At 37.8% G+C, this 144,179-nt stretch overlaps 1 protein-coding gene across 1 annotated transcript; it reads right to left on the reverse strand.

Moving 5' to 3' along the window:
• Nucleotides 1-13,391: 13,391 nt before the first annotated feature.
• On the reverse strand, nucleotides 13,392-105,863 carry C6 (complement C6). Its single transcript, XM_068535284.1, has 18 exons — nucleotides 105,716-105,863; nucleotides 99,907-100,069; nucleotides 98,272-98,428; nucleotides 96,849-96,993; nucleotides 92,498-92,639; nucleotides 87,395-87,533; nucleotides 81,931-82,131; nucleotides 67,895-68,135; nucleotides 63,195-63,317; nucleotides 53,454-53,620; nucleotides 50,824-51,049; nucleotides 49,747-49,918; nucleotides 49,268-49,379; nucleotides 45,972-46,104; nucleotides 44,886-45,074; nucleotides 39,733-39,823; nucleotides 30,557-30,798; nucleotides 13,392-13,622 (listed from the first exon to the last, which is right to left on the reverse strand). Exons 2-18 carry the CDS (start codon nucleotides 100,047-100,049, stop codon nucleotides 13,447-13,449), a joined length of 2,799 nt encoding a protein of 932 aa, XP_068391385.1. The 5' UTR covers nucleotides 100,050-100,069; nucleotides 105,716-105,863; the 3' UTR covers nucleotides 13,392-13,446.
• Nucleotides 105,864-144,179: the final 38,316 nt, after the last annotated feature.

The following is a 144,179-nucleotide window of genomic DNA, read 5'->3' on the forward strand; positions in this document are numbered from 1 at the left end:
TGGGGATTAATGCCGCCTCCTGTGTAATTTGAGGGTTCCTATGAAAACCCCCCAAAGGACTTCCCTGCTGGCGCAGTGGTTAAGAATCTGCCTGCCAATGCAGGGGACATGGATTCGAGCCCTGGTCTGGGAAGATCCCACATGCCGCGGAGCAACTAAGCCGGTGCACCACAGCTACTGAGCCTGTGCTCTAGAGCCTGTGAGCCACAAACAGTGAAGCCCACGCACCTAGAGCCCATTCTCCGCAGCAAGAGAAGCCACCACAATGAGAAGCCCTCGCACAGCAACGAGGAGTAGCCCCCGCTCGCCACAACTAAAGAAAGCCCGCGTGCAGCAATGAAGACCCAACTTAGTTAAAAATAAATAAATAAATAGATTTATTTAAAAAAAAAAAACAACCTAAAATCTCCCCTACTCATCTGTAATGCTATTTCATAGTTAGAGACTTTTTCCTCTGGAAACGTGAAGGCTTTTCTGGCTTCACGAACCTTTTGTAAAGTAACAATGCTACCCTTCATTGAACACTTATCTAGGAAGTAGAGAGTTAGATGTTTTTGAAACAATAGCACATCGTATTACATTCACTGCTCACAACTTTATGAAGTAGGTATCGCTATTTATACCTGACAACCAAGAAAGGTGAGGCCCAGAGAAGTTACATGCCTAAGAACAGCAGGATTACATCCAAACACAAGCCTGTCTGACTCCAAAATAATGCTCCTAATCATTATTCAACATAGCCTCCCTGTGAAGGGCAGTGCCTACACCTTTATCCCTTAATCCAGTGGTTCTCAACCCTGACTCCATATTAGAATCCCTTATGCAAAGCGAGCTATTTCACACGTTAAACACAGACATTGTACCTCAAGGTAGCATGCCTGAGGCTCTTGGAGATTTCAGAACACGGGTCTCTCATCTTCCAAAGGCCATGTGGTCACCTAAGAGATTGAGAAGAGCCCTCACACACTAGCATCTTCTCAAGGCATATAATTCCCAGAGGCTGCAGCTCTGTGGAAAAGGAATGTCCAATGGGCAGTGTTTAAGTTACATTTAAGTTTTGGATCTCCATCCCCTATTATATGTCAGATTTCCCTTCCTCCTTCTCTCTTCCCTCTCTGTCTCTTCCTTCTCCTCTTCTCTTCCTTGGCTTTCTCCTTCTCTCTCATGTTGCCCACTTCCATTATATTTAAACCTTCCTTCCTGCCTTCTATAAAAAAATCCAAAAATGTTTTCACATTGACACTCCATAGGAAAATAAAAAATCTGAAGCTCTCAAATTCCTTTTTGCTGTTTATCTTTTTATGATTGAAAATTTCAAACATACTCACAAAAAAAGAAAACGTGTAATAAGGACCACACATAGGCCTTCATAAGTCTATCAACCAGCTTCAGTACTTATCAACATTTCAGTATTCTAATTTCATCTATCACTTTCCACACGCGCATTTTATTTCATTTACTTTTCTATTGAGTGTTTTAAAAAAATTCACAGGTGTCAAACCATTTCAGTTGTAAGTACTTTATTTTGTATCTGATATCTTTTTAAAGGTTTTAAAGTGTTATCCCTTAGGGTTTTTGATCTAGTTGTTGGAATGTAAGACGACATAAGCAAGAATTCAATGTTTTAGGAGCACTTTCTCAAGCATGCGATTTAACACCCTGCTAAGGACCCCAGAAAATGGGGCAAGTTAACTGCTGGATTGGTTATTAGAAGCCTGGAGAAAGTAGTAGCTCACGCTGAGCGAAACTGAAATGCTTGAGTTGCTGAGGCAGATTGTAGAGGAAACAAAAAGCCTGAGGGAGTTATGCATGCTGGAGGAGACGTATTATGAGGTCAGGAGATCCACCAGAAGATTGTATTGCATAGGTGGACCCAGAGGACACTCCATTCATTAAGACCATCTGCCCAAGAGGGGCAGCCAGTGAGGGTGCTGCTTCATTCTACTATCAGAAGAAGGCAAGAACAGAGGAGTACTTCTAGCAAAGGAGGGGAAACTTGATCCATGTGGAATATGCTCACGTGATGAATGTGGCCACATGACCATAAAATAATAAATGTATGTTATTTTAAGCCACCAAGTTTATGCTAATTTGTTATAGAGGCAGCACCCGGTGAAAACAAAGGCACAATTGAGACTTTCTTAGTGTTATTGGCCAATCCTGTGGTGCTAAGGGGATAGTTTCCAGTGACTGAGGACCCAGAAGCCACACTCCTGAGTTACTCTCAGTTCAGTTGCCCATAGCTCCACGAAAACATGTCTTATGGTCATTGATTCTGGTGCCCTTGCATTAACAGACAGAAGATACTGGGCTTGGACCCGGTCCTCCTTCTTTGTTCCTGCCCAGCCACTCTCTTTGGGAAGGGAGGCAAGCAGTAAAGTCCCCCAAAGACTAAAGCCATCGTTTCGACGGAAGAGCAGAAAGTCACAACAATCTGAAAAATGAGATCTCTGGTCTTGAGTAAAATGGGCATATTGATCGGGTGAAGAAGACAGCCGCCCACAAAGAGAAATTCAACCCCAGAGCTCTGCTGTTTCCCTCTGTCTACTCAGGCCCCATAATGAGAGTCTTGTGAGCAATCAGGGCTGTGATCGCTAATGCTCAGTGTGGAATGATCAGCTGCTATCAACCCTTAAGTGCAGCCAGGCAAAGAGTACTAACTGATTCTTGTTTATAGTTAAATAGAATCCAGCTTTTTTTGTTGTTTGTTTTTTAAATCTGCTCTCACCTAGGTTTTTGGCTTTATAAGAGCATCCAACTCTCCTTTGGAGAGTGGGAGACCCTACTCAGTTTCTTAGGTGCCTATCATCTTTTAAACACTTATTCAAACAAACATTTTGGAGAGCACACCATAATTGCATGTTGCAGTTTTACAAAGCCATATTTTGGATAGAAAATGGGTACATGTTAAAATATGTCCTATGTTCCAGATCAGACCACAATGCTGTGTTCTGCTTATGTGGTTGTCTCTTACTCTGAGGTGAAAAAGAAGCTCTGTTTTACTTCTGAATATCTCCCTTCCAGACTGAGATTGATGTGCAGAAATGGAATGAAGTGGTGTGTATCATGTGACAACAAAAACTTAGATATTGCCTTGGGTTTTTACTATGATTTTATAAGGTATGATGTCTCATACATGTAATGGTGGGAAACCCATGGCTTCTCTCTTTTTAAATTTATTTTTAAACAGTTTCAAACTTACAAAAAGTCTCAGGAATAACACTAAGAACTCGATACACATTTCACCAACCAGATTCACCAATTGTTAACATTTTGCCACTTTTATAATTCTTTAATATATATATGAGAGAATATATATATTCTATATTCATTTATATATTTCACACCCCCGAACCATTTGAAAGTAAGATGTGGACATCATATCCTTTATTCTTATGTACTTCAATGTATATTTCCTGAGACAGAGACATTCTCTTACATAATTATTCTGGTTATCTACTGTTATATAACAAACCAGTTCCAACTTCATGGTGTAAAACAACAGCTATTTTGTATTGCTTATGGATTCTGTGGGTCAGGAATTTGGAGTGAGAACAGTGGAGGTGGCTTGCCTCTGCTTTATGCTGTCTGGAGCCTCAAGTGGGAAGACTCAAACCTCTGGAGATGTCTTAAACACTGGAATCTGGAACTACCTAGAACTTTCTTCATTCACATGTCTGGTGTCTGGACTGGTTATCTCAACATCTGGGTTAAGTTGTGACTGCTGACCAGGACCCCTACATGTGGCCTCTTTGTGTCTTGGTTTCCTCACTGGGTTTCCTTACTTGGGTTGCCTCAATGCTGTTGGGCGTCTGCTATGGCAGGTCAGGGCACTAAGAATGAGTGTTTCTGTGAACAATGTGAAAGCGTCAAGGCCTTTATTGGACAGCCTCAGAGTCACATAACATCACTTTTGCTCTACTTCTTTAATGAAAGTAGTCAGAAGTCTGCCAAAATTCAAGGGTAGGGAGATTAGAACCCACATCTTCTTTATTTATGTTTATTTATTAATTTTTTGGGTAAGATATGCAAAACATACAATTTACCATTTTAACTATTTTTAAGTGTATGATTTAGTGGCATTAAATACATTCACATTTTTGTGCAACCGTCACCACCATCCATCTCCAGAAATTTTCCATCTTCCCAGCTCAAACTATGTACCTGTAAAACAAATAACTCCTTATTCCTTCCTCTTCCCAGCCCTTGGCAGCCACTATTTTACTTTCTGTCTCAATGAATTTGACTATTTGAAGAAACTCATATAAGCAGAATCATACAATGTTTGTTTTATTTCACTTAGCATAATGTCTTCAAGGTTAATCCATGTTGTAGCATAGAATCAGAATTTCTTTCCTTTTAAAAGCTGAATAATATTCCATTGTATGTAGTATATGCTATAGTTTGTTCATCCACTCATCTGCTGATGGACAATTGTAGAATCCATATCTTATTGGAAGAGTATCAAAGATTTGCAGCAATCTCTATAACCACTACAATAACCACAGTTTAATTATAAAATCAATACATTTAGCACTGATACAGTACCATTGGGCCCTGAGTTCTTGAGTTAGACTGGCCAGGTTTGGAGTCTGTCTCTGCTTTTTATGAGGTATAGACTTTTGGCAAGTAGCTCTGGCCTCTGATCTTTAGTCTCCTCATCTCTAAATGAGGTCAATAATACCTATGTCTTAGGGTGGCTGTGAGGCCTAATAAAGTACTTACGTGATGATTCTGGCACCCAGTAGTAGCTTAGTAAGCTTTAGGTCTCCCTTTCACCTCAGAGAATTAAACATGTTACTGAGTGCTCAATAGGCCTACAATTAATTACTGGTTGGTTGGGAAGCTTTAGAGGCGACTTTGGTTTTCTAAGAAATAATGAAGAAATATATTATAAGCTTAAATTGTTGCCTTATGAGTTCCCATTTCTGAAGGTTCATCTTCTTTTTGTTAGATGCAGGTTAAGTGTCATCAACCGAGAGAGAGCATTCTCCATTTTTTAAAAACAAGTTATAGTCATTTAAAAGAAAAACGTATTATCAATCTACCAACATCATGAAGGTACAAACCTAATTTCTGAATCAGGATACCTTTGGCTACAAGTAGCAGAACACCCAACTCAAAAATAGCTTAAGCTGTAGAGAAATTGTATTATTTTATAACAGGAAGACCAGAAGCATGGATGCTCCAGAGTTGGGTAATTCAGTGGCTCAGTGATCTCACAAGGGTCCACAAAGGTTTCGGTCTAAGAGACCACAAAGGTCTCTATTGGAGCCTCTTCCATATCTTGGCCTAGACCACGGATGGAAACCTCCTCATGGTGGCAAGATGGCTGCAGTAGTTTCAAGCATCACATTCAGACATGGCAACATTCAGAAGAGACCATCTCTTCCTGTGAACTCTTGGAGAGTGAGAAACTCCTTCTAAGAAGCCCTCCAGAAGATGCTCCTCACCTCTCATTCGTCAGATTTGCATTACTTGCCCATGTCCAAACCACCTGTGGAAGGGAAATGGAACCCCATTAACTGACTTAAACCAGTTGTGGCTAACTTCTTGGGTCTGGTGTTGGGACTGGTACCAGCCTCTCCTGAAATACTGGCCATTGGCCGGGAGCTGAAAAAATGTGGGAGGAGGGGCAATAAATACTACCTGCTACAGCAGCGGTCCCCAACCTTTTTGACACCAGGGACTGGTTTCATGGAAGACAATTTTTCCACGGGGTTGGGGGGCGGGGAATGGTTCAGGTGGTAACGTGAGTGATGGTTCAGGCAGTAACGCGAGCAATGGGGAGCCATGGGGAGCGGCAGATGAAGCTTCGCTCCCTTGCCCATTGCTCACCTCCTGCTGTGCGGCCTGGTTCCTAGCAGGCTGCGGACCAGTTGGGGACCCCTGTGCTACAGTATACTAGTTAGATTTTGTTATATCCAAGCATTAGAAATTAGAATGAAAAATCCATTTTTGTATATCTGCATCATTAGCAAATGCCTGAAGTTCTTTAGAATGTAGTTTTGATAAGCAATTGGCATGAAACATAATAGTAGTGATTTGGTAATCAAGAAATATGAAGTAGATTTAATTAACTTTGAAATGCTTTTTAAAATAATAAGTGTTTCTAAGAGTCTAAAAAATCTCTCAAGTATAATAGGGAGTTTGTTAAAAGTGTGTTCACCATTTTTTGCATTTATGTTTCTTTATAGTCCTACCAGGTAAACTCTCTATGTAAGGATTTATTTTCTTTTAACTTAAATTTTCCACGAATCAATTTCTCTATAAAATGATGGATGCAATTAAGAATGTATTTAAGAACTAAGTATAATCACTCCCTTTTCCTAATTTTAATTTGTTCTCCATTTTTGTCCCAAGCGTACTAGTGATTATAGGTCATGTTCACAGCAGTACAATTCCTATTTACTCAGTAGTGCCCATAGGAAACCGAGTGTCCTGGGATACAATTTGTGCAAGTGAAAGAGATCAGCTTCCAAGGTCATCATGTCATCTGTTACAGTTAATATCAGACAAATAGGCTAGGTAACAATGTAACAAATATACACCCCCCCCCCAATATCAGAAACGTTTATATTTTGCTCATGCCATATACCCATAGAAGTTCAATGGAGTATAGAGAACTCTGCTCATGTTACTGACTCAGGGACTCAGGTTGATGGGGGAGCCAGCATTTCAAATGTGCCACAGGGAAAAGGGGGCTTGGGGGAAACTTCACGCCAGCAATGACACGTTTTGTCCAGAAGCTACACATGTACTTCTAGTCATTTTATTGGTCAGAACCAATTACATGACACCCTAACCCATGGGGGCCAAGAAGTATGTTCCTGCCAAGTCCCTGGGAGATGGAGAGCCAGCAACACGGGTGGGCAGTATTTTTGACAACTGCAACAATGTACCAGTGTGTATCACTGTCTTTCAAGGGAAGGGGAGACATGCCCTAAAGAGCAATTAGTCCTCAGTGGTTATAACCAAAATGGAAATGCTTCAGTTAGGGTGGTGCTCTATACCCTGGTGTGACTACAAACACAGCTTCAGCAAGGACAAAAAAATCTCATCTCATGACTTGAACTGTGGTATGGCTTTTCCCTCATGTTAAGGGTCATATTTTAGGTAAAAATGTAGCCTTTTTCAAATCTATTGTGTCACTGCATACTGGCAGGGTGGTATCAAGCAAGTAATCCTTGGAGTGTATTTCCAGCTGCCCAGTCTAATTTCCTCTTCACTTTCTAATCATGGGTCTTCTGTCCACATTGCTTGATATCATAGATTGTTAGGTTTTTGATTGTAAATGTTGGGCCATCTCCATTTATTTGGTATAAAGGGTGATTCATTCTAAAGAGAACTTAAAACCTTTATTGCTGATTTTGATCATTGTGGTCATGCCTGTGCAAGCACAATGAACAAGTCCATTTAATCAACTTTGTCTGAAAACTTTGTCTGAATATTTAGTCTGACTACTCCAGCCATTTCTCGCCCCTGAACAATCTAAGTCAGTCCATGGACTCTTTAATAAATCATGCTTCAATGGCAAGAATGGCAATAGAGGAGGTGTCTCATGTGACAGGAAATAAAGGGAGAAGTCCAGCCACTCTTCTCCATTGGTGTTAAATAATAATAGTAATAATTATAATAGTACTTGAATAGTTGAATGCACATTTCATTCTAGGCTCTTTAGTAGTTGCTGTGTGTATGTATGTGTGTGCGTATATATATATATACAAATATATAGTACACTCTAGCCAATCGTCAGCACAAATAGAGTGAGTTGGCTGGTATCGTCCGGTTTTCGTATGAGGAAACAGTCTCAGATGTTTGTCCAAGTTCAAACAGCTACTCAGTGTCTCCAACTGTAATAAAACTTTGAGAATTTAGGCATGATTTTATTTTATTAACTGTCCAGTTTTCTTTTAATTCCCTAAAGATGTTATTTGTACCTGTAATTTTTAAATAGCTTTCTATTTTGTATAATACTGATTTAATTATATCTTTAAAATCTTCCCAGTGTACTGTAAGTACGTCCAAAATCTTTGCACAATTATAGGTCTAACTCTGTGACTTAGCAGGTATTCAGACAATGCTTTGAATGAATGAATGCATCCGTGTGAGGTTCACATGTCTGGCTGAAATCTACTACCTGCTTTACGCACACAAATCCAGACCAGGTGAGCTGGCTTGAACTCCAAGGCCTATTTGCTATCAGTTTTCTAAACAAGCAGAATTAGCTATGTGTTTTTTCTACCTAAGTAGAAGAGAAGATTTAAGAATGATTTTCATGACTGATTATATTAAAAAATGCATGCTGAATAATATATTTAACAACAAACAACAACAAATAATAACAAATGTGTGAGCGTGAGAACAAATCAAAATGAAAATAACTTATTAAAGTATAAATTTTGTACTGTATTTTCTAAAGTTTTTGCAATAAGCTTGTGTTACCTTCATGACTGGAATAAAAACAGAAAATATTTTTTAAAAAATGCATGCTGATTGTAGAAAATCTAGCAAATGCAGAAAAACATAAATAAGAAAATAAAAATAACTCCAAATTCCAGAGATTTGTTCTCCCAACCATTGTTTTTAAAGGCATGTGTATACACACAATTTACACAACTCTCAGCATACATAGTATTGCAGCCTAGTTTTTCACTTTATTATGTCCTTTAAAATCTTTTTTAAAAGATGCTTGTCAGTGGTCTCATACTGTTCCATCATATAAAGGGGGCATAATTTATTATTGGACGTTTAGGCTCTGTCATTTTTTGCTATTATAAATAATGTTGTGATGAACATCTTTCTATATAAATCTTTGTGAGCATGATTTTCAATGTACCGTCCATCCTTTGGAGTCCCTTGATTGGTGACACGTACCTCTGCTAACTGATATTTGACACATGGGGCTGAAGCTGTGTCGCTAGAACTTGTTAAGAAGACAAATAGTGTAGCAGTGGCCTGTCTCATGCTCATAAAATAAAATGGATACAACTATAATTTTGCAGGCCATTTATTTGGTTAAAAACTGGATGCCTCATTGATTCCACACACAATATATCCCAAAAGAATGAAGGTGACCTTGGAGACAGCCAGCCATTCAGAATCCAATTAATCAAGCCGCAGGATATTTGGTTCCCAACACCAACCACAGCCATCATGATCTGTCAGATTCTTGTTACTCAGAATTTAGGAAGGGATGTGGGTTCGGTTTAGCTTGTGGGTGCTCTTCTGGAAACAACAGAAGATCTCAGTCTTTAACTCTAAGGAATGTTGGTTGTGGGAGTGGCAGGCTTTTGTAGAAAGAGTCTAAAATTTAGTGAGCTCTACTGAAGACCACTAAAAAGAGGAAATCATCATTTAAACTTGAATGTCACCTCACCAGAGGACTGGAAAAAAGCACAGTCTTAGAACTCTGTGCTTCTAGGACATCTGAGATATATAGCGTGTCTATTTATAAAGTTCTTTAAACTGGGGTCTCATTTATTTTGTCAATATCTTGCAGAATCAACAAAAATTAAAATCCATATTAAAAAAAAGGACCTGAATTGGTTTCCAGTTATTTAAGCTACAGGCACCAAAGCTTAGCATTCATCTCTAATAGCCTAAGAGGATGAAGGTTTTACCTTTGATCTAGAATTTGTTTAATCTTCTAGGACAGTGCAGGAGAGTCTAGGTCCAAATTCCAGGTATTTAATTTGTTTCAGTTTTGATCTCTGCTTCATGATGACAATTTTATCACTAGCTCTTAACACTTATTGTACTAAATTGCTATATTAATATTAATGTCATATAGCTGATTCACTTTGTTATACAGCAAAAACTAACACAGGGTTGTAAAGCAATTATACTCCAATAAAGATGTTAAAAAAAATATTAATGTCAAAGTGTGAAAAATTCAACTGGTAAATGGTATGCAAATTAGCCTAATGCAAACTTAAATGGATTCCTGCACTCAAAAAATCCTTTGAAACAAAGGTAACTAAAGTGGTAAAAAAGACCAACCAATGACCATTAAAAGGGAAGATTGCTACAAGTTAAAGAATAAAATACTTTAAAGCAAACAAGCAAGCTTGACTGATTTTAATCAAACAATATGAACGCAATAGCTGGTATAAACCTTTGATTATATTATGGGGTGTAAACAGGAAACATTTTTTTTCCCAATCACAGTGCTGTGGGTTGAATTGTGTCTGCAGTAAAAGATAAGTTGAAGTCCAAACCCCTGGTACCTGCGATTGTAAACCTATTTAGAAATAGGGTCTTTGCAGAGGTAATCCAGTTATGATGAGGTCATTAGAGTGGACCCTAATCCAACAAGGCTGCTCTCCTCATAAGATAATGCACATTTGGGCAGACAGACATGCACAGAAGGAAGGCAATGAAGGTGGCCATGAGGTGATGGAGGCAAAGACTGGAGTGATGCATCTACAAACCAAGGAATGGCAAGGATTTCTGGCAAACACCAAAAGCCAGAAGAGGCGGGGAAGAATCCTCTCCTAGAGTCTTCAGAAGGAACGTGGCCTGGTGGACAGATTGATTTCAGATTTCTGGCCTCCAGAACTGTGAGACAATATGTTTCTGTTATTTTAAGCCACCCAGGTTGTGGTACTTTGTTATGGTAGCCCCAACAAGCTAATAATAGTCATGGTTTTCTCTAGGTTCTGCCAAATCCCTGTCTTCTTTTGCCTCAATTAAGTCTGAGACAGATCACATGGATTTCTGGTCAGTCACTATTTTTAAAGGTCAGTCCAGTTTAAGTCTCTAATCTTATATCCAGTTTACATCTCATCTCTTTCCCCACCTCCAGTGTCAGCCAGGCTTCTGGGTCAGAGGACTTGGGGTAGGGGAGGGATGCAGATTGTTTTCGAAAATTTCCTACCCCTCATAGAAGTGATGGAGAGGCATGTCTCATTCTAGGACACCTTGTCCCCTGCATCTGCTGGGTCTGGTGTTGGAAGGAAGTGGACTCAGAGAGATGGCAGGAGTCAGTGAAGGGGTGTCCCCTTTGGTCTTGTTCTCAATAAATCTGGTTCTATGTTATTGGTGGCCCCTGTGTTTCCCTGGGGTGGTGTTTGCCTTTCTCCTACCAACACCGTCCCCCAGAACTTCCTGTGAGAGAGGCAGCTAAGTCTCCGTTTGGTGCTTTCCATAGGTTCGTGTCCAAGATGCAGGGTGGCCTCAGAGCTCCTGCTTTTCCTCTTCTCTCTGCTCCTTCCTAGGGAGCCATGGGAACCACCAAAGTTCTCCATTCTTTCCTTACACCCTGGGACTGAGATGGAGAAAGGGCTGCACCCGTCTTTTTCCCAGTCATGCCACAGCACTCCCTTGTCACTATGGAAATGGTGCAGACCACTCTGTCAGCATCCTGCCTTCAGCACGCCCTAGGCAGGAAGTGGTCTTGTGGTCCTGTAAGAGAGAACTCTCCCGGTGTGAATCCATGCCTCCCAGAAACTCCTCCAGCAACCTGCTCACCAGTGGCAGCTCTAAGATCCCACAGCCTCCAGCCATCGAGGGCAGCACTGTATATCCCGGATGTAGGTGCCCTGGCAAATGATTCTTTCAAGGCTTTGGTTGCCTGGCTTCAGTGGATACTTACAGCATCCTCCTCCTCCTCACCAAGGAGAAGAAAAGGACTTGAGGGAGATAACAGGACTCTCACTATGAACACTGCCTTCCTGTGCCTGCAGAGCCCTATGGCTCCCCTCCCACCCCTAGTCCTGCTGTACAGCCTGGAAAGGTGTGGAGCTGGTGTGAGAGTCGTCAGTCCTGAGCAAAGTGTCTTGACTCAGTTGGTGGTGGTTCTCCTTTGAATGTGGGAATATTTAATGCCTAAACTTTGCCCTCACTTTGGCGTCTTGGGAGTGCTGAGGGCGCGAAGCTTACAAGAGTGGCCTGCACCATTTTTGTAGTGAGAAGGGTGTAGGGTGGCATGACTGGGGAAAAGATGCGTCACTGACTCCTGGGCAAAGATCAATTCCCACTCAGTTGCCGTTATACCAGGAAAATGTGTTCTCTCTTTCTTGGTTTTTCCCTTCCTCATACTTAGCCTTTGATATTCCAAGATGTTTCATATTTTTGCCAAGATCTTATGATTAATGAGATGGAGGAGTGAGATTTAATATATAAGACCTAAAGAGGGTGCTGCCAGATGGCTGTGACTCATAGACCCCTTCCATTAGGTGGGCATCCCAGTGAGTTAGAGGAAGGGAATCTGCTTCCACTCACCTGCTTGGAGATTGGCTGGCTAAAGTTTTGAGATCATTATTTTAGTAGTTGTATTAGCCATTTGATGACTCCATTTCTAGGCTAAGGGTTCTCAAAATGCGACACCCCTGATCATCATGAGCAGTCCCACGTGGAAAGTTGTTAGAAATACAGATTCTCAGGCCCCACCCCAGAACTATTGAACCAGAAACTGGGGGTAGGTCGCAGGCATCTGTATTAACAAGTACTCCAAGTGATTCCAATGCGCACTCATGTTTGAGAACTGCTGTTCCAAAGATGTTTCTCTTCCCCAATTCAAAATGATACTCTAAGAAGTGGGTGTCTACATGGTATGGCCTAATACGAAAGATATGCCTTACCTTAAAAATTATTCCTTTGAAATTCTCTTATGATTTTCCATCCATCACACACTTTAGCTTAAAAGCTTTCTGATGCACTTTAGCTGAGGCAAAGAGAGTCTCCTAAGGAGAAAACTCCAGAAGTTTATTAACTACTTTAAACAAGGCAACTTCCACTTGAGTCCAATCATCCTTACTGTGATGCTTATTAACTATAGAACATCTCCTTGTGTAAGATGAGGATTAAGGATGGGACTCACCTTTCCCTGCATTATCTTCTCCATAGCAATTATCACCATCAAACGTACTATATATTTTATATGCTTATTTTATATTCTGCATGTCTTTCTCCACATGAATGTGAGCTTTATGAAGGCAAGGGCTTTTGTATGTTTTAGTCACTGCTGATTCCCCAGCACCTTAAACAGTACTGGGAACATTGTAGACATTCACAATTATTTGTTGAGTGAATGCATGAAGGTTGGGTTTCAAGAATGTGTTATACAAGTTGTTGTAGATTTCTATGCTTATCGATTCATTGAAGAAAATTACAGTTTTTGTTCAGATTTCTACTTGTCAGGATGCTTAATAACACAGGCTTCGTAAGGCCCTCAGAAGTCCCATCATTTTAGTGCAACATGAACAGAAGAATTTATTAGATTGATGTGGAAGTTATTACCTAGGGGTATGCTACAGAGCATCATGGATGGGAACTGGACAGGGGAGAAGACACGGGAGGCAGGGAGAACAATAATGTGAAACGAACACAAAAGGATTTATGTTGGTAACTCCTGGATATGACAGTCTGCTGCTGGTTCAAGAGTGTCCTTTTGTAGGGATTATTTTGGGGCAGTAAATCTGTTTATCAGTAACTGTGTTAGGTCTAACACCTCCCAGGATGCAGTATTTCCACTTTCCTGTTGGCACACCTGACAGCTCCTACTTCACAGATGTTCACTGTTCTCCCGCTCATTGATGATCCCATTTTGACGCAGAAGAGCTGGTTTCCACTCTTGAAGCACTGGGAGGGCAATAGGCAGACACACTTGGAGGTGGCAGCTGCAATGAGAGAGACAGTGTGACTCACCACAGTGCTTTAGGGTTTGATTTTACCTAACTTGTCCCCAGAGCAGTGAGCACTTTGGTGGCAATGAGTGAGAATGCTGGAACAAAGGCAATGACCCAACTGTGGCTGAATGGAGTGATCTGGGAATAAGAGAGGAGAGGGCACTGGTAAGTCAGTAAGATGCAAGAGCTGGGCTACCTCTGACACCTCCCTCTCACTCACTACCCACATCCAATCAATCCATTTCCACAATGTCTTCAGTCTGTCGTTCATGTTCTTTTCTCATCGGCACCACCTGGGAACACTTATAGAAGGTATCATTTATTGAGCCTGCACCATGAAACCACACACTATGCCAAGTGCTTTGTGTGCTTTATTTCATTTAATTCTCACAATAAACATAAGAACTATATGGCATTATACTAATTCTACAGATGAAGAAACTCGGCTCAGAGAGGTTAAGTGATTTGCCCATGATCCCACAATTAGTAAGTGGTAGAGGCATATTTTAAATCATGAATGACTCGCAAGCCTGAACTCTTTTAACATAACTCTGTGTCACATTTTTAATTTCTTTCTAGAATATTCCTGGCTTATGACTAGGAATCTGGATTTTTAATAAGCAGTTAAATTGGGTGATACTCTTATAAGGCCTGGTTTCAAAACCACCCTAACACTTCATAATTCATATAAATCTTGTGTTCATGAAAGAGTTTTAAAATGATCATTTAGGGGTAAACTTACCAAAGCCAAGCATATTAAATCAGTTTTAAGTAAATGGATATAGGCTCATTTATATACACTCATGTTTTAGTCAAAGTTCAAGGTCCTCCACAGATGGTCTCAACATCCCTTCGCAACATTATCTTTTCTGCTTTCTCCATCCCAGGTAGAGTGACTCCCTCTCTCTTTCCCAAGCAAGACCCTGAAGGTGTTCCAGGTTTTGTCCTTTGCCCACACTAGCCCCTTCTTTTGCCGGATTGATGTGCTTTTTCCAGTTCCCCACATGTCCGATGTCTACAAGCCTCACCTCTTTCATGAAGCATTTTATAGCCACGTACCCCCACTGATGTTTCCTTTAAATAAACTTTAATGGTGTAAATTTGTCAGCACTACCTCTGATGTTTTTATATTTTCTTGTTAGTTAGCTTTCCATATGTCTTTCTCCCAAGACAGTTATAAGTGCTTTGTTAGAGAGCAGTAACTATGGTTCCTCCATCTGTTTATCCCATTCAGTTGTTAACAAGATGCTCAATTAATTCTGCTTCATCAATTGATTTCAATTCTGAAATTGAGGGTGCAGGTATAAGTATTCAAAAAGAAATGTATTTGGTGGATCTGTGATAATTTATGTTGCCAAAAGATCTGAGTCAGCCTGAGAATCAGGCTGTAGTCTCTTTGAGGCAGGTATCAGTTCTTTCCCATGTGTCTCAACTGATGGGAGAAAATAGGGAAAGGGAATGGGGAGATGAGCATTAAGCGTATAAGCTTCCTGTCCTCAGTAGGAAATAGTTCATGAAAAGGCGTGAATTTCCCTTTTATGCCTTTGCCAACCAGCTAGAGAAATTCTAGTTGGGGAGAGTCTTGTTTGTTGTTGGAAACTATAGGGTTTGGTGAAGGACAGGAGACTTCTACCTCTAGAGAGGAGGTCAGTTCCCCAGGCTTGTGGAAAGGCCATGGTCACCACTCTTGTAGTATGGTTATAGCTTAAATACTCTTAGCAAGATGATTTTCAGATTATTAGCATGAAAAGGCCCTTCCTGCCACCTCCACTAATTCATGTTTCCATCCTTATGAAACCCTTCCTGGCCAGAAGGTATTTATCTCTCTTACCGCTCTTGTCACATACTGTCTTGTATTAAAGTTATTCATGTAATTATTTGGAAAAACTGTGAAAATTAACTCCCCAAACTGAACAATTTGAGGGTACAAAGCTCCTTTATCATCACACCTCTCACCTTATGGTGTACAGTGACTTTGGCATATTGGATACTAAATGGATGTTTATTGAATACATTTTCCCCTCCTGTTGGTTGATGCTGGATATTTTTGAAATTTAGATAAAACATTTCATAGCTATAAAAATAGGCTCCTTGGGAAGGCTTCTGTGTTCTAAGTTTTGCAAAGTGAACTTCATGTTACTTTGAAGTTCCATTTTAAACTTTTTCTCATTTCATTTTTGATGGAGAAGGAAAAGAGCAACATAGTACACAATGTAATCAAGAACACAATTTAATCAAGGTAACATTCAATTCAACTCAAGATTAGTAATATCCCAACTTGCCATGAGTGGGTTGGGTATAAAATACATTTTCAGGTTCCTCTCTTTATAAATGCTGTGGTTTGTACATTGACGCTGTTCTGTAGTGCTACAGGAACAGAAATCTCTGTGACACTGACTTTTGCTCACCAACTAAGAAGGCTGGCACAGGCAGACCATATCTTTAGGGGGAAAAAGGCTTTCAGTTTTCTAACTGTGTGTAGGATCAAAGGATATTTTAAATGACTTAAATCTCTTATTAAGAAACGTTCAGGGCTTCCCTGGTGGCGCAGTGGTTGAGAGTCTGCCTGCTAATGCAGGGGACATGGGTTCGAGCCCTGGTCTGGGAGGATCCCACATGCCGCGGAGCAACTAGGCCCGTGAGCCACAACTACTGAGCCTGCGCGTCTGGAGCCTGTGCTCCGCAAAAAGAGAGGCCACGATAGTGAGAGGCCGGCGCACCGCGATGAAGAGTGGCCCCCGCTTGCTGCAACTAGAGGAAGCCCTCGTGCAGAAACGAAGACCCAACACAGCCAAATAAATAAATAAATAATAATTAAAGGTGCTAATAATTTAAAAAAAAAAAAAAAGAAACGTTCATGTTTTAGTAGAACTACCCCAAGACATTCTGCTAACTTGACCAGTATTGGTAAGTATTCAAACTTTTTATGTTCTTTTTTTTTTTCAAGGTAACAGTAGTGTTTTTTGTTTTTTTTTAAATTGCACACATGTCTATAAACCTAATAAATAGGTTTTTCTATTTTTTTTTATACAGGAGGTTCTAATTAGTCATCAATTTTATACATATCAGTGTATACATGTCAACCCCAATAGCCCAGTTCATCACACCACCCCCTCCCCCCCCACTGCTTTCCCCCCTTGGTGTCCATACGTTTGTTCTCTACATCTATGTCTCAATTTCCGCCCTGCAAACCAGTTCATCTGTACCATATTTCTAGGTTCCACATATATGCGTTATTATATGATATTTGTTTTTCTCTTTCTGACTTACTTCACTCTGTATGACAGTCTCTAGATCCATCCACGTCTCAACAAATGACCCAATTTCGTTCCTTTTTATGGCTGAGTAATATTCCACTGTATATATGTACCACTTCTTCTTTATCCATTTGTCTATCGATGGGCATTTAGGTTGCTTCCATGACCTGGCTATTGTAAATAGTGCCACAATGAATATTGGGGTGCATGTGTCTTTTTGAATTGTGGTTTTCTCTGGGTATATGCCCAGTAGTGGGATTGCTGAATCATATGGTAATTCTATTTTTAGTTTTTCAAGGAACCTCCATACTGTTCTCCATAATAGCTGTATCAATTTACATTCCCACCAACAGTGCAAGAGGGTTCCCTTTTCTCCACACCCTTTCCAGCATTTGTTGTTTGTAGATTTTCTGATGAAGCCCATTCTAACTGGTGTGAGGTGATACCTCACTGTAGTTTTGATTTGCATTTCTCTAATAATTATTGATGTTGAGCAGCTTTTCATGTGCTTCTTGGCCATCTGTATGTCTTCTTTGGAGAAATGTCTATTTAGATCTTCTGCCCATTTTTGGACTGGGTTGTCTGTTTTTTTAATATTGAGCTGCATGAGCTATTTATATATTTTGGAGATTAATCCTTTGTCCATTGATTCGTCTACAAATATTTTCTCCTATTCTGAGGGTTGTCTTTTTCTTGTTTATGGTTTCCTTCACTGTGCAAAAGCTTTGAAGCTTCATTAGGTCCCATTTGTTTATTTTTGTTTTTCTTTCCATTACTCTAGGAGGTGGATCAAAAAAGATCTTGCTGTGATTTATGTCAAAGAGTGTTCTTCCTATGTTTTCCTCTAAGAGTTTTATAGTGTCTGGTCTTACATTTAGGTCTCTAATCCATTTTGAGTTTATTTTTGTGTATGGTGTTAGGGAGTGTTCTAATTTCACTCTTTTACACGCAGCAGTCCAGTTTTCCCAGCACCACTTATTGAAGAGAATGTCTTTTCTCCATTGTATATCCTTGCCTCCTTTGTCATAGATTAGTTGACCATAGGTTCGTGGGTTTACCTCTGGGCTTTCTATCTTGTTCCATTGATCTATGTTTCTGTTTTTGTGCCAGTACCATATTGTCTTGATTACTGTAGCTTTGTAGTATAGTCTGAAGTCAGGGAGTCTGATTCCCCCAGCTCCGTTTTTTTCCCTCAAGACTGCTTTGGCTATTCGGGCTCTTTTGTGTCTCCATACAAACGTTAAGATTTTTTTTTCTAGTTCTGTAAAATATGCCATTGGTAATTTGATAGGGATTGCATTGAATCTGTAGATTGCTTTGGATAGTACAGGCATTTTCACAATATTGATTCTTCCAATCCAAGAACATGGTATATCTCTCCATCTATTTGTATCATCCTTAATTTCTTTCATCAGTGTCTTATAGTTTTCTGCATACAGGTGTTTTGTCTCCCTAGGTAGGTTTATTCCTAGGTGTTTTATTCTTTTTGTTGCAATGGTAAATGGGACTGTTTCCTTAAATTCTCTTTCAGATTTTTCATCATTAGTGTATAGGAATGCAAGAGATTTCTGTGCATTAATTTTGTATCCTTCAACATTACCAAATTCATTGATTAGCTCTAGTAGTTTTCTGGTGGCATCCTTAGCATTCTCTATGTATAGTATCATGTCATCTGCAAACAGTGACAGTTTTACTTGTTCTTTTCCAATTTGTATTCCTTTTATATCTTTTTCTTCTCTGACTGCCAAGGCTAGGACTTCCAAACCTATGTTGAATAATAGTGGTGAGAGTGGACAACCTTGTCTTGTTCCTGATCTTAGAGGAAATGTTTTCAGTTTTTCACCATTGAGAATGATGTTTGCTGAGGGTTTGTCGTATATGGCCTTTATTATGTTGAGGTAGGTTTCCTCTATGCCCACTTTCTGGAGAGTTTTTATCATAAATTGGTGTTGAATTTTGTCGTTAGCTTTTTCTACATCTATTGAGATGATCATGTGGTTTTTATTCTTCAGTTTGTTACTATGGTGTATCACATTGATTGATTTGCATATATTGAAGAATCCTTGCATCTCTCGGATAAATCCCACTTGATCATGGTGTATGATCCTTTTAATGTGTTGTTGGATTCTGTTTGCTAGTATTTTGTTGAGGATTTTTGCATCTATATTCATCAGTGATATTGGTCTGTAATTTTCTTTTTTTGTAGTATCTTTGTCTGGTTTTGGTATCAGGGTGATGGTGGCTCATAGAATGAGTTTGGGAGTGTTCCTTCTTCTGCAATTTTTTGGAAGAGTTTGAGAAAGATGGGTGTTAGCTCTTCTCTTAATGTTTGATAGAATCCACCTGTGAAGCCATCTGGTCCTGGACTTTTGTTTGTTGGAAGATTTTTAACCACAGTTTCAATTTCATTACTTGTGATTGGTCTGTTCCTATTTTCTATTTCTTCCTGGTTCAATCTTGGAAGGTTATACCTTTCTAAGAATTTGTCCATTTCTTCCAGGTTGTCCATTTTATTGGCATAGAGTTGCTTGTAGTAGTCTCTTAGGATGCTTTGTATTTCTGCTGTGTCTGTTGTAACTTCTCCTTTTTCGTTTCTAATTTTATTGATTTGAGTCCTCTCCCTCTTCTTCTTAATGAGTCTGGCTAATGGTTTATCAATTTTGTTTATCTTCTCAAAGAACCAGCTTTTAGTTTTATTGATCTTTGCTATTGTTTCTTTTGTTTCTATTTCATTTATTTCTGCTCTGATCTTTATGATTTCTTTCCTTCTGCTAACTTTGGGTTATGTTTGTTCTTCTTTCTCTAGTTCCTTTAGGTGTAAGGTTAGATTATTTATTTGAGATTTCTCTAGTTTCTTGAGGCAGGCTTGTATAGCTATAAACTTCCCTCTTAGAACTGTTTTTGCTGCATCCCATAGGTTTTGGATCATCGTGTTTTCATTGTCATTTGTCTCTAGGTATTTTTTGATTTCCTCTTTGATTTCTTCAGTGATCTCTTGGTTATTTAGTAACGTATTGTTCAGCCTCCGTGTGTTTGTGTTTTTTACGTTTTTTTCCCTGTAATTGATTTCTAATATCATAGCGTTGTGGTCAGGAAAGATGCTTGATATGATTTCAGTTTTCTTAAATTTACTGAGGCTTGATTTGTGACCTAAGATGTGATCTATCCTGGAGAATGTTCCATGCGCACTTGAGAAGAAAGTGTAATCTGCTGTTTTTGGGTGGAATGTCCTATAAATATCAATTAAATCTATCTGGTCTATTGTGTCATTTAAAGCTTGTGTTTCCTTATTTATTTTCATTTAGGATGATCTGTACATTGGTGTAAGTGAGGTGTTAAAATCCCCCACTATTATTGTGTTACTGTCGATTTCCTCTTTTACAGCTGTTAGCAGTTGCCTTATGTATTGAGGTGCTCCTGTGTTGGGTGCATATATATTTATAAATGTTATATCTTCTTCTTGAATTGACCCCTTGATCATTATGTAGTGTCCTTTCTTGTCTCTTGTAACATTCTTTATTTTAAATTCTATTTTATCTGATATGAGTATTGCTACTCCAGCTTTCTTTTGATTTCCATTTTCATGGAATATCTTTTTCCATCCCCTCACTTTCAGTCTGTATGTGTCCTTAGGTCTGAAGTGGGTCTCTTGTAGAGAGCATATATATGGGTCTTGTGTTTGTATCCATTCAGCGAGCCTGTGTCTTTTGGTTGGAGCATTTAATCCATTCACATTTAAGGTAAATATCGATGTGTATGTTCCCATGACCATTTTCTTAATTGTTTTGGGTTTGTGTTTGTAGGTCTGTTCTTCTCTTGTGTTTCCCACTTAGACAAGTTCCTTTAGCGTTTGTTGTAGAACTGGTTTGGTGGTGCTGAATTCTCTTAGCTTTTGCTTGTCCGTAAAGCTTTTGATTTCTCAATCAAATCTGAATGAGATCCTTGCCAGGTAGAGTAATGTTGGTTGTAGGTTCTTCCCTTTCATCACTTTAAGTATATCATGCCAGTCCCTTCTGGCTTGTAGAGTTTCTGCTGAGAAATCAGCTGTTAACCTTATGGGAGTTTCCTTGTATGTTATTTGTCGTTTTTCCCTTGCTGCTTTCAATAATTTTTCTTTGTCTTTAATTTTTGCCAATTTGATTAGTATGTGTCTCAGTGTGTTTCTCCTTGGGTTTATCCTGTATGGGACTCTCTGTGCTTCATGGACTTGGGTGGCTATTTCCTTTCCCATGTTATGGAAGTTTTCGATTATAATCTCTTCAAATATTTTCTCTGGTCCTTTCTCTTTCTCTTCTCCTTCTGGGACCCATATAATGCGAATGTTGTTGTGTTTAATGTTGTCCCAGAAGTCTCTTAGGCTATCTTCATTTCTTTTCATTCTTTTTTCTTTATTTTGTTCTGCAACAGTGAATTCCACCATTCTGTCTTCCAAGTCATTTATCCGTTCTTCTGCCTCAGTTATTCTGCTATTGATTCCTTCTAGTGTAGTTTTCATTTCAGTTATTGTATTGTTCATCTGTTTTTGTTTGTTCTTTAATTCTTCTAGGTCTTTGTTAAACATTTCTTGCATCTTCTCGATCTTTGCCTCCATTCTTTTTCCGAGGTCCTGGATCATCTTCACTATCATTATTCTGAATTCTTTTTCTGGAAGGTTGCCTATCTCCACTTCATTTAGTTGTTTTTCTAGGGTTTTATCTTGTTCCTTCTTCTGGTACATAGCCCTCTGCCTTTTCATCTTGTCTATCTTTCTGCGAATGTGGTTTTTGTTCCACAGGCTGCAGGATTCTTGTTCTTCTTGCTTCTGCTGTCTGCCCTCTGGTGGATGAGGCTATCTAAGAGGCTTGTGCAGGTTTCCTGATGGGAGGGACTGGTGGTGGGTAGAGCTGAGTGTTGCTCTCTTTATGTTCTTTTTTTTTTTTTTTAATAAATTTATTTATTTATTTATTTATTTTTGGCTGTGTTGGGTCTTCATTTCTGTGCGAGGGCTTTCTCCAGTTGTGGCGAGCGGGACCCACTCCTCATCGCAGTGCGCGGGCCTCTCACTATTGCGGCCTCTCTTGTTGCGGAGCACAGGCTCCAGACGCGCAGGCTCAGTAGTTGTGGCTCACGGGCCTAGTCGCTCTGCGGCATGTGGGATCTTCCCAGACCAGGGCTCGAACCGTGTCCCCTGCATTGGCAGGCAGACTCTCAACCACTGTGCCACCAGGGAAGCCCTCTTTATGTTCTTTTTTAAAGGCAAACAGATTTCTAGGAATTGTGGTATTTAGATATACGTACAGCAAAGGGCTAATAGTAAAGATAGATTTTGACTAAATCATAAGCCACATATTGTTAGACAGGTTTGGAAAGAATAATTTGTGGGAAAAGGAAAGGAAAAAAAAAAAAGAAACTCTTTGCAATAGAAGAGTTCCATGAAGTTTTTTCTCCATGATAAGTAAGGAAAACAGATGCTAACACTAAACACATCCCCAAATACCTGTGCTACCTATTGTGGTACAGACAGGAACCATTTATCCTCCCTGCTGTCCAAATCCCTTTTATTTTCTGTATATATTTTTGACAATAATGTTTGTACATTATAATTTTTAGAGAAAAAGTTATATTTTAATTACATTATTTAAATAAATACGTAGTTGCATAGTATTTTCAGCTCTTGTCTACCGCAAATTGTTTTCTCTGAGAGAGATGTCAGTTGGGTAATGGTGTTGGTCAGGCAGCAAAAAAATGAATAGTAATGTTTACCTACATGATGATTTAAAAATGATTAGAGTTGGGCACTGTACGTATCCGGCCCTAGTTTGCAGTCTCTTATGTGAAATTGCATTGTTTTGATACGGCATGAAGGTCAGAAGCCCCAGACACTGTCCTGCTGAGTTGCCACCATCAGATGGCCTGCTGACTGTGCCACCCATGGTGACCCTCTCTCATGGATTCAATCCCACCACCTGTCAAGGGAGCTGGGTCTTGATAATCAGTTTTAAGTGGATCAGGAAGAACCTGGATGTGGGTTATAAGGTCTCTCCCCTTTTCAAGGACTGAGTTGAAGAATATTGGGTTGAAAAGTTAAAGAGAAGCTAAGGGTAATAATAAGGTTTTTGTCTTTGTTTTTGAGAAGTAACGTGGTTTTGGCAAAAGTTGGATGTTAGCAATTCAATAAGTTTCCATTGCTTACTTTATGCCACGATTTCAGATGATTTTTTGAAGATGTGCCATAAGGGAAATCTAGCTGCCTATTTGAGTTCTGTTAAATACTAATCTTCAACCCGTATTTTTGTATTATATGAAGCTTAGTTGAACCATTTCGGGTTCCAATTTCATCTTAGAGCAAATGTACTGCTGTGAAGTTTCTGCTTCTAAGCAATTCACAAATGAAATGCCAATAGGCAATACACTTACAGAAAGAGGAAAGGTAATGTTACCTCTTAAGTATCAAATAGGCAGAGCTATAAAGGGATAACAGCTCCAAGTTTTGGTGAGGGTGTGGAAGGCAGTCTTTATCACTCATTGTCAATATGAATATAATATGATAAAAACGTTTCTGGAAAGCAAGTTGATACATTGTACCAAGAAAGACTTTATATTTTAAAATAATATTTATCTAGAAATTCCATTTTCTAAGGTATAGTCTAAGGAAATGGTCTTAGAGTATAGATCTATCTGTGATAGACTTGTCTATTATAGCATTGCTTATAATAGCAAAACCTTGGGAAAAATCTGAAGGACTAACAGAAGATTGATTAAATAAATCACAGAATGTCCATATAGGCTTTTGCAGACATTGAACATTATGTGGAAAGACACCAGTCACAGATTTGTTCAAGATGGTGAAGTAGAAGGACGTGCTCTCACTCCCTCTTGTGAGAGCACTGGAATCACAACTAACTGCTGAACAATCTTCGACAGGAAGACACTGGAACTCACCAAAAAAGATACCCCATATCCAAAGACGAAAGGAGAAGCCACAATGAGATGGTAGGAGGGGCACAATCACAATAAAATCAAATCCCATAACTGCTGGTGGGTGACTCACAAACTGGAGAATACTTATACCACAGAAATCCACCCACTGGACTGAAGGTTCTGAGCCCCACGTCAGTCTTTCCAACCTAGGAAAGGAGGAGGAACTCCTAGAGAATCAGACTTTGAAGGCTAGCAGGATTTGATTTCAGGACTTTGACAGGACCGGGGGAAACAGAGACTCCACTCTTGGAGGACACACACAAAGTAATGTGCACATTGGGACCCAGAAGAAGGAGCAGTGACTCCATAGGAAACTGAAGCAGACCTACCTGCTAGTGTTGGAGGGTCTCCTGCAGAGGCGGAGGGTGGCTGTGTCTCACCGTAAGGACAAGGACACTGGCAGCAGGAATTCTGGGAAGTACTCCTTGGCATGAGCCCTCCCAGAGTCCACCATTAGCACCAACAAAGAGCCCGGGTAGGCTGCAGTGTTGGGTTACCTTAGGCCAAACAACTAACAGGGAGGGAACCCAGCCCAACCCATCAGCATACAAGCGGATTAAAGTTTTACTGAGCTCTGCCAAACAGAGCAACAGCAAGCTCTACCCATCTACAGTCCCTCCCATCAGGACTCTTGCACAAGCCTCTTAGATAGCCTCATCCACCAGAGGGCAGACAGCAGAAGCAAGAAGAACTACAATCCTGAGGCTTGTGGAACAAAAACCACATTCACAGAAAGATAGACAATATGAAAAGGCAGAGGGCTATGTACCAGATGAAAGAATAAGATAAAACCCCAGAAAAACAACTAAATGAAGTGGAGATAGGCAACCTTCCAGAAAAAGAATTCAGAATAATGATAGTGAACATGATCCATGACCTCCAAAAAAGAATGGAGGCAAAGATTGGGAAGATGCAAGAAATGTTTAACAAAGACCTAGAAGAATTAAAGAACAAACAAACAGAGATGAACAATACCATAACTGAAATGAAAACTACACTAGAAGGAATCAATAGCAGAATAACTGAGGCAGAAGAATGGGTAAGTGACCTGGAAGACAGAATGGTGGGATTCACAGCTGCGGAACAGAATAAAAAAATAATGAAAAGAAATGAAGACAGCCTAAGAGACTTCTGGGGCAACATTAAACGCAACAATATTCACATTATAGGGTCCCAGATGGAGAAGAGAGAGAGAAAGGAACCGAGAAAATATTTGAAGAGATAATAGTTGAAAACTTCCCTAACTTGGGAAAGGAACTAGCCACCCAAGTCCACGAAGTGCAGAGAGTCCATACAGCATAAACCCAAGGAGTAACATGCCGAGACACATAGTAATCAAATTGACAAAAATTAAAGACAAAGAAAAATTATTGAAAGCAGCAAGGGAAAAATGACAAATAACATACAAGGAAACTCCCATAAGGTTAACAGCTGATTTCTCAGCAGAAACTCTGCAAGCCAGAAGGGACTGGAATGATATACTTAAAGTGATGAAAGGGAAGAACCTACAACCAACATTACTCTACCCGGCAAGGATCTCATTCAGATTTGATTGAGAAATCAAAAGCTTTACAGACAAGCAAAAGCTAAGAGAATTCAGCACCACCAAACCAGCTCTACAACAAATGCTAAAGGAACTTGTCTAAGTGGGAAACACAAGAGAAGAAAAGACCTACAAACACAAACCCAAAACAATTAAGAAAATGGTCATAGGAACGTACATATCGATATTTACCTTAAACGTGAATGGATTAAATGCTCCAACCAAAAGACACAGGCTCGCTGAATGGATACAAACACAAGACCCATATATATGCTGTCTACAAGAGACCCACTTCAGACCTAGGGACACATACAGAGTGAAAGTGAAGGGATGGAAAAAGATATTCCATGAAAATGGAAATCAAAAGAAAGCTGGAGTAGCAATACTCCTATCAGATAAAATAGACTTTAAAATAAAGAATGTTACAAGAGACAAGGAAGGACACTACATAATGATCAAGGGATCAATTCAAGAAGAAGATATAACAATTTTAAATATATATGCACCCAACACAGGAGCACCTCAACACATAAGGCAATTGCTAACAGCTATAAAAGAGGAAATCAACAGTAACACAATAATTGTGGGGGAATTTAACACCTCGCTTACACCAATGGACAGATCATCCAAACAGAAAATTAATAACAAAACACAAGCTTTAAATGACACAATAGACCAGATAGATTTAATTGATATTTATAGGACATTCCACCCAAAAAAAGCCGATTACACTTTCTTCTCAAGTGTGCATGGAACATTCTCCAGGATAGATCACATCTTGGGTCACAAATCAAGCCTCAGTAAATTTAAGAAAAATGAAATCATATCAAGCATCTTTTCTGACCACAACGCTATGAGATTAGAAATCAATTACAGGGAAAAAAACGTAAAAAACACAAACACACGGAGGCTGAACAATACGTTACTAAATAACCAAGAGATCACTGAAGAAATCAAAGAGGAAATCAAAAAATACCTAGAGACAAATGACAATGAGAACACAATGATCCAAAACCTATGGGATGCAGCAAAAGCACTTCTAAGAGGGAAGTTTATAGCAATACAAGCCTACCTCAAGAAACAAGAGAAATCTCAAATAAATAATCTAACCTTACACCTAAAGGAACTAGAGAAAGAAGAACAAACATAACCCAAAGTTAGCAGAAGGAAAGAAATCATAAAGATCAGAGCAGAAATAAATGAAATAGAAACAAAGGAAACAATAGCAAAGATCAAAAAACTAAAAGCTGGTTCTTTGAGAAGATAAACAAAATTGATAAGCCATTAGCCAGACTCATCAAGAAAAAGAGGGAGAGGACTCAAATCAGTAAAATTAGAAATGACAAAAGAGAAGTTACAACAGACACAGCAGAAATACAAAGCATCCGAAGAGACTATTACAAGCAACTCTATGCCAATAAAGTGGACAACCTGGAAGAAATGGACAAATTCTTAGAAAGTATAACCTTTGAAGACTTAACCAGGAAGAAATAGAAAATATGAACAGACAATCACAAGTAATGAAATTGAAACTATGATTAAAAATCTTCCAACAAACAAAAGTCCAGGATCAGATGGCTTCACAGGCGAATTCTATCAAACATTTAGAGAAGAGCTAACACCCATCCTTCTCAAACTCTTCCAAAAAATTGTGGAAGAAGGAACACTCCCAAACTCATTCTATGTGGCCACCATCACCCTGATACCAAAACCAGACACAGGTAGTAGAAAAAAAGAAAATTACAGACCAATATCACTGATGAATATAGATGCAAAAATCCTCAACAAAATACTAGCACACAGGATCCGACAACACATTAAAAGGATCAAACACCATTCAAGTGGGATTTATCCAAGGGATGCAAGGATTCTTCAATATACAGAAATCAACCACTGTGATACACCATAGTAAAAAACTGAAGAATAAAAACCATATGATCATCTCAATAGATGCAGAAAAAGCTAATGACAAAATTCAACATCAATTTATGATAAAAACTCTCCAGAAAGTGGGCATAGAGGGAACCTACCTGAACATAATAAAGGCTATATATGACAAACCCACAGGAAATGTCATTCTCAATGGTGAAAAACTGAAAGCATTTCCTCTAAGGTCAGGAACAAGACAAGGATGTCCACTGTTGACACTATTATTCAAAATAATTTTGGAAGTCTTAGGCATGGCAATCAGAGAAGAAAAAGAAATACAATGAATCCAAATTGTAAAAAAAGAAGTAACACTGTCACTGTTTGCAGATGACATGATAGTATACATAGAGAATCCTAAAGATGCCACCAGGAAACTTCTAGAGCTAATCAATGAGCCTGGTAAAGTCGCAGGATACAAAATTAATGCACAGAAGTCTCTTACATTCCTATACACTAATGATGAAAAATCTGAAAGAGAAATTAAGGAAACACTTCCATTTACCATTGCAACAAAAAGAATAAAATACCTAGGAATAAATCTACCTAGCAAGACAAAACACCTGTATACAGAAAACTATAAGACACTGATGAAAGAAATTAAAGATGATACAAACAGATGGAGAGATATACCATGTTCTTGGATTGGAAGAATCAATATTGTGAAAATGACTATACTACCCAAAGCAATCTACAGATTCAATGCAATCCCTATCAAATTACCAATGGCATTTTTTACAGAACTAGAAAAAAATATCTTAAAATTTGTATGGAGACACAAAAGACCCTCAATAACCAAAGCAATCTTGAGGGAAAATCTGGAGGAATCAGATTTCCTGACTTCAGACTATACTACAAAGCTACAGTAATCAATATGTAAGTAAGACAATATGGTGCTGTCACAAAAACAGAAATATAGATCAATGGAGCAGGATAGAAAGTCCAGAAATAAACCCACACACCTATGGTCAACTAATCTATGAAAAAGGAGGCAAGGATATACAATGGAGTAAGGACAGCCTCTTCAATAAATGGTGCTGGGAAAACTGGACAGCTACATGTAAAAGAATAAAATTAGAACACTCCCTAACACCATACACAAAAATAAACTCAAAATGGATTAAAACCTAAGTGTAAGGCCAGACACTATAAAACTCTTAGATGAAAACATAAGCAGAACACTCTTTGACATAAATCACCGCAAGATCTTTTTTGATCCACCTCCTAGAGTAATGGAATAAAAAGAAAAATAAATGGGACCTAATGAAACTTAAAAGTTTTGCAAAGCAAACTACAAACAAGATGAAACGACAACCCTCAGAATGGGAGAAAATATTTGCAAATGAATCAACGGACAAAGGATTAATCTCCAAAATATATAAACAGCTCATGCAGCTCAATATTAAAAAAACAAACAACACAATCCAAAAATGGGCAAAAGAGCTAAATAGACATTTCTGCGAAGAAGACCTGCAGATGGCCAAGAAGCACATGAAAAGCTGCTCAGCATCACTAATTATTAGAGAAATGCAAATCAAAACTACAATGAGGTATCACCTCGCACCAGTTAGAATGGGCACCATCAGAAAATCTACAAACAATAAATGCTGGAGAGGGTGTGGAGAAAAGGGAACCCTCTTGCACTGTTGGTGGGAATGTAAATTACAGCCATTATGGAGAACAGTATGGAGGTTCCTTAAAAAACTAAAAACAGAATTACCATATGACCCAGCAATCCCACTACTGGGCATATACCCAGAGAAAACCATAATTCAAAAAGACACATGCACCCCAATGTTCATTGCAGCACTGTTTACAATAGCCAGGTCATGGAAGCAACCTAAATGTCCATCGACAGACGAATGTATAAAGAGAAGTGGTACATATATACAATGGAATATTACTGAGCCATAAAAAAGAATGAAATTGGGTTATTTGTAGAGACGTGGATGAATCTAGAGACTGTCATACAGAGTGAAGTAAGTCAGAAAAAGAAAAACAAATGTCGTATGTTAACGCATATATGTGGAACCTAGAAAAATGGTACAGATGAACCGGTTTGCAGGGCAGAAATTGAGACACAGATGTAGTGACCAAACGTATGGACACCAAGTGGGGAAAGCGGTGGGGGGGGGGGTGGTGGTGATGTGATGAATTGGGAGATTGGGATTGACTTATATACACTAATATGCATGAAATGGATCACTAATAAGAACCTGCTGTATAAAAAAATAATTAAAATTAAATTAAGAGAAAGAAAATTATGTGGCAGAATAACATATGATGACATGGAAATAGTTTCATGATATATTTAGTGAAAAAGAACAGTATATAAAATAAGATGTAGTATATGATCCTATTTTTTAAAAATCTTGTAACATAATCAATGCCACCCCTGAGGTGTGTGAGGCCCCAGGGACATTTTTTTAATGGGGTGCCTCTTTATATAAATGATTAAAGTCACTCCAAATTAGTGTCAGCAACATACTAGCTGTCTGATCTCAAGCAATTTGGAGAAAGACTACCTTGCTGGCCAGTGGCTCACCAGGCTGCTCTCTGGGAATGAGGTCTAGCTGTGAGCGAGGGATGACTCTATAGGTGGAGTCCCAGAGCTCCTTGGAGCATCTGGTTGACCCCATGCCTGGTGGGGGAGAGAAGCAGTAGAGGGTAGGAGAATGTCCCACAAGGAAGAAACAGGGCCTGGGCTCATGAGGGACTATGTGTGGGCTCAAGACATCCTGCCTATATAACCCTGCCAGCCTGGGCTGATTCCAGGCACTGCAAGAGGACTTCAAAAAATTTGAGGCAAATGCTTCCGGTAATTGGTATCCACATCCAGGCTCAGGGCACTCTATCTCTGCTGGCCTCAGCTGGTTCCAACTGCCAGAGGAAACTTAGAAAATTTTGATAAAGGCCCTCCAAAGCTGGGGATGGGGAAGAAGGGTACCTAAAGCATAGATCAGGATGGGTGTTCTTCTGACTGGGGTCTAAGGGTGGGACTGATTATGTATGTGCAGAAAAAGATTGGAGAGATTTACACCAAAATTGTGGGTGGGTTGGGTTCTACTTTTCCCTTCTATTTCAATCAATTCATAAATTTTTTTTGACAATGAAAAGAATTATTTTTGATTCAGGAAAGGTTATTTTAAAGAAAGAATGTATAAATGCAAGTAAGATATATTAGCTGAGATGAAGGTTAAGTGAGAGCTTTTCTAGTATGGGTCACTGTTGGAGCTTACCTGAACATTTTTCCCAGTCGTAGCAGGTGTCATAGCCACAGGATTCTTTCTTTGTGCTACTGGATGAAAGTTTTGTCCTTTCAAGACCCCATTCTAGCTGTGGACCTTCTTGGCATGAACCAACATGTAGAAAATGGAATTGCTGATTGTTCAAACATTTCTCGGCCAAAAACTTACAAGCGGTTGAAGTAAAGTGATGACTGGAGCTTGTATCAAGCACACAGATATCTTCTGAATAAAAGCTGTCCAAGAGAGGAAAGCAAGCATTTATATATGAAGAATAGAAAAGAAGAGATGGCGTGTAGCCAACTCATATGTTAACTTACCACCCAGCTATTCTTTCCCCCAATTTCTCTCCTTTCAGACTCTCATTTTATCTGGCATGCTCTGGGATTCCTCTTTCTAAAATTTCATTTTAAACATGGTACTACTCCCAATTGCCTTCAAATTAAAGTCTGAATTATTAAATTCTGATGATCAAAATCTTCCATATTTTGATCCAATCAACTTTTCTTTCTAGAATCATTTTTCCATCCTCCTTAATCCCTCTTTATCATCTGAAAAATTGACAATTTTCTAAACTAATAAGATCATTGTTCCTTTGCTACCATGCCAAGCCCTACTCAATCAATGTTGCATTGTCCCTCCTCTCTGCCTATCTGCATCCAGATCAATTCCTGGCTATATTTTGAAGCTAATCCTGATCGACCTAGCTGATGGTAGCCTGTACATCCTCTGAACACTTTTTTAACAGTTATTAATTGTAATACAAGAGTCATATATAATTATATAGCTTTGTAAGTGTATTTGTATTGTGGTTAAGAGCATGAGCTTTTAAGTCAATTAATCCCTGGGTAACTTGCTAAATCTAAGTAAATGGATGGCTCCTGCTAACAAAAGGTTAGCCATAGTCCTTCTCTTGCTGAGAGGACAAGAACGCCTTGATTATTCCAAATATAAGTTTCTTCTCTAATGTCAACTTTAGAGTTAACAATCAGTGCACCAGTGTGTAAAATTGTTTCCAGGAACTGAAGCCCATAGCTGAGAACAAAAGGCCACTTTCTGAAAACTTAAGCCGTAGGGCCAGCTACTCTCACAAACATCTTCAATGCCATATAAAAGAGGACTGAGGAGTATAGAAAGGGGCTAGAGAGGTAGGACTGAGCTGAAATTCAGACAGTTCCAGAGGACAGTCTGTATTCTCATGGTTGGGTATTGCAAGGATAAAGATAGACGTTTCCTCTGGGTTAAATGGACAATGGGAACATTTTAAGTACTCCCTAGAAGGCCATCTGCTGGGTGAGGGGACCCCAGCTGCAAGAAGCTCATACAAAGTGGACCACTTGTGGTTAATACTGAGGAGGGTAGATAGAGCCATCTTTGGGTTGAATTCTATCAGTGGAATGTTACAGAAAAAGACCCTGTAGTGTTCTCATAAATAAATAAACAAACAAATTAATGTGTCCCTACAAGTGTTTGTTCACTTGTAGCTCAGAGGAATGTGAGAGCGAATCAGTGTTAAAAGTGAAAAAAAAAAAAGTTGGTGCAAAGAAATAGAAGAAAAATTTAAAAGTAACAATTATGGACACACGGTTTTAAAAATGAAAATTGCCTTAGAACAGTCTGCATTGTTTAAAATATATATTTCAAAGTAAAAAAAAGCACAGTCTGTTGGCTTCCTACTCCATCATTCATTCTCTCCCTCAGTCATTTAACTCTAATTTTATTCAAAAACACTTTTGCTTCTAGCCAAAGAACTGCATTTCATAGCCTCCCTTGCAGGTCCACGCGGCCATGTGAATAAGAGAAGGGTAATGAGATGGACGCCATGATAAGTTTCCCAGGAACTCTCATTAAAAAGAGAGACTGTTTCCATTTCTGGTCTTCCTTCCTTTGTACTCCAGCAGGGAAGTCTTGGATCATGAAATAAATTTAAGAATGTCAGAAGAGAAAACTTTACTTTGATAAAAATAAATAAATAAGTAAAGTATCAGTTATACTTCAATAAAAAATAAATTATGAATATTAGATTTAAAAAAATGAATGGCAGAACAGAAAGCAGGAAGGAGCACCAGTCCTATCTGAAATGAGAGAATCACCAGACCATCCCTAGACTGCCTTCTTCTGCATTTATTTTGTGAGATAGAGAAACAAAACTTTACCTTAAGCTAATGTTATTTCGGATTAAATTCCCCTGAAAGTAGCTCTTAAATTAATAAGCACCCTCGACATGCCAGGGTTAGTTCATGTAAAAAAAGGCAGTTATAACAGAAGAGAGTCGTGGCAGCCATATAAGGATATATCATTTTTCTTCAAGCTCTCTGCCACCACATGAAAGAATAATCTCACAAAGGGATGTGTGTGTGTGTGTGTGTGTGTGTGTGTGAAGTCCATGCGCACACCTCTTTCTCTACTCCAAGCTTTTGGAGGCACAAACTAGCCCTATATTTAGGGAGAAGAGAAAGCCTTTGATATACATGAGACTGATTTTAAACTGGACAGGAATGAGTCTTTATCATCAGAATGAGACTATTCTTTTTAAAAACATCCTTATTGGAGTATAATTGCGTTACAATGTTGTGTTAGTTTCCGCCGTATAACAGAGTGAATCAGCTATACGTATACGTATATCCCCATATCCCCTCCCTCTTGCGTCTCCCTCTCACCCTCCCTATCCCACCCTTCTAGATGGTCATAAAGCACCAAGCTGATCTCCCTGGGCTATGCAGCTGCTTCCCACTAGCCATCTATTTTACATTTGGTAGTGTATATATGTCCATACCACTCTCTCACTTCGTCCCAGCTTCCCCTTCCCCTTCCCCATGTCCTCAAGTACATTCTCTACGTCTGTGTCTTTATTCCTGTTCTGTCCCTAGGTTCTTCAGAACCTTTTTTTTTTCTTTTTTTTAGATTCCATATATATGTGTTAGTTTGAGGAATTTTTCTCTTTCTGACTTACTTCACTCTGTATGACAGACTCTAGGTCCATCCACCTCACTACAAATAACTCAATTTCATTTCTTTTTATGGCTGAGCAACATTCCATTGTATATATGTGCCACATCTTCTTTATCCATTCATCTGTTGATGGACACTTAGGTTGCTTCCTTGTCCTGGCTATTGTAAATAGAGCTGCAATGAACATTGTGGTACATGACTCTTTTTGAACTGTGGTTTTCTCAGGGTATATGCTCAGCAGTGGTATTGCTGGGTCATATGGTAGTTCTATTTTTAGCTTTTCTAGGACCCTCTATACTGTTCTCCATAGTGGCTGTATCAATTTACATTCCCACCAAGAGTGCAGGATGGTTCCCTTTTCTCCACACCCTCTCCAGCATTTATTGTTTGTAGATTTCTTGATGATGACCATTCTGACCCGTGTGAGGTAATGCCTCATTGCAGTTTTGATTTGCATTTCTCTGATGATCAGTGATGTTGAGCATCCTTCATGTGCTTGTTGGCAATCTGTATATCTTCTTTGGAGAAATGTCTATTTAGGTCTTCTGCCCATTTTTGGATTGGTTTGTTTGTTTTTTTGATATTGAGCTGCATGAGATGCTTGTAAATTCTGGAGATTAATCCTTTGTCAGTTGCTTCATTTGCAAATATTTTCTCCAATTCTGATGGTTGTCTTTTCATCTTGTTTATGGTTTCCTTTGCTGTGCAAAAGCTTTGAAGTTTCATTAGGTCCCGTTTGTTTATTTTTGTTTTTATTTCCATTTCTCTAGGAGGTGGGTCAAAAAGGATCTTGCCGTGATTTATGCCATAGAGTGTTCTGCCTATGTTTTCCTCTAAGAGTTTTATAGTGTCTGGCCTTACATTTAGGTCTTTAATCCATTTTGAGTTTATTTTTGTGTATGGTGTTAGAGAGTGTTCTAATTTCATTCTTTTACATGTAGCTGTCCAGTTTTCCCAGCACCACTTATTGAAGAGGCTCTCTATTCTCCATTGTATATTCTTGCCTCCTTTACCAAAGATAAGGTGACCATATGTGTGTGGGTTTATCTCTGGGCTTTCTATTCTGTTCCATTGATCTATAGTTCTGTTTTTGTGCCAGTACTATACTCTCTTGATTACTGTAACTTTGTAGTATAGTCTGAAGTCAGGGAGTCTGATTCCTCCAGCTCCGTTTTTCTTTCTCAAGGTCGCTTTGTTTATTCGAGGTCTTTTGTGTTTTCATACAAATTGTGAAATTTTTTGTTCTAGTTCTGTGAAAAATGCCATTGGTAGTTTGATAGGGATTGCATTGAATCTGTAGATTGCTTTGGGTAGTATAGTCATTTTCACAATGTTGATTCTTCCAAGCCAAGAACATGGTATATCTCTCCATATGTTTGTATCATCTTTAATTTCTTTCATCAGTGTCTTATAGTTTTCTGCATACAGGTGTTTTGTCTCCTTAGGTAGGTTTATTCCTAGGTATTTTATTCTTTTTGTTGTAATGGTAAATGGGAGTGTTTCCATAATTTCTCTTTCAGATTTTTCATCATTAGTGTATAGGAATGCAAGAGATTTCTGTGCATTAATTTTGTATCCTGCTACTTTACCAAATTCATTGATTAGCTCTAGTAGTTTTCTGGTAGCATCTTTAGGATTCTCTATGTATAGTATTTCATCTGCAAACAGTGACAGTTTTACTTCTTCTTTTCTGATTTGGATTCCTTTTATTTCTTTTTCTTCTCTGATTGCTGTGGCTAAAACGTCCAAAACTATGTTGAATAATAGCAGTGAGAGTGAGCAGCCTTGACTTGTTCCTGATCTTAGAGGAAATAGTTTCAGTTTTTCATGATTGAGAATGATATTGGCTATGGATTTGTCATATATGACCTTTTTTATGTTGAGGTAAGTTCCCTCTATGCCTACTTTCTGCAGGGTTTTTTATCATAAATGGGTGTTGAATTTTGTCAAAAGCTTTTCTGCATTTATTAAGATTATCGTGTGGTTTTTATCTTTCAGTTTGTTAATATGGTGTATCACATTGACTAATTTGCATATATTGAAGAATCCTTGCATTCCTGGGATAAACCCCACTTGATCATGGGGTATGATCCTTTTAATGTGCTGTTGGATTCTGTTTGCTAGTATTTTGTTGAGGACTTTTGCATCTATGTTCATCAGTGATATTGGCCTGTAGTTTTCTTTCTTTGTGACATCTTTGTCTGGTTTTGGTATCAGGGTGATGGTGGCCTTGTAGAATGAATTTGGGAATGTTCCTCCCTCTGCTATATTTTGGACGAGTTTGAGAAGGATAAGTGTTAGCTCTTCTGTAAATGTTTGATAGAATTTACCTGTGAAGCCATCTGGTCCTGGGCTTTTGTTTGTTGGAAGATTTTTAATCATAGTTTCAGTTTCAATGCTTGTGATTGGTCTGTTTATATTTTCTATTTCTTCCTTGTTCAGTTTTGGAATGTTGTGCTTTTCTAAGAATTTGTCCATTTCTTCCAGGTTGCCCATTTTATAGGCATAGAGCTGCTTGTTGTAATCTCTCATGATCCTTTGTATTTCTGCAGTGTCAGTTGTTACCTCTCCTTTTTCATTTCTAATTCTTTTGACTTGAGTCTCCTCCCTTTTTTTCTTGATGAGTCTGACTAATGGTTTATCACTTTTGTTTATCTTCTCAAATAACCAGCTTTTAGTTTTATTGACCTTTGCTATTGTTTCCTTCATTTCTGTTTCATTTATTTCTGATGTCATCTTTATGATTTCTTTCCTTCTGCTAACTTTGGGTTTTTTTGTTCTTCTTTCTCTAATTGCTTTAGGTGTAAGGTTATGTTGTTTAATTGAGTTGTTTCTTGTTTCTTGAGGTAGGATTGTACTGCTATAAACTTCCCTCTTAGAACTGCTTTCGCTGCATCCCATAGGTTTTGGGTCATCATGTTTTCAACGTCATTTGTTTCTAAGTATTTTTTGATTTCCTCTTTGATTTCTTCAGTGATCTCTTGGTTATTTAGTAGTGTATTGTTTAGCCTCCATGTGTTTGTATTTTTTGCAGTTTTTTTCCTGTAATTGATATCTAGTCTCATAGCATTGTGGTTCGAAAAGATACTTGATATGATTTTAATTTTCTTAAATTTACCAAGGCATGATTTGTGACCCAAGGTATGGTCTATCCTGGAGAATGTTCCATAAGCACTTGAGAAGAAAGTGTATTCTATTGTTTTTGGAAGGAATACCCTATAAATATCAATTAAGTCCATTTTGTTTAATGTGTCATTTAAAGCTTGTGTTTCCTTATTTATTTTCATTTTGGATCATCTGTCCATTGGTCAAAGTGGGGTGTTAAAGTCCCCTACTATGATTGTGTTACTGTCGATTTCCCCTTTTATGGCTGTTAGCATTTGCCTTATGTATTGAGGTGTTCCTCTGTTGGGTGCATAAATATTTACAATTGTTATATCTTCTTCTTGGAGTGATCCCTTGATCATTATATAGTGTCCTTCTTTGTCTCTTGTAATAGTCTTATTTTAAAGTCTATTTTGTGTGGTATGAGAATTGGTACTCCAGCTTTCTTTTGATTTCCATTTGCATGGAATATCTTTTTCCATCCCCTCACTTTGTCTGTATGTGTCCAGAGGTCTGAAGTGGGTCTCTTGTAGACAGCATATATATGGGTCTTGTTTTTGTATCCATTCAGCCAATCTATGTCTTTTGGTTGGAGCATTTAATCCATTTACATTTAAGGTAATCATCGATATGTATGTTCCTATTACCATTTTCTTAATTGTTTTGGGTTTGTTATTGTAGGTCTTTTCCTTCTCTTGTGTTTACTGCCCAGAGAATTTCCTTTAGCACTTGTTGTAAAGCTGGTTTGGTGGTGCTGAATTCTCTTAGCTTTTGCTTGTCTATAAAGGTTTTAATTTCTCCATCGAATCTGAATGAGATCCTTGTGCGGTAGAGTAATCTTGGTTGTAGGTTTTTCCCTTTCATCACTTTAAATATGTCCTGCCACTTCTGGCTTGCAGAGTTTCTGCTGAAAGATCAGCTCTTAATCTTATGGGGATACCCTTGTATGTTATTTGTTGTTTTTCCTTTGCTGCTTGTATTATTTTTTCTTTGTATTTAATTTTCAATAGTTTGTTAATATGTGTCTTGGCGTGTTTCTCCTTGGATTTATCCTGTATGGGACTCTCTGCACTTCCTGGACTTTATTTCCTTTCTCATGTTAGGGAAGTTTTCAACTATAATCTCTTCAAATACTTTCTTAGGCTCTTTCTTTTTCTCTTCTTCTTCTGGGACACCTATAATTCAAATGTTGGTGCATTTATTGTTTTCCCAGAGGTCTCTGAGAGTGTCCTCAGTTCTTTTCATTATTTTTTCTTTCTCCTGCTCTGTGGTAGTTATTTCCACTATTTTATCTTCCAGGTCACTTATCCATTCATTAATCTCAGTTATTCTGCTATTGATCCCATCTAGAGTATTTTTAATTTCATTTATTGTGTTGTTCATCATTGTTTGTTTGCTCTTTAATTTTTCTAGGTCTTTGTTAAATGTTTTGTATTTTCTCCATTATATTTCCAAGATTTTGGATCATCTTTACTATTATTACTCTGAATTCTTTTTCAGGTAGACTGTCTATATCCTCTTCATTTGTTTGGTTTGGTGGGTTTTTACCTTGCTCCTTCATCTGCTGCATATTTCTCTGTCTTCTTATTTTGTTTAACTTACTGTGTTTGGGGTCTCCTTTTCCCAGGCTGCAGGTTTGTAGTTCCTGTTCTTTTTGGTGTCTGCCACCAGTGGGTGAGGTTGGTTCAGTGGGTTGTGTAGGCTTCCTGGTGGAGGGGACTGGTGCCTGTGTTCTGGTGGATGAGGCTGGATCTTGTCTTTCTGGTGGGCAGGGCTGCTTCTGGCAGTGTGTTTTACTGTGTCTGTGAACTTAGTATGATTTTAGGCAGCCTCTCTGCTTATGGGTGGGGTTGTGTTCCTGTCTTGCTAGTTGTTTGGCATGAGGTGTCCAGCACTGGAGCTTGCTGGCCGTTGGGTGGAGCTGGGTCTTAGGATTGAGATGGAGGTCTCTGGGAGAGCTCTCGCCTATTGATATTACATGGTGCCGGGAGGTGTCTGGTGGTCCAATGTCCTGAACTCGACTCTCCCACCTCTGAGGCTCAGGCCTGACCCCCAGCTGGAGCAGCAAGACCCTGTCAGCCACATGGCTCAGAAGAAAAGCAAGAAAAAAAGGAAATAAAGAAAAAAATAAAATAAAATAATATAAAAAAGCTTTTTAAATTAAAAAATATTATTAAAATAAAAAAATAATAAAAAAAAAGCAGGGAGCAACCAAACCGATAAACAAATCCACCAATGATAACAAGTACTAAAAATTATACTAAGATAAACATAAAAATCAGAAACTAGTCAGTCACATACAGCAATCCCCATGTCTACAGTTGGTCCCAAAGTCCACCTCCTCAATTTTGGGATGATTCCTTGTCTATTCAGGTATTCCATAGATGCAGGGTACATCAAGTTGATTGTGGAGATTTAATCCACTGCTCCTGAGGCTGCTGGAAGTAATTTCCCTTTCTCTTGTTTGTTTGCACAGCTCCTGGGGTTCAGCTTTGGATTTGGCCCCACCTCTTCATGTAGGTTGCCTTCTGGCATCTGTTCTTCACCCAGACAGGAGGGGGTTAAAGAGTGGCTGATTATGGGGCTCTGGCTCACTCAGGCTGGGGCAACGGAGGGGTACAGAATGAGGGGTGAGCCTGTGGTGGCAGAGGCTGGCATGATGTTGCACTAGCACAAGGTGCACCTTGTGTTCTCCTGGGAAAGTTGTCCCTCGATCATGGGACCCTGGCAGTGGTGGGCTGCACAGGCTCCCAGGGCGGGAAGTGTGGATGGTGACCTGTGCTTGCACATAGGATTCTTGGTGGCTGCAATAGCAGCCTTAGCGCTTTATGCCCGTCTCTGTAGTCCGCGCTGATAGCTGCATCTCGCGCCCGCAGAATGAGACTGTTTTAGTAACAAAAGCCATGCAAACTTAGTGGACAAGGGTGAGAGACAATTAAGAAAGCTTTCTACCAAGTGGGGAATGAGGAATTCAACAGAGCACAGGGGGTATCAGTTATATGAAGAATTAATATGCTTTGTGTTCATGGTTCAAGAAGCCCAGCTCCTCCATTAAGTTGCTTACACTAGACTGGTTTTCCGTTTCTAAACAGAGTCCATAGGGTATCTCTTACCCACAGTCTTCTTCTGGAGACATGCAAACGCATTCAGATCCCAACTGTTTTTGTCCTGGTTGACAGTGGCCTTTTAAGCGTGCCAAGGTATCTGAAACAAAAGAAAATGAAGATAAGAACAATGCACAGCATGGATTTCAAGTGATAAGTTTGAATTTAGGAGAAAAGGCAGTGGTGAAATGTTCTCATTTATCTTTTGGAGTTAGAGCATTCATTTTGGCTTTTCCAAATATGTTGTCATGAAATAGTCCATCGGAAAGGTCCTTTCTAGCTCTAGGAGCTGTCGTTTTCCAACCTAGAACTGCTACTAAGTTCAGAGAACTAAAGAAAATGGAATTGGTGAAATTTTTGCTCATTTGTTTTTCAAACATTTATTGAACGACTATGATTTCCCAGCAGTGCCATAGGTTCTGGGGATAGTGGGTTGAGAAAAATTTGACCCAGATCCCATGCTCTCAGAGCTTCTAGTCTTGTGGAGCAGACAGACATTAATCAAAAAACCACACTGTACACATAGAATTGCTGCTGTTATTAGTGCTATTAAAGAGAAAGCATATAATCAAGAAAATTGATGTAGCCAGGAAGGTTATGAACGGTAAAATGGGAAGAGAAAAGGGAGTGTGTTTGAAGCAAAGGCAATAGCAGGCATAAACGTGCTCAAAAGAGAGATAATGTGTGACTTTCTTGGAACTGTAAGAAAGCCAGGGAAACAAGGGCATGGAAAAGGTACAGCCAGAGAGATGGCTGTGTGGCAGACTGTGTAGGGTCATAAAGGGCTTTCAAAGGATTTTTGTCTTATTTTATAAGCAGTGGCAAGTCTTTGATAGGTTTTAGCAGGGGGTGGTGTGACAAAATCAGGTCTGGATTTGGAAAAGAAATTAATTTTGGCTTATCTGTGGGGAATGAATTTGGAGAGGCATGGTGGTCAAGGGCGTAGACAATTTATGAGGTTATTATAGTAGTTTGGGTGAAAGAGAATGGTAATTTGGACCAAAGTGCTAGAGGTAGAAATGGAGAGAAGTGGATGAACTTGAGACATTTTAAGCACATAAAATGGATGATATTGCATATTGTGGGTACGTTATGAGAACTGTCAAGTATAATTCTTAGGTTTATAGTTTGCATAAGAGAATAGATATTGGTGCCTTAACTGAAATAGAAAATACTAGAAGATGTTAGTTGTAGGGAAGCTACGGTGATGACTCAAGAACTCCTCTCTGCATATGTTGAATTTATAGTCTCTTTAAGACAGCCAAACAAAATAGACACATAGGAATTTGAATATTCAAGTCTAAAACTCAGTGGAGAAGTCTGTGATAAAGATTTAAATTTGTTATTAGCCTATGGGGGAATCATTGATGCTATGGGTATGGGTGAGATTCCCCAGCAGGAGAGTGTAGCATGAGGTGAGGGGACAGATCTTAGCCTTGAGGAACTCCAACATTTAAAGTCCATGCAAAGGCAGGAGCCTGCCAAAAATAGAGGGCAGCAGCCAGAGAGGTAGAAGCTAAACCAGACAGCGTTGTGTCTTGGAAGCCAGGGAAAGAACGAATGTGCAGAAGAAGGTCAACACTGTTGAATGCTGCTGAGAGGGCAAGGCAGATGAGGACCAAAATATTACCTATTCTGTTTAGCAATATGGATGTCAGTGACAACAATTGTGTGAATGGATTTGGGGGGATAATGGCTTGAAAGTCAGATTTTTCTTATAAGAATAATCAGTGAAGAAATGCAGCTCCCAAATGTAGCTATTTATCCCTGCATAATATTCTAGATATTAGGATGTTATGTGGAAAAAAAAAAAAAAAGGAATGAAAACAGCAGTAGTCCCCTAATAGTGGGAAAACAGACATTAATCAAACAATCATAGTGATGGGTTTATAATTAAAGGCAGAGATAGGTATTTTAAAGAAATACAGTTCCAGGAGATCATATCACCAAAAAAATCCAACTGAGAAATATAAGGAAGACCTATAAGGAAATGATGCTTGACCTAAGATGAGCAATTGAATAGTGTGTATGAGAGGAAGGGAGATTAAAGTAGAAGGAAGAACACTTGAATATATTATACGGAAGGGGAAATCTTGGTTATCTTTGCTTATGTTCAGGCTCATCCAGAGAAGCTTTAGACTGGTTGAATTAAACCTGGAGCTGACATCCTGAGCCTCCTGGATGAAACACAGTCTAGTTCCTGGACTGGATCTGACTAACCAGGCATCCGCAGAACCACAGTGGCCTCTGGAAGCAAGTAATTGTCAAAGGAGGGCTGTAGGCAGGTATATCAGGCAGGAGGTTTGGTAGGGAAGGAGGTTTATGTTAGAGGCAAAAATAAAGATTTAGAAAATTGGTAGGTTTTCTTCTTTGCTGCTATGCATTTCCATTCCCTATTATTACCCTCTGTTAGGACCCTCATTCCATCTGGTGAAATTTGGCTCAGAACTTTCATGAACATGGAGACCTATAGCTGCTGGTAAGGTCTCAGATACTAAGATTTCTATTGACATGGGCTTGTTTTTCTTTGGTTTCTATGTGGCTACGCCTCTTTGGCTTTTGTAAATAAATCCACGCTTAGGTCAAGGAAGGACCCTAAGCTATACATTGTTTCCAAAGAGCGTCAACTTTCAAGGGTACAGAGCATTGTTCCCTCCCTACCAATTTGACATTATCAATGATCACCTGCAAGGACTCTTTGCTCCCTCACTAAGCGTCAGGTGGAAGCCCAAACTGGCCCTCAGCTGCCCATGCTGCCTGCCCTGCACAGTTTGTGAGTAACACGGAAATGAGAACATTGCGATTTTTAAGTGCTGAGGGCAAGGGGATCTTCCGGAGGTGTTGATTTCTTAGAGGAAGGGAAAAAACTAACAGTGGAGGTGTGCAGCATCTCATTTCTTCAGGAAGCAAAATTCTTTTTCACGTTGAAAGAATTAAAAGTCTTCCTGGCCAACCAATGACCTGAAGTCTGTTTATCACACAGCTCCTTCCACATTGACAGGAAAGAGTGTTCAGTTTTATTGATGATTTTCTTTCTTTTTCTGTGACTCCCTTCATTGATCTTCCTGACAACGTTGTTGAGAGAAAGTATATGAGATGGGATATTTCTTTCCTTTATCTTGATGTAGAACATTTTGTTATCTCTCAGTTTGGATTATAATTTTAATTTCTTTTCCAAACACGGAGACATGCGTGCATTTGCGTATGTGTGTGTGTGTGTGTGTGTGTGTGTGTATGTGTGTGTACATATGCTGTTATTTTTATAAAGAGGAGGATGCTACCTAAGATGCCCAGAGGACCTTAACTCTCTAAACCCTGTGGTCCCCAAATGCATTCATACCTCTGACATATATGATCAGAAGTCGAGTGAAACCAAGCCACAATACTAACCTGAAGTTCTCACAAATTTCCATGTGGTCTCTTTATCAATAGTTTTAAGGTTATATAATAGGTTAAGTTTCCCCTTTTCTTTCACACATGGTAAAAGCCCAGAAGAGGATAAAGAAGGCAAGATGGCAGAGAGCTTGAGGAATTATCAGAGCTGCTGCACAGTTCTTGTTTGACCCAAACTGTCTGACTTTGGGTCTAATTTAGCCTCTCTGTGTCTTTGGTTTTTTTTTTTTTTAATTTTATTTATTTATTTATTTATTTATTTATTTATTTATGGCTGTGTTGGGTCTTCGTTTCTGTGCGAGGGCTTTCTCTAGTTGCGGCAAGCGGGGGCCACTCTTCATCGCGGTGCACTGGCCTCTCACTCTCGCGGCCTCTCTTGTTGCGGAGCACAGGCTCCAGACACGCAGGCTCAGTAGTTGTAGCTCACGGGCCTAGTTGCTCCACGGCATGTGGGATCTTCCCAGACCAGGGCTCGAACCTGTGTCCTCTGCATTGGCAGGCAGGTTCTCAACCAGTGCGCCACCAGGGAAGCCCTGGTTTTTCATTGACAAAATAGGCTCAATCATATCTGAGCTCAGAGAGATCATCAAGGATTCTCTGATTAAAAATGAGGCATTATTTGAAAAAGCATGTTGAGAACTTTGGAAGATATGAATTAGTAGAAGCTCCCTTAACTGTCCTCCAAGTAACCAACAGGCCAGACTAACCAGGGTGTTCAGCTGCTCCATGCCAGCTGCCTGTCTAACACTGAACTGCAAGCTTTACAGGCTCCTCTCTGCCACAGCTTCACACTTCTGCCCTCACCAGTCCAGCTATACACTTACCAAGAGTCAGTTTGGTTTGTTTCCAAGTCTATTTATGCCAGTTACTATTGTGATTGTGTAAGTTGATTAAACATATCAACTGACAAAGGAGGAAAAAGAGTTGTTTTTATAAAAACTAAGGTGAAAATGCTGAATAATTGAAAGTGGTTTGCAAAAATTTTGCTTTGAATTAATGTGGATGAGACTACTATAAAAGATTAAGGAAAAATAAAAGAATTTTGTAGTCAAATTTGCTGCAAAAGTTGCCTTTAAGCTTTCACCTCTCTTCAAAAGAGAGATGATTCTCAACTTTGTCTGTATCTGGATTAACTCGGAGAGATTTTATACAAACATGAAATATTGGGCCCTCCCAGCTCAATGGCATCAGAACCAGGGGATGGGACTTAAGCAGAGGTGTTTCTTAAAGAAGTGCCCCACTTGGAGTTAAAAAACCCACTGTCTTAGAGAAACTGATATGGGATAACATAGATGATGAATTATGTATTTGTTTTATTTGAGAAAGAAATCTTGGAACTCAAATCAGGAGACCCTTTAGGGACTAAGAGGTCAGAAAATTGGTGAATATTTGTGTATTTCTATGTTCTAAGTTAAAATAAAATGTTTAATTAAAAAGTAGTGTGGACTACTTTTCTATGGCTCTCCACTTGAACTAAATTTTCAGTTAACCATCAATTCTGATTTTTTCATATGAGAGCACTTGCACTCCCTCAAAATAGTGAAGTATTAAATTGGAAAAGAAAACTGACCTCACTGTCTAAGATTGGAAGACATCCACTTGACCAATAGCTACTTATGTGCTGCCTGACTTCATCATCGACACAGGGTGAAATACAACCCAGCCCGTCAGTGGAATCTTCTTAAGAAATAGCTCCTCTGTAGATGCTACATGACCAACCACAAAGGACACCACCTTAGCAGACCCCAGTATCCTGAGCAGCTACTCACCTTTTTCACAGGTGAGTGAGCTTGAAATGGGAGGTGTCCAGGAATCCCCACTGCATGTGTACCTTGATGGCCCAGCAACAACAAAGCCTCTGGGGCAGGTTAGCTCAATGGATTCACCAATTTTATATAATGTCTGAAATGGTGACAGTGTCAGTACTTCCTGCACCACTGGCTTGAGGCACTCTGTCCCTGCAGAGAGAGAAATATTTCAGATGTATTTGGTGGAGCAGAATACTCAATGGATACAGGCAGATTTTGTGCAATCCAAGAAGTGATTTTAATGTGATTTACCACATTTGTTCAGCTTTAATGCTGCCTTTTGATGAGAAAAACTGGGGGTTGAGGATCCCAGTTGAGAAACTGGGAAACTGTCTTTAGTTCCATTAACTGAAGAACTTGTTAAGGAACTGGCTTCAGATACTCCTAACTTTCATTACATCATTGGGACCTTTTCAAGAAATAATCTTTTCCACTCTCCTCCCCAGTGAGTTTTCCCAAAAGCAAGTCACCACATTGTGGGTGACACAGAGACAGGATGTTCTAATTGACACTGGTCTCAACTCTGTGTCATGATATTCCAGAATAACTCTTTGGAGTCCCCATCTGAGCCTTGTTTGAATCGCATTTTGACTTTCCTGAAGCACGGGTATGTGGGGAGCCTGCAAACTCCTCCTCTCTCTTTGGGCAAAGGATGTGGGTGTGCTCCAAGGAGAAAATTGCATTTCACAAAAAATCCCATCTCTGATACACAAAGAGTGTAAGTATCAGCTTCCTGGGACTCATTATTTCGCATCTCTTTGTACATCGGGCAAGGCAGATGCCTGTGGTTAGATGCAGTTAGCAGATTTCTTCTCAAGCACATGCCTCACAATCCTGCTAATACGCAGGGGCAGGAAAACTAAACTATGAAGATAGTTTGAAATCTAATTTGAGCAGATGAATCCTACTTTCTGCCTTACTAAACCTTTTCACCAGAGTTACTAAAAAATATTAAAGTGTACTAATCTAAGGGTGTGACTTTGCTCTATTTATTTGGGGCACATCCATTCCTAGCGGAGTCATGTGGAAGGCCTGCCCAGTTCTCACGTCGGCATTCCACATCTCCTCGCCTCCACGTTCTGTCTGGTAAGCAGCTGAAGTACTGGTATCCAACAGGTTTGAAACCAGTAAGGCATATGATTTCCACTTCTTCCCCAACGGAGTACAGTTTCCTTTCATTCTAGAATTAAAACAGAAATCAGCACATTACTAATGTTATGAATAATACCTTCAAACACCTTGGGGTCCTCCTGGATTCTTTCTGTTCCTTCAATCGTGTATCTACTCAGAGTCTACTCAATTTCTACTTCTAAATATCTCTCAAAATTCTCTCCTTTCCTTTGCCGTCATCATTGTCTTTGCTCACAGCATGTATTATCTCTTACCAGGACAACTATCTAATTGGTCCCTCTTCTAATCCGTCTTCCATATTGCTGCTTAAATTGATTAGAATATATATATTTATTTTAATTAATAACTTGCTCCCCTCTGTAGATGAGATGGCTTACTATTGCAAGAAAAAGAAAACTATATATGTATCCTGTAGTGGCTATAAATGGAATAAAAAATGTATCCTTCATACGCAGAAAATATATGCAGATGCTATGGTAACACATTGACTACAAATCATTTGAAAGTGTTCCTAATAACCTATTGGTCATCATATACTTTCCCAGTGAATGTGTAATTAAAGTGCAACTCCTGGCATTTGGGGGTCACTAAAAGATTTTAAAGATAAGATGGGTTTTATATTCTTAGCTTGGAATATGAGATTTAACCCACTTTCCCATCCTCACCTCTTGCCATTTCCTCCCATAGAACCTATGGTCTAGCAAAACAAAACCATCTGCTATTCTTTGCACATAATACTCTCTTTCATGCCTCCCTGTCTTTACCTGGCTGTTCCCTCTATCCTCAACATCTTGTCTCTTCTGTTCTCTCAAGACCCAACTGAAAGAGAACTTCCTCTGTGGAAAATCTCTTTCATTTCCCCAGCTTCATCAGGTGTACCATCCTTTCAGTTTTGGGGGGAAACTTGTACAAAGCTCTAATTTATGTTTATCACATTTATCATCCCCGCCCCTACACTTGAGTGGCACTTCTATTACCAGGTCTCCCCTCACAAACCTTTATATGGGGCTTAATAACTCTTTGCTGGAAAAAATGCAAAACACTCTCCTTCTTAGGAAGACACTAATGTAAAAGTAATGTAACTCTTTCCTTACTGAGTGGGAGACAAGTACAAAGAATTGACTAGGAAATTATTCTCTGAGAATCGAAGTTGGGAATTTTGAGGGAGGTGAAGGCTCAATCGTCAACATCTGTTATTACTTGGCCACGTGATTCAACTTTTTTCCTAGAAGATGATTAATTTCCTGAATACAAAAAAGAGCATTCCATCTTTGGTTATTATGGGTATGGCTGTGTTTCCAAGGGAAATGGCATGGTGACTAGTATTAATGATCTAGATGTTTTATTCAAAGGCTGCACATTTTTCCTGCACATTCATCCTGAAATAAATTATTGTCATAAACTTCTGCTTCCATTTCTTTTATGAAGCTATAACCTATAAGTGTATGTTGCAACCATCAAGCTTTGTCCGACATATCTGCTAGACCGACTAAACAAGGACCCTTACCCAAAGTCACTGTCACTTGCCAATGAGGACTTGTGTCTTGGTCACTAAAAAGATATCTTCACGTGCAATGACATGATTGCTCTAGCCTGGAATGAGGCATACCTGCCTCTGTTTGACTCCATATAGGGGCATTTTGCTACTAGGAATCTAGAAGGTACTTATTAGGAAAAGTTAAAATTGTATTACTTTTGAGCAAAAACTATCGTCAGGTAGGAATTAGGCCTTTAATAAAGAGCAAATTAAAACAAGGAGTGAACTTATTCGTGGAAATGGAAACTTACAATCTAATTTTGTAAAGAGTCATTAGAAGAATGAATCACTGTTTAAACCCTTTGTGTGTTTTTAAAATTAGAATGTCAATCATTTTAATACTTTATTTAAGCAGCTGGCACAAACGGATTAAAAATTATTTAGGTATCTGGATCTGACAAAATGTAATTCTGAGGATACTGTTGTAGGGCAGGGACTGGAAAACTTTTTCTATAAAGGGCCTTGATTGTCAACTGCAGGTCAGGCAGTGTCTGTCACCTTGTGTCACAGTTGCACAAAACAGCTATGGTCATTATGTAAACAAAGGAATGTGGTTGTGTTCCAATAAATTCCATTAAAAAAAGAAAAGAAAATAATACAGAGGGCAGGCCAGATTTGGTCTGTGGGCCATAGTTTGCTAACTCTTATTCTAAAGGATTTGTTCCCAAAGTGTGACTTCTGACCTAGCAGCATTGGTATTACCAGGGATCTTGTTAGTTATGGAAGTTTCTGGGCCCTGCTCAAGACTAGCCTCTAGTGCATCTGGAGTATGAGAATCTCTGGTTCTAGAGTAAAGACTAATCGACATTACTGCCCCTCCAAAATATTTCCTCCCCCTCACACCTTTAGGCCTGGTACCTTATACATGAACAGAAGATGAATGAACAGGGAAGATACATTAGCCCAGACTATGCTCAATGGCTATTTACTTGCTGGCCCTGGAGAATCGAGGGTTATTGATTTTTGATCATAAATATGATACAGTTGGAAACAAATTAAAGGCTTTACTGGGTTTAAGAAAGGTAAACTTTTTTAAAAAAAGGTAAAATTGATTAGGACACATGCCTCCTGTCATCAATTTTAAATATTATTTATCTCCTGAAAGTTTATATCTAAAGCCACAGAACTGTCAAACAAAAAGTATTTAGTTGTTTTTAATCATAGAAACATATAGTGGTTTAATGAAAAAAGATAAAATTAAAAGGTATTAAAACTGTACTGACTGCTTAAGAATTCTATAGGTTTTAACCTAAAAAGCCATTTACAGACTCAACACCTCCTATGTTACAGTCAAGACTAGTTTCTCTGATAACGTGCCTTAGATAGGGGGTTAGTTTGCTCAGATTCAGAAATAAACAGTCAGATCTTAGTTGCAGATTCCTACAGAAGTCATGCAAACCATTCTCCACTCACATAAATGTACCGCCACACGAGTTCGTAGTGCCAAGGCACACAAAAGTGTGTGTGTTAGTTTGGTCTAACAACCAGCTATGAGGACACCTCCAGGGAATTCACAGGGAAAAGTGATGGAGCCTTTCTAACTATTCCTTTTTTACTTTTTAAGTCAACAGGTTATTAAACTAAGAAAAAAATAACTCTAAATAAAAGAAAGCGCATGTTTCTTAAGTTCTATTTTTTTGGATTCCAAACCTAAAGTAAAGGTCAGGATGCTTACCCGGATAAATGCATTTTCTGGAGGGACTGGTTGAGGACACCCTGAATCTGATTCTAATTCAGGGAGGTCTATTTCTTTCACTTCCTCATCATCACTGATGCATGGTTGTCCACTAAAAGGGAAAAATAAACGTGTGTATAAGACAATAAATATGTGTGTGTATATATATATATATATATATATATATATATACACACACACACACATTTACATGTTTATGTATATACATATATGCACGCGTATGTACACATTATATATGTGTGTATATATATATATGTATATAATACATTTAAAAAAGAGAGAAAACAGAGAGGAAAAGGGGTAGCAGCCGATCTAACACCTCACTGATATGTTGTGTTGGAATAGGTAAAATTCTAATCATTTCTTTACTTAGCAGTAAGAAAATAAATATCTTAACTGTCTAGTTTAGTAGCGGTGTTGGGGGAGATGCCCCGCTCTCTCCCCATACCCATCCTTACTCGTTCTGCATTATGGAAAATGTGCAGTGCTCCTCTTGCCGCCTCTCCCCCTCACAGCTTTTCCCTCCTTGCTGGGGGGCAGGGTGGTTGCATTCTCGGGTTCTCGATCTCTTGTAAGTAGCATCACACGTGCTCCAGGAAGACCAGCAGCCCCAGTTCCCGTCTACAGCATCTGGAACACAGGAAGACCCACCCACCGATCATGGTGCCTCTGGGAGAATTGGGGCTTTGAAGTCAGGTCAACTGGGCTTTCTCACAGTTTAGCTGTGGGAGCCTTTGCGGAATATCATAGGGTTACTGTGAGGATTAAAAGAAATTATCTGCGCAAGGGGCCTGACGTATCACCTGATTTCCCTTTCCTGTTCCCACAGCCTGAATAAAATGGCAACAACTATGAATCGTTTTCAACTATCAGCAACATATCACACACATACATATATACATAAATACATGCATACATGTGAACTTCTTCCAAATAGAATATATATAAAATTACATTTTTAAAGGTAATAGACTATATTCTTACTCCCATGACATATCCTCTTTCTAAGGAGGGTTAGAGGTAACCATGAACATTGCTTGGTCCTGTATGAAAACTTTGGTTGTGTCTTAATTTATCCCTTATTACAAGCCACTCTCATTCTACATTATAATGCACAAGAGGTTTATAACAAGAGCATCACATATTTTACTTTATAGTGTGTTTTATTATTTTATTTATTTTATGTTATAGGCATTGTGCTGTATATGTATATATATATATGTAAAATCTTTGGGTATATAGTGGCATTATCCCCATTTTATGGATGAACAGATTGAGGCATAGAGAGGTTAGGTGACTTTCCCAAGGTCACATAGCTGGTAGGTTACAGCTGAGATTCACACCAGGACTGTTTGACCTTTGAGTCTAACTTTCTCCAGGCCTATTTTCCTTGTGAGTTTGCATAAGGTGGAAATTGCTTATGCAGTTCTCTTATGCAGAGAAGTTTTGTTTTGTTTTGTTGTTTTCATTGACCAACCTACAATACCTTTGGGAGGGGAAAGCTTCCTACCTCATAGCAAGTTACTGACACTTACTAGATTTGTAATCCGGAGAGCGCCTCTCACAGTTCTCACCGTAGGTGCCACTTTGGCACACGCACAGACATTCGGTCCCTGAGAGCATGGGGTGGCCGTTATTAGGGCATCGAGCACATTGGCAGGGGTCAAACTTGGCTGCATATTCTTGATAAGCTCTCCTGAGGTTGTTCCGTCTTGTCACCGCACAGGGGATATTTCTTACCAGGTCTGTGATGGGAGCAAGCTAAGAGCAGATGGGAGAGAGGAGGTCCAGTCAGAGTCACATCTCTTTGGCATATGTTGCCATCATGGCCCAGTTCCCGTAGAATGAGAGGCAAGGTCTGGAAAATCCCACACTTCAAAGGGATTGTTGTAGAATATGGTATATCTGTCGATAGGACTAGTGGAGAAAAGCCCTCCCCATGAGGGTGGGGGAGCTTCTTTCCCTTCTACAGTGGGTAGCGCAGCTATCTGCAAGATTAGCTGGCTTCTGTTGTCTCTAAAGCATGGCAGGTGTAAAGTATCTGAAGCTTACTTTCCCCGGAATTCTACTATGGAGGAAGCCTCACATGAGGGGTCGCTTACTTGGATTTACATCGACTTGTTTATTAAGCATCAAATGCATGCATCAAAGTACTGAGAAAAGTGACCAAGAGTTAGGCAGCTCAGGAATGCTTTGCTGAAGGCTCATCAAGTTTGACTCAAGGGGAAAAATCTGGAAAGGGTGAAGAGAGGCTTTCAGTGTTCTTTGTTTTTCCAGGGACAGTACTACTGGCTTTTGGTGGAACCAGATGAGAAAATGTGGAAAGACAAAATAGAGAAATGAACTTGCTGGTAGGATCAATAGAAGAATTACAGTAACAAATATGGAGCTAACACAAAATCAGGGCTCACTTTATTTTAAAAAAACTTTATTGGAGTATAATTGTTTACAATGGTGTGTTAGTTTCTGCTTTAAAACAAAGTGAATCAGCTATATGTATACATATATCCCCATATCCCCTCCCTCTTGCATCTCCTTTTCACCCTCCTTATCCCACCGTTCTAGGTGGTCATAAAGCACCGAGCTGATCTCCCTGTGCTATGCAGCTGCTTCCCACTAGCTATCTATTTTACATTTGGTAGTGTATATATGTCCATGCCACTCTCTCACTTCGTCCCAGCTTCCCCTTCCCCTTCCCCGTGTCCTCAAGTCCATTCTCTTCGTCTGTGTCTTTATTCCTGTCCTGCCTCTAGGTTCTTCAGAACCTTTTTTTTTTTTAAATTCCATATATATGTGTTAGCATATGGTATTTGTTTTTCTCTTTCTGACTTACTTCACTCTGTATGACAGACTCTATGTCCATCCACCTCACTACAAATAACTCAATTTCGTTTCTTTTTATGGCTGAGTAATATTCCATTGTATATGTGTGCCACATCTTTATCCATTCATCTGTCGATGGACACTTAGGTTGCTTCCACATCTTGGCTATTGTAAATAGTGTTGCAATGAACATTGTGGTACATGACTCTTTTTGAATTATGGTTTTCGCAGGGTATATGCCCAGTAGTGGGATTGCTGGGTCATATGGTAGTTCTATTTTTAGTTTTTTAAGGAACCTCCATACTGTTCTCCATAGTGGCTGTATCAATTTACATTCCCATCAACAGTGCAAGAGGGTTCCCTTTTCTCCACACCCTCTCCAGCATTTATTGTTTGTAGATTTTTTGATGATGGCCATTCTGACCGGTGTGAGGTGACACCTCATTGTAGTTTTGATTTACATTTCTCTGATGATTAGGGATGTTGAGAATCCTTTCATGTGTTTGTTGGCAATCTGTATATATTGTTTGGAGAAATGTTTATTTAGGTCTCCCAGGGCTCATTTTAATTAACATTTTAAAACCTCAGAGGAATGACTCTCTAGTGCAGTGTATGACTCACAAGTGCCCAGATGGGCAGCTGGACCTCATTTTCCTACAATAACCTGTAGAGCTCCAAGTATCTTCATGCTACATGTAAATCATTCTACCTTCATGATGATTGAACTCCTTTATTTTCATTTAAATGAAATGAGCAGAATAGCTCCTTAAGGGGCTTTTTAAAATGTGCTTATGTTTTAGGCAAAACTGGCTCAAAGTAGCATATGAGTGATTTGTGGACAAAGTATTTCGTACCTAATAAAAATCACCCTTTAATGTAATTACAACAAATATAAGACTGGTAAATTTAATCAATGGTGATAGAAACAGAAAATCAAATGGGTCTAAAATCCCATTTATCCCACAGAGCTATAAATGAAGATTTAGGGGGGCTCATCAAATAAAGAATTGTAAGAAAAATACAGAAATCAAATTTATTACATGCATGGGGAGTAGAACACTACTCCAGGTAAGTTTAGGCAGTTTCATGCACTAAACTCCCTCTTCTGGTATTTAATGTGTGCTGGGAATTCTAAATGCTGTACTACAGAATGCTTGTTTGAACAGCAAAAACAAGAGATGTGTAATTTAATGTTTTTTAAAATGGTATGTTGTGCATACACACTAAAGGAAGACATTTCTTTTATCATCTGAGAAGATAATGGAAAAGGAATTGTGTGATGTACAGTTTGGGCTGCCAGAGAACTGCTTTAGCTCTTACCCATAATGCTTTTCAATCTTACCTTAAAGTCAATCACAGTAGGATTTTCCTTCACTGACTCTAACCACTCAGAAAATGTCTTCTCTTCTGGACCAGAGCTCCCTTTCTCCCACGCCAAAGCCGCTGCATACTCACTCCTCCCGCCTTGAACCAGGGATATGGATTTCTCTGATCCCTGCATAAACGAACCTGCAAGGTATTTCAAGAAAATTACTCGTTTAATTTTATTGCAAATTCAAACTTGAAAGTAAAGCCTATTTGCACAGGAGAAAGAAGCAGTTGGTAGAGTCATGTAGCTCCATTAAGTAAACTAAGTGAAAAGCAAGGGAACACACCTCTTGTCCCTATAGGGAGTTTAATAATAGAAATGATAATAATAGTGCCAACAGCTACCATTTATTAAGCAACACGTGTATGCCAGTCACTCTGCACTCATTACTTATGTAATTCGCATAACAATCTGGAGCAGTAGGTGTTATAAACATGGACATTGAAGCCAGAAGTAATTTGGCCTGGAACACATGGATACTAAGGGGGAGGAGGGGGGCTGGGATGCAGATGTAGCCCAAGGCCTGAGGACTCTGTCTCCTGCTCTTTGATGTCAAGCCTCCCACTTTTGACTTATATGGGCATATGTCTTGGGCCCCCAGAATAACATAAACCACATGGTTTCTGGTACCCAATCAGTTGACTGCCATGCCATAACTGACTACAATTACAGAAAAATGTTGATAGAATAACTTTAAGCTTAAAGACAGGAGTAAAAGTACAACTAACCCCCCCCCCAAAAAAAAATTAAACCTCAAGTTAAAAGTTGGCACAGTGTTGCGTTAGAGGTAATGGCGTTTACTCTATACAGCACAGATCTTTCATATAAATTTTCAAAACAATTCCTCTTAACTAATGGTGTCTTTAATATGGGTAGAAACTGAGTAATAAGAAAATATAGTGAGAAATAAAATCAAATGGAAAAGAAGCTAGTGATATGGGTAATAGTTAATGGCATTAATCTGGTGTCTGTTCTGGAGTGTCAGTAAGGGTCAGCCACGCCCCTAACTGTTTAGAAATTCTATAGTAAGAGAGTCTAGGATGATTAGAACAACGGGTGAAATACTCTTTCTATGAAAAACTTATGGTCCTTTTCAAAGTGAGCTGCTTAAGAGGGGTATAAGAAGAAAATTTTAGAGTTTTTTTGCATTTAATTTTCATATAAAATAAGGGAGAAATTATTATTTGCCAATATATCATATACCTATTGACAGTGACTCTGACATGCAGATTGATATATGTCATAAATGGATTGACACTGGTAAGAGCTATATATGATAAGCATGGGACCCTGAAGCAAAAACTATTTAAGTCTACTTGCTATTCTATTAGCTGCTTCGAACAGAATGCTTACAAGTGAATAAATTGCTTAAAAGGATTCCAGAAAGAAAATGCAGACTGAAGATGATACCAACAGTGTAAACATAAGGAAAACAACTAATAGAAGGAAGAACAGACACTTCTATTTCTTCCACAAGCTTCTCATCAATCACAACATGAGTTTGACAGCAAGGCACTCTCAAAACATATCAAAAATTTTAAGGAATTTTATGAAGTATTATCATTATGATATGAGCAAGACAAGGAAAAATTCTGTTTATTTCATATAGATTATCTTTTGATATTTTCTATTTTCTACACTTGTATATATTTTTGTCCATAATGTATTTTTAGAATAATATATTTACAAACATTTGTTAGTAAGTATACATATATTAGGGATATATCCTCAAAAAAATTTAATGGTACCATTATAGATTATAAAAGTTTGGAGTCAAATGATTTAATCAAAGTAGCTCAGGGTTAGAAATAGACAAATCTAAGTTCTTTTTCTTATTTTTCTTTTTTTTATACAGCAGGTTTTTATTAGTTACCTATTTGATACATATTAGTGTATATATGTCAATCCCAATCTCCCAATTCATCCCCCCCAGCGCTTTCCCCCCTTGGTGTCCATACGTTTGTTCTCTACATCTGTGTCTCTATTTCTGCCTTACACACTGGTTCATCTGTACCATTTTTCTAGATTCCACATATATGCATTAATATACGATATTTGTATTTCTCTTTCTGACTTACTTCACTCTCTATGACAGTCTCTAGGTCCATTCACATCTCTGCAAAAGCCCCAATTTCGTTCTTTTTTATGGCTGAGTAATATTCCATTGTATATATGTACCATTTCTTCTTTACCCATTCGTCTGTCGAAGGGCATTTACATTGTTTCCATGACCTGGCTATTGTAAACAGTGCTGCAATGAACACTGGGGTGAATGTGTCTTTTTGAATTATGGTTTTCTCTGGGTGTATGCCCAGTAGTGGGATTGCTGGGTCATATGGTAATCCTATTTTCAGTTTTTTAAGGAACCTCCATACTGTTCTCCATAGTGACTGTATCAATTTACATTCCCACCAACAGTGCAAGAGGGTTCCCTTTTCTCCACACCCTCTCCAGCATTTGTTTGTACATTTTCTGATGATGCCCATTCTAACCGGTGTGAGGTGATACCTCTTTGTAGTTTTGATTTGCCTTTCTCTAATAATTTGTGATGTTAAGCATCTTTTCATGTGCCTCTGGGCCAACTGTATGTCTTCTTTGGAGAAATGTCTATTTAGGTCTTCTGCCCATTTTTTAATTGGGTTGTTTTTTAAATATTGAGCTGCATGAGCTGTTTATGTATTTTGGAGATTAATCCTTTGTCCATTGATTCGTTTGCAAATATTTTCTCCTATTCTGAGGGTTGTCTTTTCATCTTGTTTGTCGTTTCCTTTGCTTTGCCAAAGCTTTTAAGTTTCATTAGGTTCCATTTGTTTATTTTTGGTTTTATTTCCATTATTCTAGGAGGTTGGTCACAAAACATCTTGCTGTGATTTATGTCAAAGAGTGTTCTTCCTATGTCTTCCTCTAAGAGTTTTATAGTGTCCGGTCTTACATTTAGGTCTTTAATCCATTTTGAGTTTATTTTTGTGTATGGTGTTGCATTCTTTTACATGTAGCTTTCCAGTTTTCCCAGCACCTCTTATTGAAGAGACTGTCTTTTCTCCACTGTATATTCTTGCCTCCTTTGTCATAGATTGGGTGACCATAGGTGGTGGGTTCCACTGATCTATATTTCTGTTTTTGTGCTAGTACCATACTGTCTTGATTACAGTAGCTTTTTAGTATAGTCTGAAGTCAGGGAGTCTGATTCCTCCAGCTCCGTTTTTCTTTCTCAAGATTGCTTTGGCTATTCAGGGTTTTTTCTGTTTCCATACAAATAGTAAAATTTTACGTTCTAATTCTGTGAAAAATGCCATTGGTAATTTGATAGGGATTGCACTGAAACTGTAGATTGCTTTGGGTAGTATAGTCATTTTCACAGCATTGATTCTTCCAATCCAAGAACATGGTATATCTCTCCATCTGTTTGTGTCATCTTTAATTTCTTTCATCAGTGTCTTATAGTTTTCTGCATACAGGTCTTTTGCCTCCTTAGGTAGGTTTATTCCTAGGTATATTATTCTTTTTGTTGCAGTGGTAAATGGGAGTGTTTCCTTAATTTCTCTTTCTGATCTTTCATTGTTAGTGCATAGGAATGCAAGGGATTACTGTGTATTAATTTTGTATCCTGCAACTTTACTAAATTCATTGATTAGCTCTAGTAGTTTTCTGGTGGCATTTTTAGCATTCTCTATGTATACTATCATGTCTTCTGCAAACAGTGACAGTTTTACTTCTTCTTTTCCAATTTGTATTCCTTTTATTTCTTTTTCTTCTCTGATTGCTGTGGCTAACACTTCCAAAACTATGTTGAATAATAGTGGCAAGAGTGGAAACCCTTGTTTGTTCCTGACCTTAGTGGAAATGCTTTCAGTTTTTCACCATTGAGAATGATCTTTGCTGTGGGTTTGTTGTATATGGCCTTTATTATGTTGAGGTAGTTTCCCTCTATGCTCACTTTCTGGAGAGTTTTTATCATAAATGGGTGTTGAATTTTGTCAAAAGCTTTTTCTGCATCTGCTGAGATGATCATATGGTTTTTATTCTTCAATTTGTTAATATGGTGTATCACATTGATTGATTGGCGTATATTGAAGAATCCATACATCCCTGGGATAAATCCCATTTGATCATGGTGTATGATCCTTTTAATGTGTTGTTGGATTCTGTTTGCTAGTATTTTGTTGAGGATTTCTGCATCTATATTCATCAGTGATATTGGTCTGTAATTTTCTTTTTTTGTAGTATCTTTGTCTGGTTTTGGTATCAGGGTGATGGTGGCTTTATAGAGTGAGTTTGGGAGTGTTCCTTCCTCTGCAATTTTTTGGAAGAGTTTGAGAAGGATGGGTGGTAGCTCTTCTCTAAATTTTTGATAGAATTCACCTGTGAAGCCATCTGGTCCTGGACTTTTTTTGTTGGAAGGTTTTAAATCACAGTTTCAATTTCATTTTTTGTGATTAGTCTGTTCATATTTTCTATTTCTTCCTGGTTCAGTCTTGGAAGGTTATACCTTTCTAAGAATTTGTCCATTTCTTCCAGGCTCTCCTTTTTATTGGCATAGAGTTGCTTGTAGTAGTCTCTTAGGATGTTTTGTATTTCTGCCATGTCCATTGTAACTTCTCCTTTTTCATTTCTAATTTTATTGATTTGAGTCCTCTCCCTCTTTTTCTTGATGAGTTTGGCTAAAGGTTTATCAATTTAGTTTATCCTTTCAGAGAACCAGTTTTTAGTTTTATTGATCTTTGGTATTGTTTTCTTCATTTCTATTTCATTTATTTCTGCTCTGATCTTTATGATTTCTTTCCTTATGCTAACTTTGGGTTTTGTTTGTTCTTCTTTCTCTGGTTCCTTTAGGTGTAACGTTAGATTGTTTATTTGAGATTTTTCTTGTTTCTTGAGGTAGGCTTGTATAGATATAAACTTCCTTCTTAGAACTGCTTTTGCTGCATCCCATAGGTTTTGGATCATAGTGTTTTCATTTTCTTTTGTCTCTAGGTATTTTTTGATTTCCTCTTTGATTTCTTCAGTGATCTCTTGGTTATGTAGTAGCATACTGTTGAGCCTTCATATGTTTGTGCTTTTTACATTTTTTTCCCTGTAATTGATTTCTAATCTCATAGCCTTGTGGTCAGAAAAGATGCTTGATATAATTTCAATTTTCTTAAATTTACTGAGGCTTGATTTGTGACCCAAGATGTGATCTATCCTGGAGAATGGTCCATGCACACTTGAGAAGAAAATGTAATCTGCTGTTTTGGGGTGGAATGTCCTATAAATATCAATTAAATCTATCTGGTCTATTGTGTCATTTAAAGCTTGTGTTTCCTTATTAATTTTCTGTTTGGATGATCTGTCCTTTGGTGTAAGTGAGGTGTTAAAGTCCCCCACTATGATTGTGTTACTGTCGATTTCCTCTTTTATAGCTGTTAGCAGTTACCTTATGTATTGAGGTGCTCCTATGTTGGGTACATATATATTTATAATTGTTATATCGTCTTCTTGGATTGATCCCTTGATCATTACATAGTGTCCTTCCTTGCTTCTTGTAATATTCTTTATTTTAAAGTCAATTTTATCTGATATGAGTATTGCTACTCCAGCTTTCTTTTGATTTCCGTTTGCATGGAATATCTTTTTCCATCCCCTCCCTTTCAGTCTGTATGTGTCCCTTGGTCTGAAGTCAGTCTCTTGTAGACAGCATATATATGGGTCTTGCTTTTGTAACCATTCAGCAAGCTGGTGTCTTTTGGTTAGAGCATTTAATCCATTCATGTTTAAGGTTATTATTGATATGTATGTTCCTATTGCCATTTTCTTAATTTTGGGGAGTTTGTTTTTGTAGGTCCTTTTCTTCTCTTGTGTTTCCCACTTAGAGAAATTCCTTTAGCATTTGTTGTAGAGCTGGTTTGGTGGTGCTGAATTCTCTTAGCTTTTGCTTGTCTGTAAAACTTTTGATTTCTCCATCGAATCTGAATGAGATCCTTGTTGGGTAGAGTAAACTTGATTGTAGTTTCTTCCCTTTCATCACTTTAAGTATATCATGGCAGGTGGATTCTTAACCACTGTGCCACCAGGGAAGCACCTACCCTTTCATTTTGTCTATCTTTCTGTCCATGTGGTTTTTGTTCCGCAGACTGCAGGATTGTAGTTCTTCTTGCTTCTGCTGTTTGTCCTCTGTTGAATGAGGTTATCTAAGAGGCTTGTGCAAGCTTCCTAATGGGAGGCACTGGTGGTGGGTAGAGCTGGGTGTTGCTCTGGTGGGCAGAGCTCAGTAAAACTTTAATCCGCTTGTCTGCTGATGGGTGGGACTGAGTTCCCTCCCTGTTGGTTGTTTGGCCTGGGGCAACCAAGCACTGGAGCCTAGAGGCTCTTTGGTGGGGCTAATGTTGGACTCTGGGAGGGCTCACACCAAGGAGTACTTCCCAGAACTTCCGCCGCCTGTGTCCTTGTCCCCATGGTGAGCCACAGCTGCCCCCCACCTCTGCAGGAGACCCTCCAAGACTAGCAAGTGGGTCTGGTTCAGTCTCCTATGGGGTCACTGCTCCTTTCCCCTCGGTCCTGATATGCACACTACTTTGTGTGTGTCTTCCAAGAGTGGAGTCTCTATTTCTCCCAGTCCTGTTGAAGTGCTGCAATCAAATCCTGCTAGCCTTCAAAGTCTGATTCTCTGGAAATTCCTCCTCCTGTTGCCAGACCCCCAGGTTGGGAAGCCTGACATGGGGTTCAGAGCCTTCACTGTAGTGGGTGGACTTCTGTGGTATAATTGTTCTCCAGTTTGTGAGTCACCCACCCAGCGGTTATGGGATTTGATTGTATTGTGATTGCGCCCCTCTTACTGTTTCATTGTGGCTTCTCCTTTGTGTTGGATGTGGGGTGTCTTTTTTGGTGAGTTCTAGTGTCTTCCTATCATGATTTTTCAGCAGTTAGTTTTGATTCCTGTGCTCTCACAAGAGGAAGTGAGCACACGTCCTTCTACTCTGCCATCTTGAACCAGTCCATCCAAATCTATGTTCTCAAGTGTGCTTTGCGTTTAGAAAACAACATAAATGTGTCTTTGTTTTTAGGCAAATTGTCATTGTGATTAATAAGCATTAGTTGAGAATCTGCTAAAAGCCAGGCACTAAAAACTTGGGTTGGGGAATTGACACAATTCAGGAATATTAGAAATGTGTCAGCTGGGCAGGATTGATAGTTGATTAACCAGTTTGGAGACTATTGCAATAGTCTCTGATTTTGCAGTGTCCCTACAAGGTGAAAACTAGAATTCATATTTGACATTTTTTCATCTCTATGTTGGATGGATTTTATAGTCGAGTAGTTTTTTTTCAGTAAGTATTCAAGAATGAATATTTCCAGAATTCTCTCATGTTTTGAGATGTCTTTCTGTTACCTCTACATATGAACACATTTTCTGTTCTCTTTTAGAAATTTGTGAACATTCCTTTATCATCTTGTAGCTTTCCATTTTGTCAAGAAGAAGTCTGACGCCAGCCAGATTTTGTTGTTATTCTGTAGGGAACTTGTTCTTTCAGCTAGGATACTTGAATTCACTTAAAAAATCTTTGTATTTATTAATTAACTAGAATTTGTCTTGAAATTGTATATTTGAACAATATTTCTGATACAAATAAGACAAACTTCTTCCTTTATTTCAGGGACTTTATATATATATGTATGTATATTTATTTATATATATTTAAAAAACTAGTTTTTCTGTTTCATTTCTTGGGCTATCTATTTCAGGAACACTAATTCCCATCTATTGAATTACATTTGTCATTCCATTTCCATTAGATATTCTTTAATAATGGTTAATATCTGGATTTTTTCATTATGAATTACTTTAGATCTTTTCTTTATTAATTTTATCTTCAGACAATTATATTTTGAACTTGCAGTGTCTATTTATAACTATAATGGCGATACTCTTCAATATTTGTTGTCTTTGTACCTTGCTTTGAAATCTTCCTTTTCAATTAATTCTTATATTTAATGTTTTCATCTCTGAGCTTTTGATTTACTGAATTCACATTCTTATTAAATTATTCTATTGCAAGACAAACTGGTATAGAATCTGTACATTCTTTGGTTTATATTACTAGGTTGATTGCTTTGCAGACTGTTCTTTTTTTGGGGGGTATAATACAAATGTGTAGTTGTCAGATCAGCTCTCATTTTGCTTATGCTCAACATGGGCATCCACATGTAGACCATTGATAGGCTCTGATATTTAAAACTACCTATTTATTATTATAATAAATATGATATTATTAACTGTTCCTTGGCTGTCCTCCCATGACAATATAAACTTTATATTTTGGGAGTTTTTGTGATTCTGATTTCCTTTGTTCTGAGCAGAAGTAGTAATCAGTCAGGAAGAGTAAGGGAATAAGAAAATTTTACACAGAGGAAGGAGTTATTTATAATGGCAAGGCACAGGAGAGAGCATGACTTATTTAGGAGACTACATAAAGTTTAGCTAGGCAGAGAGAGAGGCAGGAACTTATCTTCAATGCTATGTGAAACCATGACAAGTTTAAGGCATGAGTGTTTCATGATAAGATTTGCCTTGGAGAATATTCCTCTAACAGAAAATGTGTAGAATAGATTGGAAGAAGGCAAGACCAGAGGCAAGGGAACCAGTTGGGAGGCCTCTGTGGTAATCCAGGTTGGAAATGATGAATGGAAGGCATGTTTATGGAAATGAAGAGCTGGGAAAACTGAGAGAAATATTAAGGAGGAGGAATGACTACTTATTGGATGTAGAGGCTAGAAAGAGGGAGGGAGAAATCAAAGACAGCACTCAGGTTTCTGGCTTTGCTGCCTGAGCCTTTTTAATGTACTTCTCTTACAGCTTATTTGTCTTTTTTTTTTTTTTTATTGAAGTATAGTTGATTTACAATGTTGTGTTAGTTTCTGGTGTACAGCAGAGTGAGTCAGTTTTTCATATATATGGATATACACACACATATATATAATTCTTTTTCATATTCTTTTCCTTTATGATTTATTACAAGATACTGAGTATAGTTCCCTGTGCTATACAGTAAGACCTTGTTTATCTATTTTATATATAGTAGTTTGTATCTTCTAATCCGAAACTCCTAATTTATCCCTACCCCCCCTTCTCATTTGATAACCATGTTTGTTTTCTACAATATGTCTATGAGTCTGTTTCTGTTTTGTAATAAGTTCACTTGCATCATATTTTAGATTCCACATAAGAGTGATATCATATGGTACTTGTCTTTGTCTGACTTACTTCACTTAGTATAATAATCTCTAGGTCCATCCACACTGATGCAAACGGCATTATTTCATTCTTCTTTATGGCTGAGTAGTATCCCATTGTATATATGTACCACATCTTCTGTATTTTTAATGGTTGTCTATATGTATCCTTACTTTGTAAGTTCCTTGATTGGAAGACCTAGTTCATGCCCATCTGTACTTTACAATGCTTAATACTGAGTTTGGCCGAGAGGAAGAATCAATAAATGTGCATTCAGTTAAACAAACTAAATAGGAGATAAAGAAAATCTTAACCATGTCCCCTTTTAAGTAGTACTAATATTTGATTTGCTCCCTTCCCCCACCACACATAGGGCTCTGAGACAAACAAATGAAACTAATGAAAAGTGAAAAATAGTATAGTCACAGTCATGTGCAATATGGTACTTAAATTACTGCCAGTCAGGACGCACTGGGTAAGTTGCTAAGAGAAAGCACTGTTACCTCCATATTTCTCTGACAGCTTGTTAGTGGTGCACCGGTATTCCACTTTTGTTTTCTTAAAAAAAAGGAAGCGTTTCTTTGTTTCAACCCGGATGCAATTTTGGGCTTCTGCCTTCGTTAAACCTAGGAAATGGAATACAAGCAAAAAACCCTGAGAGTGTACCATGGAGAATTCAGGGAAGAGGAGCATGAGGGTCTGGGCACTTGGGGAGCTACAGGTGCTCCATATCAGCACACAACTCCTCCAGTTCCCGTGAGCTCGAATGATTAATGGCTTTTACTACAGAGGCAGTCCTTCACAAGCCCTGGGACATGCTGAAGAGAAGAGGTATATATGAGTCCCTGCCGTCTCCCCCATGGGGATCATGTTGGCGTCTCCATGTTGCCTACACACAATAAGTCTCTAAGCTTTCCCGTCCTGCTGGCCACTGCCCTTGTATAGCCCCACAAGTCAAGAGATGAACGCATGCCCTGTTTGGTGCCCCACTGTCAGGTCTTCTTTTGGGGCCGCAGCTGATTCTGTGAGAACTGAATCCATTTCACTTCTTCTCCCGTTCACCATCTAAAATGTAAATCTCATTGGTCACCTCTCCTTCTTGGAACACTCATTCTCATACTTGGCTATACTTCCCCTCCCTGACTTAGCTGCTCACTCCACCTCTACCTCCAAAACCCTTTCATTTTACTCTCAGAAATTCTGACTTCCTGGCTCATGAACTCTTCTTTTATGTCCTCGATGACTGTTCGCTCTTTCTCCTCATCTTAATTCAAGCCTATACTTGATATATTTCCACCACTGTCTCCAAGGGAGGTTGATGCTGCCTCATTCCCAGCCTCTTTAGGAGTTGAAGCTGGGCTTGATATCGTCCTAGTTTCCCAGTGCTGCTTTCATAGGATGACACGCCACAGTTTTATAACTCTTGTAAAAGTCTTGATGCTCTGAAGCTCAGGACATCCAATTCTAATTCCTTTGGTCTTCATTGTTCTTATCTTTTAACAAACTTCGAAGCATCATTTGTTAAAGATTTTGGTATCTGAACCAGTCTTTCCCACCCCAATGCTAGCCATTATTCTTAATGACTTCAAAACCAATGGGGATGTCAGGGATTGAGTGCGACAGAGCACAGAGAAATAGGTCTGGCTGTTTGGAGGCTAACGTGGTACTGCCTATCTGGGGTAATTTGAGGAGAATAAATGTTTCCTTTTTTTTTTTTTTTAACAGCTTCCCAAGTCACCTGACCTGGTACCCAAAACACCTAAACTAGAATCCAGGTTTTTTGATGTTTAGTTAAAAATCGCCTTGAAAAATACAAGCTCATGAGAGATAGAGGTGTTATGTGAGCTCTTAAGCACCTTAAAGCAAAGTAGTTTATCAGATACTGATTCTTAGGGTTGCAGGTTACAAGAGGCAGGGAAGAATGTTTTCAGAGCTGGATGCGTCATGTGAGTATGATGCTGAAATTTAAACCTGAGGGTGCAGATCACCGAGGAATGAGGCTGAGTACATGGGAATGGGGCTTCCTACTTCACAGTTTTTTCAATAGTTTGACCCATTCAAAGAAATGTATTACAGGTTGGGAGTGAAGAATTCTTGGTTTGATGGCTGTTTTGGTCAGACTGAATAAACACGACTCATTTTTCTTCTGGTAGTATTGTTCTTATAAGTGGGTCAGGTAAATGTTTAGGCCACGTGAGGAATTTAATATGTCTGTGGTGCACAACTCATCCTTTCATTAGGTTTCTATGATTTATAAGTGAAAATTAAATTGTATGTGACCAATCCACTAATTATACCATAATTAATTAACTATAAAGTTAGTTAATTACATTTGCTGAGGGTTATAGGAGAATGCTTAAAGATTTGAATGATGAATCTCTCTTATGAGTCATGGTGTTGGTCATGCAGTGATCAAAATATCAAGGCTTTATCAGTGAATTTCTGTGCCGGCCTTTTCTTCTTCACAAGATGTCCTATAGCTTGTGCCTGACCCATATCCACACTGACACAGGAGTTTCTTGATGCTGAAGCACTTGCCCTCTCAAGCCTGAGTGTCCCTCTGATGTGACACAGGGATGAGTATTTCAGAAATGTCCTCAGCTACTCTGACTGGGCAAAGGTCAACAGTGTCAACCAAAAATGTCATACTGATAAATAGTGGGGTGTATAGTTTTTCTCCTCTAATTCAGAGCAGAAAATAACTTCCCAGTCAAAGGACTTTAAAATTACCATCTTGTATAACATGATATTTTAATTGTTTAATGTTCTCTCTGTATTCCTGAAATTCTTTTTACCTTGCACACTGAAGCAATGCCAACTTTTATTCAAGGTTTTAAATTGACTATGGGACACTGTGCAGTAGAGGAATAAATCAAGGGATGCAAATAAAAAGCAATTTAATTTTGTTTTATTCTTCTTGCACTAGAGAAAGTACTATGAAGTATTCATTTTAAAAAAAATTAATGACAAGGGATATAATTCTTATTGAATAAAGCAAATAATTCTTATTGAATAAAGCAAATAAAAACTAAGCCTAAACTCTAACTCTACATTATTGAGAAGTAAGGGGAGAAGGACTAAAAGAGGGAAAAGGGAGGAGGCCAGAATATGTATTCATCTGAAGGGTGGGCAAAAACAGGTAAGCACACCTTCCGGAGAATTCCATTTTATTGAGATTTGTTTCTGTCTGAGTGAGCTTCATCTTAACCACAATTAAAATTGAGCTCCAATATTATTATTGTGACTCAGAGAAGTACATATATACATGGATATGCACATATTTAATGACTATAAGAATATATATTACATATAAAAATATCGAATATAAGGATATATATCTTATTTAATATATTAAATATAAATATATATACACATACTATAAATACTATGTATATATATAGTGTGTGTATGTGTACATAGGTGTGTATGGTTATATATTTCCAGTTTTATATCATATCTCAAACTCCCTTTCTTTCTCTTATTATGTGTGGCTCTGTGACTGAAGTCTCTATTTTTATTTAAAGAGAAAAAAATGGAAGGTGAGAATATTTCAGGAAGAAAGTATAGCTCATCACTCTTCATTTTTGTTATGGGGCTTCAACTATTAAAATGCTGGATGGTTGATTAAAGATTCACATAGTTCTTTAACTGACCTGAACTCTAAGCCTTTAGAGGCTTTGCTGTGAATGCATGATGAGTATAGCTTATCAAGTGAGAAATTATTCTCGGCTACAGCAGCAGTGACCAGAATAATTTTATCCCAAGGGTGAGATGAAACCGAGTCAAGGACCAGAGACTTCCCCGAACGATTTTTGCTCAGCATAAATGTTGATGAAATTCATCAAGCAAACATTGCTCCAGTGGAAAGGATAACTGTAAGGAAACATAAGAGGCAGGCAGTGTGGAAAGCCCATCACAGCATAAGTCTTTTGGATTTCAGTAACTCTGTAAGGCAAAAAATTTTGAAGACCTTCTTACTGAAAATCTTTCTCAAAGACATTTATTACATCTCCTCTCTTAAAAAGCAGATAATGATGGACATCTGATCAATTAAGGTTTAGGAGGACTCAGGGAAGCCCCATTAAACATTACTATTTGCCATAATGAGATATAAGAGCAGAAGGATTGAAACTCTATTGACCTCAGAGTTGGCTTGGTGTCTTTTAAAATAAATTCTTAATTTCTTTTGTATAAAAGTTAAATGATCAAGAATTCTGATTTACTTAGGGGAATCTGTCAGTTGGATTCTGGTTATTATACAATTTCCTAGCCATGTTCTCAAGATAGAAGCATCACAAGGATGCTGTGTCATTTCACACAGGAGCCTGAAAAATTTATACAAAGGTACTTAAGTAATAGTAATTAATATTGGCAATCTAGGATAATAAGAAACCAAGATTTATTTTTTAAACCAAGGTTTATATTGTTATTTTATATGTAAGCCAAAAAATATCACTGATTATATCCCAAGATATAAAATTGCAACCTTTCCTCAAATGAAAGTGCTTCCCATCTGGTTTCAAGTTTTGTCACCAATAGGTGCATATCTGGCCCATATTAACTTAGTCCCTTGTCAAGTCCTTAATTGCTTTTCATCCTTTGCTCTGACTTTCAGTTAAAATCATTAAAAGAAAAAGAATTAGTCCAGTGGCTAGGACTTCACGCTTTCACTATTGAGGGACTGGGTTCAATCCCTAGTCTGGGAACTAAGATCCCACAAGCTGCACGGCCAAGAAAAAAAAAAAAAAAGAAAAGGAAGAAAGAAAGAAAAAAGACTGCCAGTGGATTTGTTGTAATTACAGTTTTATAAAATTATTATCTCCTATAAAATTGCTATAAGTAAATTATCTTTTAGAGTTTAGTTCCAAGACAAATTTTGTTTTCCTTGAGGTGATGGCATGCATCTCTCTTTAGTTTACCACTACTGAGCAGCTTATGATGTTCTTAAATGTCAGGAAATTCTGGGTCAAATGTGATGCCCAAAGAGGTGAAGCCTATTTATTTTTCCTTCTTCTTTTTGTCTGAATTTTATATTTTTATTTTATTTCCTTGAGTGTGTACTTTTTGGTTTTTCTTCATATCATTTTGGAAATAAAGCAGGGTCAAAATAAAGTCAATAAAGAAGAACTAAAAGGATAGAGAAAGAGAAAAATGTATTGCACACTATCTTATCAGTTAAAAATGAAGGTTGAAGAAAGCGAACCTGAGTTCTTTAGTTCTTCCTTGCTAAACTGATAGAGGAGATCATACACGCCTCCCAGGGAGCCAGAGGTGAAATAGTGAGTCCCGAAGTCATCAAATATCCGGCTGTATAAAGCAGAGTTGTATTCTAGAGGCAGATGGTTAAGTGCTTTCAAAAAGACATCAGAAAGCTGCAGATCTTTAGTTTTCATTGTGAAATTTAAGACTTTTATCACTTTATAGATCCTAATAAAACTGGAATCCTAAATGGAAGAGGAGAAAGGATTAAAAAAAAGAAAAAGATTATTAAAGGTAATGAAAGGTAGAGGGATCAAGCATTAAATGTTTATCATCAGCTTCATTGTAACCACAGCATTACAACAATTGTTAACTCTCCATTGCATGTTCCCACAGACAAAATGATAATTTTCATTTTATTTTTTCCAGTACCTTTTCCTCAGATGTTCAAAATGGTAAACAGATTAAGATGACCTCAGTCATGTAAACTGTGTGACTGAGGCATGTGCTCTCTACCAAAAAGAGATCAAGTATCAAAAAGTAAATCTTTCTTTCTTGATGGTCAATTGTGGGTGCACCCCTACCGTGTTATTATTTAGAAAGCCTAGATAATGCAAATAATTGAACAAAGATTGTGTAAATTTTCAACTGGAAGTTACACAATGAGATTCAAGTCATAGCTCTGTCATAGACTCGGGAAAAGCAGGTCAATTCTCTGGGCCTCAGTTGTCTGGGAAATGTAACCTGCTGCACAGCCTTCATCTGTGGCATGTCACACCACTTTCAACTCCAAAATGTTATGACTTAGAATTACGTAGGGAGTAAAATTAAACAAAATTATTTGTATTCTCTCTCCTCCATCCGTAAACAGAAATATTTGTTTGGAGGTTCTTTTTTCTTTAATTGTCTTTTGTTATGTCAAGTTAATTTAGGATTAGGTGATTGGTATTATGCCCCAAATTTCATTCCATTATATTGTCCTTCTCCATAGCCACTGTTTTATGTGTGTACCCACGTATACTGTTTTTTTTTTTAATTTATATACTGTAACTGATTTCTCAATTTTAGCAAATTGTAATGTTTAAGTAATAAAAAGAGAGAGGGGCATATTTTAGCCACAGGTCTTTATTAGTTAAATTGTTAAATTTATTAATTAAATTATTATAGCTGTAAATTATTAAACAGCTATCTTTCTGTGTGCTATAATTGTGGCACAAAATGACTGTTAACACAAAAGAAGAAAAACCCCACAAGGCTTGAGGAAGAGTCAATATTCATCCACCTCTCCCTCTCTTTTCCTCTCTCTTCCTCCCTCCTTCTCTCCCTTGCCTTACTCTTTCTTATCTCCTTACCTTCAATACATTTATCTCTCAGCTATCTCATATGCAGTGGACATAGATGTGAACAAGGAAGAAAAAATTCAGGTCTTTATGGAGCTTACATTTTAAGAGTCCATTAATTCTAAGTTTAATACTTGAATTTTGTCATGGAGGTGCGGCTTTGGAAAGGTAGAGGGACATTGTGCTTTTAGAAAGAAGCACACTTACTTCCTGAATATCTGAAATGTGCCTGTTTGGATATGCGCATTGAAATGGGTTGTTAAAAATTTCCAGGCTGCTTTAAAAAATGAAATTGTGGAAAATACAAGTGAAATTTTGGTAACTCGACATAGCACAAGCACCTCCATGGTGCCCCACTTGTCAGTGCATGATGGCTAGAACTGGCTATTCTGGACTAAAAAATTATGTGACAGTATGTTATTAACCATGTGTGGTCTATTTCAACATTCTGTGAGAGCTTGCTTTATTTTAACCATCTTTTTGTTGGTTCAATTTTGTAAAGAAATTCAAAAAAGCACTGAATCTTGCTGAGATAACTGGTATTTTGACTTGAAACAGACTATCTGCCCAACAAATGTTTAGTCAGATCTTTTAGTGACAAGATAAATAAAGCATTAAACTCCACTTAAGGGCTTGGATTGATTTTCAAGTTTGTGGGACATTATTTTCTCTATTTGAAGATTAAGAGAGGTTGCAGTAGCATTTTCTATTTAACCTGAGATATCCTTATTCTGCTCAGATCTAATCAAAGATGTTGGGTTGAACCACACAAAGTTGACAATCTTGTAAGTCAAAAATGGTTGAATATCAGCAGTTTCATATGTTTGAACCTGATACTGTGAATAGCCTGAAATGTTTCCACTTTGGGGCAGACTATTAGAGATAAAATAACAGCTGTTTACCTACAGATAAGGGTTTTACAAGTGTTCTCTAGCATGTTTGAAACATTTATAAACCAATTCTGTGACACAAACCTTAATTTTGAGACTGGTATATATATATATAAATAATAGATTTGCTTCAGAGCAAGCTGGGGGACTTATTGAAAAAAGCCAGACTCACATGCCCAATCCCAGACATGTTGAATCAATAAATTAAAAGAAGGGTCTGGGGAGGTGTCTTTTTACCTCCTGGTAATTCTGACACTAACTTGTCTTAAGAATATAATTTGGTAAGTGTGAGGGGAACAGTATGACCCAGAGTCCATTCAAAAGTAAACTAACGATCTGTGTTATAAAAGGAATTTATTTTATTCTTTTTCAACATGCTCATATCACCAGAGCTATACTCTTTCCAGAGTTTGGTGAAATGATGTATAAAGGAATGAATGAATAAGCAAGTAGCTTGAAATATAATGTGGTAGATGTGAATAGTGGGCAATTAGAAAAAATTAGACAATTGATTTTAATTCCCAACTCTGGCATTTACTCATAGTAAGATCATGGGAGTGACTTGACTTCTTGGACTTTAGTGTAGTGCCTGACACATGGTAGCTATTTGATAATTCTGTTGAATTAAAAATAAATATATGGACTTCAATTTACTCATCTGCAAAATGGTGTTAAAAACATCTACTACTGAGGGGGAGGAGTCAAGATGGCAGAATAAGAGGATGCTGAATTCGTCTCTCCTCAGAAGTACATCAAGAGGGAGGGGATATATGTATACATATATTTGATTCACTTCATTGTACAGCAGAAACTAACACAACATTGTAAAGCAACTACATCCCAATAAAAAAAAAAAAGAATACATCTACAAATGGAAGAATTCTCACAGACCACCTGCTGAACATTAGCGGAAGACTTTGGACACCTAAAAGGACAAGAAAAATCCCCTCACGACTGCGTACGACAAAAGAAAGAAAAAAAGAAAAGAGGAATCAAAAAAGGGACCAGTACCCCTGGTGGGAAGCCAAAGGTGAGGAGAGGTTCCTGCACTCAGTAAAACCCCCTCATGGTGGGGAAATCAGCTGGGACAGAAAGGGACCTTCAGAGGATCGAAGGGGAATGCAGCAGACCGTCTGTGGAAGGCAGGACAAAGTAAGAACTGTGCACATGGTCTACAACACAGCGCTGCACCTCCCAGACCGAGTCGTGTGTCTCCTGGTGCAGAGGGGGGCTGGGTGCTGGAAAGTGGGGTTTGGAGCATGGACCCAGGGAGGGGACAGCTGTTGGCTGTGAAAAGACAGTCTGAAGGGACAGGAGTAAGGAGCTCCACAACTGGGAAAATTTGCAGAAGTCTGGGACACCATGCAAGCAAGAAGTCATTGTTGAGTGGCACACAAGGGCTGGGGCCGCCATTGCAACCTCCTTCCCCACCCAACAGTTTTGGCCTCCGCGGGCACTGGGAGGAGCACCCATCTGAGCAGGCTCACCTGCCCCTCAATCCAAGGCCTCCTCTGCCTGCATAGGCTCCAGGTTCCTGAGCCCTGCCCATGCCAAAGCCTCCTCGGGAATCAGCCCTGGGTGCCCCTGCCTGAGATGGGAATCTGCCAGTGTTGGCCGGGGATGAGTGCTAAAGTGTGGGGTTAAGAGAGCATATCTGGGGAAAGGACCACTGTTGGCTGCACAGATACAACAGGGGACGGGAGTGAGGGGCTCTGAGGCCAGGAATGCCCCTAGAGGAAGTGTGGTCTGCCTAGGAACTGAGGTGCCACTGTTGAGTGGTGCTCAAGGGGCAGGGCCGCCACTGCCTCCACATGCCAGCCCCTGCCTCTGTGGCACTGGGAGGGACTCCCACCAGAGTGAGTGCATCCCAGTCTGTTGCAACTGCCTGTTGGTCTCTGCTGCCACGGACACTTCACACACACCTCAGTTGTGGCTGCCATACCCCTCCCTGGCCTGAGTGAGTAAGTGTGCTCCAATCAAGTGTGGTTTTTGCCCTCTCTTGCCTTGGCAGGGAACAGATGTCGGAGGGGGGCACACATGCAGAGGTGGGTCCAAAACCAAAGCTGAGCCTCAGTGGTGGTGTGACTAAGGAGGAGGAAATCACTCCATGCAGCTGTACAAGCCGTGGATTAAATTCCCATGATCAGCTTGGTAAATCCCGCATCTGTGGAATACCTGAATAGACAATGAGTGTTCCCACAACAGAGACCTGTCTGGCTTTAACAGCGGTGGACTTTGAGGGCAAGTACACACGGAAGCTGGGCCAGGTCAGAGTCTGAGCTGTCCCTACAGAGCCCACAGAGGGTCGAGACCTACCTAGAGGTATTGGAGGGCCTCCTGGGGAGGTGGATTTTGGCTGTGGCTCACTGTGGGAGCAAGGACACTGACAGCGGAGGCCCCAGGAAAATATTCTTATCACTATTATTCTTTTTTGTTTGTTTCATTTTGTTCAGTTTTTGTTGTTTTTATGTCTTATATTTTATTTTTTAATATTTTTAAAATTTTTCTATTTTTACTTTACTTTTTTGTTGTTTTGTGGTTTTTTTTCCTTGTTTTTGTTCTTTTTTTTGTTTTTCGTCATTTTGTGTGTTTGTTTTATGGTTTCTTTGCCTTTTATTTAGTTTGCTTTCTTTTTTTGTTTAGTTTTTTATTTTTTGCTTTTGTTAAATTAGTCTTTGATTGTTTTCATTTTTGAGCTGTTTTGTTTGTTCTCCTGGTTTTTGTTTTCTTTGTTTTTTTGGTCATTTCTTTGTTTTTATTTGGTTTTGTTTTTATCATTTGTCTTGGGTTTTGTCTGTCTGTTTTCTTTTTTCCTTTTTTTGTGTTGTTTTGCTGTTTGTTTTTGTTTTTGTCTTTTGTATTGGGTTCTGTTTATCTGTTTGTTTTCTTTTCTTTTTTTCTCTGGCCACACTGTGCAGCTTGTGGGCTCTTGGTTCCCCGCCAGGGGTCGGGCCTAGGCATCCAGGGTGGGAGTGCCAAGTCCAGGATGCTGGACCACCAGAGAACTCCCAGGCCCAGGAAATATTAATTGGTGTGTGCTCTCCTGGAGATATCCATCTTGACACCAAGACCCAGCTCCGCCCAACTGCATGCAGGCTCCAGTGCTGGACACCTCACACCAAACAACAAGCAGGACAGGAACACAACCTCATCCATCAGTGGACAGGCTGCCAAAAGTTGTACTAAGCTCACAGAAACCCCAAAACACACCAACTGATGTGGTCCAGTCCATCAGAAGGAAAAGACTAAGGTCCATTCACCAGAGCACAGGCACCAGTCCCTCCCACCAGGAAACCTACACAAGCACCTGGACCAACTTCACCCACCAGGGAGCAGACAACAGAAGCAAGAGGAACTACAACACTGTAGCCTACCGAAAGGAGACCACAAACACAGTACATTAGACAAAATGAAATGACAGAGAAATATGTTGCAGACAAAGGAGCAAGGTAAAAACTCACAAGACCAAATAAATGAAGAGGAAATAGGCAATCTACCTAAAAAAGAATTCAGAGTAATGATAGTAAATATGATCCAAGATCTCAGAAATAGAATGGAGGCATGGATTGAGAAGATACAAGAAATGTTTAACAAGGACCTAGAAGAACTAAAGAACAATCAGTGATGAAGAACACAATAACAGAAATGAAAAATACATTACAGTAATCAGTAGAAGAATAACTGAGGCAGAAGATGGGCAAGTGAGCTGGAAGACAGAATGGTGAAATTCACTGCTGCAGAGCAGAATAAAGAAAAGAGAATGAAAAGAAATGAGGAGAGTCTCAGAGATCTCTGGGACAACATTAAATGCACCAACATTCGAATTATAGGGGTTCCAGAAGAAGAGAAAGATAAGGGTCTGAGAAAATATTTGAAGAGATTATAGTTGAAAACTTCCTTAACATGGGAGAGGACATAGTCACCCAAGTCCAGGAAGTGCAGAAAGTCCCATACAGGATAAACCCAAGAAGAAAAACGCCTAGATACATATTAATCAAATTAACAAAAATTAAATACAAAGAAAAAAATATTAAGAGCAGCAATGGAAAAGCAACAAATAACATACAAGAGAATCTCCAGAAGATTATCAGCAGATTTTTCAGCAGAAACTCTGCAGGCCAGATGTGAATGGCAGGATATATTTAAAGTGATGAAAAGGAAAAACTTACAATCAAGATTATTCTACCTAGCAAAGATCTCATTCAGATTTGACAGAAATCAAAAGCTTTACAGACAAGCAAAAGCTATGAGAATTCAGCACCACCAAACCAGCTTTACAATAAATGTTAAAGGAACTTCTCTAGGTGGAAAACACAAGAGAAGAAAAAGACCCACAAAAACAAACCCAAAACAATTAAGAAAATGGTAATAGGAACATACATATCGCTAATTACCTTGAATGTGAATGGATTAAGTGCTCCAACAAAAAGACACAGACTGGCTGAATGGATACAAAAACAAGACCCATATATATGCTCTCTACAAGAGACCCACTTCAGACCTAGGGACACATACAGACTGAAAGTGAGGGGATGGAAAAAGATATTCCATGCAAATGGAAATCAAAAGAAAGCTGGAGTAACCATACTCATATTAGATAAAATGGACATTAAAATAAAGAATGTTAAAAGAGACAAGGAAGGACACTACATAATGATCAAGGGATCAATACAAGAAGAAGGTATAACAATTGTAAATATTTATGCACCTAACTTAGGAGCACCTCAATACATAAAGCAAATGCTAACAGCCATAAAAGGGGAAACTGACAGTAACACAATCATAGTAGGGGACTTTAATACCCCACTTTCAACAATGAACAGATCATCCAGACAGAAAATTAATATGGAAACACAAGCTTTAAATGACACATTAGCGCAGATGGACTTAATTTATATTTACAGGACATTCCATCCAAAAACAAAAGTATAAACTTTCTTCTCAAGTGAACATGGAACATTCTCCAGGATATATCATATCTTGGGTCACAAATCAAGCCTCAATAAATTTAAGAAAATTGAAATCATAACAAGCATTTTTCCAACCACAACACTACGAAATTAAAATAAATTACAGAAAAAACTGTAAAAAACAGAAACACATGGAAGCTAAACAATACGTTACTAAATAGCAAAGAGATCACTGAAGAAATCAAAGAGCAAATCAAAGAATACCTAGAGACAAATGACAACAAAAACACAATGATCCAAAACCTATGGGATGCAGGAAAAGCAGTTCTAAGAGGGAAGTTTATAGCAATACAATCCTACCTCAAGAAACAAGAAATATCTCAAATAAACAACCTAACCTTACACCTAAAGCAACTAAGGAAAGAAGAAGAAGAACAACAACAACAACAAAAACCCCTAAAGTTAGTATAAGGAAAGAAATCATAAAGATCAGAGCAGAAATAAATGAAATGGAAACAAAGAAAACAATAGCAAAGATCAATAAAACTAAAAGCTGCTTCTTTGAGAAGACAAACAAAATTGTCTTTAGCCAGACTCATCAAGAAAAAAAGGGAGAGGACTCAAATCAATAAAATTAGAAATGAAAAAAGAGAAGTTACAACTGACACCGCAGAAATACAAAGCATCATAAGACTACTACAAGCAACTATATGCCAATAAAATGGACAACATGGAAGAAATGGACAAATTCTTAGAAAAGTACAGCCTTCCAAGACTGAACTAGGAAGAAATAGAAAAGATGAATAGACCAATCACAGGTAATGAAATTGAAACTGTGATTAAATCTTCCAACAAATAAAGGTCCAGGACCAGATGGCTTCACAGGCAAATTCTATTAAACTTTTAGAGAAGAGCTTACACGCATCCTTCTCAAACTCTTCCAAAAAGTCACAGAGGGAGGAACACTCCCAAGCTCATTCTATAAGGCTGCCATCACCCTGATACCAAAACCAGACAAAGATGTCACAAAAAAGAAAATTACAGGCCAATATCACTGATGAACATAGATGCAAAAATCCTCGACAAAATGCTAGCAAACAGAATCCAACAACACATTAAAAGGATCATGCATCATGATCAAGTGGGGTTTATCCCAGGGATGCAAGGATTCTTCAATATACGCAAATCAAATCAATGTGATACACCATATTAACAAATTGAAGAATAAAAACCATATGATCATCTCAGTAGATGCAGAAAAAGCTTTTGACAAAATTCAACACCCATTTATGATAAAAACTCTCCAGAAAGTGAGCATAGAGGGAAACCACCTCAACATAATAAAGGCCATATACAACAAACCCACAGCAAACATCATTCTCAATGGTGAAAAACTGAACCCATTTCCACTAAGATCAGGAACAAACAAGGGTGTCCACTCTTGCCACTATTATTCAACATAGATCTGGAAGTCCTAGCCACGGCAATCAGAGAAGAAAAAGAAATAAAAGGAATACAAATTGGAAAAGAAGAAGTAAAACAGTCACTGTTTGCAGATGACATGATAGTATACATAGAGAATGCTAAAGATGCCACCAGAAAACTACTAGAGCTAATCAATGAATTTAGTAAAGTTGCAGGATACAAAATTAATACACAGTAATCCCTTGCATTCCTATGCACTAACAACAAAAGATCAGAAAGAGAAATTAAGGAAACACTCCCATTTACCACTGCAACAAAAAGAATAAAATACCTAGGAATAAACCTACCTAAGGAGGCAAAAGACCTGTATGCAGAAAACTATAAGGCACTGATGAAAGAAATTAAAGATGACACAAACAGATGGAGAGATATACCATGTTCTTGGATTGGAAGAATCAATGCTGTGAAAATGACTATACTACCCAAAGCAATCTACAGGTTCAGTGCAATCCCTATCAAATTACCAATGGCATTTTTCACAGAAGTAGAACATAAAATTTTATTATTTGTTTGGAAACACAAAAAACCCTGAATAGCCAAAGCAATCTTGAGAAAGAAAAACGGAGCTGGAGGAATCAGACTCCCTGACTTCAGACTATACTAAAAAGCTACTGTAATCAAGACAGTATGGTACTGGCACAAAATCAGAAATATAGATCAGTGGAACCCACCACCTATGGTCACCCAATCTATGACAAAGGAGGCAAGAATATACAGTGGAGAAAAGACAGTCTCTTCAATAAGAGGTGCTGGGAAAACTGGACAGCTACATATAAAAGAATGCAACACCATACACAAAAATAAACTCAAAATGGATTAAAGACCTAGATGTAAGGCCAGACACTGTAAAACTCTTAGAGGAAAAATAGGCAGAGCACTTTTTGACATAAATCACAGCAAGATCTTTTGTGACGCACCTCCTAGAGTAATGAAAATAAAAAACAAACATAAACTAATGAGACCTAATGAAAGTTAAAATCTTTTGCACAGCAAAGGAAACCATAAGCAAGATGAAAAGACACCCCTCAGAATGGGAGACAATATTTGCAAATGAAGCAATTGACAAGGGATTAATCTCCAATGTATAGAAAAAGCTCATGCAGCTCAATATCAAAAAAACAAACAATCCAATCACAAAATCGGCAGAAGACCTAAATAGACATTTCTCCAAAGAAGACATACAGATGGCCAAGAGATACATGATAAGTTGCTCAACATCACTAATCATTAGAGAAATGAAAATCAAAACTACTATGAGGTATCATCTCACGCCAGTCAGAATGGCCATCATCAAAAATACCTACAAACAGTAAATGTTGGAGAGGGTGTGGAGAAAAGGGAGCCCTCTTACACTGTTGGTGGGAATGTAAATTGATAGAGCCACTGCGGAGAACAGTATCGTTCCTTAAACAACTAAAAATAGAACTACCATATGACCCAGCAATCCCACTACTGGGCATATACCCAGAGAAAACCATAATTCAAAAAGACACATGCACCACAGTGTTCATTGCAGCACTATTTACAATAGCCAGGTCATGGAAGCAACCTAAATGTCCATCAACAGAGCAATGGATAAAGAAGATGTGGTATGTATATACAATGGAATATTACTCAGTCATAAAAGGGAATGAAATTGGGTCATTTGTAGACATGTGGATGGACCCAGAGACTGTCATATAGAGTGAAGTAAGTCAGAAAGAGAAAACAAATATGGCATATTAATGCATATTTGTGGAATCTAGAAAAATGGTATTGATGATCTTATTTGCAAAGCAGTAATAGAGACAGAGACGTGGAGAGCAAAGGTATGGATACCAAGGGGGAAACAGGGGGTGAGATGAATTGGGAGATTGGAATTGACATATATACACTACTACGCATAAAATAGATAACTAATGGGAACCTACTGTATAGCACAGGAAACTCTATTTGGTGCTCTGTGTGACCTTAATGGGAAGGAAATCCAAAAAAGAGGGGATATATGTATACGTATGGCTGATTCACTTTGCTATACAGCAGAAACTGACACAGCAGCGTAAACCAACTATACTCCAGTTAAAAAAAAAAAAATGAAAGGAAGGCAAGCATAAATCTCGGGGGAAAGCTTGTAGATGGAACAGCTTGTGCAAAGGTCCTGGGGTAAGGGTGTGACCAGCCTGTGTTTGAGGAACAGTGAGGAGGCATTATAAGCTGAATTGAATGAGGACAGGGGAGAATAATGGGGGATGAAGGCAGAAAAATAATGAGGGGTCTTGTAGGTCAATGGACAGACTTAAGCTTTTAATCTTTGAGGGTTTGAGCAGCAGAATGGTATGATTTATAGCCAGTATCCAGTTGGTATCACTCTGGCTGCTCTGTTGAAAATAGACTGAAAGACAGTTAAAGATGAAGGAAGAAGACCCCTTGGCTATCTATTGGCATTATCCAGGCCATAGTGCCTTGAGTCATGGATGGTAGCTGTGGAGGTGATGGAACATGGTCAGAATTTGGATGTATTTTTAAGGCAGAGCCAGTAGGATTTGCTGATCGATTGTATATAGGGATGTGAAGAAAAGAAAGGAATCAATCATGTCCTCAAGGTCTTTACTCACAGCCACTTGCACAGTTAGAATTGCCTTTCCCAAGATGGAGAAGACTGGGAAAGGGACAAGTTACAGCAGGGAGAAGTATCAACAGCCCAGTTTTGGACATGCTGTCTTTGAGTTGCTTATTAAAATCCAAGTTGAAATGTTGAACAAGCACTTGGAATAGAGTTCAACTGACAGTGCTGGAAACATAAATTTTGGCTTCATCAACATGTAGATAGTATTTGAAGCCATGAGTCTGGATGGCATCTCCAAGGGCCTGAGACAGCTAGAGAGAAGAGGCCAGGAACTAAGTCCTGCATTCCTCCACTTGGAGGTTGAACCTCTGCTATGGATGTGGTACATTTGGATTTCAGCAAAACAGTGATCAGTCTCCCATTCAAAGAACACTGGTATCAAGTTGACTTCACCAGTGACACAACTGGACTCAACAGTACATTAAAAAATTATTATCCAGCAACATGGATGGACCTAGAAATTATCATACTAAGTGAAGTATGTCAGACAGAAGTAAGTCAGAAAAAGCCAAATGTCATATGATGTTGCTTATATGCAGAATCTAAAAAAAAACAACAGTACAAATGAACTTATTTACAAAAGAGAAACAGATTCACAGACTTCGAAAACAAACTTATGGTTGCCAAAGGGGAAAGGTGGGGGGGGGTATAAATTAGGAGTTTGTGATTAAGAGATACACACTACTATAAATAAAATAGATAACCAACAAGGTCCTACCATACAGCACAAGGAACTATATTCAATATGTTGTAGTAACCTATAATGGAAAAGAATCCGAAAAAGAATATATGCATGTGTATATACATATATATATATATGTATAACTGAATCACTTTGCCGTACACCTGAAACTAACACAATATTGTAAATCAACTATACTTCAATTTAAAAAATAAAAATAAAGCAAAAAAAAAAATCCACTATTACCTTTTAGGGTTCTTTTGAAGATAAATGAAATGCTTGGAAAGATTATCTGTATAGTGCTATAAGTTCTTATATTTACATAAATGTATGAATGGATTAATAAATAAAAAAATATGAGGGGCACTATGGTAAATACAGGAGGAGCCATAAAATGGTTCCCTCCAGTGTTGGTGCCATTGGTTCTGGTGTTGGTACCTCTGTCTATTCTTTTCACCTCTCCCCTCAGGTTCTGTGATTCATGGCTCAGTCTCCCCATTCGTCTCTTTCAAAAGAACAAATCCTACTTAGAGTGGTGGTTGTAATGAGGAACAGATACCATTTTAAAAGACACTTGTAAGTGTCTAAAAATGTCTAATAGAAAATGTCTATCCCCTAAATCATTTAAGAGTTGGAATACATATCTAGGAGATTTTACAAGCAAATAATAAAAGAAACAGGAACAGATGAGGAAAAATTAATGGATGAAGATGCATTTTTATACACTGAAAGAGTTCCATTAGTTTCTGGCAAGATTAGTGGAAAAAGTCCAATACTTAGAGTATAAAAAAATTGTAAATTTCCAGAGAGAAAACAAAAGAAAGATCAACTTACATGTAATTTTTCCTATGTAACAATAGAAATTAGAAGATAGTGGAATAACATCCACCAACTCTGAAGAAAAGAAGACAATGTTCCAAGATTCCTTTATCCCGCCATGATGTTCTTTATCTTTATTGCTCAGTGAAAAGGTAGGCATTTGTAGATACATAAGGATTTAGGGTATATACTTTGCATGTATCCTCCCTGAAGGAAATACTAAAAATATGGTTATTGAATGAGAACAGGATCTCAAGAAAGGGAAGATGAAAGAAGAGGAAACAGTAATGAGTATATGGGATGGATATATACATATATATATATATATATATATATATATATATATATATATATACACACACATACATATACACACATATATAGAAATACATATATAAAATATAATGCAAATATAAAATACAGATTATGAACTTGGAATTTATAAGTGTTATGTGAGGAATTGTTAATTGGGAAGACAAGAACCTGAATAAATTACAAATGAACATATATAATATATAAATGAATACAAAACAATCCCTAGGAATCCTAGGAATAACTTGAAATACAAAGATTTTGAACTACCTCAATAAAACTGAGGTTTTGGAGCCCTGTGATGATAGTGTTGGGAAAGACAAGCAAATATGTTTTCAAGGAGATCTTTGGAATGGGATGTGGGGAATAGGTAAATAAAACATCCTTTGGGAGGCTACAGATATTACTTCAAGTGATAAAAGAAAAACATATGTTTAATTATGCTTGTTAACTAGAGAAAGGTAACTACCAGCAGAATTTAAAAGTTTAGTAGAACTTCCAAAATAACCAAAAGGGCAAAAAGGAGTAAACAGAAATATGACTGGAAAAAACAAAAGTAAAGAAATAGGAAACCAGCAACAAAGTTGAGTATGAAAAATTAAAGATGGAAGAAATACGATCAAATATTTCAGGGGAGATACTAAATATAAGTTGGCTGAATTTCTCTAGCAAAGACCCTAGACTGTCAGATCACATTTAAAAAGGAACATTTTGTGGCATGTGATTTATAAGAAATACACCTAAAATAATGAGAAAAAAGTTAAAGAGAACACAACCATAAACATAGCCAAATGCACGCAAAAAAGAAGCATTATTATACATATTATCTCTATAACTTTTGAAGTGTGATATAACCACAAAAAAGTAAGTCTGTTTAAATCTGTGTTAGAAATCCTATTCATTTGATATTAAAAACTCGCTCTCTCTCCTTGCATGATCGCTGGAATTGGTGTTAATTTTCAGGAAAGAATAAAAAGAACAGGAACCATTTCTTTACCTTTTTGTAGGAGGCTTGAATGGCTTGTTTGAAGGCAGAATTATGGGTGCTGCTTTGCCTTCTCTTTGAGGAATAAAAAATTGGTACATGAAAAGAGCTCTTCTCTTGGCCGAAAGCTAAACCTTGTTGATCTTTATTAACTTCAAGAGAAATTAAATCCTCGTAGAAACCTGTTTCCAAATCATCTTCTTCAGTTTGTACCTGGAGAAAAATCCATAAGAAGTAAGACGTAATTTAGGAAATATTGGAGTTACTCGTGAACACTTAATGCAATGATCATTCATTCATTTATGCATTCAGTAAATGGTTTGTTGAGGACCCATCTTGCTAGAGAACGAGGTATAGTGTTATTCCCTGTCTTCAGGGAGTCAAAGTTTATTGAGGAAGAAAGATAATCACAGATACTTAATTCAATGTGGGTAGTGTTGTGTTGCCAAGCGGAGTGTCACAAATAACTATAAAACTCAGAGAGGCAATACCAGGGAAACCTCTATCAAGGAAATGACTCCATAACTGAGATTTAGTGAGGTGATAAGAATAGAGAGTTATTTTTAGTCTGCCTGTGAACTTGATGCCATTTGCAAGCTAATGGAAGGTATCTTTTAGAAAAGTGAGGCCTAGAAAAGGGGAGGGCAGATCCTGTCCTACCCTGCTCTGGCTCCATCACCAACCCTTTAGTCTTATTCATAGGTTGGGCATTAGCACTCCACTGGCCAAGTCTGCAAGACAGAGGACAAATAATCAAATAATCCATTGGTTTTGCCGGGTGGGTGGTTATCAGTTTTCATCTGACTGGGTCTGGGAAGAAGAAAAAAACAGCCAGTGGGACTTGAATTATGAGTGGAGCAGGTATTTGCCAAGTCCAAGGTAAATCCTTGTTATGGTTTTGCTGGTAAGAAGAGAACAATGGACAAATTTTTTAAAGTCGCAAAGTAAATTGATTGAAGAGTACTTCTTTATGTTAAAAATGCTTGTCTGTACATCTGAAACTAACACAACATTATAAATCAACTATATTCCAATAAAAAAAAATGCTTGTCTGGTTTGCAATGGAAAAAATCTCTTGTTTTAAAATATTCAATATTAAAATGCACTGTGAGGCAAACCACCTGTCACAATTAAATAGCTCGCACAATTAGTCAAGAGAAGAAATAACCCAGCTGTAAAAGAATCTTGCTCAACAGTAAAATACAGTCAAAAGTTCAATGTTCCTTTGAGACATTGCAGTGCCTGCTAGTTAACATTTAAAATGTCCACAAATGAAGCTCATCTGTTAACAACAAAGCAGTACAACCATATTTAAATGTAGTTGTTGACATTTCTTTACCATTTGCCTAAAAAAACTCAGACTACAAATATTTTATTTTATAAATTAACTCTCACAAAAGAAAAGATGTGTCAGCCTAAAGAAAACAATATTTGCACGTAAGGTAGGGGCATTGGGTATCCTGGGCAGAAGCTCAGAGAAAATCTGACCACCTATATTGGCTTGGTGGGAAGGCAGTTTTATAGATGAGCAGTGCTGAAAAATTAGATTGAACTGGGAAACTGGGGCCTGGGCTTGTATGCCCTGCTAAAGCATCTGAGTTGACTTCTAAATGCAAGATTTTGCATCTGATAAGTTCTTTAAAAATATTATTTGAGTGATTGAAAAATTGAGAATGTTGTCATCACATTTGTTTTGCAAAGATCATGTTAACTATAGATAAATAAGTAAAGGCAAGGAGAGCAGTTTAAAAAACTGTTGCAATCAGCCAAGTGATTCAGGAGAATGGCCAGGCATAGGGGAATGGTGGTTGGGTAGAGAGAAAGTGGTGGATTTGAAATATATTTAGGAGGTAAGTCAACAGAAGTTTTTGACCAAGTAAATGTGTATGTGTGTGTGTGGGAGAGAGAGAAAGAGAGAAAGAGAGAGAGAGAGAGAGAGAGAATGAATGAATGAATGGGAATGCTGTTCCATGAATGGGAATATGGAAAGCCAAGACAACATTTGAAAGGAGGAAGATGAGTTCTTTTCGTGAGGTGTAAGGAACAGCTGGTGGGCTCTGATTAGCTCCATCTTCCTAGCTTTTCCCCGGAAGAGATGTTAAGCAAACGCTGGGGAAAAGGTTTAATCCTCATTTTACATCTTATTCCTAGCCCATCCTGACTACCTGTGGATCTTGTGGGCTGATGACCTCCTGGGGCTCGATATGTGTTGACACTTTCACTTTTGTGTTTGAAGAAAGGAGCTGGGTTTGTAGGGAGGGGCAGAAGAGAGTTAAGAGAGACTTGGGGAATGGAGGGGACAGAGGGACACCTAGTTTCTGTGGTGTGAGGGTTAGAGACAGAACCTGAAGTTGTGAATTTCACAAGGGATTTAGGGAGGCTTTGGGGGCATTGCAGATCTAAGAAGGCTTGAGGCTTTGGGATATAGCAAGAGACCTTGTCTAGGTAGGTCAGTATATTGGTAAGAATCAAAAGTCTAGTGGTAACTGCACTCTGTAGTTTGCTGGTGACAGCAAGTGCTTTAGCGTACACCTGGTAACGAGCAGCAGCTCCAAAGAAACGAGAGGAGGATTCCTGAGACACTGATACAACTCTGGGGACTGGTGCAGGGATCTTATGGTATTTAGCTCTGTATCTTATGGTATTTAGCTCTGTATTTAGTGTTTGGAAGATCCCTGAGGGGCAGAATTCTTCCTATGGTCTTCCCTTCTGACTTGCTGCCCAATTGCCTTCCTTTCAGGAGCCCCCTCTAATCTTTGTGTGCCAGCCAGCCCATGATTTCATCTGTCTCAATAAGCTCCGATACTGTAGAAGAAAGGAAGTCAGATGCCTGCTGAATTTCTCTTCCTCTACTGTTTTCAGTAAGGAATAGCTTAGATTTGCACAGCTGCCTGTTAACGGTATGAACAAAGTAATAAAGAGATCAGTGGAAAGTAAACCAATAGCTGTGACCTTGGGTCTGGTCTTTTCCAAATCTTTGTTTGAAGAAATATCACCAAGACCTTCCTCAGCAATTGAATATTATCTAAAGTTCAATGACGTATAGTTAGAGGTCAGCTCAGGCAGCTTCTTAAGGTTGGGCAAGTTTCAGAACTACATGGATAACGAAATGAGTCTACTTTCTTCTGAATGAGGATTTTTCAGGCTGTATTTCCTGATGTAACTTGCCATGCACGCTTGGGTTACTAAATTATATGGGTGGATCCAACATTCTGCTGGTAAATGTTTAACAACCAATTCTCTGAGAGGGAAAAAAAATCTGTGATTTACTACAGCGTTTGCCTTTTCTTGTGGCATAAATATTCCTACTATAGCTGATTTCAAGCTACCTATATGATGCCCCTGAATTCAAACTTGGGAAGAGATGCACAGTAGCAAATTATTAATATTTTTTGGTGGGACAATTAATGGTTTATAACGTTTAGCAAAGACTGACAGTTGGCTTTGATGGTTAAGTGTTGTGTCCTGCAAATTATTATATAGTATTTTTAAGATACAATAGATGTAAGCAAACTCAAGGGCATAGAGAATGGTCAAATGTGGCAAAGTAATTGAGAAGTGATACATTTTGAGTAATTATCACCTGTGTTTTTAATATCTTTATTTAATTGTCAGGTTATATATTTAATATTTAATAATGGCTGTGTTTAATAATCAGCTTGCAAAAATCCTGAAAATTTAACAGTTGGCTTTTTTAAGCTGGAAGAGCTGGCTCTGGCACACCATTGGTGAACTTCACAGGTGATACCTTTTAAATGATAGTTTAGGAAAGGTACTCGGACCTGGCACTCATTGCAGAGTCGTTAATATCTCTCTTGATATTACTATCAACGTCTCATCTGGCACAGGCAGCCCTGGACTTGGAGCCAGGAGCCAGCAGTTCTAATTCCACTGTGCCATTTACTTGCTGCATTACTCTGAGAAAGTTTCTAACTTCAATGATCCTAAATCTCCTGTAAGTAAGATGAACATAAAATAAATTTCTCTTTCTGGGAAGGTTGTTATGGCACTTGAGTAAAACAACATATGCGAGTACTTTGAAAACCCTAGGTATCATATAAGTGTAAAGTGTTACCTAAGCCCGTATTTGCTCTCTTGTGCTGAGCTTAACATTTGTTACTTGTAAAACTGTATAAAAGGGATGCTTGCAGAGAATATAGGCAGTATGTTTCTTTGGAAATTATTGTGTTTTGAAAGTAAGCTTATGGATTGGTTGTTTAGGAGTTAGAAAGCATCCTCCAACATAATGATATTATATGTAAATGTTTGGGTTTTAGCTCTGTCTACAAAGCCTACTCAATACATCTTAAGAATAGAATACACCTTCCATCATTGACAGACTTTTTGATGTCATTTTTTCTTTGGAAAAAGGTCTCTTCTGAGTTCCTATTCAGCATACCAGCAAGACCTTTTCTACCTCCCTTGGTAGTGGTGGACCCTCTGGGGTTAACATCTTCTGGATCTGTGGGGAGATAGTGAGTATTCTCTTTACCTGGTCAGAGTCACATGTTGCTCTTGTCGCATCTACCTCCAGGCAGGGACGGGACTTCTCAGGGTAAGTCTCCCCAAAGGTGTTTGAATTTGGCAGTTGGACCCCAAGGACATTTCCCCACACCCATTAACATATATTAGATGGTTTTTAAATTGAGTTTGTCAAATTGGAAAATGCCTGTATTTATATGAATATAAAAGTTTTTTTTTTGAAGGGATTGAATGAATTTTGCTGAACACATAGCATCTGTAAAGTGGTCTCAGAAATCATTAGATTTTCTGAAATTCTCTCTAGTATGTCAAATTTGTATGCATGGATGTAGCCATTAAAGTCATGTCTTTCCTGTTTCTTTTATCATAAATTAAAAGAAACAAATTGTTTAGTTCAGCAAGTATGGAGTACTTGTCATGTGTAAGGCACTGGGCTAGATTCTGAGAATATATAGTATGCTGCTTGTTACCTCTCAGGAAAACAAACAGAAAACCAAACCAACTAATAAAATGGGGTGGAAAGTAAGCAGAACTACCCACGTTATACTTAAATTCATCTTAATTTTTTTTTTTTTAGAAGCCAGGCACTCTGTTATGTCTAAATTTTGTGGTTATCTGAGAGAACTAACTATGGTAGAAGAAAATTCTGAATAAACCAAGTCATTTATCTGAGTGGGGACATGTTACAGCTATTTGTTCACGGGAGAAAGCATGGACTCTGGAATTTGGAAAAGTTGTGCTTAAATCTCTAATCCACTACTTGCTAGCTGTTTAACTTTGGACAAATTAGTTTCCCTATTTTCCATCTGTAAATTGATGATAATAACGCTGACCTCACTGGGTTGTGGAAGGATTAAACACCAACACATAAAAGGTGATGAAAAATGTTCATTACCTTTTTATTCTGTCCCTTCCTTCATGACCCATTTTTCATTGGAAATTTAGCTTATAATCACCATTGGCGTTTGGGGTGCCCCATGATAAGCTGTCGTACCTCGAAGTTGACATTTTCCAGATTGGCCGGGAAACGGTATGGGTTACTTGCTCTACTGCTTTTGACAGTTTTACATATTCCTCCAGTGAAAGAGTTATCGAGGACTTCTCCTCTGGACTCTCCTGCCAGAAAGTGAAACCTAAAAACAAAGTAATTTTTAAGAGTTCAATAGATGTAGAGCAATGTTTAAAATTTACTGTATATGAAAGAAATTCTTCTCTTAGACATTTTTGACTCATGACAAATGGCTTGAAGGAAAGCCCATTTTTTGTAGTTTATGGTGAGGTACCCAAAAAGGGCTGGAAGCCAAACTCAGCCCCTCTGGCTCTGTTAGGTTCTCCCTATTACACTTATTTAATTGTTCTAGGCTGACATCATGACATAAAATTTGAGTTTATAATTATTTCATGAGTTACAGAACAAGTACAAACTTTGGAAGTAGATTATGAAATAAATTATTACATAATTAATGCCAATCTGGGTTCACTTCCTTCAGTATGATACAGTAAAAGAATTCTTATAGAGAGCTAATAGTGAAATAGTAATAGCAATATTTTAATAGAATTGTAATCATATTATTGTTTTTATTAATAACTATAATGATATTTAAAATTTGTTTACCAAATGCTTACATAATATTTACTATAAGTCTAGTACTGTTTGATCTCTATTTAATATTAATATTATATTTACTTAATATTTATGATAACCATGTGATATAGATATAATTATTATACCCATTTTACAAATGAGGAAATTGAAGCATGGAGAGATTAATTAGCTTAGTACAAATCAAGTATTTAAGAAATTGTTTTGTGGTAGATGAAAACTTTTCCAGAATGCGAATTGTTTTCCAAGTTCTTATAGATATTATTATGTATTCTGTGAAAAAAAAGTTTTGTGTCAAAAATTTGATAATGCTGTTATATAAACATAAAAAGTTGTATGTTACTTCTTTCCCCCTTTCTTAAAAACTCTTTTATTTTTCATCTTCTTCATTAATTTTATCATGATGATGTATACATTGTAAAAACTTGTAAATATTGTTGGAAGGACATTCAAATACATTTTTGTCTTTTAATTTCTTCCATTGCTTTATATTTAGAAATTCTTCCCCTAATGTAAAACACAATAAATATTTTTAAACTGTAGCTGTGAAAAAAAAATTTTTGATAATGCTGGATTACATAAGATGAGATAATAGAAAATATATATACTGGTCTCTGCCCCCCATTTCCTGGACCAGAGCTCTCAAAACCCTTGTAATTTCCTGAATGATGAGAACACTGACAGCATCTTTTGTTCTATATTTGTTCTTTGACCCCAGGTTTTGACACAGAGCTCCTAAATCCCTTGGAATTTCTTGTGTGACAGCAGTGTCTTTTGTTCCAGTGAGGTGACTCTTGGTGGGCTCCTGGATGGGGGCTGGCCACCAGAAAGATCATGCCATGATTCAAGGCTTGGAATTTTTTGCCCTACCCTCCATTCTCCAGAGAGGGGAAAGAGGCTAGAAATAGGAGTAATGATCTATCACACGTATGTAACGAAGCCGCCATAAAAATCCCCAAAGTATGGGGTTCAGAGAGCTTCTGGGTTGGTGAGCATATGGAGGTGTGGGGGAGTGGTACCTAACCAGGGCATGGAAGCTCATTCCCCTTCCCACATCCTTGCCCTACCCATCTCTCCCAAAAGGATGTTCATCTGTATCCTTTATCATATCCTTTTATAGTAAACTGGTAAATATAAGTAAGTTATTTTACTGATTTCTGTGAGCAGCTCTTGCAAATTAATCAAACCCAAGGATGAGTTCTTGGAAATCTTCGATGTGTCAGAGGCACAGGTGAGAACCTGAAATTGCAATTGGCATCTGACATTGTAGGGGGGCAGGGGCAGTTTTGCAGGACTGAGCCCTTAACCTATGGGATCTGACACTATCTCTAAGTAGATTGGGTCAAAATTCAGTTAAACTGTAGGGCTCCCGGCTGGTGACACAGAGAATTGCTTGGTGGGGGGAAACCTACCCCACATCTGGCATCAGAAGTGTTGTGAGTGTGGCAGTAGTGTGAGAATAAATGAGGTACACAGCTGGAGGACCCATATGTGAATCAGATCTCAATAAAGCTGTTTTAAAAAAAAAAAGAGAGATTCCTGTGGGTTCTGTGACTTGTAACTCTTAGTCAAATTCTCACCCATATTTGAATTTGTATCAATGGGTATTTGAGAGAGGAAGTAAGAGGAGCTGGTCTGGAAAGAACTTTCCAAAGTACTTAACTTAGCATGACAAACACACGTATTTAAGACTCTTTCATTTTCTGAGTTAAGACGGATCAATGAGGAAAAAAGAATTGTTTACCTTTAACTGCCTTATACCATGTACTATGAATTTGTCACAAACAAGAAAGGGCTTGAGAAAAATGGTTCCCAGGTCATGAGGAATCTATGAAGGTAGCAGCTGCTGGCAGAGAGCCTGAAGATAGGATTTTTGTGGAGGTGACTCTGTCAGGGCACGTGTGAGGAAACTTTTAGGAGTGAAGCCAACTATGCAGCAATTTTGAGCTCTATTCTTTCTCCTCCCCTCTGTGGCATTTAAGTTGACTTTAAATATTTTGGTGTTTCAAATACATCGTGGCTTTTAATATTTTAGGTTTCTAAAATGTTTTATCTAATTTGGCTTTAATGTTATATTTTGTAACTTTTTGAATTTAATTAAAATTTTCATATATACAGATACATAAATATGTATGTGTGTTCATGTATTATACGTGTGTGTGTGTGTGTGTATGTGTACGCGTTTGTACTTTGGCTGAGCCTGAGAAAAAACAAACAGCATACTATTGTCGCCTGATTCTTGCTTCAGATTTCAGACCTTGTGACTGATGTTGACAAAGTAGCAATGTTGGTATGTCTTATTAAATTCTTTCTTGGAGAGATGCCATTTAAAAAGAGGGACAGCCACCCCGGAAACTTCTTTTTTTGGGTAGAAATGTGTTGGAGGGAGGCAGAGATTCTAAGGCCAGGAGGTTAGAGAGATTCCAGTAAGCAGCTCTCAAAACTCTCAATCCCTGGGGAGGCGAGGAGAGGACTGGCTGTCCCTGAGCCAGTAGGTTTTGCTCATTTCTGAGAATTCTTGGGACAACAGCTCTGGTTGGCAGGGGCCCACTCGGTCCTTCTGCCAAAGTACACAGAGCATGTGGTCCTCCCCAGCTGTAACTCTAGAGTCTAGACCAACTGAACAAGAGGCAAGTTTGTAATGTCACCCCTAATCAATCAGAACATTAGAAAATGTGATTATCAGTGGGAGTTTTTGGCTGCGTTTTTCTCCCAAAGAAAGGAAAAAAAGAAACCATTTCTGTACCCTGATAAGATGCTGTTGAAACATTCTTGATGAAATCAACTCTAATTAGGAGTTCTTAAGACAGAACCTGAAATCAGTTTGTAGTCATCCAACGTACAGATGAGGAAACTACAGCCCAGAGATGTCCAATTACTTGGTCACGATCTAATGAATTAATGCAGAAGTAGGTCTAGAACACGGCTCCCCTTATTTCCAGACTAATGGCTGTTCCATTGTACTGCTGTCCTTGAGTTTGGTTCAATAGCTTCTAGTTTTTATTCTAATCAAATGAGGCTGTATTTGCAATTTCTGTTCTTTGTCTTTGGTGCCTCAAGGTTTCATTTTATGCAAGTCTGGCCCTGCAAGTAAAGACAAAAAAAACCCACTACAAAGCAATAAAAGTTTATAGAAAACTATTTGCTTTCCGGGCAAAAATTGAAAGAAGAATTCTTTACCATGAGAAAAGGAGAGTAGAAGAGATTACTGGTTTTTCTTATGCTTCCAACTAAGGCTTAGCTCTTGTTTTCAATTTTTCTTGTATTTCCTCAAGTTTTCTCAGACACTGTCTCAGTCTAATGAATTTAGAATCCCTTGACAAACCTCCAATGTCCTCATGACCTAAAATAGGAACATTAGAATTTCTGAGCACTATTTAAAGATCAGGAGGAGGGTTGCATGGCCCACCAAGGTTTCTTCCATTATGTTCCCATCTCTAAGGTGGATATTGTCCCAAATCAGAATGAAATGGTAGAAATAACCCAGGTCTTGGAGTCTGGATTTGAATCCTGTTCCTCCATTTACTAGCTGTTAAACTTGGACAGGTTATTTAATCTCACTGAGGCTCATTTTCCTGGTTTGTAAGTTGGGCAAGTAGAACCAGATGGTAATGCAGGTCTGACCTTCTGCCTTTAAACTGTACTGACCTATCCATACCTCACATAGTCCATGTAAGAGGAAGTTTTGGACACCCTCGCCATGTTCACATCTCCTCTTACTCCCCTACCTTTTCACATCATTGTTTTTTTATCACCCTGTTTTTTCTGTGTTTGCCTGACTCCTTTCCTTCTGGCTCTGTCTCCACTATAGGCTCAGGGCTTGCCTCTCATGCTTGAAGAATGGTTTTGCTTCTTTAGTGTTTTCACTTTCAATACACTCACAAGCATACTTTTTGATACTCTTTTTCCCATTGTCAGTAGGAGTTTTTGGCTGAGGTTTTCTTCCAGGGAATGGAGAAGAAGGAAACGATTTCTGCACATTGATAAGAAGATGCTGTTGAAGCACTCTCATTGAAATCAACTCTAATTAGGAAATTTTAGGACCTAACCTCAAATCAGTTTGTAGTCTTCCAACATACAGATGTGGAGACTGCACATTTCTGAGTGGGTCCTCACCCTTTCAAGATGTAGTCCCGGGAATCCACCCTGGTACCTCTCAGCTTGGCTGGCCTCCCACCAGTTTGCCCTGATCCCCTCCAGAGCTGTCAGAAGACTATATAAGAATTAAAACAAACTATGTTTATGAAGTACTCACAGCACTGTCTACTACGAACTAAATATGAAAATGCTAAATTCTTTTATTCCTTAGGAATGAGGATTATGGCCACGTGCTGCTTGAGCATGGTAGCCTAGTGTCAGGGACAGGGCTGGTGAGAGGAGTAAGACGTTAATGAGGAATGTAGACAATGGTGGATCTCATTGCTTCATTGTTGCTTCCAACTCATCAGTTCTGAGATGGTCCTACTTCCCAAATGATAAAAAGATGGTACATACCCAGCGCCCATCAGCTGTACACTAGGGATGGGATTATACTGCCGTGAGCATACTGATTTTTTTCTCCCACAATTCCTTTCATCTGAATTGTCTCCACAATCATTTTCTCCATTGCATTCCAACTTGCTGGCAATGCAGCGACCTAGTCAAGAAACAACATTGACAACAAATGGTCATTTAAGAAAGTATTTGCTGATTTGAAACATGAATACTTTAAATTTCAAGGGAAGGTTGAGGGCAAGTTTTCATTATTTTTGATAAAAATTTAGGAAATATGGAAATGGAATGACAAACTGATGTTTTCCCTTATTTTTTAGGATTACAAGAGTCAGGATATAATTATTTAGTCACTATTGAGCTCATTGTCTTAAATAAGAGAAATAATTCTGGAATCCCATTACCATTACAGTGAGCTTGCGGCAGATATCATGTTCTGTAGGAGAAAATTAACAATAGGCTCAGAATTTTTTTTTTTTTTTTGATTCAGGATAACAGACTCAAAGTCAGTGTTTTTTTCAAAAAAACTATAATTTCACACACACACATCTACTGGTACACATAACAACATGGATGAATGTCTGAAATTTTATGTTGGGTGAAATAAGCCCGACACAGAAGAGTCATGCCATTTGAATCCTTTATCTAATGTTCAACTACAAGGAGAGGGATTAACTGGAAAGAGGAAAGAAGGAACTTTTTGGGTTTATGGAGATTTTCTGTACCTTGATTGGGGGTTGTTTACATGGGTGTATATATTTGTCAAAATCAAATTGCACACTTACTATCTGTGTATTTTACTATACACATAATTACTACATATTTTAATCTAGATATTCACTGTTTATGATTACTGTTAATTGTTTCACTGCATATAATTTAGTATATCTAATTATTTTTTTGGACAAATTAAATGCCTAGGTACTACAGTATTAGGTAGCAGTTTGAGTGAATTTAGAAAATAGTACCAACTCCATGTACCCAGACAATTCCCTTCCTTTTTAAACTTGATGAATTTCATAAGGATCCTAGGAATCAGTATGTGCCTATATATTACTGAAATTGAAATGTTTTATGTACAATGACAGATACCCCTTCTCCTGCCCCTCAGCCTCTTGCCTATAGTCAAGGATGCTGGCATCTGTCCCATTACGTACAGGTCTCACTGACAATGATTAAATGTTTTACTCAGGATTATCTGCTTACCTATTTTAAATTGTGATCAACCTCTCACTACAGCTATGCATGACTATTTGGACTAACTGAAATGCTTGGGGAAATTGGGTATTCTGTTGAATTAAATTTTTGTACTAATAGGGAGTTCCCCAGAAAGTACTTAGTTTTTTGGTTAATAACATTCAGTAAGAAGGTAGAATGTAATGAAAGTAATTAAGTCCTCCTTTGATTATTCAAAATCTTGTATCGAGACCATTATTATAGTTCTGAGCATCATAAACATACAAGACTGAAAATACAGAGGGAATTGAATTCCTGTCATTCCCAAGATATAACCTGAAAGACGCTCTGTTTTTAAAACAGCACATCTCTAGTTTTTCTGTTTGCTTTTCTTAGGGCAGAGCAGAATGGGTAATTAAGTATGCAATAGAGAGGCTTTTCCTAAAGAAAAAGAAAGGACAAATATTACAGTTTTTAAAAGTTTTGAACCTAGCACTCACAAATTTGAACAAAAGCAAATTTTTGATACAGTTACATTAAAAAATATCCCATTTTATCAGGTGGAGGTAGGGATACACATGTAAGGTACGGTTCTCATTAGCCTAGGTTTGTGATCAGGGTACCGGATATGTTAGGAATTCTATTCATTTGGTACTTCCGGGGATATTAGAGAGGATTTATTAGCAAGGGTGGGGATGAAATCAAGAGGAATTCTCTTCAGTGATGTTTAGGAATGGGTGACAGGAGTGATATAGGTCTGTGATGGGACACAGCTGAGAATGATTCCAGGCCTTGGAAACACAATGGAATAGGAAGCACAAGGGGAGAGAGATTGTAAGCCATAAATATATCCTATACCAAAGAAAGAATGGGAAAAATGAAGGGAAGTTTGGATAGTACAGGATTTGTAGAAGTCAGCATGCTTTAGCCAGCACATGCATATATATATTTACACCTGGAACTATGTAGTCATTTGAATTGTACATGATTTTCCTATTTACTTGAACTGATTTGTGTTACTACAATGGTATGTTATTTTTATAACTAGCTGCAAATGCTCATCTGTATGCTTAAAGTTACAACTTTGAGAGAGGAGTTGGCATAGTGCATGGGAATTATCCTCATGGGTACTTCTCAAAGATCCATGTATACATTAAAGTAATATATTTAGTCTTGGGGGACTCTGAAGATGCAATCATGAGAGAGGAAAGAAAGATAGACATTTTTTGATGTTGTTGTTAATTGAGCCAAACATCATTCTGAGTATCCTGAGTCAGACAAATAATGGTCCATTCAACATTTTATTCCCTTTCAAAGTGGCATTAGTGGATGTTTCTAGGAGAGCACAGTGGTATATCATCTTCAGTGGAATATTTAACAACCAATAAGCCATGGCACCACTCAATCAGAATGGATTCCAACCATATTTGTGCCAGGGATTAGCTAATTAGTGGTTGGATCCTGGGAAGATCTAGGGATTCTTGGTGAAGGGATCTGGACAGTAGGGCAGAGGTCACTAAGAGACCTCAGGGTAGCAGCTGTTTACCAACCATTACAGATGTATTTCAACAGTTCAGTTTATATCACTAGTTATTGACATATTGCTGATGAACTAGAGATCAGTTGTGCCTATACCAGTAACTTTCCTGAAATCCCTCATTATGAATTGTTAGCTCATGGATGTATCTAAAGCCTTCTCAAACTTGTGGATATTTTTGGCCTAAACAAAGCTCTTTTGTAATAAATCTCATAGATTTATCATCTGTTGAATAAAAGAGTTCTTCCTCGTAATCTGTTCTAAAAACTACCCTTCAAGGTTCAAATAACTGTGCTTCAGTTCTAAATTTTTATCTTAATATTCTGGTTATAATGCTAAGGTCTGCATACCCCTGAGCCATTGCCATCAAGATTTTTCTTATATTCCCTCTTTTGTCAATATGTGACATGACCTTATTTTTGTAGGCATAATGTCTATCTCTCTACCTAGGTCCCACCCTCACATCTCAGGTTTGGGGGATGAGGCACAGAGGGAAAACCCTGGCACCAGCACTCCTGCCTGACATTCAGAAAAGATTGGCAAAGCTGAAGGCAGGAAGCAAGGAGTAAGAAGAGAGAAACATTAGACCCAAGTCTGGGGTCAATTTTTTATAGGAATTTGAAATCTGCTATTTAGTTCTAAATACTATACAGTGTATCTCAGAGTACACAGAAATGATGGGATTTTAGTCATCTGAACTCTAATTTTAACTTTAAATTGACTATTTATATAAGAAATCAGTGAACTATGGCCCATGGACGAAAACTGACCTGCCACTTGCTCTTGTAAATAAAATTCTATTGGAACACAGCCATGCTCAATTGTTTAGCTACTGTCTATGGCAGCTTTGATGCTAAGATGCCAGAGTTGAATAGCTGCTGCATAGACCGTATGGCCAGCAAAGCCTAAAATATTTACCATCTGGACCTTTCCTGAAAAAGTGTGTAGAAATCTCATCTAGACTGTTCAAAGTGTTGAGCTTTGGAGAGCCATTAATTAACAAGAGAATACATAGATTAAGCGGTATATTCAAAATTTGATTATAATCTAATGATACTTAAATATCAAAATTTACAAACCTGAATGAGAATTGGACTTGAAGGGAACATTGCCACCATTTAAATCATTTTCAACTTCCTCTTCTGCCAATTACCTTTGGAGTCGTTCAATGGACCACACCAGAAAATCTGTCACATCATCTCTAGTCATCCCCTTGACATACTATCTTAGCTTTAATATTCTTATCTTAATAAACTATATTAAAATTTTAAAAATCTGTCACTCCTTTTCAATTGCTTATTCTGATTCTAGATTTGTGCTTATTAATAGCCGATTTTTAAAAGTATCTGCCTCTTCCTCCGTTTCCTCCTCCTCATTCTCTTCCTACTGCTGTATCACAGTGTCGGAACCTGGGAGTGGTACTTGATGAGCAGATGAATCAAGTAAGTGGTCAAGATGATTATAGCTTGAAAGCTGTAATTTTACACATGAATAGCATGTAATTGGGAGCATAACACCCCTGTCCCCACAGGCTTAAAATATGGTGGGACTTCTCTATCATGACTTTCACTGAGAGTCAATTGGAATAAATTTATTTAGTCATTTTTAATGACGACTGAACATTTTCCAAAAGTACATTACCACTGTCACAGCGGAACTTATTCTTGCAGTCAATCTCTTCGATTTTGCAGAGCTTAGATGGGATGCATGGTTGAAAGGTCATGAGGGGCTCAGTACAGGGTTGTCCTCCAAACTGACTGGGGCGCAAGATGGACCTAACTTTAAACTGAAAGAAAAGGAGAGAAAGGTGAGTAACTGAGGCTGGGTCAAAGCCAAAAGCTATCTAAGAAAACTGGGCTTCTCAATCACAGTAGTGATTTTTCCTATAGTGGCGTTTGCTGAATTAAATAATGACTTTTTCCAGTTCTATTACAGTGTGTCCTTAGGGAAGTCAATACTTTTTGGATCTCACTTTTCCAACCAGTAAAATGAGGAACTGGGATAAAAGATTTCTTAAGAGTTCTAACTCTGAAATCATATGATTCTAAATTGAATAGAGATCAAATGCACACATATTTACTGAGCATGTCCTGAGTGCAATAAATCTTCCAGGTAATAACAGTAGCTCTTTTATTCCTCAAAGATAGTGTGACGTGATAAATGTGAAAGGATTTGGGGGCTCTTCTGCATGAGGAAGTCACCATGGAAACCAGGGATGACACATTCTCCACACTTTAAAAGATTTTAAACAGGCAGTAGTAAAACAAAGAGTCAGAGAAGGAAAGAAATAGGACAGGATTAAAAAGTACTGACTTTGAAGTCAGAAAAATCCAAGTTCGAAATGTAGTCTTCTATTCATTAGTGGTGTATTATTGGGCAAATTACTTAACCCCTAATGAGCTGTAACTTCCTCATCTATAAAATGGGTAGAAAAACAATGTGATGTGAAGTTTGAATAAGGTGATGTACGTAAAGGGCCTAGAACAATTTCTCTCAGAGAGTGGGTGCTCCAATAATGAGTTCTTTTTACTTCCCTAATGTCTGAATGCTTAGCCCCTGACCTGACTGGGGTTCACATGGGCCAGTGTCCTTACAGGAATGAGCTTGAGATGGGTAAATATTGCAGCTGGGAACAATAAACAAATAGAGGGACTTTCCCATGGGGAGAGGGAAATTAGAGGAAAGGCAAGGAGTCATTTTAATTAATGCCCCTCATTTCTGTCTGACTTTAAACCTTGGACTGAAATCCCCATTTTTTAGCACTTGTTTTTGCTTTGTGAGCTCTCAGAGGGCACAGGCAGTGGAATTCAGAGCTGGGCAAGTGCAATACCAATTCTGGGGGGAAGAACATTTTTTTTGGTGTTCACATGACGATAAACCATGCAAAATGAATCCTCCCTCCCCCCAAAATGTTGCTAAATGGAATTTTCCTTCAGTGGAAGCTGGGACAGTTTATTTTCAAATATTGGAGAAATCCAGCATTTCTATGACTGCTGAGTCTGTCAGGGAATTTGAGAACTTTACTGTGATTCTGATTTCCTGAACATACCCACATGTCACCTACCTGTTTTTCAACACAAGGGTCACAGTCTGACCACGGTCCATAATCTCCCAGGAGGCAATTGATAGGACAAGTTTGCCAGTTACATTCTCTGGTCTCCCGCTTGGTGCAAAGCTGGTCGCAAAAGTTTTCCAGATAGTACTGATTCACAACGATTTGTCTGTAACAGTGAGGAAAAAGCTGCTTAGAATGAGTGTATTAATTGTGGCTCCAGCTCCATAAGAAAAAGATCATTGACTCAATTATAGTGAATACAAGGAAAGAAGGTTTTCATGGAAAATCAGGCAGTGTGGCATATGTGCAATTCTTACCACTTACTGGAACTCAGCACTGGGTCCATAATTTGTTGGGCCCTGTGCAAAATGGAAACGGGGGGTGGGCCTCACGTTCAAAGCTTATTAATAATTTCAAGAAAATGACTGCATTGCATTAAGCCAAGCACAGAGCCCTTCTCAGTGTGCGGTCCTGTGTGACTGCACAGGTCACACGTCCATGAAGCTGGCCCTGACTGAGTTCCTGGAAGGGACTGAAAGGGAAAGAAAAGGAAGAAGAAAGTTTCTGCAAATTGCTTAAAAGATGACAACACAGGGTGATAAATACAATGATTGAGATAGAGCCAGAGTGCCGTGGGCCCAAAGATTAAAGGAGAAAGTGATATGAGAGATACATTTTGAAAAATTCATGTGAATTTCCCAGGCAAGAAAGTGAAGGGCATTCAGAAGGAAGATCATGTGCAAAGATTAGAGGTGGAGGAGTATGACACGTCCATGAAGGAACTTGTGGGACGGACCTGAGAAGTGCATAATTGAGAGGGATGGAATATATTGTGGTACTTTATTTGGTAGGCAGTAGAGAGCTACTGAGGGACTCTTGAGTAGAGAAGTATTATAAACAAATCTGTTCTTACATCCTTCGTGGATGGTTTATTGGAACAGTCAGTTGGTGATTTAATGACACACGACATATGTAAAAATAGTTTTCTAAAACAGATCTCAAAAAAGTGCTGTAACAGTTAAAACACATTAAATATATGCCTTTTTCCTCCAAGTCATGTGTGCATCTTCACGGAATAGAAATATCTAACAGATTTAAAGAAACTGTGGGGGATGAGTAGTCTGAATTGATGAAAAGGCTGAATTATTAAATGTTATCAAGTAAACACAGTTTCTTGCCTTCTGGTCCATGACAACAATCAAGCTAATAGCTAGCAGTGCTCCTCAATTGAGGTCCTGTTAGACTCAGTTGAATGAGTAGAAAATTCTCTATAATTAACTCTCTAACTGTAGGCAAGCAGAGTTATGTGCTGATTGAAAAAAAGCCTGAGTAGTGATTCTAAGTAAGTTAGTCAACTGAAAATATTGCACAGATTCTTAATTAAATTTCTTTGAAACACCTCAATTTTTATGGAGAACAAAAGTAGACTCCATTTCAACCTTATGTGGAGAAGACCTCAAATTCCATCCAAATTCATGAACTCTTTTCAAAATTAAAAAAAAAAATTTTGCGGATTATACTCTGCAAAAATTATACTTTTAGATATATTTTTTCCCCATCGCTTAGTGTGGCACTTTTGATTTTGCTAACTCTGTCCTTGAGGTTTCACAGGGCACAGAGAAAAGCTACAAAGTCCACACCCACCTCTGTCTGGTCTGGGTTCCAGAATTGCAGGTTTTGGAGCAGCTTGACCACTGAGTCCATGGGTAATGATCACAGAAACAGGCTTGGCCCTTGTCAATCAGAGCACTCAGCAGGATGAAATATAAGACGGAGTGTCTGGCCATGCCTGGAGAGCCTCCAGACCCTGAAAAGAAATGATAGAAAACATACCAAACATCTGTGAGGTAAAACTTTACAGGTCATTCTCAGTGACAACCTCAAATATGATCTTAGAAAACATCTTGCCTTCCTTAAGGCAAAGTAACACCTGTAAATTCACATGCTTATGAGTATCAATGTTATTTCTAAAGATTTTTAGGGTGGACGTTCCCATAGTTACAAACCCCAGTACTAGTAAGTTTCTCTGAACTGTTGGTGATAGGCTACAAGACAAACTATGTAGTATATATTTGTATCTCATTTCATTCCTAAATGGAAATTTTTATATAATCTTATACTTTTCAAAATAACTGCTTATTGTGTGTGGACAGTGCCCTCAAGTACTACCTAGTACTACCTTTCCGTTTTTCATACTTTTCTGGGCCTGGGGAAGGACTTTGGAACCCTTCTTTTTGAAGCTCTATTTCCTTTTCTGGAACCTTGGAAGCTTGCTAAAGAGAGTTCACTGTCCAACTACCTCTACTTTTAGAGTCATAGAAGTTAGAGCTGGAACGGATCTTTGAAACCTTCAGATTAAACTCCCTCATTTTATGGATGATGAGACTGAGGCTTAAGCAGGAACAATAAGGTTGAGACTACATGACAAGTAACAGCCCAAGACTCCTCATTCTTGGGTGAGATGCATTCCTTCATTGAATTTCTAATAACGCTAACTAGTGTTCCTGGAGCATCTAGATGCTTGGAACTCCACTACCCACAACACAAGAGGGTTTATTCAGATGTGGCTGAATGCCAGAGAAAACTTGGACCAGTGGTTCCTCATGTGCTGTGGAGCCTTGAGGATCTGTGTGTTATTGGATGGAAATTGCAAAACTGTTATCTGCCCTCCCAATATTGCCATTTTGATTTTTGTATCTCTAACAAAACACACAACATGGTTAAATATGTACAGAAAATGCTGCTGTAATTAGTATAATAACTTCCATTTAAAGAAATATTAATAGAATGCCATTCACCTAATTTCTCTGTGTCTCAGTTTTATTATCCATAAAATAGGAATAACACTTTTACCTTCTTCATAAGACTTTTGTTAGGATTCAGTAAGAAGAAAATTCATGTAAAGTGCTTAGAACAATCCTTGGTATAGGATCATCACTCAATCAATATTAGTTTTTCAAAAGAGTAGTAACACTTGAGTGTTTCAAATTTAATTGTAGCTATCGGTCATGAATTTTTCAAAATTATGGGCTCCTCAAATTACAGCAAGAATCATGTGAAAATTGAAAATATGTTTTGATGTTAAATAAGATTATTCATGTTTAACATGATTTAGAAATATGGCTTGTTACTTTTCATCTTACAAATAAAATCAGATCCCTGACCATCTTTTTTGAAATTACAATTTCCCACCAGTGTTTCCTATCTTCCTTCACTGCTTTATTTTTCTCTGTTATTCATACCTTCCTAATATATAAATTACTATGTAATTTAAATAAATATCTCCTCTTTCCTTTCTCCTTCTTCACTAGAATATGAACACCATGACAGTTGATCTTTTTTGTCTGTTTTGTTCATTTCAGCATTTAGAAGAATGAGAGCAAACATACCACATAATGAATAAATGTTGTAGAATTGAGTCTAGGAAACAGTTTAGAAATGGGTTTTGATGAAATCTGAATAATGTAATTTAAGTCCATAATTACAGCCACTTCTATAATATTATTCTCAAAATTTCTGCCAGATTAAGGATATTTCATAGACTAGAAATAAACTTGTCTGTTCATTTGTCACCCATTGTTTCAGCAAGAGTGACAGTTTGTAGCATAACTGGTTTATTTCTAGTTGGTTGTAATAGTTGATTGAAATAAAAAACTAGATCTCCTGAGATTCAAATTTATTTTTAGAACACCATAATATATTAAGTTAGTCTGCCTCTTATTTATTTGATAATATTTATTGTGTTCTAAAATATATAGAAATTCATGAAGAAGAAAATTAAGATGATTTATTATATAACCAACCAGAAAAATTCTGTTGACATTTAAAAAATACATATAATATATGCCTGCATTTGAAAATTTTAAAAAGAACAGAAAGAAAAATGTAACACCTGAGGTCTCTTCTACCCATAGCCAGAACCTCTTCCTACACATAATCAGTTTTCTCTTTTTATAGGTAACAAATGGAAGGAAAATTCTTCCACACATCCCCTTACACATACATGTATGCATGTTCTTTAAATATATACACAAAAAAGAAGTATGATGTATATTACTCTGTACTTTGTTTTTCACTTCACAATATACTTTAAAGATATTTCCATATTAATAGATGTATATCTCCTTCATTTTTTTCCCCCTAGCATTCTTTTTTTAAAAATTTTATTTATTTATTTGACTGCGTTGGGTCTTTGTTGCTGCACTTGGGCTTCCTCTAGTTGCAGCAAACAGGGGCTACTCTTTGTTGCAGTGCATGGTCTTCTCATTGTGGTGGCTTCTCTTGTTGCGGAGCACGGGCTCTAGGCACGCGGGCTTCAGTAGTTGCAGCACGCAGCCGCAGTAGTTGCAGCATGTGGGCCCTAGAGTGCACAGGCTTCAGTAGTTGCGGTGTGTGGGCTCAGTAGTTGTGGCACATGGGCTCAGTAGTGGTGGCTCACAGACTCTAGAGCACAGGCTCAGTAGTTGTGGCACAGGTGCTTAGTTGCTCCATGGCATGTGGGAATCTTCCTGGACCAGGGATTGAACCTGTGTACCCTGCATTGGCAGGCATATTCTTAACCACTGTGCCACCAGGGAAGTCCTATCTACTTCATTATTTTTAATGACTGCATAGTTTTATACTGTATAGATGTATTATACTGAATTTAACCATTATTCTAACTGTAGACATTTAGTATACATACATAATGCAATAAACATCTTTATATTATATCTTAGCATACTTTTGTAGTATATCCATGGGACCAACAAATATTCCTAGCAGTAGAATGGTTCAGTCAAATGATATGAATTTTAAAATGTTGATAGATTTTGCCAAATTGCCCTACTGAAATATGGCTCCCTCAAAAGTCTCAGAGGATGAGTTAAAATTATATTTTAATGTGGTTACTTTATGTTTTTTATTTGGATGAAAGGATACTTCAGTTAAAAAAGTGTCTCTTCATTTTATAAATCTTCATTCAAGCCAAGAGTTTGAGATAAGATATAAGAATTGTTTCTCCAAAAAAAAATTTTTTTCTCCAATATGCTCAGAAGTTAGAGCATTTCTTCGTAATAAATCAGTAAGCATTTAAAATTTTTTTTAAATTTTTAATTGAAGTATAGTTGAACTACAATGCTGTGTTAGTTTCTGGCATACAGCAAAGTGATTCAGTTATACATACATAACTGAATATATATACATATTTACTCTTTTTCAGATTCTTTTCCATTATGGTTTATTACAGGATATTGAGTATAGTTCCCTGGGCTATACAGTATGACCTTGTTGTTTATCTACTTTATATATAGTAGTTTATATCTGCTAATCCCAAATTCCTAATTTATCCCTCACCTACCCTTTTTCCCCTTGGGTAACCATAAGTTTGTTTTCTATGTCTGTAAGTCTGCTTCTGTTTTGTAAATAAGTTCATTTGTATCATATTTTAGATTCCACATATAAGTGATATCATAGGGTATTTGTCTTTCTCTTTCTGACTTACTTCACTTAGTATGCAAGTCAGTAAGCATTTTTAAACTGTCCTACAAGCTCAGAGAAAAATGCTGAATAAAAGCACCTAAATCCACTGACATATGGCTGAATATACCCTTCAATTTAAAATGGAATTGACACACATTTGAGTATCCATTGAGTGAGATAAAAAGAAATAGAATTCATTATCATTGTCTGGGGAGGGTAGAGAGAAACTGAAGGTGCTCCCCATGATTTTTATCCAAGCTTTTTTATCCAACTCATAGATAAGCTGCTACGGCCCTAAGCTATTTCCATCATAAAAAAGAGAGGCTCCTTTAAAGACCGCTGCACTTGCCTGTCAATTTTATTTCACTGGTATGTAACTCACCTTTTCTGGTTTTCTTCAGCAGTACAGAACCATAGACTTTGGGACAAGAGTGTCCAGAAATTAGGCTGTGATCACACCAAATACATAGTATGAGTCCTATACCCTGTATATACATCAGCCCCAAGTTGAGACAGTTTTCAACTGTCTTCAGGGCCCTTGGGAGCTGAGGCTCCTAAACAATGTGAAGTTTCCCCGTTAATCACTAGACAGACCACCACCCCATCCCCCGCACCCTCAGATTGGGATCTTCTCATATAAGAACTGCTTCAGCAAGGAAACTTAAAAGAGGGGCTTTTGTTGTTGTTTGTTTTTCTTATTAAATTTTGAACAGATAGATATTTTCCAGAATAATTCAATTGCAGAGAAAACAAATTCTTAAAAGTATTTTTTGGAATCAGCATGTAAACAATAGGTAGAAATTGAATTACAGGAGATTACCAGTTCTCAGTTCTCAGCAGACGCTATCTGTTTTAACTTCCAAAAGCTTGAAAAATATAGGTGGATTTTATACCAATTATAATCAAAAACTGCAAGAACAGAACTCATGTGAAATATTCTGATCTCTTCTTTGGCTATAGTATTCTGAGACAATTTGGAAAATGCTAAAATGAAGATGGTAATGCCAAAGCTTCTTATTTGAGGAGATGCTAATAAAAGAGCTAATTGGTAGCTTCTCTTTTTTTTAGAAATTTCATGTAATGTCTGAAACATTTATATTAACATATTTCCATACAAATAACCCAATGAAAGTTTAGTATTAGTTGTTTTGTTTGTTTTTTTATACTGCAGGTTCTTATTAATCATCAATTTTATACACATCAGTGTATACACGTCAATCCCAATCGCCCAATTCAGCACACCTCCATCCCCACCCCACCACAGATTTCCCCCCTTGGTGTCCACATGTCTGTTCTCTACATCTGTGTCTCAACTTCTGCCCTGCAAACCGGCTCATCTGTACCATTTTTCTAGGTTCCACATACATGCGTTATTATACGATATTTGTTTTTCTCTTTCTGACTTACTTCACTCTGTATGGCAGTCTCTAGATCCATCCACGTCTCAACAAATGACTCAATTTCGTTCCTTTTTATAGTAGCTTCTCTTTTTATAACATTTTATTGTTATAAGGAAAAATTGTTTTATGTTAAAATGATAATTTTCATTCAAATAAAGAGAATTATTTCTCTTATTTTTTTATTAGCATAGCCCAGCATCTAATATCAAATGCTTCCTTATTTATTAATTTTCAACATCTCTAGGCATTTTGGAGATATCTAAAATTTCATGCAGGCCTTATACCCATTACCATACAATTTTCTTATAAACATGGAACAAAAAGAATGTTCAGTGAATACAGGAAGATAGTTACGAAAAATCTTCCACTGCAGTAACATAGTAGAAGAGCAGCAGTTCTGCAGTTTTCTCATAATTGTCATCCCCTCTTGACCTCTAAAAATTAGTGATCCCATTGAACCATTGAAGATGGCTTTTGTGAGCATTTGGAGAATTCTAGCACAGGATGAAATCCATTTTATTCTGACCTGTCACCTTCCCACGTCCTTGACTTACATGAATGATTTGTCCCTAAGGCAGTTCAGCACATCTTACCCGACAGGTTCAGAGGATGCTCTAGTTTGCCCCCAACTGCAGGTTCTTCCTTTCCATCTTCTTGTAATTGTCTTGAATCTCTTATTTCTTATTTTTTCCTTCCACACATGCCCTGGAAGCTCAAGAAATTATATTTACCACTGCTAGGGCAGGCTGGGGAGCTCTGGCACATGACTAGTCTTTGGCTAAAGGGTATGTTTGTTTTACTTTTAACTGTAGCTTAGCTCATAGAAAAACTTGATTTCACCAAGACAGCTCTCTGGAAGGACACTTCTTTAAGAAATATAAATATTTTGGTTCTTTTGAGGATTAAGCAAAATAGTTATATCTTATATTAAAAGAAAGACAAATGGCTGTAAGCTCTTATGTTTTTTCATGCATGAAAGGGTAAGTCTGTTAGAAACATGATCTATGATTTTGAAATGTTAAGAATACAAAGGAGATCATTATGTCACTCACCTTAAACAGAGTTTGTGGTATCCAGGGAACTAATCTGCAATGGCTAAGGAAACAATAGGTACTCACAGTGAAAAGGGTTTATAAGACAATCCAAACAAGTCTTTTTTCCCCATTGCTAACTAACACAAGGTCATGTCCCAGAGATCTAACAACACCTAGAGTGCTGTTAAAATAAACATTCCCTAGAAACGCTGGACTTTGCAAATGATCACTTCAATCAGCAGTAACCCTGCAACTCTTCAGAGTGAGATATTGCACAGGGTCCTGATTTTTCAATGATTTTCCCATTCAAGGAATATTGTAATGGGTGTTGCTACTGAAAAGTTTCTGACTTCATTTCGAAAACCTTTTAGAATAAATTGTTTAAAATTGCCTTCCCCTTTAGGAATTTGTCCATTTAATTTAAAAAATATAGATTTTTTCTGATCATATAATATTTATTGAGAAAGATTTAGAAAATGTGGAAAAGTATGAAGAGGAAAAGTAAAATCATTTTTTATAAACAGACAAAACCACTATTAATATTTGGAGTAAATACTTCCAGTCATATAATATGTATGTGTATGTGTCTCTCTGTGTAAGTATACACATTCAAAGGAATGTGTGTATATATATATATATATATATATATATATAACATAAAACATGATATATAATTTTGTGACAGCATATATTTTTAAAAAGATTTAAATGCACAGAATTTATCACGTTCCACAGTTTATAGAACCATATCGTCATTGGTCTGTGCAAGACCTTTTACTTTATTTCACTATTTTCCCCCATGATCTTGTTTCATTTCTTTTCCCAGATTAGTTATGTGTTAGTGTATTTCATGTTTGTCCTTACATATGATTATTTAGATATATGTGCTTATATCCTAAAAATACAAAGTATCATTTTCCATGTGTATTTTTGTAATTTACACAAATGGTATTTTGCTAAAAGTTTTATTTGATTTCTTACATTCTTCATTCAACATTATGCTTCTGAGTCTTATTCAGTGTAAATCTACTGGAACACGGACATTCATTGTATCAACTACATTTTATTTATCCACTCTTTTAGCAGGTATTTTTGTTGGCTTCAGCTCTCTGCAGTTATAAACACAATTTGCTCTTTCCTTGTGAACCTGTGAGAAAATTCCTAAAGACTTCCAGGTTGCTCTTCAGAAAAACTATACACGTTTACACACTTACCAGCAGCCTATGTGGACTTCTTACTAGCATGTTTTGTTAGCCAACCTACTGATATTACCTCTGATGCATGTAAAGTGGTATCTCAGGATTGTTTAAGTAGCATTTCTCTGATCAGTAGTGAACTTCAGTATCCCATTCTCGCCAGACATTCTGGCTTTCTATCTGTGAATTAACAATTCATATTCTCTGATTATTTTCCTATTGAGCTCCTTTATACTTTTGTTGCCTGATTTTCAGGTGTGCCCCGTACATTCTAGATATTAGTGTCTTGTAAGATTTGGATTTTACAGATCTCTCTTCTCTCAGTCTGTCACCTATGTGTTAGTTTTATCTATGGTATCTTTGATTAATGAGAGAATCTTAATTTTAATGTAATTTAATTTGTCTATTTTCCCCTAATCATTTTTGCTTTGGATAGTTTTTCTTTTGCTTAAGAAATCATTTTGTTTAAGAAATCTAAAGTCACAGATATAGTCCCAAATTTTCTTCAGTTAATCCTATAGTTTTATATTTCAGAAATCCTCTTTAGTTCTCTATAGTTACACTGTATTTTTATAAATGGTATGAGGTAGAATAAAGTAAATGAAACAAAACCCAAAACACTTGTAGTTAATATCATAGTTAGTGGAAAAATATTGAACCTTTTCTTCCTAAGGCCAGAACAGAGATGCCCGTTATCACCACTTTTATTCAATACTGTACTGGAGATCTTATCCAGTGCAACAAGGAAGGAAAAAAAAGGTATTATACTGAAAAGAAAGTAAAGAAAATGGTATTACTTACAGACAGAATGATTGTGTACATAGAAAATCCAAAAAGAGTTACGGATACATATTAGAATTAACAAATGAATTTAGTAAGATTACTAGATACAACTTTATTACAGAAAAAATTATTTCTGTATCCCAGCAAAACCAAATAAAATATTTAATCTGGAAAGACTTAAAATAGCGATGGTCAAATGGGCTCCTTACGTCTAATGACAATTATGATGCTATGAAAGGTTCACAGCATAGCTTGAGATTTGCTAATATGGGTAATTATGCTAAGGTGAAGTGAAACAAAATAATGCAATAGAAAAAAAGGAAAAAAGAAAACTAGGGATTGAGAATGTGGAGACATATTTTACTCTTGATTCTGCAATAACCAGCTAGGTGACTTTCAACAAGTCACTTTACTTCATTGAAACTGTTTCCTTATTTGTAAAATAAATGTTTTTCAAACTTTTTTTCAAAACAGTAGAAAACTCCTTTAAAAATACTAATTATATCCTTAATATGGAAAATGGCTAAAACAAATATTCTTCAGAAAAATTAAACTTTCACCAAGTGGCGGGGAGTGATTATTTCAGTGTGTATAAAGATTCGTAGAAGCAGAGCAGGGAGCCAGTACTCCAAGACAACATGCTTTAACATGCATGGTAGTAACTTACCCAAGACCAAAGCAAGTCAGACCGAGAATACAGGTCTGTTTTCTTTCTCCTATGCTGTACTGAGACTTTAAAGATTGAAAATTTCAGCTAGGAAGGAAGAGTGGTGCGCTGCAGACCTGTGTTGAAGACACTTGGGGCTGGTGTAGCAATTTCACCCATGAGTATCTGAGACAATAAAGATGAGAGAAAATATTTTAGGACTGAGCAAAAAAATATATCCTTTAAGTGTGTGTACTTCTTCTAGTTGGTTCTCTGAGTCCCTAAAATTTAAATACATTTTCCCTCAGGTTATGGTGTTTGGAGTTAAGGGAAAATGCTAAAAGTCAGACCCTGGAGAGGCAAGAGTCAGGAGACAATAGGATGAGGCTAAATAGTGTTGTTAATTAACGTGGGCTATGAGAAAGACAGAGAAGTGAAAAGGTGTGTGTCATGGCACAGGAAAAACACAGGTGGAAACAGCTGAAGGCAGTATGGAGGAATTCTTGAGAGGGAGTGCAAACGTCTGTGGCCCAGAACTGACCTGGCATCAAAGGAGAATCTAGCATCTTTTGATACTAGATTAGAATCTAACATCCAAATACATCCAAATGATGTATTTGGATTCTCCATCTTGGGTCCTCATGAATGGTTAAATGACACATCCCACTCAGGATCCTTTTCTAGAGTAGGGATTGGCAAACTGCAGTCAGTGAGGCTAATCTAGCCTGATGCCTGTTTTGTAAATAAAGTTTTATTGAAATAAAGTCACAGAATTAGTCACTGTCTATGGCTGCTTTTGCACTTCAACAGAAGGGTTGAGTAGTTCCAACAGAGACTATATAGCATGCAAAGCCAAAAATATTTACTATCTGGCCCTTTACAGAAAAAGTGAACCCTACAGCCCAAAAGGGAGAGATTTCTGGTCTGATCAATATAACCACAATATCCAGTTGGCTTTGGGAAGCAGAAGTAGTCTTACTTGGGTCTGATAAATGGATGATTGTTCCAGAGCTAGGAACTGAATGCTTGTGTACAACTGTGTTCAGGTCTGCCTCTGGGTGAGAATATGAGTGCTCTGTAAACAATATTTGGATGCATGCTGCTGAGAAACAAAACATACTATGAAGGTTGCCAGAGCTGTTTAAGCAATGGCAGACTTTCTAAAATGTTGGCTGGTGACATGGAATACCTTTTCGTACAAGATGCTCCATATTTTCATAATGTAGAAATTTGCTAGTGAGCTTAAAGGTAGACTGATCGGTAGAAAAGGCTTTGATTGTAAAGGAAGAGAAGGGTGTGGGAAGGACCCACGGGAGAAGGAACCAGGACATGGAAAGTTAACATGGAGCAATTATCATTTTTCCAGAAGGAGAATATGTATTTTGTTAAAAATCGTTATGCCTGTCCTAATGATGACAGATTCACATCCAAATGGTATTTTCAGCCACGAAAATAACCCCAAACGTAAGATAACGATCAGTGGAAGCTGCTGATTCTCTGAAGGCTTTTTCATACGCTAAATAGTCACATGCCAACTTATCATTATAGCAAAAATACTATAATTTCTCATTAGAGCCAAGACTAATGACCCCGTCTATTTCACAAGTCCTTTAGAGTGTACTTTGTCAGTCAATGTGTGCATCGATAAAGTGAAATTGCAAATTAAATTATTTCACTCGGAGAATCATAGATCAAAAGTCTCAAATGGAGAAAATAGAAGTTTGCTTTGGACCTCAGCCTGCCACGATCTTTTTCTCTTTTCCTTTGCTACTAAAATTATTAGAATAGTCTAAATTAACTGCATCTAATTTCTTACCATCTACTTCTTATTAACTTCACTACTTGCAATCTGGGTTATAAATACAACCAGCCTAAAGAACTATTCTTTCAATGACCATCAGTAACCCTCTAATTGCCAAACTGAATGACCACTTCTGAATCCTCTATTGGCTCCTGGACATGGTACAATACATCTTTTTCTCAGGAAATTTCTCCCTTTCCTCTCTTTATGATTCTCTTTCTACTCCCACCTGGAATTACATCCTCGGCCTCTTTTCTTTCATAAGGCGTTTTATCTGCTTCCATGTCATTAACTATCACCTTTGTGTTGATTGCATCTTGTCCACCAGTCTCTGTATTCTAATATTCGTTCACTAATAGTATCCAAATAGAACATCCTATCACAATGGTGACATTGACATTCTCTCTCCCCCGCTTCCTCTATTCTACTAGATGCTAAATTCTGTAACTGTTACCTCTGAAGTGTCTCTTGTCTATGCATTTCCCATCTTTTCTACCTCTTCACCATGTCTACAGCTACAGCTCCACCTCGAGCAACAATGAACTCATACCTTGAAGTTCGCATCAGTGGCTTAATTGGTCTCTGAGCCTTAGGACTCTTCCTCTAATTCCTTCTGAACTACTCTCTTCCAGGTTAGTCATTCTATAGCCCACCTCCCAGTGGCGCAACATGACTCAAAATCTCTATGTTGCTCTTTTCAAAAGACTGTTCTAATACCTAATTTTTAAAGCCCTGAGCAATTTGATCCTACATTACCTCTGTAGACTTATTTTCTCTCCTTTCATTCGTATTCTCCATCATCCAGCTATATTGGATAACTTGCTGTTCCTTCAAAATGGGGTACAGTTTCTCCCACCATTGTATTTCTTTCTTGAAACTTTTTTCCTCAATTCCAAATTCTGAAATATTAGTGTATTGTGCATCTGTTCTTCTAAGGCCATTCCAAATATGTTTCCTTCTTAAACGTTTCTACATTTTATAGACATTTTTGCCCTTAAGATCAGGTGCTATATGATTCCTTCATCCTTTTTTGTAACCTCTTATATGAAACTCATTAGATATTGCCAGGTATTATGATTATTTGTATGTTATCTCCTAGTCTCTCTTACTCCATACAATATATTCAAAGCTCCTTAATGATGGGAACTGAATAATATTCATCTTTGTAATTGATTATCATAGAAGTTAATTCTTAATTGAGTTAAGTTGTCTGTACACAATGAGTTTGCAGAAGATTGTTGAATTTTACATTATGCCTTTAGATACATGCCCTTAACTAAAATTCACCATGTATGTTCTCACTCTTTTGGCATAAGAAGCAACAATCTTTCCTGCAGCAAAGTGCTCCAAGAATTGTTTTTATTTACATGCTGAATTATTGAGTGATGCATAATGATGATATTAAATTGAATAAAATCTTTGGTGATTCTTTGGAATGTAAAAAAAAAAAAAAAAAAAGAAATACTAGTTAGGCTCCTAATCTAAAACTGGTTTAACAGACTTGTTGTTGCCAAGGGGTGGGGGAGGGTTGGATTGGGAGTTTGGGATTAGCAGATACAAACTTTTATATATAGAATAGATAAAAAACAAGGTCCTCTTGCATAGCCCAGGGAGCTATATTCTATATCCTGTAATAAACCATAATGGAAAAGAATATGAAAAAGAATAAAAAAAAAATGGTTTAACATATAGATATCTATGTAATAGATATGTATTTTAAGATAAAACAACTCAAACCTCTGCAAGCTTTTGCCCCTTCTAGGATTATAGAGAAACCTGGATTAGATTTCAATGCAGGGCCTTCTGGAAAAGGGCAACAAAAAAAGCTGATTGAGATCAAGCAGGTCTTGCCTAAGCTTTTGGGTCAGCTTCCTAGGTTTCTTCTTGACCTCTAGTTACCCCATGCGTCTTTACCACTGTTACCAAGATAATTTTCTGTCTTATTCAGTTTGGGCTGCTGAAGCAAAAAAACCATGGGCTGGGTGACTTATCAACAACTGAAATTTATTCCTCACAATCCTAGAGGGAAGTTCAAAATCAAGGTGCCGGCAGACTGAGTGTCTGATGAGAGCCCACTTCCTGGTTCATAGGTCGCCGTCTTCTCTCTATAACCTCACATAGTAGAAAGGGCAAGAGAGCTCTCTGAGATCTCTCATAAAGGCACTAATCCCATTCGTGAGGGCTCTATTCTTATGACCTAATCCCCTCCCAGAGGCTCCACCTACAAATACCATCACATTGGGGATTAGGTTTCAACATATGAATTTTGTGGGGACACAAACATTCAATCTACAGCATTTTCCTAAAACTCCACTATGACGAAAATAACAGTCTAATATTTGAGTACCATTTTATGGCTTGCAAGATACTTTTCAAAGTGCCATAAGAGTAATATTATCTATTCACTTATTCCAGTCAATCCATAAATATTCACTGGGCATCTGTTATACACCAGACATTATGTTGAGACTTAAAAAGATGAATAAGTTTGGTTAATTCTTTCAAGAACTTTAGTTGAAAGAAAATGATAGTTGGTTAGTAAAAAAAGGAATATGAGGAGTACGGAAGATTATAAAAAACCTGTCACAGAAATCATAATCTCCCTTGCACATGTATTCCCTTTTTCTCGTCTTTAAGTCATATACACTATAATTACCACCATTATTATTATCTAAAGCCTTTATTCACTCATTCAGCAAAAATTTACTGCAAAGCATTATTCTAGGCACTTGAACAGTGAACAAATCAGAAAAAAATATCCTGCCTTCATGAAATTTGCAATCTATTATGCAGAGGATAGAGAAAAAAACCAAAATATATATGCAAATTATATAGCTTTTTAGAAGCATTTATTTAACATTTATTAAAATATTGTAACTTCAAAAAATGCAGGTCATTCTCTCTGCCACTATTTTCTCCTGCTCCTATGCTTACTTGGAGAAAATCTGTCCATTCTTATCTCAGAATATCAAATTCTCTGGGGCCTACTGAGTTGGCTGCAGGTCTCATAATTCTGCCTCTTAGACACGGCTGATGGGCTAGGATTGGGCATGAGTCAATTGGATTTCACGTACCAAACCTGGGGATTGAGACTCAGAAACTCTAGTTAGATATAATGGGAAGCTTACTTAAGTCATATGCAAATAGAAGCAAGAATGTCTTTCTGCAGAGATGCAGAGAGTAAGAAGAATGAAGTGGGAACTTGAAAAAGTGAGTCCAGGGAGTGTAAATGTTGTCTGTCATGAGGCTCAGCACTTCCTTCCCTTGCATTCCATAAAGTACTCCTCTTCCTTTCAATAAATTATATATTTTTTTGCTTATGATACTTTGAACATATTTTTGTTACTTACAAACAAGTGATCCTTAACTAAGATAAATTTTGTGATTTTCAAACAATTGCAATTTCCAGCAATTTCAAAAAAGATATTTGAACAACCCTCTGATGTACACTGCACAATCAGAATGAACCCTGTCCCGTTCATCCAAGCCATGTATCCCAGTTGATGTCAGCCCTGCGCCCTGCCCACAATTAAGTCAATGGTGCATATTGCCTGCTTTCTACAACCACCAGCATTGTAGAAATTAATAAATCCGTTAAATATTTACTAAAAATGATTTACTCTATTTCCTAGGGCAGCGTGGAAAGAGGAAGCTAGAAATTGGATAGCTTCCTTCAGGTAGAGCCATCTAGGCTCAACCTACAAGGTGGAAGGGAAGAGGCTAAGAAAGAAAGGCCATCCAAAATTCCGGTATGGCTGTTGAGAGAGCTGAGTGGGCTGTATTGAACACTGTTTATCTTCAGGGTTGTGAGTAGCTAATGATTAAGGCAATAATAACGAAGAAAGACGTGAGGTCCTTAAGATAGTTCTGACAAAGCGCTTTGAGGGAATATTTTTATTCTGAACACTGATGCTGTGGAAAATTACTGAAAAGCTAATGGTAGCATCGATGTGATCCTCTGGGCATAGGGCAATAGCTGAAGCATGGAACAAAGAAAGAAATAAGTCCAGGTAAGAGATCATTGGGATCACTTGTCTAAGTTTGAGGCTGCGAGGCAAAGGAAGAAATACTGTGCTGGGGCCTGTATAAACATTTCCAATTTTTAACAACAGCCTAAGATAAAAGGCAATGAGAGACAGAGCACATCCTCTCTTTGCGATTTGGATCACACAAATAAATATCAATTTTCTTCAAGATCTTTAAGGGAGAAGTTGTTTTAATCAAGTGCTTGGAAGTCTAAAAAGGCCATGAACAGGACATACACAGTGTTTTACCCCAGCAGTGGAAGACAGCAGTTCCTGATTACCCTTCTACATGTCACTAGGTCTGTGGCCAAAGCAGAGAGGAAAATGAAAGAAGTGGAATGAATTGAAGTGTTTAGGGAGATGTTGTGTGTCTGAGTCCAATTACCAATGTTGTGGCTGGACCAGCCTTGTGGATCTTATTATGAATGAAAGATGCCCTTCAGCAATAACCATCAGGAAACTTTGAAAAAATAAAGGTTTATTACTTACAGAAACTGGAAATCTCACAGCACCACACCTGGAGCCACACAGTGAGGTCTTGGGTAGAGAGAGAGTGCAAGAGTGAGTGACCAAGCACCTGGGGTTCTTCTTTTATTGGGGTCAAGGGTAGGGGCCTAAGGTTTCCCCGGCTCACTCTTTATTGGTGAATTTAAAACATAAGAGCGGGAATTTAAAGTTTGGGGAGGGAAAAACAGTGGCCCAAAACAAAGGCAGCTCAGTGGGGAAGGTGACCTGCCTCTTTATCTAGTCATGTGACTGGCAATGTGTTTATTCAAGATAGCTGTCTTTGAAGTGGATGACTTTTGCAGTGGATGCTTTGGCAATCAAAGCTTCAGTCAGGCACCTGCATTACAAAAAAGAAAGAAAAAATGGACAAAAACCCCCCCACAACTGTCAGGGTTTGCACTACAGGAGGTCACTTTTTAAAATAACTAAACTCTGATGAATACTTGTATTTTTTTTAATAGATAATGACAAAAGACAGTCTTACAGTGATAAAAAAACGCAACTTCTTTTGACATGGGATACTATGTGATACAAAGACAAGGAAGTTTCTTAAACACTTGAGAAAGTGAAACTGATCATTTAGCTGTGTTTATTCTGACTCAATAAAAAGCCACTCTTTCTTACCAGTCTATCAAGATTTGATTTTAAGAGGGTTGATAATGAAGTCAAATTATTTCCAAACCCATCCGTAATTTGGAAGTATTTTAAAAAGCCTGTTTCCAGGTTCATTTTGAAAATATTCCTGGAGTGCCACCTATATGTTAGGGAATGGGTTCAACCCTGAATATGATTGTAACTAAAACAGATATTGCTCTCATGTGCTTACTTATAGTATACTAGGCAAAACTGACATTAAAAAAAAAATAAACACACACACACAAAGTATATAACAACTTAAAGTATATAATTTTTTAAAGTAATAACTTTAAAAGTATACAATGAAATATGAAAAGTGCCATAAAAATGATAGTGTGCTATGAGAAAGTATAAAGGGTCCGGAATTTAGATTTGGAGGCCAGGAAAGGATGGAGGATGAACATTTGAGCTAAGATGTATTAGATGAATAAGGGTTTAGTAAGTAGAATGGAGGGAGACAGATAAAAGTGGGTGTTTCTTCAAGCTAGAAAAGGTGTTGAAAGCTTCACTGTGACAGCCCTCTTTTTTTTTTTTCTCCAGCTTTATTGAGATATAATTGACAAAACTGTAAGATATTTTAAGTGTATATTGTGGGGATTTGATGATATAAGCACACATTGCAAAAGGATTCCCACCATACATGAACCCCAATGTTCATAGCAGCCCCATTTACAATAGCCAAGGCATGGAAGTAACCCAAGTGTCCATCAACAGATGATTGGTTTAAGAAAATGTGAGATATATATATATATAATATATATATATATTCCATCATATATATTATATATATATATATATATGATGGAATATTACTCAGCCATAAAAAAGAATAAAATATTGACATTTGCAGCAACATGGATAGACCTAGAGAATATCATACTAAGTGAAGTAAGTCAGAGAAAGACAAATATTATATGATATCACTTATATGTGGAATCTAAAAAATAATACACATGAATCTATATACAAAACAGAAACAGACTCACAGACATAGAAAATAAACTCATAGTTATCAAAGGGGAAAGGGGGGGAAGGATAAATTAGAAATATGGGGTTAACAGATACAAACTAATACACATAAAATAGATAAGCAACAAGAATTTACTATTTACGTGACACAGGGAACTATATTCACTATCTTATAATAACATATAATGGAAAAGAATCTGAAAATATATATGTAGCTGAATCACTTTGCTGTACACCTGAAAGTAACACAATGTTGTAAATCAACTATACTTCAATTAAAAAAAAAAAAAGAGTCCAAAGACAATTGCATTGGCTTCACTATTTCTGTGAATGGTCAGCACTGACCTTAAAAAAAAAGAGATTCTCACCATCTAGCTAATTAACACATCCACCACCTCATATATTTCTTTTTTCTTTTTTGGTAAGAATATTTAAGTTCTACTCTCTTAGCAAATTTCAATTATAATCATATAATACAGTGTTATCAACTATAGTCACCATGTTTTAGACCACATCCTCAGGCCTTATTCATCTTACAGCTGAAAGTTTGTACCCTTTTACTGACCTCTCCCTAATTTCCCCACACCCCCAGCTCTTAGCAACCACTTTTCTACTCTCTGTTTCTAAGAGTTTGACTTTTTTTTTTTTTAAAACATCTTTATTGAAGTATAATTGCCTTACAATGGTGTGTTAGCTTCTGCTTTATAACAAAGTGAATCAGTTATACACATACAATATGTTCCCATATCTCTTCCCTCTTGCATCTCCCTCCCTCCCACCCTCCCCATCCCACCCCTCTAGGTGGTCACAAAGCACCGAGCTGATCTCCCTGTGCTATGTGGCTGCTTCCCACTAGTTATCTATTTTACATTTGGTAGTGTATATATGTCCATGACACTCTCTTACCCTGTCACATCTCACCCCACCCCCTCCCCATATCCTCAAGTCCATTCTCTAGTAGGTCTGTGTCTTTATTCCCGTCTTGCCACTAGGTTCTTCATGGCCTTTTTTTTTTTTTTCCTTAGATGCCGTATATATGTGTTAGCATACTGTATTTGTTTTTCTCTTTCTGACTTACTTCACTCTGTATGACAGACTCTAACTCCATCCACCTCATTACAAATACCTCCATTTCATTTCTTTTTATGGCTGAGTAATATTCCATTGTATATATGTGCCACATCTTCTTTATCCATTCATCTGTCGATGGACATTTACTTTGCTTCCATGTCCTGGCTATTGTAAATAGAGCTGCAATGAACATTTTGGTACATGACTCTTTTTGAACTATGGTTTTCTCAGGGCATATGCCCAGTAGTGGGATTGCTGGGTCATATGGTAGTTCTATTTGTAGTTTTTTAAGGAACCTCCATACTGTTCTCCATAGTGGCTGTATCAATTTACATTCCCACCAACAGTGCAAGAGTGTTCCCTTTCCTCCACACCCTCTCCAGCATTTATTGTTTCTAGATTTTTTGATGATGGCCATTCTGACCGGTGTGAGATGATATCTCATTGTAGTTTTGATTTGCATTTCTCTAATGATTAATGATGTTGAACATTCTTTCATGTGTCTGTTGGCAATCTGTATATCTTCTTTGGAGAAATGTCTATTTAGGTCTTCTGCCCATTTTTGGATTGGGTTGTTCGTTTTTTTGTTATTGAGCTGCATGAGCTGCTTGTAAATCTTGGAGATTAATCCTTTGTCAGTTGCTTCATTTGCAAATATTTTCTCCCATTCTGAGGGTTGTCTTTTGGTCTTGTTTATGGTTTCCTTTGCTGTGCAAAAGCTTTTAAGTTTCATTAGGTCCCATTTGTTTATTTGTGTTCTTATTTCCATTTCTCGGGGAGCTGGGTCAAAAAGAATCTTGCTGTGATGTATGTCATAGAGTGTTCTGCCTATGTTTTCCTCTGAGTTTGATAGTGTCTGGCCTTACACTTAGGTCTTTAATCCATTTTGAGTTTATTTTTGTGCATGGTGTCAGGGAGTGTTCTAATTTCATACTTTTACATGTAGCTGTCCAATTTTCCCAGCACCACTTATTGAAGAGGCTGTCCTTTCTCCACTGTATATGCTTGCCTCCTTTATCAAAGATAAGGTGACCATATGTGTGTGGGTTTATCTCTGGGCTTTCTATCCTGTTCCATTGATCTATATTTCTGTTTTTGTGCCAGTACCAAACTGTCTTGATTACTGAAGCTTTGTAATATAGTCTGAAGTCAGGGAGCCTGATTCCCCCAGCTCCATTTTTCGTTCTCAAGATTGCTTTGGCTATTCGGGGTCTTTGGTGTTTCCATACAAATTGTGAAATTTTTTGTTCTAGTTCCGTGAAAAACGCCAGTGGTAGTTTCATAGGGATTGCATTGAATCTGTAGATTGCTTTGGGTAGTAGAGTCATTTTCACAATGTTGATTCTTCCAATCCAGGAACATGGTATATCTCTCCATCTATTTGTATCATCTTTAATTTCTTTCATCAGTGTCTTATAATTTTCTGCATACAGGTCTTTTGTCTCCTTAGGTAGGTTTATTCCTAGATATTTTATTCTTTTTGTTGCAGTGGTAAACGGGAGTGTTTTCTTAATTTCACTTTCAGATTTTTCGTCATTAGTGTATAGAAATGCAAGAGATTTCTGTGCATTAATTTTGTATCCTGCTACTTTACCAAATTCATTGATTAGCTCTAGGAGTTTTCTGGTAGCATCTTTAGGATTCTCTATGTATAGTATCATGTCATCTGCAAATAGTGACAGCTTTACTTCTTCTTTTCCGATTTGGATTCCTTTTATTTCTTTGTCTTCTCTGATTGCTGTGGCTAACACTTCCAAAACTATGTTGAATAATAGTGGTGAGAGTGGGCAACCTTGTCTTGTTCCTGATCTTAGTGGAAATGGTTTCAGTTTTTCACCATTGAGGACAATGTTGGCTGTGGGTTTGTCATATATGGCCTTTATTATGTTGAGGAAAGTTCCCTCTATGCCTACTTTCTGCAGGGCTTGTATCATAAATGGGTGTTGAATTTTGTCGAAAGCTTTCTCTGCATCTATTGAGATGATCATGTGGTTTTTCTCCTTCAATTTGTTAATATGGTGTATCACATTGATTGATTTGCGTATATTGAAGAATCCTTGCATTCCTGGGATAAACCCCACTTGATCATGGTGTATGATCCTTTTAATGTGCTGTTGGATTCTGTTTGCTAGTATTTTGTTGAGGATTTTTGCATCTATGTTCATCAGTGATATTGGCCTGTAGTTTTCTTTCTCTGTGACATCTCTGTCTGGTTTTGGTATCAGGGTGATGGTGGCCTCGTAGAATGAGTTTGGGAGTGTTCCTCCCTCTGCAATATTTTGGAAGAGTTTGAGAAGGATAGGTGTTAGCTCTTCTCTAAATGTTTGATAGAATTCGCCTGTGAAGCCATCTGGTCCTGGGCTTTTGTTTGTTGGAAGGTTTTTAATCACAGTTTCAATGTCAGTGCTTGTGATTGGTCTGTTCATATTTTCTATTTCTTCCTGGTTCAGTCTCGGCAGTTTGTGCATTTCTAAGAATCTGTCCATTTCTTCCAGGTTGTCCATTTTATTGGCATAGAGTTGCTTGTAGTAATCTCTCATGATCTTTTGTATTTCTGCAGTGTCAGTGGTTACTTCTCCTTTTTCATTTCTAATTCTATTGATTTGAGTCTTCTCCCTTTTTCTCTTGATGAGTCTGGCTAATGGTTTATCAATTTTGTTTATCTTCTCAAAGAACCAGCTTTTAGTTTCACTGATTTTTGCTATTGTTTCCTTCATTTCTTTTTCATTTATTTCTGACCTGATCTTTATAATTTCTTTCCTTCTGCTGGCTTTGGGAGATTTTTGTTCTTCTTTCTCTAATTGCTTTAGGTGCAAGGTTAGGTTGTTTATTCGAGATGTTTCCTGTTTCTTGAGGTAGGCTTGTATTGCTATAAACTTCCCTCTTAGCACTGCTTTTGCTGCGTCCCAGAGGTTTTGGGTCGTCGTATCTCCATTGTCATTTGTTTCTAGGTATTTTCTGATTTCCCCTTTGATTTCTTCAGTGATCACTTCGTTATTAAGTAGTGTATTGTGTAGCCTCCATGTGTTTGTATTTTTTACAGAGCTTTTCCTGTAATTGATATCTAGTCTCATAGCGTTGTGGTCGGAAAAGATACTTGATACGATTTCAATTTTCTTAAATTTACCAAGGCTTGATTTGTGACCCAAGATATGATCTATCCTGGAGAATGTTCCATGAGCACTTGAGAAAAATGCGTATTCTGTTGTTTTTGGGTGGAATGTCCTATAAATATCAATTAAGTCCATCTTGTTTAATGTATCATTTAAAGCTTGTGTTTCCTTATTTATTTTCATTTTGGATGATCTGTCCATTGGTGAAAGTGGGGTGTTAAAGTCCCCTACTATGATTGTGTTGCTGTCGATTTCCCCTTTTATGGCTGTTAGTATTTGCCTTATGTACTGAGGTGCTCCTATGTTGGGTGCATAAATATTTACAATTGTAATACCTTCCTCTTGGATCGATCCCTTGATCATTATATAGTGTCCTTCTTTGTCTCTTGTAATAGTCTTTATTTTAAAGTCTATTTTGTCTGATATGAGAATTGCTACTCCAGCTTTCTTTTGATTTCCATTTGCATGGAATATCTTTTTCCATCCCCTCACTTTCAGTCTGTATGTGTCTCTAGGTCTGAAGTGGGTCTCTTGTAGACAGCATATATATGGGTCTTGTTTTTGTATCCATTCAGCCAGCCTGTGTCTTTTGGTGGGAGCATTTAATCCATTTACATTCAGGGTAATTATCGATATGTATGTTCCTATTCCCATTTTCTTAAATGTTTTGGGTTTGTTATTGTAGGTGTTTTCCTTCTCTTGTGTTTCTTGCCTAGAGAAGTTCCTTTAGCATTTGTTGTAAAGCTGGTTTGGTGGTGCTGAACTCTCTCAGCTTTTGCTTGTCTGTAAAGGTTTTAATTTCTCCATCAAATCTGAATGAGATCCTTGCTGGGTAGAGTAATCTTGGTTATAGGTTTTTCTCCTTCATCACTTTAAGTATATCCTGCCACTCCCTTCTGGCTTGCAGAGTTTCTGCTGAAAGATCAGATGTTAACCTTATGGGGATTCCCTTGTGTGTTATTTGTTGTTTTTCCCTTGCTGCCTTTAATATGTTTTCCTTATATTTAATTTTTGACAGTTTGATTAATATGTGTCTTGGCGTGTTTCTCCTTGGGTTTATCCTGTACGGGACTCTCTGTGCTTCCAGGACTTGGTTAACTATTTCCTTTCCCATATTAGGGAAGTTTTAAACTATAATATCTTCAAATATTTTCTCAGTCCCTTTCTTTTTCTCTTCTTTTTCTGGGACCCCTATAATTCGAATGTTGGTGCATTTAATGTTGTCCCAGAGGTCTCTGAGACTGTCCTCAGTTCTTTTCATTCTTTTTTCTTTATCCTGCTCTGCAGTAGTTATTTCCACCATTTTATCTTCCAGGTCACTTATCCTTTCTTCTGCCTCAGTTATTCTGCTATTGATCTCATCTAGAGTATTTTTAATTTCATTTATTGTGTTTTTCCTCGTTGCTTGGTTCCTCTTTAGTTCTTCTATGTCCTTGTTAAATGTTTCTTGCATTTTGTCTATTCTATTTCCCAGATTTTGGATCATCCTTACTATCATTATTCTGAATTCTTTTTCAGGTAGACTACCTATTTCCTTTTCATTTGTTAAGTCTGGTGTGTTTTGACCCTGTTCCTTCATCTGCTGTGTGTTTTTCTGTTGTCTCATTTTGCTTATCTTACTGTGTTTGGGGTCTCCTTTTCACAGGCTGCAGGTTCGTAGTTCCCGTTGTTTTTGGTATCTGTCCCCAGTGGCTAAGGTTGGTTCAGTGGGTTGTGAAGGCTTCCTGGTGGAGGGAACTAGTGCCTGAGTTCTGGTGGATGAGGCTGGATCTTGTCTTTCTGGTGGGCACGTCCACGTCTTGTGGTGTATTTTGGGGTGTCTGTGGCCTTATTATGATTTTAGGCAGCCTCTCTGCTAATGGATGGGGCTGTGTTCCTGTCTTGCTAGTTGTTTGGCATAGGGTGTTCAGCACTGTAGCTTGCTGGTCATTGAGTGATGCTGGGTCTTGATGTTGAGATGGAGATCTCTGAGAGATTTTTGCTATTTGGTATTACGTGGAGCTGGGAGGTCTCTTGTGGACCAGTGTCCTGAAGTTGGCTCTCCCACCTCAGAGGCACGGCCCTGATGCCTGGCTGGAGCACCAAGAGCCTTTCGTCCACACGGCTCAGAGTAAAAGGGAGAAAAAATAGAAAGAAAGAAAGAAAGAGGCTATAATATAGTGAAGTAAAATAAAGCTATTGTAAAGCAAAGCTATACAGACAAAATCTCACCCAGAAGCATATACATATACACTCACAAAAAAAAGGAAAAGGGGAAAAATTAATATATCCTGCTCCCAAAGTCCACCTCCTGAATTTGGGATGATTCGTTGTCTATTCACGTATTCAACAGATGCAGGCACATCAAGTTGTTTGTGGAGTTTTAATCCGCTGCTTCTGAGGCTGCTGGGAGAGATTTCCCCTTCTCTTCCCTGTTCACACAGCTCCTGGGGTTCAGCTTTGGATTTGGACCCGCCTCTGTGTGTAGGTCGCCTGAGGGCGTCTATTCCCCGCTCAGACAGGACGGGGTTAAAGGAGCAGCTGCTTCGGGGGCTCTGGCTCACTCAGGCCGGGGGGAGGGAGCGGTACAGAGGAGGCGGAGCGAGCCTGCGGCGGCCGAGGCCGATGTGACGTTGCACCAGCCTGAGGCGCGCCGTGCGTTCTCCCGGGGAAGTTGTCCCTGGATCACGGGACCCTGGCAGTGGTGGGCTGCACAGGCTCCCGGGAGGGGCGGTGTGGAGATTGACCTGTGCTCACACACAGGCTTTTTGGAGGCGGCAGCAGCAGCCCCAGCGTCTCACGCCCGTCTCTGGGGTCCACGCTAATCGCCGCGGCTTGCGCCCTTCTCTGGAGTTCGTTTAGGCGGCGCTCTGAATCCCCTCTCCTTGCGCGCAGCGAAACAAAGAGGCAAGAAAAAGTCTCTTGCCTCTTCGGCAGCTGCAGACCTTTTCCCGGTCTCCCTCCCAGCCAGCTGTGGTGCGCTAACCCCTTCAGGCTGTGTTCACGCCGCCAGCCCCAGTCCTCTCCCTGCGATCAGACCTCCGAAGCCCGAGCCTCAGTTCCCAGCCCCGCCCGCCCTGGCGGGGGAGCAGACAAGCCTCTCGGGCTGGTGAGCGCTGCTCGGCGCCGAGCCTCTGTGCGGGAGTCTCTCCGTTTTTTCCTCTGCGCCCCTGTTGCTGTGGGGTCTGCGCTGATAGCCGCGGCTCGCGCCCTTCTCTGGAGTTCGTTTAGGCGGCGCTCTGAATCCCCTCTCCTTGCGCGCCACGAAACAAAGAGGCAAGAAAAAGTCTCTTGCCTCTTCGGAAGCTGCAGACCTTTTCCCGGTCTCCCTCCCAGCCAGCTGTGGTGCGCTAACCCCTTCAGGCTGTGTTCACGCCGCCAGCTCCAGTCCTCTCCCTGCGATCCGACTGAAGCCGAGCCTCAGCTCCCAGCCCCGCCCGCCCCGGCGGGTGAGCAGACAAGCCTCTCGGGCTGGTGAGTGCTGGTCGGCACCGCTCCTCCGTGCGGGAGCCTCTCCGCTTTGCCCTCCGCACCCCTGTGGCTGCGCTCTCCTCCGTGGCTCCGAAGCTTCCCCCCTCTGCCACCCGCAGTCTCTGCCCGCGAAGGGGCTTCCTAGTGCGTGGAAATCTTTCCTCCTTCACAGCTCCCTCCCACTGGTGCAGGTGCCGTCCCTATTCTTTTGTCTCTGTTATTTCTTTTTTCTTTTGCCCTACCCAAGTACGGGGGGAGTTTCTTGCCTTTTTGGAGGTCGGACGTTTTCTGCCAGTGTTCAGTGGGTGTTCTGTAGGAGCAGTTCCACGTGTAGATGTATTTCTACTGTATCTGTGGGAAGGAAGGTGATCTCTGCGTCTTACTCTTCCGCCATCTTCTCTCACCCCCTCTAGAAAAGTTTTAAGACAGCAAACCAAAGCCAGTACTTCACCATTTCCCATGTTTTCAGTCTTCTCTCCAGTACCAGTCACTTTCAAACTAGAACTTGTAGGGCAGCAAAATTTGCCACTTCAAAATGTGCCTCTTTGGCACAAGAATTAATTTAGGCTGATTATTCTTAAGCAACCGAAGATTCAGGAAGTTTTTTTTTTAACCTTCCCTTTAGCAGCCTAAAAGAATTTAGAGAGAGAAACTAGAAAGGTAAAGGAAAATTTCCTCCTCTCTGACAGTTCGCATAACTGGCGGCATTCAACTTCAGTGGCTGGACGCTACTCACCGTGAGGCCGCTGCAGCTAATCGATCCTGGAACAACTGACAAAAGTCAGCAGAAGGTAAGAATTCTTACCCTGTCAGTCAACCTCCTGGATCTCTGCCTTCAGGGTCTTTTGGAAATGAGCCTTTTCTCTTTCTAAAATTAGATTAGCAGGAGAAAATATTTGTAGAGTTAGTTCCTTGGACTTAGCGACCTTTGGTGATCCTTTTCTTCCCAGAGATGATCACTGTTTTGCTTTGTCTCTCTTTTCTCTGTGTCATTTGTCATAAGGAGGAAAACCTTTGTTCTGATTAGGTTTTCCTTTTATCTTTTGCTTTGTCTTGAGTGCTTGGCCTTATGACCAGTGAGAATATTCTTTTTGGTCTCCACCATCTGGAAGGTGCATGTACCAGTGTGCATTTGCTGGTCAGTCAAATAGACTGGGATTCCAAGCAACTATGGCTAATTGGTCAGAAGCACAGGTAACAACCTGGGCTTGCAACTGGCATTCTTTGTCTGGCTCTGCCAACTCTCAGGGGAGTTTGTCATAGGGGGTCCCAGTTCATAAGGGACATTTGTAGTCTCAACCTTCATTGCTTTCTTAGTGCTGGCACTTCTTACTGCTTATACAACAAAGGACTTTGCTATCCTAGACTGTCTTTGAGAGTGAGCTTTCTTGATTTTGTGAGGTCTGCATATTTTGAACTCTCTTGTGGGGATGCCTCCTGCATCCATGGTTAAGTCATAAAAGACTTACTGATTTGAGTCAATATTGAGATCCTACCCATCAATGGCCAGTTGATGGGTCTTTTAAACTGGAAAAACTTCTAAATTTGTAAATTTTTAGAGAGCTCTTATTTTAAATAGCTGTTTTATTGGTACCTATGGAAAGACCAAGTTAAAATGTGGATACAAGGAAATATAATGGCTAACCTTAAGAACCTCCTTAAAAAATGGTTTGGGAAGCCTTATCAAATTTGGTGTTTCAGCTTCCCCTCACGGGTCTTATAGACACTAGTAAAACTATTAGGTTTATTAACAATGGAATGGGAAGAAGCCAAGAGGAAAGTCAAGGAACTCTTCTCAGCAAGGTAGAAAACTTTAAAGGGTTATTAAGAAATGAGGTAAATAAAGCAGATATTGAAAGAGGAACAAAGAGGAATCGGAAAGGGAAGAGTCACAGGACTTGTCCCAGCAGGGTGGAAATCTTTAGATGCTTATTAAGAAGTGGGACAAATAAAACAGACATTGATGGAGTTAAAACAAAGTTTTTAATTCAGCACTACCTACAGTTGAGTGGGCCAAAGGACCCCCTGCAGTTCCCCCATTATGAAATGGCCCCCAACAATTACACTCTATTTACTTCAGTTTGCAGAAATTTAAAAAGCCAGAAGACAAAAAATTACAATGAGAAATCTGATCGGTGATCACTTGGGGCAACAGTTAAGCCAATTAATCACATTAAAAACTGACAAAAAGACCAGGGTCCCTTGGCTCGATGCCTCACTGGGTACCCAAAGCGTATTACATAGAAATGGAAAAAACGACTGGGAGATGGAGAGAAGTTTCTGAGACTCCTTGAAGTGAGAGCCCCACAAGCTGTGGTACCAAAACCCACTGGTAGGACCCTGACTTGGGCTACAATTAGATTGAGAAAATGTAAAAGTGCAAAGCTTGACAGGATTGTAAATGTTGGAAAGTTTGAGCAATGTTATTTGAAGAGGTTATGTCAAAATTGCCTGAGTGTTTTCTGGAAATGTATGATATATCTGGCCAGGAGTGCTTCCCCTACCCAGAACTGTAAGACCAAGACTTATTGATGAGGTCCTAGTGGAGGCTATGGTTAGAGGTATAAGAGTTGATGAAATAGAGGTAAAAGTTTGTAGGAAAATTGGTGTATTTGAATGGGCTTTATGTAAAGTGGTTACATTTGTTTCACCAGATTGTATTGTGGAATAGACATTGTGTCTCACTGGGGAAACTTTCCCCTGCCTAGTGTTGCAAAACAGGGCATGTAAACCTGTTCTTTGGGCAATGTTAACTGAACATGCTAACGGGGGCCAAAAGCCTGAGCCCACACAATGTGAAATGGAAGCTGATGGCCAGTACTAAAGGGCTAACAGAAGCAACAGTCTTTGTCTTGCAAACCTCTACAAAATCAGAAATGTAAACATAACCCACAATCACCTGAGACTGAGCCCAGTTAATTCAATTGGTAGAACCTGAAAGCAAAGGAAAAAAATTAAAAAAAAAAGAAAAGAGGCTTTAAAAAAATATCTTATTGGTTTTTGGCTGCGTTGGGTCTTCGTTGCTGTGCACGGGCTTTCCCTAGTTTTGGCAAGCAGGGGCTACTCTGCGTTGTGATGCGCAGGTTTCTCATTGCAGTGGCTTCTCTTGTTGCAGAGCACGGGCTCCAGTAGTTGCAGCTCGCGGGCTCTAGAGCGCAGGCTCAGTAGTTGTGGCTCACGGGCTTAGTTGCTCTGCAGCATGTGGGATCTTCCTAGACCAGGGCTTGAACCCGTGTACCCTGCACTGGCAGGCGGATTCTTAACCACTGCGCCACCAGGGACGTCCCAGAAAAGAGGCTTTTTTCAAAGTACAAACTGCTGGGAAGTCTCCCTCACCCAAAATCTAATTTACGGACTCTTTAATTAAGATTGTTTGTCAAGGGCAAATACAGATCTTAGACGTCTTCTCCACAAAGACATTATAGATTTTTTTTTTTTTTCACTTTTGGATAGTATCGTCACAATTAATTGATAAAAAGAGCTCTATTTAATTGGTTAAAGCAAACAAGTGCTTATCTAAAAATTCTCAAAAATATAATAGAAAATAATCCAAATATTTTTCAAGTTCACATGATCTAGGATTAATCTTTAGTAAATAAACACAAGTTTAAGGTTATCGGTTTAATTAAAACAGGCATGTCTTTAGAGTTATCAGCACTAAATATAAAACTTTTATTTTATCTCGGTTTACAAAAAGTCAAATAAATTCATGTTATCTGTTACAAAATTTGTCAGCAAGAAAAATAGTTTGGCATGATGGCTGACTTTGTCTAATGTTTCATGAAGTTTTCATGAGTACTTTAAACAAAATTGTTGAGAATAAGGGATTTAGATAGAGGTGAGTGAGATAAGACTTAAAAATATCTTCCAATACTTTTTGGTAACTTAAAACTTTAGAGATTTGCTAAGTTAACTTAAATGATAGGAATTCATTGAATGTCTAGATTATTTCCAAATAAGATAATTATAGCTGAATAATAATTCTGAAACATTTATTGTTAAACCAGTCTATGTTTACCTACTTTTGTTTTCTTATTACAGAAAAACTAAAGATATTTGGGTCTTTTAGTAAATATGTTGTACCACATTGAAAAAAAATTATGCTGTGAGGACATGTTTTCTAGAAATTATGAAGTGTAGTCATAAGTTTGTCAGTCAAAAAATACTTGTATAACAGTCACAATTGCTTACTTCTTAGTTTTCAGTAGAAATTAAGGTGTCTAAAGGTTAAGAATTATAATTAACATATGTAATTAAAACTACTAAACTTAGTAAGGAAAAAACATCTTTGTATGCAAGGAAATTTTTTAAAAAGTAGAAAGAATGGAGCTGCATTTTGTTCAGGAAAAAGGAAGTAATTTTTTCCTAAACAGATGTAAGAGAGAGAGAAAGGGAAAGAGAGAGAGAGAGAGAGAGAACATAGGAGGAAATCTGAATGTAAAAAAGAAGTTTTATAGAAAAGGAACCCAGAGAAAAGAGTTTTGTGTGTGGTCAGTACTGCCTAAGATTAGATTGAATTTAACTGAGTAGATAAATTTTATTCATTTATTTATTAAGTGAATGAATTTTAATATTAAAAGTAAACTGGCATAAAACTAGAATTTGGTTTTCTTTCTCTGGTTAGAGGATGGTTTTCTTGAACATCCGATCTGCTTTTGAGAACAGTTTGTAGAAGTTTCTTTACCCTTTAAGTAATAATTTGTTGTAACTTTCTGTATTTGCTTTTGAAATCATTTATTGTCACTTTAAGTGGGTAACTAAGTATTGTTTCACAGAGACCTATGATCTTATTTAACTGTTTTAAAACCTTTTGATATCTTTGACAAACTTCTCCCAACAAATTCTAAATGAAGTCCTTTTGACCTCTAGCTAACTTTGGGATTCTTCAGAGGGCCCCTGAAAAATCTGAGAGAGACGTTAACTACACTTATTTGGCATGTAGAATTACATGGGAAACATTGTCAAATAAGTGACGATAAGCCATCTTAGGTTATATTTTATTGGTAAATGCTATTAATATAAGTGTTCTAAAAATTATAGGAAATTCCTAAAAATCTGATGTGTCCTGGTAAAATTTTATGTCGTAATTTCAGTTATCTTAAATATTATGTGTCACAGAAATAACCAAATTTCTTTATCAATTGCATTATAATTTATCAGATATTTAATCATGCCATTTTATGTCTTTTGTCATTTATAGACAGTTATTTTACTCTGATGCTTTTGCAAAAATTCTTCATTTTCAAGAAGATTCATAGAAAGGTTTCTGATAACTTTCAGATCATACCATTAACCTGAGTAATAAATTATAAAACTCTAATGGAAAACCTGATGGCTTCATAAAACTGCTAACAAAAGGTCAAAATTAACAAGAATTAATTACATAGGACTGAATGAACTGATGAATATGATTATGATTTTTATGACTTTTTGTCTGAAGTATTACTGGTATTTTAATATTTGTTCCACTTACAAATAAACTTTTCCTCTCAAGCTAACTAAGATTTCAGCAATTTGGTAAATTATACTTTTGTAAGCAGAATTGAAGCATTTATCTTTTTCTCCTTATCTGATCCCTCCAGAATTTGGAGACTCTTAGTAAGCATTCTGATTTTCATGGCAATATAGTTATTTACATATGTTCACTAAAAAATCTGTTCTCCTTGTAATAGGACACAATTGGAAACATTCGTTATATTACCAAAACTTTGACTGGAATGTCATATTTGAGAATGTGCTTAGAATCAGATATAACCAAACACCTTTAAGGAACTAAGATTAACTTTATGAAGCCATAAAACCCCTTGGAAAAACAGCCTGGTATCTTACTTACAGGGCTCCCAGAAGCCTCACCAGGTGAGTATGAAGGTCACTTCCTGTCAGGCATAAGAACCTCAAGATATTTTGGGGATCTTAAGAAGGGAAGAATTCACCCAAATTTATAGGTATCAGAGGCTAAGTCTGATGGGAAATATTTACCTTGGCTTCTTAGCCTTGAAAGGCTATTAAAAATTCAGTCTGGAGATTCCTTATGAAAAGTTTCAGAAAAACAGACTTAAGAGAGCCTATATGGTCAATTGCTATAATTGCTGGACTTAATGTAAATAAGGCCAAGTTTAACGAAACTAAACTTGTTTTTCAAACAAATCAGTCTTATTTTGGCTATCTTTGATAGAAATGAGGTGATTTTAGAGAGAAAAAATATGTTTCAATATAAACTATAACACACCCTTGTGGACCTTAGATTCTAGTCCTGTTACTTATTTTTAAGTTTTTTTTTCCACCTGTAAACTGGACTGGATCCTGAATTCTTCTGGTTTCCTCAAATATTTGGCTACAACTCTCTAAACTTACATTTTCAGTTTTTTCCCTGATTTTGGCTTTGAATCATTGAGAACTAAAGCCGCCCTTTTCCTGAAGCCCTGCAGACTGAAGCTGAACAACTTGATATAAACTTAAGAGGGACAACCGCAATAGCCCATGTTTAGACAATCTTCATGCCTGTTGTGTAAGCCACTTAGAAAATTTATCTCAACATTCAATGACATCATCAGAGACATTTCGAACTGCAGAAGATACTTTGACACTGACATCTAGAAATCTTCTTGACTTCCTGCCCCCTAGGCTAAGAAACTGGTTTATAATTTCCTCCGAATATTAACATTTGTGGGGTTTTTTTTTTTTGTTTTTTTGGTCTCCATAGAAATGTCTGTTATTAAATACCTGATTCCTGTACCTTGTAGGCATAACTTTGAGAGCCCACCTGCATCACCTCCTCCTGAAATGAATTTAACTGGACTAACCTATTGTCAGGACTATGAAACTGGTTCAGTGAGATGGAGCAATCTATTAACTCAGCTCCTGGACTGTGAAACTTCGCTAAGAAATCGGCACTGTAGAGGAGCATAATTTGCCACCCCAAAATGTGTCTCTTTGGCAAGAGGATTAATTTAGGTTGATTATTTTTAAGAAACAGAAGATTCGGGAAGTTTTTCTTGTTACCTTCCCTTTCATTGCCTAAAGAATTTTAGATAAAGGGCCTGTTCCCAGAATAGAGCTATCACTAGATATATCTGGAAAGAATATGGGCTAGGTGTGGTGGGCAGACTCTGCAGGGCCTAGAGAGCAGAGTCTACTCAATGTGCCATTATCTCTTCATGGCCAAGCAAACATTTTTTTTTAGCCAAACATTTGCTTTTCCTTCCTCATGTGAATTGCTTTCCTCCCCTTTGAAGTTCCAAACCACTACCCTCAATATCCATTTTTTAAAAAATAAATTTATTTATTTATTTTTGGCTGCATTGGGTCTTCGTTGCTGTGCATGGGCTTTCTCTAGTTGTGGCGAGCAGGCGCTACTCTTTGTTGTGGTGTGTGGGCTTCTCATTGCAGTGGCTTCTCTTGTTGCGGAGCAGGGCTCTAGGGCACACGGGCTTCAGTAGTTGTGGCTTGTGGCCCTAGAGCGCAGGCTCAGTAGTTGTAGCACATGGGCTTAGTTGCTCCCTGGCATGTGGGATCTTCCCGGACCAGGGTCCAAACCTGTGTCCCCTGCATTGGCAGGCAGACTCTTAACCACTGCGCCACCAGGAAAGCCCTCAATATCCATTTTTGTCTTTAGCTGAAGATGTTATTTAAGGTGAAGGTTTTATGTGTGTGTATTCGAATAAAACTTTATTTACAAAAACAGAATTTGGCCATAAAAACATCCAGATCCTATGGGAACCACTTTCCTATAATGAACACTCTATTCCCTAAAGGTTGGACATTAATGGACTTGATAAATTCAGCCAGACATGTTTTGTTGGGTCAAAAATTGGGCAAGGCATATATATTCATTCCTCACAGCTCCGTCACTACTTACTGAACACCCTTCCCTCCCCCCTAACTAATTTCCATCATGTTACAAGCCTGACCCATGCAAGACTTTGAATTGACATCCTGAACTTATAGTACAACTACCTCCCAGGGATGTGGCCCATATCCATATCTGTGAATCTGTAACCACAACACAGGCTCCTCAAGAGCAAGCCCATGACTTTCAATTCTTAAGGTGAAGCTTTTGGTCATTTTGGTGAGTTACTCAGTTTTCCTGTATCTCTCTCATGTATGCATGTTATTAAGCTTTTGTTTGATTTTCTCCTGTTAATCTTTTTAAAGTCAATTGAATTCAGAACAGTCAGAATAACCTAGAAGGGTAAAGAAAAGTTTTTTCTCTCCAACTAGCTGTTTTGTCTTTTCGTTTTGTTTTCTAATCTCCGTATTTCTTAGTACTAGTACCCATATGACTGCATTTATCCCAATCCCAGGCATTTACACTATAGTCTTCATGTAAACTCCATAATACACTGTTAGAATTTTTGCTTTAAACTATGCATTCACTACAAGAATGACATTGTTCTCAAGAGGATGAAAATTGGTTGTTGGTGAAGGTAGTGAAAAATTCTTGGCTATTACAATAGTCTATGGCATTGTAAAAATTTACCCAACAGAACCTTATTCCTTAGAATTGAACTTCTCTTGTTGGGTTTGTTGGGTTTCATGAACAGTGTTGACATTGAGTTCAAAGAAGATACACAAAATGTTTACAAGATCAGTGCTAAGAAACTGTGGTGAGTAGATTGCTTCTTTTCTTCAATTGTTTGCTTTATCTCAAGGCATATTGCAAGAAGTGGTCTTCTTGTGTCTATTGGCTGCCATTGAATCATTGTTTGATCCTCAGTGTTTTTGTGCTTGACTTGGGCTCTGAGAATTAAATAAAAATTGTTTGCATTTTTTTTTTTGAGGCAAGTAATATGACTTTATTCGGAAAGCCTGCAGACCGAGAAGATGGCGGGCTAGTGTCCCCAAAAAACCCTCTTATACGGGTCTGGTTGCCAGTTTCTTTTATAGAATCAGAGAGGGAGAGGTGGTGAGGAAGTAAAGTAAAAAGGGCTATCAGTCTTGCAAAACATCTCCTGGAAAGGCCAGCGTCGGGGAGGGGATGTGTTAATTTCTTCTTTCTTGCAGCCATTCACAGGTGGGCAGGGTTTTTTGCATTTTATTTTATTCAGTTCTATAAAAATTATTTAACCTATCATGTCAAGGGCTAAAAAGAAAAAAAAATCAACAATATTCAAGTAAATATCTAGCAGCTCTTTATTTTCTCATATCAAGTAAAAATTAAAAGTTGAGTTCACTAAAAATAATTTTTAAGAAATTTAAGGTTTAAGCTATATTACCTTTTTCAAAAATTCATAGTTTCAAAAGCTCTTATTCCTGTGTATTATATATGTTGCTAATTTGCTATTATTTTATACAACTTACAGAACTAAATAAATAACATTAAAATTTACTTAGCAATAATCATGCAGTTATAAAGTTAGGTTACATGCTAGTAACTTTTTAATTTTTAGTGTAACTTGTAACTTAAAAATTTAGTCATTCTGCAAAGTGAGAGAGTGGCATGGACATATATACACTATCAAATGTAAAATCAATAGCTAGTGGGAAGAAGCCGCATAGCACAGGGAGATCAGCTTGGTGCTTTGTGACCACCTAGAGGGGTGGGATAGGGAGGGTGGGAGGGAGGGAGACACAAGAGGGAAAAGATATGGGGATATATGTATATGTATAACTGATTCACTTTGTTATAAAGCAGAAACTAACACACCATTGTAAAGCAATTATACTCCAATAAAGATGTTTAAAAAAAAAATTTAGTCATTCTGAACACTGTATTAAACAAAAAAAACTTTAGATTTTTCTTTTTATACATAAAGCTCAGATATACATACAACATATAAACAGGTATAGAATATATCTTAGCTATTAAAATTTTATTGCAGGAGTCAGGGGGAATAATTAAGGGAAAAAATGTCTAAATAGGCTCCTAATGGGCAATAAGGTAAAAAGGTTGGAAAACTGATTTAAACTATTGTATGTATTTTAAAGAAACTAAAAGGAAAAAACATTATTTTCATGTATTTCTGATGTTCTTCATTCCATTCTTCTGTTTTCCAAGCCTAAAGTGTCCTGCTGGGAAGATAAGTAAGATGGTTACTTATCTTGAGTGAGGTAAACTGGTGCCTCCAAGTCCTTTGCCTCCACAGGGTTCTGCAGAAAACTGACTCTCTTCTCTGTAGTATTCTTCTCTGTGTGTCTTTTAGCATATAGCTTCCTCTGCTCTATGTCAGGTACTATTCTTCCATCTGCTTTCTGTTTTCCAAAAGGTGTTGAAATATTATGTCTACCGAGCTCTCCTCTATTCTTCCTGTCCTTTTGGATTTACAAAATTTTATTTCTTTCCTCTTATAAAGGGAAATTGATGAAGTAAGTCCATATGATCAATTGCTATATTCAGTAGAAATTCATGTAGCCTTTTAAATGGGAATACATTTAATCTCTTAACCATATTCGTTTAACCAGATACTTTCCATATCCTTCTCCCCCATCTTAAGAAACTTTAACCTGTGTAAATCCATTTGAATTTCTATTGCAAATTAAGCTTTTTGATCTGTTTTGAACACAGATATAAAGAATACAATTTGTGAGAATGTAAGGGAAACATTTGCATTCAGCCTGAAGCTGAACTTGCCTCGGGTACTATTGTAATAAATAAATGTTTTGGGTTTTATGGTTTCTCCTATAGCTGACATTTAGGAATTAACAGGTACTGTCACCCCACTGAGTACAGGGAAGATATATGTTACATGAGGCAGGAAAACAAAGAAAGTAGCAGAGAATTAGTTACAAAACTATGACGATTTTATTATTTTACAGTGACTAGATGGTTGAATGATATTGTACTTGAATAAAAGTTCTTTTCCTGCTCTTCTCCCCAGTGTTACTAAAGGAAATCAGAGGGGGACAAAATTACACAATAGGCTGGGTGGATGAGCAATCCCAGGTGCTAGGTCACTAAGCAAAGCTTTCAAGATGGCATGGACATGATACTTTCGTAGCCCTACCCTTCAGGAAAAGAGATCTCAAAACACCTTTTCTTGACACCATGGAATATGCCTAATTGAACTTTTGTGTGATTGCATTTGGCTCAATCTTTTCTAATAGGTAAATTGAAGTAGTCTATTTGAATAAAAACAGTGTTGCCCTAGGCTTAGATGTTTAGAAGACAACAAAGATAAGTTCCAGTGTAGGAACTTCACAGTTTATTTAACCAGTCTACTTGGTTTTATTTTTTTTAAAACACTTTATTGAGGTGTGATTGACACACAAAAAGTTTTATGTATTTAATGTATACGACTTGATGAGTTTGGAGATAAATATACACAATTACCACAATCTATGCCATACATAAACATATCCATCATTTCCAAAACTTTCTTTCCACCCTCTTTATTAATTGTTATTAATAAAGACAGGAACACAACATAAGATCTACCCTCTTAACAAAATTTTAAGTATACTATACAGTATTGTTAACTACAAGCACTATGCTGTAGAGTAGATCTTTAGGATTTATTCATCTTGCACAACTGACACTTTGTACCCTTTGACTAATAGCTCCCCATTAACCCTTCCACTTAGACCCTGGCAACCACCATTCTACTCTCTGCTTCTATGAGTTTGTATCCAGTCTACTATTGATCCAAGTACATTTATCAAATTTAGAAAAGCTAGTCACTGATACAGTACTTCTATCTAATATTGTTGATATTGTTTATGGCATGAACAGTTTACATTATGCATATTTCAATATTGTTAATTCTTTCAATATTATCCTTTATTGCTTTTTTCCCACTCCAGTACAGAATTCAGCCCCAAATCACGTTTCATGTAGTTATCATTTTCTCTTTTCATACAAGAACAGATCCTAAATTTTTATTGTCATTTGTGGCATTAACAAAGTTGAGGAATAAAGCCCAGCTAATTTTGGAATATTCCTCACTTTGGGTTTGTCTAAGAGTATCACATCTGGAGATAACATCAGTTGATTTCTGAATCTCAGACCAACATTGCATTTTGAGACTAAGCACATTTTGGAAATATCTGAATTTGATTTGCTAATATGTATTTAGGATTTTTGTTTCTATGTTCATGAGAAAGACTGGCCTATAATTTTCCTTTCTTACAATGTATTTGTCAAATGTTATTATTAAGATTATGTTGGGGGCTTCCCTGGTGGCACAGTGGTTGAGAGTCTGCCTGCCGATGCAGGGGACACGGGTTCGAGCCCTGGTCTGGGGAGATCCCACATGCCGCGGAGCAACTAGGCCCGTGAGCCACAACTACTGAGCCTGCGCGTCTGGAGCCTGAGCTCCACAAGAGAGGCCGCAATAGTGAGAGGCCCGCACACCGCGATGAAGAGTGGCCCCCACTTGCCGCAACTGGAGAAAGCCCTTGCACAGAAAAACGAAGACCTAACACAGCCAAAAATAAATAAATAAATAAATAATAATTAAAAAAAAAAAAAGATTATGTTGGCCATATTAAACAAGTTATTTGTTAAAATATATTGTGAAAGAGTTTAAGGTTGATGTTATTTAAAAATATTTGCCAGTAAATCCAATATGGACCTAAGTTTTTGAGAGGTAAAGAATTTAACAAAATACAAAATCTGTTTAATCAAAATAGGACTACAGTGTACAGATTACCTATTTCTTCTGTTTTGATGTTTTTGTTTTTCTAGGAATTTGTTCATTTCTCTTTTTTTCTTCTATTTTTTGGCATAAAGTTGTTCAAAATATGCTTGTATGATAATTATAGATTCTGTAGGCTCTCTAATCACGTCTTTTATTATTCCTAATATTAACATTTTTGTTATTAATATTTATTCTCTCTTAATATCAGTATTGATTAAGTTTTCTCAATTGTATTGGTCTTTTCAAAGCTCCAATTTTTGGTCTTATTAATTTTCTCCTTAGCATGTTTGTTTTCTGTTTTACCAACTTCTGCTCTTTATCATTTCATTTCATTTGGGTTTAATTTTTCTAAAGTTTTAATAAACTTATATCATTTGTTTTCAGTCTTTTCCCCCTTAAAACATATATTTAAGGTTTTAAATTTACCTTTAAACGTTGATTTAGCTTTATTCTACAAGATTTGATATGTTGCATTTGTTTTTCAAGTTAAAATATTTTTTAATTTCCATTTTTATTACATCTCCAATCCATAGATAATTTAGAAGTGTATCACTTAGTTTCCAAACACTTTAGAATACACATATATAGCTAAGTCCCACTGTTGTTTGAGAATATATTTATATATTTCCATCCCTTTGAACTGTTGAGACTTGTGTTTTGACCCAATAAATGATCATTTACCAACATATGGTAGATGTTTCACATATACTTGAAAAATGTGTATGAAAAGTTTTGTAGTCTTTTATCTATTTCAATTAGGTCAAATTTATTAATAGCATCTTTCAAATCTTCTACATCTTTACTGAATTTTGGTTCCTTGTTCTATAAGTTACTACTGAGCAGTGCATTAAAATATTCCAACATCATTGCCTATCCCTTGAGTTCTGGCTATCTTAGAAGTCCTACTAACTTTGGGCTCCCTAAGACTATGAGACAGCAGAAAGCTCTGATCTCCTTTTTGTTAGGACGCTGGCCCATATCATATATCAGACGATTCTTTAAAAGGAAAAGTGACAGAGAATTTGTCTTACCACAATGGATTTTTCTTTTCTCAGGCTTCTTGATTGCTAAAGTATTTCTTGCCTTGGTTATTCACCCTCTTTTTAATTTTAGCTTTTAGAGTTGTTTTTTAAAGAGGTTTGGGCTGATGGGAAGTACTCTGCCAGAGAGAGAATCAAAAGTCACACATGCATAGTTCCTAACTGGTAAAGTAACCCTCATGTTTTGTAGAAATTTGGAAAGTCAGAAAAGTAAAAAAAAAAAAAAATTAAATCATTCAACATTTTCACCTGGTTAATTCTTAGTCATCTTTCTGCTTGCAACCTCAATGAATTTCTTCAGAGTCTAATCAGCCCTTATTTATATTCAATTAGATACTCTTCATAGCACTTGGTTTTTTTGTTAACACTTTTCACAGTGTGTTATTATAGATTTATTTTTTATTTCTTTAATTAGCATTTGTCTCTTTCATTGAATTATTAGTTCCACTGTGGTAAGGACCATTTCTGCTCCTCTCTATAAACATAGTATCTATCACAGCCTAGAACATAACAGATATTTTATATTTATAAAATGTGCTTCTCTACCAGCATTATTTCTTTGTATGTATATATTTTAAATTAATATTCTATTATGCATATCATTTTTATCTGCATTTTTCTATTTTCTTTACTTTTAAAATTTATTTAACAATGTCGTAAACATTCATCTATACAAAGATTTTCTTCTAATGCCAGCTCAGTCACCAATTATTTGACCTTGGGAATGTAAATTAACCTTTTTAGAGCTAAGTTTTCTCATTTTAAATAAGGAAATGATAACTGCTCTAACTACTCATTCTGATAGTTGTCAAAAGTAAATGAAACCACTGATCTGCAAGGAAATTGTGGCATAAAAGATATTGGATATGAAGTAGTTAAACAATGATGCCTTAAACGGTTGCTACCATTGTTACTTGGTGGATGGTCTACAGAAAGTGTAACTGAGCTATCGGATGTGAGAGATCCATGATCACCTCAGATCTCTAAAGAAGGTGTAACTCTTTCTACTGACATCATAGATGGAGAAGCTCTGCACACATAGAATATTCACATCATGGGAGAGGGATGGGTGTCATACAGCAGTAATGTAAGAAAAGAGCATAGAGCTAAAATAAGATGCAGCTATTCCTGTTACAGAAAAGTAGGCAATTAACTTTTTGTAGTGCACTGTAGAGGGAGGCAAACACATCAGCAGAAATGTGATACTCAGTTGCTTCTAAGTAAGTGCATGAGCAAAAATAAATCATTGCATTTATTAATAAGGGATGAGAAGGAAAAAGAGCTCTCCCATCTTAGAAGATTTGAAAGAAGGACACTGTGAAAGAAACAACAAAATCCAGGTGAGATCAGATCATTTTCTTCTAGCTATGCTGGATTATCATCAGGTGATATGAGAACCTTACCTGTGTATACATTTACAGTTTAGTTAATTTTTTCACTAAATTAATTTGTTGTTTTCTTTTGGTTATAGTATGCATATGGTAGTATTATCACTATCGAATATTGCTTCAGTGATTGCCACAAATATTTCTGTTTTCTTGATAAATCCCTGAGACTAAATTAAACCCTCAAGTATCGCTATGTATGATACCTGGATGGGTAGATTTTGCTCAACCATTAGAGTTAAGTTTTGGTAGCCAGAGTTTACAAAACTAGGTGAACAATATGGAAAGCTCTTGCACAAGGATTATTCTTCCCAGGTGAACTTTGCAATATTTCTTTTTCTTTCTTTCTTTTTTTTTTTTGGAGCACCTGGTTGGTACCAAATAAATTAGACCAGACACATATTTAAAAATATCCCTATAGAAATACCTATTTAAATATAAAGAATACAGTAAATAGAATCACTTTGCTGTACAGCAGAAATTAACACAACATTGTAAATCAAATATACTTCGATTCTTTTTTAAAAGAAAAAAATACAGTAAATAATTATTGACTCAGAATTTTAGTCCAGAATGTTCTGAGTATGAGTAAAATTGTTTATGCAAAGGAGACATGCCAACTGGTTTTTACTGAACATCAATATTTACTGTCATTGAGGTCTTATTGACTCTGACTTCTCTTTTTAAATTTTTTTTTAACATCTTTATTAGAGTATAATTGCTTTACAATGGTGTGTCAGTTTCTGCTTTATAACAAAGTGAATCAGTTATACATATACATATGTCCCCATATCTCTTCCCTCATGCATCTCTCTCCCTCCCACACTCCCTATCCAACCCCTCTAGGTGGTCATAAAGCACCAAGCTGATCTCCCTGTGCTATGCAGCTGTTTCCCACTAGCTATCTATTTTATGTTTGGTAGTGTATATATGTCCATGCCACTCTCTCACTTTGTCCCAGCTTACCCTTCACCCTCCCCGTATCCTCAAGTCCATTCTCTACTAGGTCTGCATATTTATTCCCATCTTGCCCCTAGGTTCTTCTGACCATTTTCTTTTCTTTTTTTTAAGATTCCATATATATGTGTTAGCATAAAGTATTTGTTTTTCTCTTTATGACTTACTTCACTCTGTATGACAGTCTCTAGGTCCATCCACCTCACTACAAATAACTCAGTTTCATTCCTTTTTATGGTTGAGTAATATTCCATTGTATATATGTGTCACATCTTCTTTATCCATTCATCTGTCGATGGACACTTCGGTTTCTTCCATGTCCTGGCTATTGTAAATAGAGATGCAATGAACATTGTGGTACATGACTCTTTTTGAATTATGGTTTTCCAGGGTATATGCCCAGTAGTGGGATTGCTGGGTCCTATGGTAGTTCTATTTTTAGTTTTTTAAGGAACCTCCATACTGTTCTCCATAGTGGCTGTATCAATTTACATTCCCACCAACAGTGCATGAGGGTTCCCTTTTCTCCACACCCTCTCCAGCATTTATTGTTTGTAGATTTTTTGATGATGGCCATTCTGACTGGTGTGAGATGATATCTCATTGTAGTTTTGACTTGCATTTCTCTAATGATTAATGATGTTGAGCATTCTTTAATGTGTTTGTTGGAAATCTGTATATCTTCTTTGGAGAAAAGTCTATTTAGGCCTTCTGCCCATTTTTCGATTGGGTTGTTTGTTTTTTTGATATTGAGCTGCATGAGTTGCTTGTATATTTTGGAGATTAATCCTTTGTCAGTTGCTTCATTTGCAAACATTTTCTCCCGCTCTGAGGGTTGTCTTTTGGTCTTGTTTATGTTTTCCTTTGCTGTGCAAAAGCTTTTAAGTTTCATTAGGTCCCATTTGTTTATTTTTGTTTTTATTTCCATTTCTCTAGGAGGTGGGTCAAAAAGGATCTTGCTGTGATTTATGTCATACAATGTTCTGCCTATGTTTTCCTCTAAGAGTTTGACAGTGTCTGGCCTTACATTTAGGTCTTTAATCCATTTTGAGTTTATTTTTGTGTATGATGTTAGGGAGTGTTCTAATTTGAATCTTTTACATGTAGCTGTCCAGTTTTCCCAGCACCGCTTATTGAAGAGGCTGTCTTTTCTCCACTGTATATTCTTGCCTCTTTTATCAAAGATAAGGTGACCATGTGTGCCTGGGCATATCTCTGGGCTCTCTATCCTGTTCCATTGATCTATATTTCTGCTTTTGTGCCATTACCATACTGTCTTGATTACTGTAGCTTTGTAGTATAGTCTGAAGTCAGGGATCCTGATTCCTCCAGCTGCGTTTTTCTTTCTCAAGATTGCTTTGGCTATTCGGGGTCTTTTGTGTTTCCATACAAATTGTGAAATTTTTTGTTGTAGTTCTGTGAAAAATTCCAGTAGTAGTTTGATAGGGATTGCATTGAATCTGTAGATTGCTTTGGGTAGTAGAGTCATTTTCACAATGTTGATTCTTCCAAGCCAAGAACATGGTATATCTCTCCATCTATTTGTATCATCTTTAATTTCTTTCATCAGTGTCTTATAATTTTCTGCATACAGGTCTTTTGTCTCCTTAGGTAGGTTTATTCCTAGACATTTTATTCTTTTTGTTGCAATGGTAAATGGGAGTGTTTTCTTAACTTCACTTTCAGATTTTTCATCATTAGTGTATAGGAATGCAAGAGATTTCTGTGCATTAATTTTGCATCCTGCTACTTTACCAAATTCAATGATTAGCTCTAGTAGTTTTCAGGTAGCATCTTTAGGATTCTCTATGTATAGTATCATGTCACCTGCAAACAGTGACAGCTTTACTTCTTCTTTTCCAATTTGGATTCCTTTTATTTCTTTTTCTTCTCTGAATGCTGGGGCTAAAACTTCCAAAACTATGTTGAGTAATAGTAGTGAGAGTGGGCAACCTTGTCTTGTTTCTGATATTAGTGGAAATGGTTTCAGTTTTTCACCATTGAGAACGATGTTGGCTGTGGTTTTGTCATATATGACCTTTATTATGTTGAGGAAAGTTCCCTCTATGCCTACTTTCTGGAGGGTTTTTATCATAAATGGGTGTTGGATTTTGTCAAAAACTTTTTCTGCATCTATTGAGATGATCATATGGTTTTTCTCCTTCAATTTGTTAATATGGTGTATCATGTTGATTGATTTGCATATATTGAAGAATCCTTGCATTCCTAGGATAAATCCCACTTGATCATAGTGTATGATCCTTTTAATGTGCTGTTGGATTTTGTTTGCTAGTATTTCGTTGAGGATTTTTGCATTTATGTTCATCAGTGATATTGGCCTGTAGTTTTCTTTCTTTGTGACATCTGTTTCTGGTTTTGGTATCAGAGTGATGGTGGCCTCGTAGAATGAGTTTGGGAGTGTTCCTCCCTCTGCTATATTTTGGAAGAGTTTGAGAAGGATAGGTGTTAGTTTTTCTCTAAATGTTTGATAGAATTCACCTGTGAAGCCATCTGTTCCTGGGCTCTTGTTTGTTGGAAGATTTTTAATCACAGTTTCAATTTCAGTGCTTGTGATTGTTCTGTTCATATTTTCTATTTCTTCCTGGTTCAGTCTCGGAAGGTTGTGTATTTCTAAGAATTTGTCCACTTCTTCTAGGTTTTCCATTTTATTGGCATAAAGTTGCTTGTACTAATCTCTCATGATCCTTTGTATTTCTGCAGTGTCAGTGGTTACTTCTCCTTTTTCATTTCTAATTCTACTGATTTGAGTCTTCTCCCTTTTTTTCTTGATAAGTCTGGCTAATGGTTCATCAATTTTGTTTATCTTTTCAAAGAACCAGCTTTTAATTTTGTTGATCTTTGCTATTGTTTCCTTCATTTCTTTTTCATTTATTTCTGATCTGATCTTTATGATTTCTTTCCTTTTGCTAACTTTGGGTTTTTTTGGTTCTTCTTTCTCTAATTGCTTTAGGTGTAAGGTTAGGTTTTTTATTTGAGATGTTTCTTGTTTCTTAATGTAGGCTTGTATAGCTATAAACTTCCCTCTTAGAACTGTTTTTGCTGCATCCCATAGGTTTTGGGTAGTAGTGTTTTCATTGTCATTTGTTTCTAGGTATTTTTTGATTTCACCTTTGATTTCTTCAGTGATCTCTTGGTTATTAAGTAGTGCGTTGTTTAGGCTCCATGTGTTTGTATTTCTTACAGATTTTTTCCTGTGTTTGATATATAGTCTCAAAGCGTTGTGGTTGGAAAAGATTCTTGACACGATTTCAATTTTCTTAAATTTACCAAGGCCTGATTTGTGACCCAAGATATGATCTATCCTGGAGAATGTTCCATGAGCACTTGAAAAGAATGTGTATTCTGTTGTTTTTGGGTGGAATGTCCTACAAATATCAATTAAGTCCATCTTGTTTAATGTATCATTTAAAGCTTGTGTTTCCTTATTTATTTTCATTTTGGATGATCTGTTCATTGGTGAAAGTGGGGTGTTAAAGTTCCCTACTATGATTGTGTTACTGTCGATTTCCCCTTTTATGGCTGTTAGTATTTTCCTTATGTATTGAGGTGCTTCTATGTTGGGTGCATAAATATTTATAATTGTTATATCTTCTTCTTGGATTGATCCCTTGATCATTATGTAGTGTCCTTCTTTGTCTCTTATAATAGTCTTTCTTCTAAAGTCTATTTTGTCTGATATGAGAATTGCTACTCCAGCTTTCTTTTGATTTCCATTTGCATGGAATATCTTTTTCCATTCCCTCACTTTCAGTCTGTATGTGTCCCTAGGTCTGAAGTGAGTCTCCTGTAGACAGCATATATACAGGTCTTGTTTTTGTATCCATTCAGCCAGTCTATGTCTTTTGGTT

This window comes from Eschrichtius robustus, chromosome 2 (assembly GCF_028021215.1).
Source record: "Eschrichtius robustus isolate mEscRob2 chromosome 2, mEscRob2.pri, whole genome shotgun sequence".
Lineage (NCBI taxonomy): Eukaryota > Metazoa > Chordata > Mammalia > Artiodactyla > Eschrichtiidae > Eschrichtius > Eschrichtius robustus.

What these genes read in the sequence shown, in the direction of transcription:
- C6 (XM_068535284.1), bottom strand. Translation starts at nt 100,049, where the DNA reads ATGGCCAGACACTCCGTCTTATATTTCATCCTGCTGAGTGCTCTGATT. An exon ending in CAGAAAATGCATTTATCCGG is followed by an intron (nt 46,105 to 49,267) that starts GTAAGCATCCTG and finishes TTTTAATTCTAG; the next exon opens with AATGAAAGGAAACTGTACTC. An exon ending in CGACTGGGAAAAATGTTCAG is followed by an intron (nt 13,623 to 30,556) that starts GTAAGCTCCAAC and finishes CTCTCATTGCAG; the next exon opens with CTGCCACCTCCAAGTGTGTC.